The sequence below is a fragment of the Calliphora vicina genome, chromosome 2, assembly GCF_958450345.1.
Source record: "Calliphora vicina chromosome 2, idCalVici1.1, whole genome shotgun sequence".
NCBI lineage: Eukaryota > Metazoa > Arthropoda > Insecta > Diptera > Calliphoridae > Calliphora > Calliphora vicina.
The window spans coordinates 131,838,446-131,980,558 of record NC_088781.1 but is presented as its reverse complement, the minus strand read 5'-3'; the positions used below and the strand labels follow the sequence as shown (position 1 = coordinate 131,980,558).

General features: G+C 30.0%; 18 protein-coding genes across 18 annotated transcripts; 11 read left to right on the top strand and 7 right to left on the bottom strand.

The window, feature by feature from the left end:
* The first annotated feature begins 756 nt into the window (after positions 1-756).
* Positions 757-3,755, top strand: sNPF (short neuropeptide F precursor). Its single transcript, XM_065500785.1, has 3 exons — positions 757-853; positions 2,909-3,621; positions 3,690-3,755. The coding sequence occupies exons 1-3, from the start codon at positions 760-762 to the stop codon at positions 3,753-3,755; spliced, it is 873 nt and encodes a 290-aa protein (XP_065356857.1). The 5' UTR covers positions 757-759.
* A 27,155-nt stretch (positions 3,756-30,910) lies between these two features.
* Positions 30,911-34,004, bottom strand: barr (barren). The gene is made up of 4 exons (XM_065501756.1): positions 33,797-34,004; positions 33,328-33,636; positions 32,374-33,250; positions 30,911-32,279 (listed from the first exon to the last, which is right to left on the bottom strand). Exons 2-4 carry the CDS (start codon positions 33,628-33,630, stop codon positions 31,192-31,194), a joined length of 2,268 nt encoding a protein of 755 aa, XP_065357828.1. The 5' UTR covers positions 33,631-33,636; positions 33,797-34,004; the 3' UTR covers positions 30,911-31,191.
* A 1,677-nt stretch (positions 34,005-35,681) lies between these two features.
* On the top strand, positions 35,682-37,859 carry LOC135951989 (protein disulfide-isomerase A5). The gene is made up of 4 exons (XM_065501755.1): positions 35,682-35,814; positions 35,871-36,519; positions 36,582-37,190; positions 37,257-37,859. Exons 1-4 carry the CDS (start codon positions 35,788-35,790, stop codon positions 37,526-37,528), a joined length of 1,557 nt encoding a protein of 518 aa, XP_065357827.1. The 5' UTR covers positions 35,682-35,787; the 3' UTR covers positions 37,529-37,859.
* A 1,911-nt stretch (positions 37,860-39,770) lies between these two features.
* Positions 39,771-40,787, bottom strand: RpL24 (ribosomal protein L24). The gene is made up of 3 exons (XM_065501754.1): positions 40,704-40,787; positions 40,443-40,518; positions 39,771-40,376 (listed from the first exon to the last, which is right to left on the bottom strand). The coding sequence occupies exons 1-3, from the start codon at positions 40,706-40,708 to the stop codon at positions 39,987-39,989; spliced, it is 471 nt and encodes a 156-aa protein (XP_065357826.1). The 5' UTR covers positions 40,709-40,787; the 3' UTR covers positions 39,771-39,986.
* A 2,488-nt stretch (positions 40,788-43,275) lies between these two features.
* On the bottom strand, positions 43,276-44,221 carry LOC135951685 (uncharacterized). Its single transcript, XM_065501370.1, has 2 exons — positions 44,101-44,221; positions 43,276-44,020 (listed from the first exon to the last, which is right to left on the bottom strand). The coding sequence occupies exons 1-2, from the start codon at positions 44,149-44,151 to the stop codon at positions 43,445-43,447; spliced, it is 627 nt and encodes a 208-aa protein (XP_065357442.1). The 5' UTR covers positions 44,152-44,221; the 3' UTR covers positions 43,276-43,444.
* Positions 44,222-47,002: 2,781 nt separating this feature from the next.
* LOC135951710 (uncharacterized) lies at positions 47,003-48,323 on the top strand. Its single transcript, XM_065501398.1, has 2 exons — positions 47,003-47,137; positions 47,693-48,323. Exons 1-2 carry the CDS (start codon positions 47,087-47,089, stop codon positions 48,269-48,271), a joined length of 630 nt encoding a protein of 209 aa, XP_065357470.1. The 5' UTR covers positions 47,003-47,086; the 3' UTR covers positions 48,272-48,323.
* Positions 48,324-50,968: 2,645 nt separating this feature from the next.
* LOC135951581 (uncharacterized) lies at positions 50,969-51,840 on the top strand. Its single transcript, XM_065501258.1, has 2 exons — positions 50,969-51,098; positions 51,190-51,840. The coding sequence occupies exons 1-2, from the start codon at positions 51,051-51,053 to the stop codon at positions 51,757-51,759; spliced, it is 618 nt and encodes a 205-aa protein (XP_065357330.1). The 5' UTR covers positions 50,969-51,050; the 3' UTR covers positions 51,760-51,840.
* A 353-nt stretch (positions 51,841-52,193) lies between these two features.
* Positions 52,194-53,025, bottom strand: LOC135952127 (uncharacterized). The gene is made up of 2 exons (XM_065501930.1): positions 52,955-53,025; positions 52,194-52,882 (listed from the first exon to the last, which is right to left on the bottom strand). Exons 1-2 carry the CDS (start codon positions 53,000-53,002, stop codon positions 52,313-52,315), a joined length of 618 nt encoding a protein of 205 aa, XP_065358002.1. The 5' UTR covers positions 53,003-53,025; the 3' UTR covers positions 52,194-52,312.
* Positions 53,026-56,444: 3,419 nt separating this feature from the next.
* Positions 56,445-57,354, bottom strand: LOC135952495 (uncharacterized). Its single transcript, XM_065502459.1, has 2 exons — positions 57,239-57,354; positions 56,445-57,049 (listed from the first exon to the last, which is right to left on the bottom strand). The coding sequence occupies exons 1-2, from the start codon at positions 57,284-57,286 to the stop codon at positions 56,480-56,482; spliced, it is 618 nt and encodes a 205-aa protein (XP_065358531.1). The 5' UTR covers positions 57,287-57,354; the 3' UTR covers positions 56,445-56,479.
* Positions 57,355-59,849: 2,495 nt separating this feature from the next.
* On the top strand, positions 59,850-60,617 carry LOC135952335 (uncharacterized). Its single transcript, XM_065502225.1, has 2 exons — positions 59,850-59,948; positions 60,019-60,617. The coding sequence occupies exons 1-2, from the start codon at positions 59,901-59,903 to the stop codon at positions 60,565-60,567; spliced, it is 597 nt and encodes a 198-aa protein (XP_065358297.1). The 5' UTR covers positions 59,850-59,900; the 3' UTR covers positions 60,568-60,617.
* Positions 60,618-81,397: 20,780 nt separating this feature from the next.
* Positions 81,398-82,265, top strand: LOC135951723 (uncharacterized). The gene is made up of 2 exons (XM_065501415.1): positions 81,398-81,481; positions 81,649-82,265. Exons 1-2 carry the CDS (start codon positions 81,434-81,436, stop codon positions 82,237-82,239), a joined length of 639 nt encoding a protein of 212 aa, XP_065357487.1. The 5' UTR covers positions 81,398-81,433; the 3' UTR covers positions 82,240-82,265.
* Positions 82,266-85,219: 2,954 nt separating this feature from the next.
* On the top strand, positions 85,220-86,177 carry LOC135951667 (uncharacterized). Its single transcript, XM_065501350.1, has 2 exons — positions 85,220-85,340; positions 85,562-86,177. The coding sequence occupies exons 1-2, from the start codon at positions 85,290-85,292 to the stop codon at positions 86,126-86,128; spliced, it is 618 nt and encodes a 205-aa protein (XP_065357422.1). The 5' UTR covers positions 85,220-85,289; the 3' UTR covers positions 86,129-86,177.
* A 5,334-nt stretch (positions 86,178-91,511) lies between these two features.
* LOC135951529 (uncharacterized) lies at positions 91,512-92,607 on the top strand. The gene is made up of 2 exons (XM_065501194.1): positions 91,512-91,616; positions 91,903-92,607. Exons 1-2 carry the CDS (start codon positions 91,566-91,568, stop codon positions 92,479-92,481), a joined length of 630 nt encoding a protein of 209 aa, XP_065357266.1. The 5' UTR covers positions 91,512-91,565; the 3' UTR covers positions 92,482-92,607.
* Positions 92,608-96,155: 3,548 nt separating this feature from the next.
* LOC135951711 (uncharacterized) lies at positions 96,156-97,168 on the bottom strand. Its single transcript, XM_065501400.1, has 2 exons — positions 97,088-97,168; positions 96,156-96,804 (listed from the first exon to the last, which is right to left on the bottom strand). The coding sequence occupies exons 1-2, from the start codon at positions 97,136-97,138 to the stop codon at positions 96,238-96,240; spliced, it is 618 nt and encodes a 205-aa protein (XP_065357472.1). The 5' UTR covers positions 97,139-97,168; the 3' UTR covers positions 96,156-96,237.
* A 3,610-nt stretch (positions 97,169-100,778) lies between these two features.
* LOC135952270 (uncharacterized) lies at positions 100,779-101,791 on the top strand. The gene is made up of 2 exons (XM_065502128.1): positions 100,779-100,879; positions 101,190-101,791. Exons 1-2 carry the CDS (start codon positions 100,829-100,831, stop codon positions 101,721-101,723), a joined length of 585 nt encoding a protein of 194 aa, XP_065358200.1. The 5' UTR covers positions 100,779-100,828; the 3' UTR covers positions 101,724-101,791.
* Positions 101,792-108,477: 6,686 nt separating this feature from the next.
* LOC135951628 (uncharacterized) lies at positions 108,478-109,555 on the bottom strand. The gene is made up of 2 exons (XM_065501313.1): positions 109,419-109,555; positions 108,478-109,155 (listed from the first exon to the last, which is right to left on the bottom strand). The coding sequence occupies exons 1-2, from the start codon at positions 109,467-109,469 to the stop codon at positions 108,589-108,591; spliced, it is 618 nt and encodes a 205-aa protein (XP_065357385.1). The 5' UTR covers positions 109,470-109,555; the 3' UTR covers positions 108,478-108,588.
* Positions 109,556-117,609: 8,054 nt separating this feature from the next.
* On the top strand, positions 117,610-118,415 carry LOC135952464 (uncharacterized). The gene is made up of 2 exons (XM_065502415.1): positions 117,610-117,707; positions 117,783-118,415. Exons 1-2 carry the CDS (start codon positions 117,657-117,659, stop codon positions 118,353-118,355), a joined length of 624 nt encoding a protein of 207 aa, XP_065358487.1. The 5' UTR covers positions 117,610-117,656; the 3' UTR covers positions 118,356-118,415.
* Positions 118,416-129,267: 10,852 nt separating this feature from the next.
* On the top strand, positions 129,268-130,408 carry LOC135952435 (uncharacterized). The gene is made up of 5 exons (XM_065502359.1): positions 129,268-129,380; positions 129,454-129,577; positions 129,650-129,948; positions 130,026-130,208; positions 130,279-130,408. The coding sequence occupies exons 1-5, from the start codon at positions 129,339-129,341 to the stop codon at positions 130,342-130,344; spliced, it is 714 nt and encodes a 237-aa protein (XP_065358431.1). The 5' UTR covers positions 129,268-129,338; the 3' UTR covers positions 130,345-130,408.
* Positions 130,409-142,113: the final 11,705 nt, after the last annotated feature.

Genomic DNA, 142,113 nt, shown 5'->3' with positions numbered 1-142,113 from the left:
GAGATCAAAATACTACAAGTCAAGATAAAACATGTTAAAGTTCTTAAGTATAAAGTTTTTGCAACCGGAAGTCATGTTTTCTTGAAAATCTGAATAAATACCAGCAGGAAATTCAGCAACATAAATACAATTTATTTGTTAAAACAAAGAAAAGATCAAAATAAATGTAAGACAAAACTTTATGCTTGAATTTTTGTATGATTAGTTGACATTTAGGAATATTTTTGATTTTCAAAAAGGAAAAGTAAAAGCAAATATTGTTAAAAGTAAAGGTAAATAAATAGCAAACAAACACAGAAAGTTAAAATTAGATCTTTAAATTTAAGAAAAGAAAAATTCCTCAAAAATTATGGGCCAAAAAATTACCAAATACTTAAAATAAAACCCTGACAAGAGGAAAAAATAAGCATTTTATTTGGCAAAAGCTTAAATGCTCTAAAATCCCCTAAAGTTCCCTATAACAAAAGCAAATTGAACTTAAATAGCTCTATGGCGTATGATTAATATTAATTCAATAAATATCTCACTAAAATTGCCAAAACTCGTAACATATTAATGTTATTAAGAAACCAACTAGTGGTTTAGAAAGCCTATATATTAACTGATATTAATTTTCTAAATTCCATTTACAAAACCAATTTTATAAAGTTTTTATTACGATTTAAAAACTTAAACCAATTTACATTTTACTAATTGTTTTAATTTTTTATAGAAAATTGAACTAATTTATAAATTTGTATTTCTTTGCAGATAATAACCATGCATTTCCAGAGTCAATTAATGTATAAACTCACTTTGGGGACATTCCTCATGTTGTGGGCTCACAGTACAGCAGAAATGTTAAGGGATGAAGGTAAGTTCAATAAGAATAAAATGAAGAAAAAGACGATTTGTTATACAAATGATTTTTTGATAACTTCTAGTATTAGCTTTTGTTCATATTCTAGATTAAAATCTAGTTTAGATTCTACTTCAGTTCTAGTTCAGTTCTAGTTCTAGTTCAGTTCTAGTTCAGTTCTAGTTCAGGTTCTAGTTCAGGTTCTAGTTCAGGTTCTAGTTCAGGTTCTAGTTCAGGTTCTAGCTCAGGTTCTAGTTCAGGTTCTAGTTCAGGTTCTAGTTCAGGTTCTAGTTCAGGTTCTAGTTCAGGTTCTAGTTCAGGTTCTAGTTCTAGTTCAGGTTCTAGTTCAGTTCTAGTTCAGTTCTAGTTCAGTTCTAGTTCAGTTCTAGTTCAGTTCTAGTTCAGTTCTAGGTCAGTTCTAGTTCAGTTTTAGTTCAGTTTTAGTTCAGTTTTAGTTCAGTTCTAGTTCAGTTCTAGTTTAGACTCTAGTTTAGACTCTAGTTTAGACTCTAGTTTAGACTCTAGTTTAGACTCTAGTTTAGACTCTAGTTTAGACTCTAGTTTAAACTCTAGTTTAGACTCTAGTTTAGACTCTAGTTTAGACTTTAGTTTAGACTCTAGTTTAGACTCTAGTTTAGACTCTAGTTTAGACTCTAGTTTAGACTCTAGTTTAGACTCTAGTTTAGACTCTAGTTTAGACTCTAGTTTAGACTCTAGTTTAGACTCTAGTTTAGACTCTAGTTTAGACTCTAGTTTAGACTCTAGTTTAGACTCTAGTTTAGACTCTAGTTTAGACTCTAGTTTAGACTCTAGTTTAGACTCTAGTTTAGACTCTAGTTTAGACTCTAGTTTAGACTCTAGTTTAGACTCTAGTTTAGACTCTAGTTTAGACTCTAGTTTAGACTCTAGTTTAGACTCTAGTTTAGACTCTAGTTTAGACTCTAGTTTAGACTCTAGTTTAGACTCTAGTTTAGACTCTAGTTTAGACTCTAGTTTAGACTCTAGTTTAGACTCTAGTTTAGACTCTAGTTTAGACTCTAGTTTAGACTCTAGTTTAGACTCTAGTTTAGACTCTAGTTTAGACTCTAGTTTAGACTCTAGTTTAGACTCTAGTTTAGACTCTAGTTTAGACTCTAGTTTAGACTCTAGTTTAGACTCTAGTTTAGACTCTAGTTTAGACTCTAGTTTAGACTCTAGTTTAGACTCTAGTTTAGACTCTAGTTTAGACTCTAGTTTAGACTCTAGTTTAGACTCTAGTTTAGATTCTAGTTTAGATTCTAGTTTAGACTCTAGTTTAGACTCTACTTTATTCTCTAGTTTAGACTCTAGTTTAGACTCTAGTTTAGACTCTAGTTTAGACTCTAGTTTAGACTCTAGTTTAGACTCTAGTTTAGACTCTAGTTTAGACTCTAGTTTAGACTCTAGTTTAGACTCTAGTTTAGACTCTAGTTTAGACTCTAGTTTAGACTCTAGTTTAGACTCTAGTTTAGACTCTAGTTTAGACTCTAGTTTAGACTCTAGTTTAGACTCTAGTTTAGACTCTAGTTTAGACTCTAGTTTAGACTCTAGTTTAGACTCTAGTTTAGACTCTAGTTTAGACTCTAGTTTAGACTCTAGTTTAGACTCTAGTTTAGACTCTAGTTTAGACTCTAGTTTAGACTCTAGTTTAGACTCTAGTTTAGACTCTAGTTTAGACTCTAGTTTAGACTCTAGTTTAGACTCTAGTTTAGACTCTAGTTTAGACTCTAGTTTAGACTCTAGTTTAGACTCTAGTTTAGACTCTAGTTTAGACTCTAGTTTAGACTCTAGTTTAGACTCTAGTTTAGACTCTAGTTTAGACTCTAGTTTAGACTCTAGTTTAGACTCTAGTTTAGACTCTAGTTTAGACTCTAGTTTAGACTCTAGTTTAGACTCTAGTTTAGACTCTAGTTTAGACTCTAGTTTAGACTCTAGTTTAGACTCTAGTTTAGATTCTAGTTCAGATACCATTTCGGATTCTAGTTTTAGTGTTATTCTAGTTCTTTGACAGTTGTTTTGCAATTCTTAATTGTCTTTCTTATCATATTCTAGCTTCTCTTAACAACCTGTACAACAATCTCCTACAACGTGAATATGCCGGACCCGTAGTTTTCCCCAACCACCAGGTCGAACGTAAAGCCCAAAGATCACCCTCTCTACGGTTACGTTTTGGACGTCGCAGCGATCCTGATCTATTACCTCAAACCCCCGAAAAACGTTGGTTTGGCGAGGTCAATCAAAAGCCCATAAGGTCACCCTCATTGAGATTACGTTTCGGACGCCGCAGTGATCCGTCTATGCCCATGCACAGTGCCTACGATATCCTGATGAATGGCCAGCAGACTCCCGAAAATAATGAAGATTACAATGATGTCTATGATGCTTATTATAATCGTGTTGTAAGGAAGCCACAACGTTTGAGGTTTGGACGCAGTCTACCATTTCAATCACTAAATGCCGCTAATGATAATGATTTATTGGAGTCGGGAGATGAAAATAATGATGTGGCTTTGTCGAATTCCGAAGATGATTTCTATAATAATCTGATGCATTCACAAAAGTTGAGAAATTTATTGATGTCTTTGAATAAGTATGGCGGCAGTCAGGATAATGAGGGTATGGATACAGCGGAAGAGGATATGGATGAGTTTGAGAGGGCCATACGCAAACCAGGACCATTGCGTTTACGTTGGGGTCGCAGCACTGGTGGCAGAAGTTCGGTGTTAGACAAAGAGATTAAGGCCAAAAATGAGGGAGAACAAAAGGTATAAAGTGGTATTAAAAGATAAGTAAATTGAATTTGAATTTTTATGTTTGTTTTTTCTTGTTTTAGAACAAAGTAGCTGAGGTGGTTAATGATGTGGCAGACAAAGCTCTTAACCATCAAAACAAAGACTAAATTCTTATTTGGAATGAAAAGGATTTTGAATTTAAGGCAAAGTAATGACTTCAATTAAGGCAGATATGTAAAAAATTAAGGCGGAAAATAAATTAAACATCTTTTGGAAAAATATTCATCATAACTATTATATAAACATAAAAACAAAAACATATTTAAAGCAAAAACAATTTAAGAAAACCATAAAAGTATTTACAATATAAAATAATAATAATAATATTAAATAAATATAAAGTCCATAAACTTTAACAATATTCATAACAAAATAAAAAACGAATTATTATTTTTGGATTTTATTTAAATTTTGTTAGAAAAATATTTGCATTTTTTTTATAAATTTTATGTTAAATAAAAAAGGAAATTGTATATAACAAACACAACAACTGAAAAAAATAATAATTTAGTATAATTAAAAAAAAGTATAAACTAAATTTGGCCCCTTTTAACAAAAAAATACTAAAATTTTTTAAATTTTTTTAAATTATACCAAACGACCTCTGCTATAAATTTTACTCTCTTGCTATGTTTTTTTTTTTTTTGAAATTAAATAAGTTTTAAAAGCTGCTCATTACTAAACTAAAATAAAATATTTAAAAATATTCTAAAACTCTTTTTGTCTAAGTATTAAATAATCAAAATGTTCTAGTATTGTATTAAATCAAAAACAAAATAAATTTTAATTTAATTTTTTTAATTTACACCATCATTGAAGTAGAAAAAATTAAAACAAAAATTTACATAAATTAAAAAATTAAATGTTCAATTTGTCTGTTAAATATTATATTAACAAAACTTTATGTTAAATTCTCATATATATTAACAACAGAAATAAATATTTAACTATTTTATTTATGGAACAAACTAAATTATATATTTATTATAAATGTAAATAGAAAAAAAACAAGTATATGTATAATTAATTATTATATTATTATTACAAAACCAAAAAATATGGAGAATTTAAAAAATTTAATTTTGAAAAACTCAAATAAAAAAAAACTAACTTAAATAAAAGAAAAACAAAAAAACTACTTAAAATTTCAAAATGTGTTTTTATTTTATTAGAATTTCCCAACTGCTGATTCAATCTGTTCAAATCTTTTAATATAGATAGATTAGGTTTCTAGCTTTCAGAATTTTAGTTTTATATATATATATGTTCCTTTCACTTCTCGAGGGAGCATAGGTCCATAACAAAGTGGTTTCAATAATCTCGATCGTCGGCTCGATGCTCGACATCGTTCTACTTTATGCGCAATCTTGAAAGTTCTGTTGTTAGTTGCCGCTTGCGGGTATGAGCTGGTCTTCCAACTTGTCTGCTTCTCTGCGGGTTCTAGTTTATGCATTTCTTGACAATATCATCGTCTGGTTTTTGGAGGGTATGTCCAACTTAATTTTCGGTTTCTTATTTCTGTTTTGCTGTTGTTGGAGCAGCATAAACAATTTTACAATATTCCATCAGGCGGTTCTGCATGTTGTTCAAGTCCAAGGAATTGTGCTACTTCGACTGGATGAATCCGTAAATCCACAGGACATAGTAGAACAGTTGTATATGTGGAGGGTGTAATGAGGAACTATGCGGAACTAAAAGGCACAGTCTATGCGGAACTAAAAGGCATTAACACTGTTGCTCTATCCTGATCTTAGAGTTGTGCCAGAACGAATCTTGATTTCGCGACAGAATCTTTTCGGCGTCTACCATCGATGGTGGGCGACCTGCAATGGTATTCTGCTATCGCGGAAATCTCTGTGAATCTCATAAAAAGCTGTGATATACGCCAGGCGATCAAATGAATCCTGCTCATATGTACCTCAGCAAAACGCTATCCTAAGCCCAGCTTTTGGAGTTGTCACGGCATTGGAGTTTCAGAGACTGATGGAGGTTAATCTTCACGACTTTTTTTATCAAATTCATCACCTCATCATGAGCCTATTGTGCGAATAGACTTCACATTTGTCGGTGATAGGACGGACACCCCCTTTCCTTTATTAGTCCATCACATTTAGGAGGGAAGTCGAGGCTACGAAATGTATTTTAGGTAAAGTCGCAACGTTTAGTAATGGCTGTTCTCCAGACCACTCGGAGTGTATTTATAAGACCAGCACACAAAAAGCCACTACGAACGCTAGCCTAATCCGATCTTTTAGAGTCTTCACGACATCGGAGTTTCAGAGACTGATGGAGATTACTCTTCACGATTTTTTTCATCAACTCCATCACCGCATCCTGAGCTTATAGAGCGAATCATCATCACATTTTCATTCCTTTGAAGCCTTCTCAAAGGTAGCTGAGCATATTTTGGCAATGACACTTTGTTCCTCAGTACGGATGATAAACCAGCCGTTAGGAATGCAGGCCAATAGATTTAATTTCCTCGTATTTGCGTAGGTCCTATCTGAAGCGCCTCGATGGAGCCTCCTGCTGTATGATGTCGAAGTTTGGATGACTACTCCGCTGACATCCCAGAAGGAACTGTTGCGTCAATATGACATTGTGTTCCTTGACCTGTAGAACCTTAGTTTCCTCATGAAGGTGGTATTCGGAGGTAATTTGAAGGCAGCCAGAGACGGTCCTTAAAGCTTCGTTTTGGCAGCTTTGAATATTTCTCACTTTCCTGTCTGACATACCTAGGGGCAGACTCCTACTGTATGATGTTGAAGTTTGGATGACTACTCCGGTGACATCAAAGAAGGAACTGTTGCTTCAACATGACGTTAGAACCTTAGTTTACTCATGAATGGTGTTCGGAGGTAATTTGAAGGCAGCCTGTGATGTTCCTTAAGTCTTCGTTTTGAATATTTTTCCACTGAGTATCACTCAATTAAGGCGACCACATTGGAGCAACATATTTGACCACTGACCGTCTTGTAGGTAGCCAGCAAGGTTTCTTTGTCCATAGCCCAAGTACTGCCTGCTAGTGCCTTGAGTACCTTGTTCCTATTTCGCAGTTTATGCGTGAAATAGGAACAAGGATGGATTGCGAGCCAAAAGAACTGCTCATTTTTTGAAGCCAAGAACAAATCAAGCCAATATCGGATACTCTGTTCCAAAGTGAAGCATATCCAAGAGAGAGCGTTCTGCATCGATAGAAACAATTAGTAGTTGGCCGAGCCAAGGTGTGGACTAAAAGGCGGGTGAGGTAAAACTTCCCAACCACTTCATTCTAAATAGATTTTAAAAGGTATTACAACATGTGGCCGAGCATTGTCATGATGGAATATTAAGGTTTCATGTCCGGCCGCATATTCTGGGCGTTTTTAGGCAAATGTTCGCTTCAGTTCGGTACAGTTTCCCTGTGATGGTTTGGTCAGATTATAGCAGCTCATAATATATAGGACCCTTTTGGTCCCACCAAATACAGAGCATTACCTTAGCGCCATGGATATTTGGCATTGCCTAATTTAACTGGCAGTCAACACAGTAGAGAGACCCAAGTTAGTACTCCATGGGTCCCGTTGTGACACCAGGTTAAAGAAGAGTTCAGGAAGAGAAATTCCCTTCATTCGACCAATTTCAGTCATTTAATACGAGATTAGGAAGGGGTCCTGCAGAGAAAAGCTATTCCCTTTAGCCAACCAATTTGAGTCATCTGACTTCAGTGTCAGAGAGATCCGTCAGGTTGAGCAACAAGTAGACGGCCAACATTGGCAATCTCTGTACAGCCAGAGGCGGGCAGAGGTAGCGGAGGCGCTTCATGATTTCGTCATCTCCTTTATCATGACAACTCCTTCTGAAATCATTATGGGAGATTCAAAGTAAAACATGCAAAGTGACCGATGATGACTGGTACCAGTAGCCGATCACAGGTGGTATCGAGCAACCAAGATGTCTGTCCACAATCTTAATTAGTTAACATCATTATCCAAAAGCTAGGAACTTTTTGACCAATAAATCCTCAGTATTAATGGGGCACTGGATGCTAGGCAAGCATGCAAATCGCCTGGGACTCCCTTTTAACGATCATTGTCGTAGCTGTAAGCATAGGGAAAAAGAGGAAACGATTTTCCATATTCTCTGCGATTGCCCAGTGTTAAAAGGCATACATTACTGGGCAACTACATATTGACCTACCTTGGAGAGGTAGCCAGATCTAAACTTAATGACTTACTGAGATATCCCACGGCTACAGGTTGGATATAACATACTCGACATTCTGATATATATTACGTAATTGACATTTCATCCGACGTATGGTCTTAACAAAACGGGGTCCCGTCGCCTCTACTTGATTATTCTTACGCAGTGAACTACCACGTAAACCAACCAACCCACCAATCCCCAATACAGATCGAATTCCAGAGATATCCGGAATTCTAAGACCCGGTAAAACATCAGAAAGTTCCCTGTCCTCATTGCATAAATCTCAAGCTGAAGAACACTGCGTGTAACCATTATAAATTTCAAAAGCATCCATTCAAATTTGAAATAGGTTCCCGGATGAGATTGTCAGCACAGTCTTTCCATCCGTGATCGATGCATTTAAACCCTAGTCGAAGAAAGTTCTGCGAGTGTAATAGTCCATGTTGTCCGGCAGCCCAATAAGGTCGCATTGTCGAAGTTCCTCAGGCCATACGCCAGCATGGAACTGGAGGAACTTAGAGAAGCCAATTCAGCGTGACAAAGAAGCCTTAGGTGTGATGTGAAAAGCAGCTGTGTTCATCAGTGCCGAAGTACGTGGAATTATATTAAAGGGTGATTGGATTTGCCAAGAGCCATCCACTAAACAGGAGCATCATAATGTTACGTAATTGTACTTGAATTCAAATATAACGATTTTAACGGCTGATTTAAAAGTAGCCTAATGCTTTCAAATAACAGTGCTGTAATAGCAAACTGTAACATAACTGTGGGCATTATTAAATAAAAGCTTTCAGTTGACCATTGATCGTAAGTTGGCAACGCTGGGACCGTATATTCGAACTCGAATAATCAGTTAAAGAACATTGTAGAAATAGAGCTTTGTAGATGGTTATGCAGTGTTATAAATAGTGGCAGAGGTTGCAGTCGTGAGTGAGTTTATCAGAGACACTTTTCGAATAAACATCAACTGAGAGCCTTAAAGTGTGTTGTGTTTTTCAAGTAAATTCGTGTACATTATAAATTGTGTCTGTATTTCTGAGAATTTATAAACGTGTATAAAAACCATTGAGTGACTATTTAATTCTATTGTTGTACATTTGAATAAATAAAGAGTTGTTACCATTTTCAAACTACTAAACGGCTTTTATTTGCAATCAAAAGTATCCGGTTTATTTAAAGGAAATAAACCAGCGTTTTGAAAAGGTTAAAACGTAATAATACATTAGGTTGGACTTAACCACCATGACGAAATAACTTCGAATCCAAAATAACTCCCATATATTTTACGCTATCGGAAAAAGTTATCCCCAAGCCATAAGACTGGGGAGTAGAATTATTGAGATCTTGCATATCCTCGACAAATAAACACGATTCAGACAGCTTCTCATATTCAAAGCAAAGAGTGTGCGAAGTGCCGAAGCAATATTATGCGAAATGGTGGCCAGATATTTTCCAAACACTGCCACGGAAACATTGAATCGAGTTTAAGGAATATACACTTTATTGCAAGATTCCGCAGCAGGGCTGATAAATTCCAATTTGTGAGTCCCACAATAGTTGCTCTCATAGTAGAGGAATTCGAAGTTTGTCAATGAAGACAATAATGAATCACTTGATTAGTTGATTAGTTGAGCACATCACTAATATAACTTCTCCATTTACAGTAGATAGTAGCAATTGTTCACGAATGACAAGTGAATTGGTTGCTCACATTTAAAAAAAAAAATTCGCCGTTCATTTCTCTTCTGCTAAAACCACTTAACACATTTAGTTCTGCTATTCATCGATGTAAAGACTCTTCTGTATAGCATCACAATAATTTCAACAGTGTCCTTATGTTGCATATTCGTATTCTTTTCTTCTTCCGAAAACCCTTCAATTCTTCTTGTTTCAATTCTACCACTGAGAGCGATCAATCTGACCGCTGGGCATCATAATTCCTATTTAAACATTTAACTCTACTAAAATGATACACATACTTTATTTAACTTCGGGTATCATCCTTCCTTTCCTCCAAACCGCTCTAAATCATTCTGTGGAACGCAGTTTCAATGTAGTTTGTAAGATCTAAAGGTCAAGCGTAATGTCCCCCTCAATATTCTCTCCTATGCGATCTTATATTAGGAGCTCGTGAAGTAACTCCAGGTAACTCGATTTAGATATTTTGAAAGAAAGTCAGAATATCAACAGTTAATTCAAGACTGCTTATTGAATTTAAATAGGATCTTGAATATTTCCTTTTCCATAAAAGGATGTAAATTTTTTGACTTCGGGTGGTTAATTTCGATTTGATATGACGAGTAGTAGGCATATGTTTTGGAGTCTATTTTAGATTCATCAATTTTATGACAGTCCAGGTAAGTGACAATTTCAAACCATTGGGAATTACTTACTTCCATATTTTGCAAGTTAATTTCCAACCTCAAGGCATTAGATAATCTTTTTAGAGCTTTTCGTAAAGCTTTTAAAGGATTTAAGAGTTAGTACATTTTAGCTCTCTGACTCATTACAGTCTTCTGAGAATATTATCTGTATCCATTTTCACTAGAATTGTTGTTCTTTTGATACCTTGTTTACAAATATCAAAGTCTTTATCAAAGCCAATATTTCTTTATTTATGTCTCCAAACCAAAACCCAAATTTTTTTTAAATAAAATATTCACCTGATTTCCAATTGATACAATTTATAACAAATTATGCTAAATATATACAAAGTAATGTGTTTTTCAAAAATATATTTTAAATTCCTTAGCAAAACTTTTCTAAAATACATTATCAAGCATCATTTAATCATGAAAATCAACATACTTAAAACAAAATCCTGCATTCTTTGGCATAAACAATTTTTGACTTTTCTCGATATTCTTATAAAAAGTGCTGCATATTTAAGGGCGTTAAAAAATACTTGAAACTTTTTAACTTGGTAAACACAAATATGCTTATGACGACTTATGATACGTGTAAACGATTATATTTGCTAGGAAGGTCTCTAAAGAAATAAGCTTTAGATGTTGTATGAATTTATATAAAGGAAGATGCATTTAAAAACTTTTGCTAAGAGAATTTGTTTACATTTAAAACAATCCAGGGAAGAAAGAAGAAAGTTTTCGTAACTGAGCTGTTTGTTGGCAGTTTAAGGAAATGCTAATAGAAACAAGTGTTTTAAAAGGTGGTGGTTTTGAATGTTATTTAATTTATTAGCCTTAATTAAATGTATACGAAAGAAAGTTACTTTAACTAGTTTAAATTAAAATAATAAAGTTTTGTTAAGATCAGAAATAATAAATTTCTGTAGGGTTTAAAAGGGAAAGCTCTAAGCTTTATAAATATTGATAAAAATAACTTTGGTTCAGTTTTTTTAAAAATAAAGTTTCGTTAAGTTTTTAAATTTCACAAATATACTAAATTTCTTTAGTATTAGGAAGAATTAACTAATCTTATTTAAACAAAAACTGGAAAAGATAATAAATTTAGTCGTTCGTCAAAAAAATTTTAAATTCTTTCAGTTTTAAAATGAAAATTATATTGTTTAAATAAAACGAAAAATAAAATGAAGTTACTCAGTTCGGTTAAAAAATTAAAGTTTCGTTAAGTTTTTTTAAATTTGGTATAAATAGAAAATTTTCTAGATTTAAATAATTTTACATCAATACCTTATGAATATTCCAAAAACTTTGACTAAAAGCTTTTCGTTCAAAAAATAAAGTTTCGTCAAGTTTTTTAATTTGACAAAAATTCAAAATATCGTTAGAAATAGAAAAAGCATTAACTAATTTTAATAAAATCTAGAAAAAAATTTATTTATTCTTTTCGGTTTAGAAAATAAAGTTTCGTTAAGTTTTTTAAATTGCCAAAATTTTTAAATTTCTTTAGTATTAGAAAGATGATTATCTTGTTTAAATTAAAATTGAAGAAAAAATTATTTCAGTTGGATAGGTATAAAAATAAAGTTTCGTTAAGTTTTTTAAATTCGTCAAAAATATAAAATTTTCTAGATTTAAATAGTTTTGTAACCATGTTTAAAGAATATAGCAAAATCTCAAATTAAATGCTTTTGGTTTCAAAAATAAAGTTTCGTTAAGTTTTTTAGTTTAAAAAAAATTCAAAATTTCTTTAGAAATAGAATAAACATTAATTAATTTAAATAAAATCTAGAAAAAAAAATATTTTTTTCTTTCGGTTTAGAAATTAAAGTTTCGTTAAGTTTTTTAAATTGTTAAAATTTTTAAATATCTTTAGTACTAGAAAGATGAATATCTATTTTAAATAAGACTTAAAGAAGAAAATATTGTGTCGGATGGGAGTAAAAATAAAGTTTTGTTAAGTTTTTTTAATTCTTCAAAAATATAAAATTTTCTACATTTAAATATTTTTGTAAACATGTTAAAAGAATATAGTAAAAATTCTAGTTAAATGCTTTTGCTTTCAAAAATAAAGTTTCGTTAAGTTTTTTAATTTGACAAAAATTCAAAATATCGTCAGAAATAGAAACTCATTAACTAATTTTAATAAAATCTAGAAAAAAAAATAATTTATACCTTTCGGTTTAGAAAATAAAGTTTCGTTAAGTTTTTTAAATTGCCAAAACTTCGAAATTTCTTTAGTATTAGAAAGATGATTATTTAGTTTAAGTAAAAATTTAAGACAAAATTATTTTAGTCGGATGGGAGTAAAAAATAAAGTTTCGTTAAGTTTTTTTAATTCGCCAAAAATATAAAATTTTCTAGATTTAAATAGTTTTGTAACCATGTTTAAAGAATATAGCAAAAACTCGAGTTAGATGCTTTTGGTTTCAAAAATAAAGTTTCGTTAAGTTTTTTAATTTGATAAAAATTAAAAATGTCGTTCGAAATAGAAAAAGCATTAACTAATTTTAATAAAATCTAGAAAAAAAATTAATTTATTTTTTTCAGTTTAGAAAATAAAGTTTCGTTAAGTTTTTTAAATTGCCAAAACTTTGAAATTTCTTTAGTGTTGGAAAGAAGATTAACTTGTTTAAATTAAAATTGAAGAAAAAATTATTTCAGTCTGATAGGTAAAAAATAAAGTTTCGTTAAGTTTTTTAAATACGTCAAAAATATAAAATTTTCTAGATTTAAATAGTTTTGTAACCATGTTTAAAGAATATAGCAAAAACTCGAGTTAGATGCTTTTGGTTTCAAAAATAAAGTTTCGTTAAGTTTTTTAATTTGATAAAAATTAAAAATGTCGTTCGAAATAGAAAAAGCATTAACTAATTTTAATAAAATCTAGAAAAAAAATTAATTTATTCTTTTCAGTTTAGAAAATAAAGTTTCGTTAAGTTTTTTAAATTGCCAAAACTTTGAAATTTCTTTAGTGTTGGAAAGAAGATTAACTTGTTTAAATTAAAATTGAAGAAAAAATTATTTCAGTCTGATAGGTAAAAAATAAAGTTTCGTTAAGTTTTTTAAATACGTCAAAAATATAAAATTTTCTAGATTTAAATAGTTTTGTAACCATGTTTAAAGAATATAACAAAAACTCGAATTAAATGCTTTTGGTTTCAAAAACAAAGTTTCGTTAAGTTTTTTTAATTCCACAAAAATTCAAAATATCATTAGAAATAGAATAAGCATTAAATGATTTAAATAAAATGTAGAAGAAAAAATTAATTTAGTTATTAGATTTACAAAATAAAGTTTCGTTAAGTTTTATAAATTGACAAAATTGAGAAATGTCTTAAGTGTGAGAAATATGATTATCTAGTTTAAAAAAAATTATTCTAATCGGATGGTAGTAAAAAATAAAGTTTCGTTAAGTTTTTTTTAAATTCGTTAAAAATATCAGATTTTCTAAATTTAAATTGTTTTGTAACCATGTTTAAAGAATATAGCAAAAACTCGAGTTAAATGCTTTTGGTTTCAAAAATAAAGTTTCGTTAAGTTTTTTAATTTGATAAAAATTCAAAATATCGTTCGAAATAGAAAATCCAGAAGAAAAAAATTATTAAGTTATTAGAATTAGAAAATAAAGTTTCGTTAAGTTTTATAAATTGACAAAATTGAGAAATTTCTTACGTATTAGAAGTATGATTATCTAGTTTAAAAAACATTAAAGAAAAAGTTATTTCAGTTGGATAGGTATAAAAAATAAAGTTTCGTTAAGTTTTTTAAATACGTCAAAAATATCAAATTTTCTAGATTTAAATAGTTTTGTAACCATGTTTAAAGAATATAGCAAAAACTCGAGTTAAATGCTTTTGGTTTCAAAAATAAAGTTTCGTTAAGTTTTTTAATTTGACAAAAATTCAAAACATCGTTAGAAATAGAAAAAGCATTAACTAATTTAAATAAAATCTCGAAAAAAAAAATTATTTATTCATTTCGGTTTAGAAAATAAAGTTTCGTTAAGTTTTTAAAATTGCCAAAATTTAGAAATTTCTTTAGTATTAGAAAGATGATTATCTAGTTTAAATAAAAATTTATGACAAAATTATTTTAGTCGAATAGGAGTAAAAAATAAAATTTCGTTAAGTTTTTTAAATACGTCAAAAATATAAAATTTTCTAGATTTTAATAGTTTTGTAACCATGTTTAAAGAATATGGAAAAAACTCGAATTAAATGCTTTTGGTTTCAAAAATAAAGTTTCGTTAAGTTTTTTAATTTGACAAAAATTCAAAATATAGTTAGAAATAGAATAAGCATTAACTAGTTTAAATAAAATCTAGAAAAAAAAATATTTATTACTTTCGGTGTAGAAAATAAAGTTTCGTTAAGTTTTTTAATTTATCAAAAATTAAAAATTTCTTTAGAATTGAAATACACATTATCTAATTGGAAGAAAAACTACAAAAATATATAATTTGTCATTTCGGTTAAAAAAATAAAGTTTCGTTAAGTTTTAAAAATCTTCAAAATTCGAAAATTTTTCCAGAATTCAACTATAATTTGTTCAAGCTAATGAAATATATGATTTTAACACTAAAATGTTACTTAATTCTTAAAATAAAGTTTCGTTAAGTTATTCAAATGGCCAAAAATCTAACATTTGTAAATCAATGAAAAGAGTGTTACTTTGTTATCATAATTATGGAAATGAATATATTTTCTATAGTGCGGTTTAAAAATTTGTTTATAGAATTATATGTTTTGAGACTCAGCTTAATATTATGCTAAATTTTTTATTTAAAATGTTTTAAAGTTCACATAAACATAACACCATTTGTGGAAATCCCTTTTCCATTTAAAAACAAGTAAGAGTGCTATATTCGGCTATGCCGAATCTTATATACCCTTCACCTTTGTTGTGGATGCATTCTTATTTTTTATTTTTATAATTAGTATATACATATGTATGTACATTGCCCACTTTCAGCGTACAGCATCCTAAATTTATCAAGAACACAAAAAACAACAACAACGCCAAACGAAACAAAACAAAACACCAAAAGAAAAAACAAAATACGCAAGGCAATGAAACCAACACACATCCAAACATACGTTTAATTGTTAAAAAACAACCACAACGCCAAAAGAAACAAAACACAAAAAAAAAACCAAATACACAAAGCTTGCACATCCATGCATACGTTTTGTTGTTTTTTTGTCAAAGCATGCAATACATTGTGTTTTTTGATGAAATTTTCAGAGGTTGTCTCGGATTTTTGCTCATATCTCCGTTATTTATGGACGGATTTTGCTGATTTTAAATAGTAAAATTCTCGAAAGTATGTCTGACAGAATTGTTGAAGATTTGGATCCCGGAGATATCTGGGGCCTTCAGAAAATTGATTTCAACAGACAGACAGACAGACGGACAGACAGACAGACAGACAGACAGACGGACATGGCTTAATCGACTCCGCTATCTATAAGGATCCAGAATATATATACTTTATAGGGTCGGAAATGAAAAATGTAGAAATTACAAACGGAATGACAAACTTATATATACCCTTCTCACGAAGCTGAAGGGTATAAAAATACATAAATGTTCCCTACTTAAATCTACAGCAGACAAAGTTTTTGTTGTGTTGACAAGCAAATTCCTGTCGAAAGAAAAATATTTCGAAATTCTCAAAAAAAAAGTGTTATAAAACTTGTCAACTTTCTATCTTAGACATACATACAAGAAAAGTTCTTAAATATCAAATTAGTTAATCCAAACACACATAATCTACAGGCATATTCACAGCCTTTAAATAAGCAGACAAATAAACCAGGTAATGAGTTTTAAATAGACTTTATGAAGTAATTAAATGATAAAGTTTAGTTTAAAGTACTTTGAAATTTATACTTCTCAGCAGTACAAATCAAAATAATAAAGTCAACTAAATATACTGGGTAGTTAAGTGTGGCAAAAACTTGTTAAATTTAATTTTTTATGTCTAAAACCATTAAAAACCACAATTATTGCACCAATAAATGCAGCAACACCTGTGTGAGTGTGACCATAATCTCAAAACAAATTATTTTATATAGAATTGTTAACGTGTAAAGTGGAAATAAAAACAAAAAACTATACAACAAACACAGTTGATGCTGTACAGAGCAGCTTTAAAATCCAGCAAAACCTGGTTATTATAAAGAGGGCCTTAAAACAAACTGGTTTTTTAAATAGAAAGTATTTTGTTTGTGTATTGTTGTTAAAAAAGGCGCCAAACTGTACTCTATTTACTTCTCCATTTTGTTTTTTGCTCTCGCAGTAGGTTACACACACACACATCCATACATAAGTAAACGGGGTTTATTTGTAAACAAAGCAACAACTGTGAAAGCATGTGTGCTTGGTGTTTGTTTTGATTTTGTTATTGTTATTTGTACATCTCCCATAAATATTTGTGTTGGTATTATCATGCGTGAGTATGTAACTGTGTTATTATCTAAGCCAGAGATGGGAAATAGAAACCTAAAATTTTACTTAAACTAAATGTAACAAATAAAAAATAATAATGAAAAATTAAACTTAGTAAATAAGCGTTTAAATTAGAAAATAAGCTCGATCTGTGATCACTCACATTTCTAACCACAAATCTATATTTTATATGGAAAACTCCAAATATCTAAAATCGTGTATATCTTCGTAATTAGGCGTTTAAATGAGAAAATAAGCTCGATCTGTGATCACTCATATTTCTCAACAAAAATCGATATTTTATATGGAAAACTCAAAATATCTAAAATCTTCCATATCTTCGTAAATAAGCGTTTAAATGAGAAAATAACCTCGATTTGTGATCACTCGTATTTCTTACCAAAAATCGATATTTTATATGGAAAACTCAAAATATCTAAAATCTGCTATATCTTCGTAAATAAGCGTTTAAATGAGAAAATAAGCTCGATCTGTGATCACTCATATTTCTCAATAAAAATCGATATTTTATATGGAAAACTCAAAATATCTAAAATCTTGTATATCTTCGTAAATAAGCGTTTAAATGAGAAAATAAGCTCGATCAGTGATCACTCATATTTCTCACCAAAAATCTCTATTTTAGATGGAAAATACAAAATATCCAAAATCTTAAATATCTTGGTAAATAAGGGTTTAAATGAGAAAATAAGCTCGATCTGTGATCACTCACATTTCTCACCAAAAATCGCTATTTTATATGGAAAACTCAAAATATCTAAAATCTTGTATATCTTCTTAAATAAGCGTTTAAATGAGAAAATAAGCTCGATCTGTGATCACTCATATTTCCCACCAAAAAACGATAGTTTATATGGAAAACTCCAAATATCTAAAATCTTCCATATCTTCGTAAATAAGCGTTTAAATGAGAAAATAGCTCGATCTGTGATCACTCATATTTCTCACGAAAAATTGATTTTTTCATGGAAAACTAAAATTATCTAAAATCTTCTATATCTTCGTAAATAAGCGTTTTAATGAGAAATATGAGTGATCACTGATCGAGCTCAGTGATCAGTCATATTTCTCAAAAAAAAAAACGATATTTTATATTGAAAAGTCAAAATATCTAAAATTTTGTATATCTTCGTAAATAAGCGTTTAAATGAGAAAATAAGCTCGATCTGTGATCACTCATATTCCTTACCAAAAATCTATAATTTATATGGAAAACTCAAAATATCTAAAATCTTCCATATCTTCGTAAATAAGCGTTTAAATGAGAAAATAAGCTCGATCTGTGATCACTCATATTTCTCAACAAAAATCGATATTTTATATGGAAAACTCAAAATATATAAAATCTTCCATATCTTCGTAAATAAGCGTTTAAATTAAAAAATAAGCTCGAAGGTGATCACTCATATTTTTCACCAAAAATCGATATTTTAGATGGAAAACCCAAAATATCTAAAATCTTCCATATCTTGGTAAATAAGCGTTTAAATGATAAAATAAGCTCGATCTGTGATCACTCATATTCCTTACCAAAAATCTATATTTTATATGGAAAACTCAAAATATCTAAAATCTTCTATATCTTCGTAAATAAGCGTTTAAATGAGAAAATAAGCTCGATCTGTGATCACTCATATTTCTCAACAAAAATCGATATTTTATATGGAAAACTCAAAATATCTAAAATCTTCTATATCTTCGTAAATAAGCGTTTAAATGAGAAAATAAGCTCGATCTGTGATCACTCATATTTCTCAACAAAAATCGATATTTTATATGGAAAACTCAAAATATCTAAAATCTTCCATATCTTCGCAAATAAGCGTTTAAATGAGAAAATAAACTCGATCTGTGATCACTCATATTTCTCACCAAAAATCGATAAACTCAAAATATCAAAAATTTTCCATATCTTTGTAAATAAGCGTTTAAATGAAAATCGATATTTTATATGGAAAACTCAAAATATCTAAAATCTTCTATATCTTCGTAAATAAACGTTTAAATTTGAAAATAAGCTCGATCTGTGATCACTCATATTCCTTAACAAAAATCGATATTTTGTATGGAAAACTCAAAATATCTAAAATCTTCCATATCTTCGTAAATAAGCGTTTAAATGAGAAAATAAGCTCGATCTGTGATCACTCATATTCCTTACCAAAAATCGATATTTTATATGGAAAACTCAAATTATCTAAAATCTTCCATTCTTGGTAAATAAGAGTTTAAATTAGAAAATGAACTCGACATGTGATCACTCATATTTCTCACCAAAAATCAATATTTTCTGTGAAAAGCTCAAAATATCTAAAATCTTCTATATCTTCGTAAATAAGCGTTTAAATGAGAAAATAAGCTCGATCTGTGATCACTCATATTCCTTACCAAAAATCGATATTTTATATGGAAAACTCAAAATATCTAAAATCTTCCATATCTTCTTAAATAAGCGTTTAAATGAGAAAATAAGCTCGATCTGTGTCACTAATATTTCTCAACAAAAATCGATATTTTATATGGAAAACTCAAAATATCTTTCATATCTTCGTAAATAATCGTTTAAATGAGAAAATAAGCTCGATCTGTGATCAATCATATTTCTCAAAAAAAGCGATATTTTGTAATTTCCATCCCTGTTACAAAATAACGCAACCAAGTTTTTGTTGTCACTTATAATTAACTTTATAATGGCCTCGTTAAAATTTACCACATGGACAAATTGTTGTTTTTTTTCTTCTTATTCTGTTTCGTTATTATCCCCTATTCTACCTGTTACGGGGGAGTTTATTACATGTTATTTTATGTGGCCATAATGTGTTTTTTTTTAAATTTTTTTCTGTGTATTAGAGCTACTAGTGCTGGCTGTTGTATGGTTAGACAAATGTAACTGCTTTAATGTAGCATATTTAAACTGAATTGTTGGGTGTTTGTTTATTTTTTTGTCATAAATAGCTTGTTTTTCTTCTACATGTATGTTTGGGTGTATTTATTTTTCAATGTTTTCCCGTGAAATGTGAAATTCCGCTTTTACTTAAATCATCATATGTATGGATGTAAGTACTTAGCTCATGTGTTGTAATGTTTGTTATGCAAATGATATAAAGTTTATTACATGAATTTTCACTCAATAATTTTTAAATGGTTTTTGGTTTTTCGCTCTCTAACTTTGATGGCGTTGAAATGGAGCACAAAAATTAACATAAAAATTTAAGATTTATAAAATGTAAAGCTTTTAAAAGAGTAGTTAAGTATAAGTGGAATTGTTGGGGTTTTAATAAAAACGTGTGGCAGAAACACAATACAAACACAAGTGATAAACGCTTATTTACGAAGATATCGAAGATTTTAGATATTTTGAGTTTTCCATATAAAATATTGATTTTTGTTGAGAAATATGAGTGATCACAGATCGATCTTATTTTCTCATTTAAACGCTTATTTACGAAGATATAGAAGATTTTAGATATTTTGAGTTTTCCATATAAAATATCGATTTTTGGTAAGGAAAATGAGTGATCACAGATCGAGCTTATTTTCTCATTTAAACGCTTATTTACGAAGATATGAAAGATTTTAGATATTTTGAGTTTCCCATGTAAAATATCGATTTTTGGTAAGAAATATGAGTGATCACAGATCGAGCTTATTTTCTCATTTAAACGCTTATTTACGAAGATATACAAGATTTTAGATATTTTGAGTTTTCCATATAAAATATCGATTTTTGGTAAGGAATATGAGTGATCACAGATCGAGCTTATTTTCTCATTTAAACGCTTATTTACGAAGATATGGAAGATTTTAGATATTTTGAGTTTCCCATGTAAAATATCGATTTTTGGTAAGAAATATGAGTGATCACAGATCGAGCTTATTTTCTCATTTAAACGCTTATTTACGAAGATATACAAGATTTTAGATATTTTGAGTTTTCCATACAAAATATCGATTTTTGTTGAGAAATATGAGTGATCACAGATCGAGCTTATTTTCTCATTTAAACGCTTATTTACGAAGATATGGAAGATTTTAGATATTTTGAGTTTTCCATATAAAATATCGATTTTTGGTAAGGAATATCAGTGATCACAGATCGAGCTTATTTTCTCATTTAAACGCTTATTTACGAAGATATGGAAGATTTTAGATATTTTGAGTTTTCCATGTAAAATATCGATTTTTGGTACGGAATATGAGTGATCACAGATCGAGCTTATTTTCTTATTTAAACGCTTATTTACGAAGATATGGAAGATTTTAGATATTTTGAGTTTTCCATATAAAATATCGATTTTTGTTGAGAAATTTGAGTGATCACAGATCGATCTTATTTTCTCATTTAAACGCTTATTTACGAAGATATGGAAGACTTTAGATATTTTGAGTTTCCCATGTAAAATATCGATTTTTGGTGAGAAATATGAGTGATCACAGATCGAGCTTATTTTCTCATTTACGAAGATATGGAAGATTTTAGATATTTTGAGTTTCCCATGTAAAATATCGATTTTTGGTGAGAAATATGAGTGGTCGCATATCGAGCTTATTTTCTCATTTAAACGCTTATTTACGAAGATATGGAAGATTTTAGATATTTTGAGTTTTCCATATAAAATATCAATTTTTGGTAAGGAATATTAGTGATCACAGATCGATCTTATTTTCTCATTTAAACGCTTATTTGCGAAGATATGGAAGATGTTGGATATTTTGAGTTTTCCATATAAAATATCGATTTTTGGTAAGAAATAGAGTGATCACAGATCGAGCTTATTTTCTCATTTAAACGCTTATTTACGAAGATATGGAAGATTTTAGATATTTTGAGTTTTCCATATAAAATATCGATTTTTGGTAAGGAATATTAGTGATCACAGATCGATCTTATTTTCTCATTTAAACGCTTATTTACGAAGATATGGAAGCCTTTAGATATTTTGAGTTTCCCATGTAAAATATCGATTTTTGGTGAGAAATATTAGTGATCACAGATCGATCTTATTTTCTCATTTAAACGCTTATTTACGAAGATATGGAAGATTTTAGATATTTTGAGTTTTCCATATAAAATATCGATTTTTGGTAAGAAATAGAGTGATCACAGATCGATCTTATTTTCTCATTTAAACGCTTATTTGCGAAGATATGGAAGATGTTAGATATTTTGAGTTTTCCATATAAAATATCGATTTTTGGTAAGAAATAGAGTGATCACAGATCGAGCTTATTTTCTCATTTAAACGCTTATTTACGAAAATATGGAAGATTTTAGATATTTTGAGTTTTCCATATAAAATATCGATTTTTATTGAGAAATATGAGTGATCGCATATCGAGCTTATTTTCTCATTTAAACGCTTATTTACGAAGATATGGAAGATTTTAGATATTTTGAGTTTTCCATATAAAATATCGATTTTTGTTAAGGAATATGAGTGATCACAGATCGAACTTATTTTCTCATTTAAACGCTTATTTACGAAGATATGGAAGCCTTTAGATATTTTGAGTTTTGCATATAAAATATTGATTTTTGTTGAGAAATATGAGTGATCACAGATCGAGCTTATTTTCTCATTTAAACGCTTATTTACGAAGATATGGAAGATTTTAGATATTTTGAGTTTTCCATATAAAATATCGATTTTTGGTAAGGAATATGAGTGATCACAGATCGAACTTATTTTCGCATTTAAACGCTTATTTACGAAGATATGGAAGATTTTAGATATTTTGAGTTTCCCACATAAAATATCGATTTTTGGTAAGGAATATGAGTGATCACAGATCGAGCTTATTTTCTCATTTAAACGCTTATTTACGAAGATATGGAAGATTTTAGATATTTTGAGTTTTCCACATAGAATATCGATTTTTGGTAAGGAATATGAGTGATCACAGATCGAGCTTATTTTCTCATTTAAACGCTTATTTACGAAGATATAGAAGATTTTAGATATTTTGAGTTTTCCATACAAAATATCGATTTTTGTTGAGAAATATGAGTGATCACAGATCGAGCTTATTTTCTCATTTAAACGCTTATTTACGAAGATATGGAAGACTTTAGATATTTTGAGTTTTCCATATAAAATATCGATTTTTGTTAAGGAATATGAGTGATCACAGATCGAACTTATTTTCTCATTTAAACGCTTATTTACGAAGATATGGAAGATTTTAGATATTTTGAGTTTCCCATGTAAAATATCAATTTTTGGTAAGGAATATGAGTGATCACAGATCGAGCTTATTTTCTCATTTAAACGCTTATTTACGAAGATATGAAAGATTTTAGATATTTTGAGTTTTCCATATAAAATATCGATTTTTGGTAAGGAATATGAGTGATCACAGATCGAGCTTATTTTCTCATTTAAACGCTTATTTACGAAGATATGGAAGATTTTAGATATTTTGAGTTTTCCATATAGAATATCGATTTTTGTTAAGGAATATGAGTGATCACAGATCGAACTTATTTTCTCATTTAAACGCTTATTTACGAAGATATGGAAGATTTTAGATATTTTGAGTTTTCCATATAAAATATCGATTTTTGGTAAGGAATATGAGTGATCACAGATCGAGTTTATTTTCTCATTTAAACGCTTATTTACAAAGATATGGAAGATTTTAGATATTCTGAGTTTTCCATATAAAATATCGATTTTTGATAAGGAATATGAGTGATCACAGATCGAGCTTATTTTCTCATTTAAACGCTTATTTACGAAGATATGGAAGATTTTAGATATTTTAAGTTTTCCATATAAAATATCAATTTTTGTTAAGGAATATGAGTGATCACAGATCGAACTTATTTTCTCATTTAAACGCTTATTTACGAAGATATGGAAGATTTTAGATATTTTGAGTTTCCCATGTAAAATATCAATTTTTGGTAAGGAATATGAGTGATCACAGATCGAGCTTATTTTCTCATTTAAACGCTTATTTACGAAGATATGAAAGATTTTAAATATTTTGAGTTTTCCATATAAAATATCGATTTTTGGTAAGGAATATGAGTGATCACAGATCGAGCTTATTTTCTCATTTAAACGCTTATTTACGAAGATATGGAAGATTTTAGATATTTTGAGTTTTCCATATAGAATATCGATTTTTGTTAAGGAATATGAGTGATCACAGATCGAACTTATTTTCTCATTTAAACGCTTATTTACGAAGATATGGAAGATTTTAGATATTTTGAGTTTTCCATATAAAATATCGATTTTTGGTAAGGAATATGAGTGATCACAGATCGAGTTTATTTTCTCATTTAAACGCTTATTTACAAAGATATGGAAGATTTTAGATATTCTGAGTTTTCCATATAAAATATCGATTTTTGATAAGGAATATGAGTGATCACAGATCGAGCTTATTTTCTCATTTAAACGCTTATTTACGAAGATATGGAAGATTTTAGATATTTTGAGTTTTCCATATAAAATATCGATTTTTGTTAAGGAATATGAGAGTGATCACAGATCGAGCTTATTTTCTTATTTAAACGCTTATTTACGAAGATATGGAAGATTTTAGATATTTTAAGTTTTCCATATAAAATATCAATTTTTGTTGAGAAATATGAGTGATCACAGATCGAACTTATTTTCTCATTTAAACGCTTATTTACGAAGATATGGAAGATTTTAGATATTTTGAGTTTTCCATATAAAATATCGATTTTTGTTAAGGAATATGAGTGATCACAGATCGAGCTTATTTTCTCATTTAAACGCTTAATTACGAAGATATGGAAGATTTTAGATATTTTGAGTTTTCCATATAAAATATCGATTTTTGTTGAGAAATATGAGTGATCACAGATCGAGCTTATTTTCTCATTTAAACGCTTATTTACGAAGATATGGAAGATTTTAGATATTTTGAGTTTTCCATATAAAATATCGATTTTTGGTAAGGAATATGAGTGATCACAGATCGAGCTTATTTTCTTATTTAAACGCTTATTTACGAAGATATGGAAGATTTTAGATATTTTGAGTTTTCCATATAGAATATCGATTTTTGTTAAGGAATATGAGTGATCACAGATCGAGCTTATTTTCTTATTTAAACGCTTATTTACGAAGATATGGAAGATTTTAGATATTTTAAGTTTTCCATATAAAATATCAATTTTTGTTGAGAAATATGAGTGATCACAGATCGAGCTTATTTTCTCATTTAAACGCTTAATTACGAAGATATGGAAGATTTTAGATATTTTAAGTTTTCCATATAAAATATCGATTTTTGTTGAGAAATATGAGTGATCACAGATCGAGCTTATTTTCTCATTTAAACGCTTATTGACGAAGATATGGAAGATTTTAGATATTTTAAGTTTTCCATATAAAATATCGATTTTTGTTAAGGAATATGAGTGATCACAGATCGAGCTTATTTTCTCATTTAAACGCTTAATTACGAAGATATGGAAGATTTTAGATATTTTGAGTTTTCCATATAAAATATCGATTTTTGGTAAGGAATATGAGTGATCACAGATCGAGCTTATTTTCTCATTTAAACGCTTATTTACGAAGATATGGAAGATTTTAGATATTTTGAGTTTTCCATATAAAATATCGATTTTTGGTAAGGAATATGAGTGATCACAGATCGAGCTTATTTTCTTATTTAAACGCGTATTTACGAAGATATGGAAGATTTTAGATATTTTGAGTTTTCCATACAAAATATCGATTTTTGGTAAGGAATATGAGTGATCACAGATCGAGCTTATTTTCTCATTTAAACTCTTATTTACGAAGATATGGAAGATTTTAGATATTTTGAGTTTTCCATATAAAATATCGATTTTTGGTAAGGAATATGAGTGATCACAGATCGAACTTATTTTCTCATTTAAACGCTTATTTACGAAGATATGGAAGATTTTAGATATTTTGAGTTTTCCATATAAAATATCGATTTTGGTAAGGAATATGAGTGATCACAGATCGAACTTATTTTCTCATTTAAACGCTTATTTACGAAGATATGGAAGATTTTAGATATTTTGAGTTTTCCATATAAAATATCGATTTTTGGTAAGGAATATGAGTGATCACAGATCGAGCTTATTTCCTCATTTAAACGCTTATTTACGAAGATATGGACGAAGATATAGAAGATTTTAGATATTTTGAGTTTTCCATATAAAATATCGATTTTTGGTAAGGAAAATGAGTGATCACAGATCGAGGTTATTTTCTCATTTAAACGCTTATTTACGAAGATATGGAAGATTTTAGATATTTTGAGTTTTCCATACAAAATATCGATTTTTGGTAAGGAATATGAGTGATCACAGATCGAGCTTATTTTCTCATTTAAACGCTTATTTATGAAGATATGGAAGATTTTAGATATTTTGAGTTTTCCATATAAAATATCGATTTTTGTTGAGAAATATGAGTGATCACAGATCGAACTTATTTTCTCATTTAAACGTTTATTTACGAAGATATGGAAGATTTTAGATATTTTGAGTTTTCCATATAAAATATCGATTTTTGGTAAGGAATATGAGTGATCACAGATCGAGCTTATTTTCTCATTTAAACGCTTATTTACAAAGATATGGAAGATTTTAGATAATTTGAGTTTTCCATATAAAATATCGATTTTTGGTAAGGAATATGAGTGATCATAGATCGAGCTTATTTTCTCATTTAAACGCTTATTTACGAAGATATGGAAGATTTTAGATATTTTGAGTTTTCCATATAAAATATCGATTTTTGTTGAGAAATATGAGTGATCACAGATCGAGCTTGTTTTCTCATTTAAACGCTTATTTACGAAGATTTGAAAAATTTTGATATTTTGAGTTTTCCATACAAAATATCGATTTTGATGAGAAATATGAGTGATCACAGATCGAACTTATTTTCTCATTTAAACGCTTATTTCGAAGATATAGAATATTTTCGATATTTTGAGTTTAACATATAAAATATCGATTTTTGTTGAGAAATATGAGTGATCACAGATCGAGCTTATTTTCTCATTTAAACGCTTATTTACGAAGATTTTAGATATTTTGAGTTTTCCATACAAAATATCGATTTTTGTTGAGAAATAGAGTGATCACAGATCGAATTTATTTTCTCATTTAAACGCTTATTTACGAAGATATGGAAGATTTTAGATATTTTGAGATTTCCATATAAAATATCGATTTTTGTTGAGAAATAGAGTGATCACAGATCGAACTTATTTTCTCATTTAAACGCTTATTTACGAAGATATGGAAGATTTTAGATATTTTGAGATTTCCATATAAAATATCGATTTTTGGTAAGGAATATGAGTGATCACAGATCGAGCTTATTTTCTTATTAAACGCTTATTTACGAAGATATGGAAGATTTTAGATATTTTGAGTTTTCCATATAAAATATCGATTTTTGGTAAGGAATATGAGTGATCACAGATCGAGCTTATTTTCTCATTTAAACGCTTATTTACGAAGATATGGAAGATTTTAGATATTTTGAGTTTTCCATACAAAATATCGATTTTTATTGAGAAATATGAGTGATCACAGATCGAACTAATTTTCTCATTTAAACGAAGATATGGAAGATTTTAGATATTTTGAGTTTTCCATATAAAATATCGATTTTTGGTAAGGAATATGAGTGATCACAGATCGAGCTTATTTTCTCATTTAAACGCTTATTTACGAAGATATAACAGGTTTTACTTATTTTGTGTTTTCTATACAAAATATGGATTTATGTTGAGATATATGAGTGATAACAGATCGAGCTTATTTTCATATGTATGTATATCCTACTGTTTTCAATTGAATTTTGTCGATTATCCTAAATATTGTTAAAATTGAATTATTTCGTTTTGTTATGGACCGCTTGAATTTTGTCGATTATCCTAAATATTGTTAAAATTTAATTATTGCGTTTTGTTATGAACCGCTTCGTTTTATAGTAGGAGGCATTTAAATATTAAATCGGTTATAAATAGTTTACTTTAAACTTGATAAACTTACGTTATTTGTGTAATATGTATTTAAATTCCCATCATTCTTAATGCATTTGCTTTTAATCATTTTTTTATCTACAACTTTGGTTTGGTTTTATTCTTATTCACTTCTTATAACTTTTTTGTGGCTTCATTTGAGATGGCATTATTAACTAACTTTACACTTTTAATGTTGTATTCCTTAAATTATTTTTATGTACCATAAAACTATACATACTAATGTATATTATTAAGCACTTTTATGTAAAAATCAACAACTTTTTACTAGATTAATTTAAGAAAAACCACAGCTTTAGAATATCACACCAATTACGTGACAAGCTTTAACGAAACACGGCAACTAAATAAACAAAAATGTAAACAAACACAAGGTTGTATTTTGTAGTACTAAGTACTGTTGTACATTTGTTAATTTGTTTGTGTATTCGATAAGTGGTAAGAATATAAGATAAATAGTAGTGTTGACGTTTAGTGGAGTTTACAAGGGTGATGCCGGATTGTTATTTATTTTAATTACACAAGTAGGTGGTGGTATTTGCTAAACAAAAATAATGGTAGCAAAAACCATTAACCATTATTAATTAGTTGTTTCAACTTGTAAAATTGAGTTAGTTATTGGTTCCCACAAAAGAAAAGGGAAAAACTTATTCCCAGTAGTGATTATTAGGATTGACAAAATAACATGAGTCTAATTCGACATTGAATAAATTGCAAATAAGATTTGATTATTTAAATTGAACCTTTAGTAAAATTGTTGGTTTTTGAAGTTAAATTTCCATATAAAATTTCCTGTATCATAAACTGTGCCGCCAATTTTTGGTATGGTTTCTAACTGCTATAACACATGGGAAATTTTAAATACAAAATGATGTCGACAAATTTTGTATTAGTTGTACAACTGTACTTAATGTGTATTGGTATTAACTGTACTTTTTTAGTTGTGTATTAAAATGAGTCTTTTTAGTGGTATTCATAATAGCTAGGGGTTGTTTTTAAATTTTGTTAGATAGATTTTTTAGTACGATCATTAAATATCAAAGACATGAAAACACATGTGCTATCTCTGAATACATTTCAATAAAAACTTAGCATAAATATCCTTTTTCGTTTTTCATCATAACACTAAGACCGAATTTCTCAATCTCTGTTAATTTTTTATGGGGACGATACGGACAGCGATAACCAGAGATTGAGAAAATACGCGTAATACTGTTTTCTATAATTTTGTGTAGCTTTCAGTTACTGCTGATTTATTAATTGGATATTTATCACAGATAGTTTTTTGCTTCAACCCAGCATTAAAATTATATTTGGTTTTTCAATGTTCGCAAATTTTGAATTTATTGAGAAAAAATTACAAAAAAAAATATCAAAATAAAATAAATATTGAAATAACGATGCTTTTTACATCGTTTTTTTATGTATTCTTTATGTTTTAGTCTTCTTTGTTGGTAGGGTGTTTTAGCAGTAGCAGTAGTTTTCCAATAACGGCAACCAACTTTTAAATAAATTGAAAATGTACCAAGTTATTTTTAACGAAAGTTTCCTTTTATGATATTATATTGTAAAACAAAAAATTGTAACTGAGAATTTGATCTGACCTTCGATCTAGGTCAGATCAAATTCTCAGTTACAGTTAAACAAAAACACAACAATAAAATTTCATGATTTTAGAGCAAAAAAAATCTTAATTAACATTGTGGAAAATTCTAAAAAAATTTATAATTTAAAAATTTATTTTGTGAATGTGGAAAAATATAATTAATCGTAAGTTGTTTATATTTATTTAATTTTTTCTGATTGCTTATGTGTTATTTCAAACATATTTTTCACTTTTTATTTTAATATTAAGCATTTTTCCATAGATAGTTGAAAGTGCTTTATTTTATTCGCTCACTGTTTATAAAAACACTCATATACATATGAATGTATGTGCGTGTTTGTTGTTTTTTTGTTTTGTTTACCTCCCACATTTCTTATTGTTGCTGTGTGCACGGTTGTAAACAAATGAAGTTGCTGTCACTTGAACAAAGATGCCCATAGGAATTTTGCATGAAATTTGTAAATTTCGTTAAAATTTATGGAAATTTGCTTAAATTTAATTAAAATAAATAAGTTTTACCAGCTGTAGTTCAGTATTGTTATATTTCACTAACAACCTTGTTATCTAACTAAATTCAGTAAATTAATGATTAAGTTCAATCAGGTATGTGATGAAAATCGATCGATTTGAAAAGGTGTGATGAATTTCAATAGATTTTTGTGTTTCTACTTACAGAAAACAAAAACACTGTTTAATTTAATTTCTACTTAAGTGAAAAAGAAAACAAACTGCCCTCTCTTCTACAAATTAAGGGATTTCGAAAACGAATAGTCCAACAAATTTACTAAATGGCTACCTCAGAGCGGGATAATTCCGCTATATTGTCGACGACAATTTGTCGTCAGAGATATTTTTTTAGGATTTTTCTGAATTTTTATTTTATTCATTTATTTAACCAGCCAGTATTCATGTATGCACTAAAAAATTGTCTTAAATATTTGTGTTTTCCAATAAAGCCTAAAAATCTAAAAAATAAAATTTAAGATTTGATTTTTAATTTACCAACATCTTTTATTTAAAATAAAACATTTTTTTCTAAACATAAATTACACAAAATATTAGTTATAGTAAATACAGAAATCTGTTTTATAAAGTAACATATTTTAGTTATTTTAAATAGTTAATTTATACAAATTATGAAGAATTTTTTTTTTTAAAAAAATTCCAAATTTTTAAATAACGACAAAACGAAAAAAATTAATATGACAAATATGAAGTAAATTCTGTACAAAAAATGTTAAATGAAAACAATTAAAGAACATAAATTTCAAGAAGTTTTCACACAACACAACCAAGTAAATTGAGTGAATATCTAAAATAGGTATTGAATTTTGTTACAATAACATAATTTTAACTTAATTTACTTGTTTGTGTTCTGGAAATTGCTAGTTTTTTTTATTTTATAAAAAAAAAACTACACAAATGTCTTGATTTCAAAACACCAATTACAAGTTTCTATATCACAAACGAGTACTTTGAGTGAAAATTTAATTTGTAATGTGTTATTGTAAGTTACAATTTATTATATTTATAGAAACGGCTGAGTAAATTTATCAAAAAATTCTATTAAAGTTTTTTAAAAAAACTACAATAAAAAATCATATTTTAAAGTTAAAATTGTGTTTTTTTCTTTTATTTCATTAATTTGGCGTACTTTTGTCAAAATTGTGTCTTAAAATACCTAGTTTTACGTTCGTTTTTAGTTTTTAATCATTATTAACTTAACAAATTTTAAATAACTACTATTAATTTCAAATCTAAGCTTTTATTAAAATATATATTTGCATTTTAAAAATTCAAAACAAATATTATTTAAAAGTTTATTGTAAAAATAAAAAAAAAATATAGAAAAAATATTTAGAATTTAAAATTTAAGAGTCAAAACTATCCCGCCACTTTGCGTATTTTGAAATCTTTCAGATCTTGTTGAGGTATTAAACGCAGATTATGATCATTGGCTAAATGTAATACAGAGTAAAATGCTATGGAGGTGGAGAGGGCAGCGGTCATGTTTTGTGACAGCAATTCGGGCAGATGTTCATAGATTTCATGGAAACTGGCCACACCATCTTGGTAGTCCTCCTGCTTGGGTATAGGATGTTGGGGCAGTTCTTGGTCCACAAACGGTTGTTTAAGCTGTTTGGTGAGCAATACTGTACAACTACGTTTAAGATTTTTCATATCAATGACCTTGGCCCGTTTGGCGAAAGGTACAATAATCTTGGTCACTTGTGTGGGGGCACCCTCATAATCGGTGGCTATCTCCAATATGGTATCATTGCCATTGCCCTCATGTTGGGCAAAGTTATTGGTATTTTCATCGTCCACCTCCATACCCACCACATTGCCTTGATTTTCCTCATTCAGGGGCATATTATCGTGCCTCATGTCGTCGTCATCGTCACCACCAAAATGATGATCATCTGCAGCCATATGATCCATGTTATTTTGCAAAGTGTCCTCCTCGGAACCATCACATATTGTTACGCCCCCATAGTCCATGCCCTTTACATGTACCGGCAGGCCAGGCGCCAGCGAGTAATAGAAAAATCTATCCATATCCAATTGCAAATCTACCGGCAGCTTCAGTTTACGCTGATCCCATTTCTTTTGTATATTCGCCTTGCGACTCTTGAACTTGTCATCGTATTTCAGAAAGAGCTCATCGTGAAATTCACCAAATTTCAATTGTTTCGACTTGTGTTTGTCCAAAGCTTTTTTAGTTCGTTTCCCTCTTTGATTTAGAGCACGACCAGCTGTACCTTCGGTCTGTTGCTGGACGGCCAAGCTGGTGCGTGTAGTGCGAGCACGTTTGAATTTCCAATGCGAGGGACCAGCCCAAAATTGTGAGATTTTGTCGAGAGGTCGATAGGAGTATTCGAGTTTGGACGTTGCATCCACTGGACGCAAGTCGTCGATAAGTATGGGTTTTTTGCGCAGACCACGACAATGATTGATGGCGGTACGTTCCTCTAAAAAAAAAACAAGAAAACAAAATCAGTTTAAAAAATTGTTTTTGAAGAATAAATTAAAAAAAAATATTTATATTTAAAAAAGTTTTATTACCTGTTGTCAAATCATCCAATTCTTCATAATTGATATCCATTATTGGCACTTGTTCACTCAACATGGGCATGGGTTCACATTCGGCATTGATGTCGAAAGCCATGCCCACCTCATTGGCATTGGCAAAGGGCGCCATTTCATATGCATCCCCACCGTTATCACCACCACCACCACCCATCATATCATCACAACCCGGTGGACCATCATCGTCGTCTGATTGTATACTGTTCAGTCTAGAATTTTTGTCCTCGTCCTCATCTTTATCCTCCGGTGTATCGGTTATAACATAACCACCATGTAGCGGACGCAGTTGTATATCCTCGGGTCGCTTCATTTTAAACAAACTATCACATGGTGCCAATTCTGCATCATTATCTGTATGCAAATCCACCTCTTCCGTATAATCACAACTGGGCATTACCTTGTTGTCCCATATAAGAAATGTGGTACGCAAGCGCAATTCTGATTCAGTGGTGAGTAATATATTGTTCATTAATCTGTTGGAGGAGTTAATGGAGCCCACTATAGAATTTAATTTGCCAAAAACAGGATCTTGCAGGGGTACCGTATCCAAACGGGCATTTAAAGTATCCTTGTTTTTGGTTACCGTTGAAACATTTTTTCGCTGCTTTTTGGGCTTAGGTTTTGCCGCCTGTTTTTCAGCTCCCTCCAATCCGGCGGCACTAGCATTTGGATCATTACTGCCATCACCTCCAGTGGCCACTTCATTTTCGACCTCACTATCGTCATCATCTATGGGTTTCTCTTTATACTTTTGTGCATTAAGACCCGCAGACATACGTAAAACATCTGAATGTATAGAATCTACTCTTAAACTATAAACCTTAGAAGAAGCCTCCAAAGAGGAACCAGCCACCTAATTAATACATAAACAAAATAAAGCATTAATACAAACAATTAAATTTTCACCCTATAAGCAAAATTCCCACTCACCTTAAAATTATTTAATGATTTATGATGCCTTTCTAGCAAAGTGGACAATGTGTCTATAAGCGAAAGAGACCAAGCATTTTCCTTGCTCAATTTATTGCCATTATAGATTTCGAGACATTTTTTAAGAGTCTCATTCTCTTCAAATGTTGACGACTCGCCTGTACTGTTTCCTGCCAGCAACGTTCTTCTTCTGGCCTGCCGTCGCTCCTCTTCATCATCGTTTATGGTCACATTCTGTTGGCCATCACGAAATACACCCACCTCGGAACGCCTTAAAGGAGAATCAGTATGCGCTGGTGTCATATTCTCCTAAAAATGCATACAAACAATTCAATTTACAATATATTTATATTTTTTCGTTCACTTCCACTTCACAATATTCATCTTTAAATTTCCCTCTTCTACCCGCGTCATTTTCATTTATATTCACTTATTGCACTATTTTTATTATTTTTTCTTGTTTACTAACCTTTAATTTTGTTATTTGTGCAGTAGCAATTGTAATTTTTTTTATAATTTCTCTGTTAAAATAACTGTTTTTCACTATAATTTTAAGTTTTCTTTGCGTTTTTTCCACAATTATTTATTTAATTTTTGTACCTTTCTCTTATTGCGTTATTTTTTTCTTGCTTTGTTTTAATTTTCTTACAGCAACAAAAAAAATGCGCTTGTAGTTGTGTTGAAATTTCAGTTGTTTTCAAATAGCTAAAAATCAACGCCGTTGCTTGACAGAGTTGTATTTTTAGTAGTATTTTGGTAGAAGCATATAAAATCAGGGTTGCATTCAAGTGCTGCCACTACGTTAAATTTTCAAGATTTGAATTTTATATGTTTGTTATGATTGTTTTATTAATAAATATTTTGTATGTATATAAATAAATTAATGAAATTATTTATGAATGAATGAATTATTTATACTAATAATAAAATATATTCTTATATTCCTCTGTATTTAGAACGTTATGACCAAAGAAGACAAAAAAATGCACAAAACTCAATGATAATAGCAAACAAATATCAGGAAAAAAGGAACAAAATAGCAACAAAAGAGCAAACAAATGTTTTTCATTATATGATGATTACTTTGAATCATAAATGATTACTTTGCAATGATTACTTCAGAACATATTGACAATGTTATGATCATATTGGATTATAATATGATGTTATAACATAGATCACATTATGATTAATAGGGAAATAGTATGATGTAATATTACGTCTACATTTGTATAATATATTTGGACTACATTTAGAAATCTTATTATATGTTGCTCTTAGATTATGTTTACCACAAGCATATATTTCCTCTGCGTGTAGTGAAATAGATTTTGCACTAATACGAAAGTAAAAATTTTTAAATTGGGACTTGGTGGTGATCGAAAACGTAAGGACCACTATGAGGAAAGAATAGTAAATCAATTGCGATATGTTTATTGGCGCTGTACAAAAAGCTTTATGTTGATTTTTACGATGTCGTCTTTTCTCAATTTGCTTTTGAAGTTGCTTCCAAAAGACTTTTGCGTTTATACGATGAATTTTAGTTGCATGTCCTTTTTTGCAGCCAGGGTTGATATTTATTGTTTAATCGGTTGATTTTCTTTATTAAACTTCAAAATAAGAAAAAGAATAAAACGTAACAAAATGAAAATAAATTAGTGTAAAGAGAAATATGAAATAAAACACGAAAAACACAAATTCAGTCTATTTGTTTACCTGTCATGCTTCCCTACACCGTTCGCCAAAAACCGGCACTAACAAGCATACCTAAACAAGAGCGGAATGCGTTTTTTAGTTGTCGAAAATTCTCAGTTTGACCCCTTTTGACCACGACATTACCTCTGGCATCTACAAACACAAGAGACTTGCACAACTAAATTGCCTAGTGTGAAAGGGGTCTTTAGCTGCCCACACACAGTTGATTTGTCCATTTCCATGAAAAAAAAACGTTCTGCTCTTGTTTAGTTAGACCTGTAACAGGCCAACTGTCCTAAAGTATGTTTTAATTATTTTTAATTTATGTGACTTATTATTGTTCATTTATTTCAGTTTTAGTTTCAGCCTATTTTTTCAAACATATTTCTCGATTTAAGCTGCAAATTTTTACATATTTTTTCTGTTTTTAGTGCATAAAAATCTCTACCCTGTCCATAATCATTTTGTATTTTACAAACTTAAAAACGTGGACTTTATGCAATAATATCTATTTCATTCATTAATTTCATTTAATTAAACCAAAAACTTTAAAAATACATTTTTATTGTACCATACTAATAAATAACATCAATCTGGCAACTCCTTAAAAGCACCCACACACATTTGGGGAGACGAAACGTCATTGAAAAAGAGAAAAGCAAGTAACAGTAAATGTATAGGTATTTTCTACTTTTTTATCGCTAAAAATTTGCAATAATTGTTTTAAATTTTTAAAAGAAAAACTAATGGAGATTAAAAAACAAAATGATATTTAAACAAATTGTAATACTAGTAAGTATATATACAAATAATAAACGCACAATAAAATAAAGTGAAATTTCTTTTAGTGTTTGGTTTTTATGGTGGCCGTATTAAAACCGGCTTCCGGCAAAATAAATGGCAAAACAAATGTCATCATCGACGATGTTAGTGAATATAAAGATTTTAAAAAACTGTTGCGCACCAAAACAAATGTATTGGTGCTTTATACCAGCAACACTAAACAGTCCTCAGAACAAATACGTATATTTAAGGAGACCGCTGAGGCTATCAAAGGTAGCGGCACCATGGTGCTAATGGACTGCACACAAACGGATAAAAAGAAGTTGTGCAAAAAGCTAAAAGTTAATCCAAATCCTGTGGTTTTAAAACACTATAAAGATGGCGATTTCCATAAGGACTATGATCGCAAAATGACTGCCTCGTCCATGACTAATTTTATGCGAGATCCGGCTGGAGATTTACCTTGGGAAGAGGATCCGATTGGCAAAGATGTGGTACACTTTACAGATTATGTTAGTTTCACCAAGCATTTGAAAAAAGATCTCAGGCCTATGTTGATTATGTTCTATGTGCCTTGGTGTGGTTTTTGCAAACGTTTGAAGCCAGAATTTTCCAAGGCAGCCTCCGAACTGAAAAGTGATGGCTACATTATGGCTGCCATGGATGTTGAGAGGCATGCTAATGCTTTGGCCAGGAGAACCTACAATATAACTGGTAAGGTTACACAGATTTCATTAATTTACTATTAAATTTGTTAATTTTTTTAATTTCCTAAGGTTTTCCCACCATTATCTACTTTGAAAATGGCAAAATGAAGCAGCTGTATGAAAGTGACAGCAACAAAGATGCCATTATGGCCTTCATGAGAGATCCTTATTCGTTGCCATTGAAAAAACCCAAAGAAACCGATTGGTCTGCCGATACAAATTCCGAAATTGTACATTTGACCAAACAAAATTTCGAACCTGCTTTAAAGGATGAAAAATCGGTATTGGTAATGTTCTATGCCCCCTGGTGTGGTCACTGCAAACGCATGAAACCCGAATATGAGAAAGCTGCTGAGGAAATGAAACAAAATCGGATTTATGGTGTTTTAGCAGCCCTTGATGCCACTAAAGAACCTGGCATAGCGGAAAATTTTAAAGTCAGCGGCTATCCCACCATGAAATATTTTGTTAATGGACAATTTAAATTTGATGTCAATGTTAGGGATGCGGTAAAGATAGTTGAATTTATGAAAGATCCTAAAGAGCCACCACCGCCACCACCACCCGAGAAATCCTGGGAAGAGGAAGAAGATTCAGAGGTTTTGTTTCTAAATGATCAAAATTTTGCCAGCACCTTGAAAAGGAAAAAACATGCTTTAGTGATGTTTTATGCACCATGTAAGTAAAGATTCGAGAATTTTACTAAAATGCATTTTCAAAAACAAATTGTTATATATTTTAAAGGGTGCGGCCATTGTAAAAGTACCAAACCAGAATTTAATGCTGCCGCCAAAGCCTTAAAAGATGATCCACGCATGATTTTGGCAGCTGTAGATTGTACTCGCGATACAAATGTTTGCTCACAACAAGAGATTCGCGGCTATCCCACCATTAAATACTTCTCATACCTCAAAACGAAAGCGGGTTATAATGGTGGACGTAAACGTGAGGATTTCATTGCCTATTTAAATAATGCCAACGAAGTTTCGAAAAATGAACAACGTGAAGAATTGTGATTGTAGCGGAGGTATAAAAAAAACTTTTACAAATTTTCCCTGCTCACCCACCAATTGTAATTTTTTAGTTTGAAACTGTGAATTTCTATTTTTATATACTAATTCCATTAAGACTTTATTAGCTATGTATTTTTGTATCTCTTTTTTTCGAAATATCTTTTTTATATTAATCTTAATTATATTTTGAATGTAATTACAATTAGAATCTCCAACTCAATACCAGAGTCTTCTTATCTAAGTATTGTTAAAGTATTTTTTTCACAAAATGTATTCTGTTTTCAAAACATTCCTATTTTAAAAGAAAAAACAATATACTGTATTAAAAATAAAATTTTATAAAATTATTTTGAAAAAAAAAAAATGTCTAAAAAAAAAATTAAAAAAGTTTTCTTTATTAGAATGAGTAAGTAGAAACATTGATATTAAATTAAGATAAAATTTTAATTTATTTCATTTAAAAAAACATTAAAAAATGCATACTCTTAGGCGGCTTAATTAAATATTACATCCGTTAGCTTTGTGTGTCAAAGAAAATTTAAAGTGGCGCCTTAAGGTATGTGAAGTTTTTGTGGTAGAAAGTTTAATGTTAAAGCCGAAAAAGTAAAACCAAAACATTACGAGTTGGAAAATATGAACATTTTCAATCTCGTACATATTTAAGTTCGTCAATCGAAACATTTTTGAAATACTTTTCTTATTTCAATACGTTTTTCACATTATTGTAAATGTAAATATCCAAAAAATTATGAAAATAATATTGCAAATATCTGTATAATAACTATGTATATAGAAATTAAGATTTCTGCTGTTAGTTTATATTTTTTAAGTTTTGCAATAACATTTTTTGCACAAATATTTCTAAGTTTATTTCCAATATTTTATAAAGCTTTATATTTATTATCTTTCTCCGGATTAAGTAATAATTTTGCCACATACATAACTCTATGAGAGAGTATAAGTTTAACATGATGTTAAAGTTAACAACGATTCGCAATAGTTTAGAAACATTTTCTTTATTTTGAAAATACAGTGAACTTGCGGTAATGTGAACATCCAATATAATGAACTATTCACTAATGTGAACTCTCAGTTTTCTATATGGGTGCACTAAATAGTGAAAGCATTAATTTTGGGAATCCCCGAATTGATGAAATACCATAGTAGGATTTTATTTGAAAGGTATTTAATGCTAGTTAGACTTGTGCATAATAGTTCAATTCAATGACCGTTTTTTAGGCCCTGAAAATCGATTTTCGACCATAATCGTAATCGATTTACCTTTCACTAGTATGGGTATCTCATAGGTATAAAATTTATTTTAAAATGCTATGTAAAATGTCGTATATATTGACCAAATCGGATAAAAAACGACATAAATACCATATATCCAATATTTGAACTTTGGGGGCCGATATATTGGGTATTATATTATTATACGACTCTGGAAAGGGGTGATTTTATAATTTTTTCTCACCATTAATACTGCATCAGATTCTATGACTAATAAGGATAAAAATCTGTGGTACCGCTCATAAGCTTGAGTTTAGCAAAAATGGTGTTTTGTCAAATGAATTCATTGGGGTTAATCCCAAACTCGATTCGGAAGGAAATCCTTTGGAATTACAATGTATTTAGTACACAATTTCGAACATTTCCGTTTTCGGATTGAGTTACGCAGTAACCCCCCAGTATATCAACGTATCCCATAACCTTAAGAGATCGAAGATCGGTACGAATTTAAAGTATATTTAGCAACGATATATCCATAATAATTATAAATAATGTTCAAAATTATATGGCTAATTTATACCGGCAAAATTTTGTTGCAAAAATGTGTACGTTGAATAAAAATTTACAAGAAATACCACTTGAAAAACAATTACACCCCAACCATACGTCCTCAAAATATCTTTAACCCTATATATATTTAGCTATAAGATAATTATACATTTATGGTTTGTATTTATCAATTGTTTTGCAACATAAATTTAGGGATAAATTTAGCAAGATACAATTAATAACAAAAAGTTATTATCAACGAATTAGGGCCCTTATATTTTAATCTAAAACTAGCATTATTTCCACAATAAATTTTGTAATCAGTAACAAATTTTGAATTTTATCTCAGCATTATAACTAAGCTCCAACAATATACTAACATGACCGACCACAAAACTTTATTCCAGTTTGTATAGACTCTTTGCTTCATTCTTAACTTTAAAATACAAAAAAACACTTAAAATTTCTTTTACTCCATACGAATATCACATCCGTAAAGGATTAAATCTTTTTTTGTCATTTTATTTTTTCACTGCACATAAATTTTTTTTCTTGTTTCAGTTTGTTTTTGTTTGAGATGTTAAAAAAAAACACATTTAATTTAAAAACACTTCACTTGCCACCCAATTTGAGGGGCAGGTTAAGAGCCACCTATGACTAACAACTTAAAAACAGCTGTTTACCGCTTTCCTCCTACACGGGGAGCAGCCTTTTGTTGTACCTTGGCGGTTTTTTGCTTGGGGGCGTTCTTAGCTTTAGGGGCGGCGGGCTGAGCAGCCTTCTTGGCAGCCTTGGTGGCACGTTTTTGTTCCTTGGCGGCCTTGATGGCTTGTTCACGTTGGGCACGACGAACCTCGGGTTTCATGTTACGCTTAGCCATGATTTCGGCCAAGGAAGCACCAACAATAGCGCGTTGGAACTTTTGTGTTCTGCGGGAACGTTTCTTGGTGGCTTCTTCCTCGATACCCTTGCGGTGCTTGCGACGGTACAAGACGGTCCAGGTCACCTTACGGGGATTACGCTTCATCAAGTAAGAGCGTTCACATTTCTTGTCCAAGAAAGTGAAGGACTGCAAAAGAAAAACAATTTAATTAGTTTATATTTCAAACTTTTTTATTTGTATTAGAAAACTTACCTTGCCGTCGATTTTGACCAAGGTCTTGCCATGACCGGGGTAAATTTTGTACCCACTGAATGAACACAAACCGATTCTGCAAAGTAATAAAAACAAATTTGTAACGCCATTAATTATGTTATCCACACAGAAATTTTAGTTTTATTATATGATTTTCTTGCTACACATGATTATTTCACTGTTTTTTATTTTAAGCACTTTATGATGTTTTTAATAATTTTTAATTTGTTTTCAGAAATTTCTTTTAAAAAAAATACGTACTTCATCTTGAGTTGTTGTCACTAGAAAGAAACGGAAATGGGCCAAGGAATGACAACTGTCAAAAATGACAACTAAAAAGACACTAATCAATGCAGCGACATCTAGTGACGAGTAGTAATTGAAGGGTTGTATTTTAGTGGGTAAACTGTCATAATACTGTGAGAGTAAAGACAACAAATGTAAGTAATTTAATAAATGTTATTTTTCTTATTAAATAATGAAATAAATAACTAATTTTAGAGAAATATAAATGCTTGTTATTGTAAAACACACCATTAAAATATAGCCATCGTCTCGATGCATAAATTTTATTTCTTAACATAAGAAATAATGTCAAATTAACGGAACTTTATTTCCAATTATGTTCAAGGTTTAGACAACTTGTATTCATTGAAATTGCTTTCGTAATTTCTCATTTGTTTTATTTATTTCTTGCTTTTTCTATAATTTATATTTTTTAACATTATGACTTTTGTTCTGTTTTAGTTTTGCATATTAAAATTATTTATTTTAACAGAAACAAATCTAATTTGTCAGTTTATGTTGAACAATATTTCTTCAAAAAAAGCTTGAACAATTATTTCGAAATAGGTATATGTGCAAATAAAGGTTTCAGACATAGAATAAACACATACACTAGATTTACACCAAGGCGAATTTATACAAGGTGGAGTCAGTCAATCAGCTGATTACTCTTTTTTCGTTTGTTTGGTTCTAACATCTGTCAAAGCTTGTTTTTATACTTCAATATCTATATATTTAAAGCTAATTAACAAAATATCTATATTTTGCATAAAGAAGTAATGCCCTCACTATTCAATTATCTACACTATATTTAGTTTTAATACATATTTGTTTAATTTTTAATTTCTGTTTTTTGACATTTGTTAAGACCATTTGTTGTTTTTGTAGAACTACCACCACCTTGTATAAATTCGCCTTGATTTACACCATGATTTTTGCAACGTTGCTTTTTCGACGTCTCTTTTTGTTTGTTGGCGAGCGGTGTAGAGAAGCTTGGGGGGTAAACAAATAGACTCGATTTGTGTTTTTCGTGTCTTTTTTCAGATTTCTCTTTATACTAATTTGTTTTCTTCTTGTTCCGTTTTATTCTTTTCTTGATTTTGAAGTTTAATAAAGAAGATTAACCGATTAAACAATAGAAATCAACCCTGGCTGCAAAAAAAGACATGCAACAAAAATTCATCGTATAAACGCAAAAGGTTTTTGGAAGCAACTTCAAAAGGGAATTAAGAAAAAACGACGTTGTAAAAATCATGGTGTAAATCCAGTGATAGAACGGAAGGAGAGAGTAATATATATGGAAAAATTACTCTCTTTTCACACATACGGGTGATACAATAACAAAATACATGCAATACATTCACATGAATTAGGTTTTTGACAACAGACTTAGGTTTTTGGTTTTCAGTTACCTATCTAGTTGTTGTCAGAGATCCACACTTGAACATATGGTATTGGCAATAGAATTTGACAGTTAAGTTATAATTATTTCCAAGTTTATTGTGCGTGGAGAGCCCATGTAAGGCCAATTAATCACTATTTTTGCCGTTTGGAACAAAAACTTTAATAATAATAACAGTTTTTGCATTTTAAATAGCACGAAATTTAATTTAAAAGCTGCCAAAACTAAAATTAATAGCATTTTAGTGTTATAGTCTTTTTAAACCTGCACAAAATATTGTTTAAATGTGATTTCAATTACAATCTAGTTTATTTTACTAGATTTTAATAAGATTTCCCTTCTCATATAAAACAAAATATAGTTTGTAAAGAGATTTTATGGGAGATTTTAAATTTTATGGGATAAAATACTATTTATAAGTAAGTGCAAGAAAAAATAAGTTTTTTTAAGTTCTGACAAATATTGATTTCTTATTATAATAAACAAAGACCGTGACTTGAGAGAAAAGAAAAGAAGAAAACCAATATATTAAATCACATAGCATTATTTTTATTAAAAGCTGCAATATTTCTAAGTTTTTAGAAATAAAATATGCACTTTTTGGAACCATTTTCCCAAATCCTCAAATTGAAAGTTTCATAAGTGAGAATTTAAATCGTTATTGAGCAGCTAAAATTTAATAGTTTTCATTCGAAAGTCTCTTTTAATGTAAAACAAAATCCAAATCGGTTATCATATGTTTTAGTAATATTCCAACAAACTTTTGGAATTTCGAGCATGCAATAAAAAAAACTTCAAATTGTTTAAAGTTGAGCTGAATAAACTTGCTCAACAATTTTTTAAAAGAAAGTTGTATTTTTCCTTAATTGTACATCTATAATCTTTTATTTTCATTGAAAACGAAATTGGTATCATTAAAATTGAACTTTTTACAATTTTTTACTTTTTACCTTAACCACCTGTCTATACTTGATATTTGTCATAACATTAATGACGTTTGTTGTCATGACAAAGTTTTCAGAGCAAATGCAGTAACAATTTTGTCACAACGAAGCAATAATATTAATAAATGGGGACTATACCTGATAAAAAATTGACAATCATTTGACGTTTATCATTACAAAAATTTATCACGTATAGACATATGGTAAAAATGTATATTTTAAATGGAATGACAAAATCAATATACCCAACATATTTCGGTGTATAAACATAAATGTTGTATGCCCAAAACAAAAACAATTTTTTTAAAAAATAGAAAAATATTATTGGTCTTTAGTCGATAATAATATTTCTTAGAGTACACAAAATCAAACTACAAATAAAGCATAAAAAATTTATCAAAAGCCACTGTTCTCTCATTCATATCGGTTATTCCCTTGAATTGATCAAACCAATCTAACATTTTCCTTTCCAAATGGATCTGTACTTTCTTAAATTCCTCACCAAAGTCTTTAGCGAATCTGTCATAGCGCTCTTTAAACTCTTTATCCAATTGTTCGGAACCATATTTCCTCAGAATATTCACAATAATTGTTTTGTCTGCAGTCAGTTGTTCTGGCGCCATTTCATAATAATCCGAGGTAGTATTTGAATATTCTTCCACCAGCACGTATAAATCTTCAAATTCTTTATGTGTCTGGTACTTATTTAAAAAATCCGTTAAATTCTTTTTAAATTCCTGTACGGCAACATTATCAGCAGCTGTTGTCGTTAGAGTGGCATCCTTTAATATATATTCACTGATATTGGCAGCTCTGTTGACATAAAAAGCTGTCAAATTACTAAAACCATCGATGGTAAACATAAATAGATGTTCTTTAGGTGTCAGAGGTGGATGTTCTTCATTTGTATGCTGGGAATTATCAGGCCGAGGTATGGCTAAAGTTTTCTATAATATTTTTAAGAAAAAAAATTATTATATTATATTATTTTCAAAATTTATAATACATTTTATAATAGTTTACTCACTGTTAGCGTAAAAAATAGTATGCAACAAAATATTAATTTAGTTGTGGCCATTTTTATTGGTGTTTACTGAATGACTGCCAAATAAGTAATAAAATTTATTATTTATTTAATTTATTGTTTTTCTTATAATTTTCTGTGAATGAATTAGAAGGTTATCAGTGTTATGTATGTATGAATTATTTGTAAATGTTGTTGTTTTTTCTTCAAAGTACGAGGAGATAAGAGATATTTGTATAAAGGAATTTTGTGATTTTCTTTATACAAAAAAAAAATCATAGAAATTATTTAGAATGAACTACAAATTTATTAATTTAACGATTGCTAACAAATACCTTGCCCAGGAAATCAGGACCACATTTCTGTCTTGATTAGATTAAAAGTTCTTTGGCTATCGATTTGCCAAAGAAATTTTAATCTAAACGAGGCAAAAGTGAAATACTGTTATCTTTTCGAGTGAATCCAGATGCAATTTAAAAGGCAGTGATGGGAGAACATTTGAAAAATGACTAGACACCAGGTCCTGTTTTTCACTGCAAGGTATTTGTTAGCAATTCGTTGTTCTATTAATGCATGTGTAGTTCATTCAAAATAATTTCTATGATTTTGTTTGTATAAAAAAATCATAAAATTTCTTTATAAAAAAGAGATCTCGAACTTTGAAGATCAAGGAGTAAACTCTCTGGCTATTAAAGGCTGTTGTACTGGAGTCCTGCATTCTTACCCACAGACAGTTTTTGCTTCAATCCATCACTAAAATTATGTATTAATTTCGATTTTTAATTTTCGGAAATCCTGACTTGAGCCATTTTTAGTTATTACCTGAAAAAAACCTATTTTGTGTGAAAAAAATTAAAAATACAAATTATTGGTACATCAATATATCAACTATAGTCCAACTTAGTTTGCTATTTGAAATGGAGATATTTGTTCCACAAATGGCTGAGATATAAACAAAAAATCGACTACCTCGATTTTTCACCATTTTTTTTAATATATATCTTTTTTCAACAAATTTTTATTTCACAAAAAATATTTTACCAAATTTTGTTTCACCTATAATAGTTTTAATATTTATCTTATAGTATACGTTGGTGAAGGGTATTTAAAATTCGGCACAGCCTAAGAAAGATCATTTAAAGTATTCCATCTGGGTTATGTTTGGGTATTCTTCTTCTACTCTAACTTAATGTTATCAATATTTTTAATTCGAACGGCCCTTCCCCCAGATCAAGACCCCCAATTTGTTTACAGATTTGTTTTTTTAATTATTACATATATAAAAACAAACATTTGTTAGCAATTAATTGTTTAATTAATAAAAATTAGTGGATCATTTTAAATGACTTATGTTTTTCAATTTCAAAAGTTTTGTAAATTTCTTTATAGAAACATCTCTTATCTCGAGATTTGAAGGAACAACAACAATATATATAAATATTTCATATAAACATATATAACATTGATAACCTGCTATTTAATTCACAGAATACTATAAAATAAAAACAATAAATTAAATAAATAACAAATTTTATTACTTATTTGGAAGTAGACACCAATAAAAATTACCACAACTAAATTATTATTTAGTTTAATTATATTTTTTATACTAACAGTGTTTTAACAATTATACAATTGAGGGATTCAAACGGTCTCCTATTAGGTCGTATTGTCATAATGTCCTAAAATATTTTTTTAGTTTAAACAAATTTTTGTTGGGTTTCAAACAAAAAATTTATAAACTAATAAGACTTTTTGAACTATGTTTATTGGTTTGTCATAAAATAAATATTTTTTTGTTTGCAGCACAACAAGAATTTGTTTAAACTAAAAAAATATTTTAAGACATTATGACAATACGACCTAATAAGAGACCGTTTGAATCCCCCAAATTTGTATTATTATTTATGAATATGTATGTATATTTTTTTCTTAAACGTATTGCAATGAATTTTAGCCATACCTTGGCTGAATATTCCCAGCATACAAATCAAGAATCACACTCAAATCAAGAGCATCCTTCTCTGATACCAAAAGAACAGCTGTTGATGTTTACCATCGATGGTTTTAGTCATAGAGAATATACATAGAGCGGAAACTCTGTTGTCAAAGACCTAACTCTGTTGTCAGAAACCTAAGTGGTGAGAATGTATTAGTAGAAAAAACTATGTGAAAACAAAAATAACACTCGTATGTGTGATTATTTTGAGTAATTTTTTTGTTTGGGTTTTTTTCTAGTTTCCGCTCTATGTTTCTCTATGGTTTTAGTAATTTCTTCTTCTTGATGGTTTTAGTAATTTGGCAGCTTTTTATGTCAACAGAGCTGCCAATATCAGTGCACACATACTAAAGGATGCCACTCTAAAGTCAGCAGCTGCTGATAATGTTGCCGTACGCGAATTTAAACAGAATTTAACGGATGTTTTTTAAGTAGATATCAGAACCATAGAGATACGATTTATTACAGCTGATGGAAGTCTATTCGAAAACTACAACGGATGACTATGAAATGACGCCAGAACAACAAACAACAGAAACTATGTACAATGATTGTGAATATTCTGAGGAAATATGTATGGTTTCGAATAATAGGATAAAGAGTTTAAAGAGCGCTATGACAAATTCGTTAAAGACTTTGGTGAGGAATTTAAGAAAGTGCAGATCCATTTGGAAAGGAACATATTAGATTGGTTTAATTAATTCAAAGGAATAACCGATATGACAGTGGCTTTTAATATATTTTTGTTTGTTTTATTTGTACTCTAAATAATTTTATTATCTTCTAAAGATCATAAACATTTTTTTTAAATTTAAATAATTTGTTTTTGTTTTGGGCATACAAAATTTAGTTTGTGATTCTATTTAATGTTGATAACCTTTTAAGATTTCAGAAATTTTTAATTGAAAAAGTAAAAGTATTTGAAATAAAAAGTAGATAATTGTCTTCACAATTCAGTAGTTCTTTAGAAATTAAACAGACAAGTTCGAAATGACAGCCCGTAAAATGTATACCATTTTTATGGTCTTGTTTTTGATACAGGTTAGTAGTGGGTTTTTAAATTTTAATTATCATTTTCTCAATATTAGTTTGTTTGAAAAACACTCAAAATATATTTGAAAACTTAGTGATTTTCATAAATATTGTTAAAATTAATTTGTCGTTCGTGTTTCCGTATCAGGCCTTTAAACGATAAACAGCTATTGAGAAAATGGAAATAAATTGATTTAGGATGTGATTACCAAACACGATCGAAAGACAATTTTAAAATTTTTTTAAGAAAAACTTTAAAAAATTATTTGAAACTTGAGTGATTTTTGAGAGAAATAGACATAGACCGGAAACTAGAAAAAAACTCTAACAAAAAATTTCTCAAAATAATCCCACGTACAAGTGTTGTTTTTGTTTTCACATAGTTTTTTCTACTAATACATTCTCCCCACTTAGATTTTTGACAACTGATTTAGGTCTTTGACTGGAGAGTTTCTGATTTATATGGTCTTTAAAATAAATTTTCAACCCGTAATTCTTAATCCGGCCTTTAATTTAATTTTTAAAATAACTATTAACATACATCTTCTTTTGTTTCCCTGACAGGCTGCTTTTTGCCAACCCTTAGACAATTCAGAAAATACCATTGTTTCTACCGATAAAACTCCTGAAATAGAGCCAAAGCCCTCCCTAAAACTTGTGATCTACCTCGCCGATAACTTAATAAGTTTAGGTCAAAAATATACTGCAAAATCTTATAACGTAAGCCGTCTTCTACTAAATGACGAGACCTTAAATGCCAACACTAAACCAGAAGTTCTAGAGTTTAAAACGAATTTGAAAACGTTTATAGAAAACTATGATGCCAGCAAAGATGTGACACCAAATTGGGATATAATGGAAACTTATGCCAACATAACCGAATACTATTTTGGTCTAACTGATGAAAATACAACACCTGAAGCAACATTTATTGTGGATCTGTTAAATAAATATCATTGCAAAGAACTAGAAATGGAATTTGTCAGTGAGGTTGAGCCATTTGTGAAGAATTTCAAGCAAATGTTTGAAGAGAATAAAGTAAATTTGGATAAGCCCTTGTTGGATTGGTATGAGAATTTTGAAACTATAACAGATTTTCAGGAAAGATTTAATGCCTTTAATACATTTATATTAATGGTTTAAGTAAAGAGAAGCTATGAAATATTAATAAAAAAAAGTAGTGAAATAATTAAAACTTGGAGTTTTTTTTTTATTATGGAGAAGAAAATTTAATTTTTTTTAATGGAAATAACAAAATTTACTATGTATTTTATTTACGTCAGCATCTTACTATATGACTGCAACATTCTTGGGAATATTGACATTTTTGTAGACATTCAGGCGCCACTTCTAAAAATCATTTACTACTAAGTCTCTATTGGTCAGTCAGTGTAATACTCCGTCTTGACAAGACAATTTCTTGTCAGCACATAACTTTGTCTCGTGTGGATAAATCTTATTGATGATAATATTATATTCTTGTTCGAACAATGTTGTCAGAATGTCAAATGTCATTTTCATACAAAAATACCGCCATTTAAAAAAAAAATACAAAGAATAATATGAACACCGACACGTTTTCCCCACACCAAAGAACATGAACAAAACGATGTTTGTCAAGACGTGGGGTAAGGAAGAGCTGTCAAGGCTGGGTTTATCGGAACTGCGCATAGAGACTACTATGGCAATGAACAGGCGGACGTGTTAGCTAGAACGACATCTGCTTTAAATATCTCTATCGCAGTTTTAGTTGTAATTCCGCTGGGGACTATTAAAAGTAGTATCTTCGGACACAGGGCACTGGGAAAATTCCAAATTATAAGTGAATTCTCTTTCAAAATAAGACAATAAAATTAACCAGAAGAGCAAAATCGATTGGAGACTATTCTGGAAGAACCACAATGATAGAGTAGAAAAATTAAATAGAAAGTGCAAATGAAGTCCTAAACATATAACTGGTCCAGAGAGAGAGAGAGGACTCAATGTAATAAGATCGAAATTTGTACATTCACTAGAAAACGAAAAATTACAAATGAAATAGGAATGCTAAGTATGTCTTTCAAAGCAAGACAATAAACATATCAATATGTTTTCTGAAACAGAAAGATATCCTGGTTTAAGTTTGGACAATGAATGAGCAAGAAATATGTTGAAGTCTTAGCTGAAGATTGTTGATTATGGGAGAGTTCAAGGAGAATGGCTTCTACGAACTAAGTCGAAATATAGATAAAAAGTTTCATCTTCCAGATCATAATACTATATTTCTGTATTATTTGATTGAAGAGGATTGAAAACTCCAAGTCATATTTGAAAGATAGTTAAGCAGTTATTAAATCCCTAAAGGTACGATAGTGATACTTATAAAAATCAAATAAACTTTAACTTCAATTGCAAAAATCTGGAGATAATATAGAGAAAGCGGACAAGCCTTACCAAAACCTTACCAAAATGGAAATATGAACTTACGGAATGGGCAAGAAAACTGCTAGAACTCTACAATCGGCAGAATGAAACTAGTTAAATGCAAAAGGCTGGTACATTACCCTGCCAACGACCTACATTTAGTAGAATTAGAGACGAAAACTTTTCTATGAAAACCATGCCTAACTTGGAATATCTTGGAGATTAAAATTGAAAATCGGTAGGAAACTATATTGAGAGAACTAGGTTCTAGAATCTGCCTGTTGTTCCTCGACTGCGGAAGAAAAACAAAGCGAGTGAAAGTAAGTCACTCGAATTCGATTGAAATGGGGTTCCCCTATATCGAAACTGAGATTGTTTTCATTATTTTCGCAGAGTGGAAAATAATGAAAACTAATTTTATACGCTTTTGTTCGACTTGTCAGTGGCATAATTACCGCACACATGATCAAGGAAAATTTATTGCAATTTATGTGTATGTGAGATTATTTTAATCGATATTAGGCAAGAAATGCATTTAGTACATTCTTTACAATTTCGCCATCAATATTGTACCCATAACATTTTTTTCGCTTTAAAATCGAGCAAAACAAAAACCACTAAAATATGGCAACATCCTAACAAATAATTGTTTTTATTTTTTTATTTTCCTTGTTCTCTTCCTCTCTCTCTTCAGTATTTTAATTTCGCCATATTGAAAAAGAGAGAGTAATGCTAACGCAATATACGAAAAGCTAAAACATTTTGCAAAGAAATGTTAAGACAGTTCAAGGAGACTGTCCCGAACTACTGATTTTACCTATCATTTAGGGTAGCTGGTCCAAAGTAGTCAATGCATTAACATAACTAGTTATATGAAGCTGCACGGGTGTTAATTGACCTCAAATAGTCAGTTAAAAAGACAGTCCGATAACAGATTGCATGTAAACAAATTTTCCTGTAGGTTATATAGAGATAATAAAGTGAAAATTAACTTCTCGCTAGGTTACATGGAATATTAGTATACTTAAGCAAAAAGATAATAAACTGTATGAGAATTATATCAACATAATTAGTATAAAACCAAAATAAACGTCTTTAGATTACTTAGAGACACTTAAGTGACAATTGATTCACGCTAGATTACCTGGAATGCATACAGTAACCAATTGACTTCTCTCTATCAATTGGAGTCAGCCAAGTGAATAGACATTAGTGGCTGGCAAACTTTGCATATAAATCCAAGTATTTAACTGCAGCTATCGACTGAGACTTTAATTATTATAAAATTATAATATGTGTTTTCTAAGGTAACAGATATTATTATCTCTTAAATATTAGTCTAATATTTCTCTTTTATTGGCAATTAAGTATAATGTAGAATGTTAGGTTTTTCAAAATTGATAACCTTTTATGAATTACGAAATTTCAATTGAAGAAGCTGTTATTATTTGCATATAAACATGATTAAGTCGGCATTATTCTGTAGTTCTTTAGAAATCGTGAAACAAACAACACAACAATGTCTTATAAAATTTATACCATATTTATGGTCTTGTTTTTAACACAGGTTGGTTGATTTTAAAACAAGTTTAAATAGAAATTTATAAAAAATATATTTAAAAATTATTAAAATATAAAATATTTTGTGTTCTTGAAAGGCCGCTTTAGGTAAATCCATTGACTCATCCAATTCCGTTGACTCTTCCGAGGAAATCAAGGATATAACACCCAAACAGTCACTGTTGATCTATGCCGTTGGTAATTTCTTGAAATTGGGCCAACAGTTTGCCGAAAAGGCTTTCATCATCAGTCGTGATTTACTGAAGGACGAATCCTTAATGGCCAGCGAAAAACCCGAAATTTTGGAGTTCAAAAAGAATATAACCATGTTTGTGGAGAAATATGAGACCAACAAAGAAACAGAACATGTTTGGGATTTATTCGAAATTTATACCAACGCTACCGAACATTATATGGAACTTCCCGAAGAGAAATCTACACCAGAATCTAAATTTATTGTAGAACTTTTAACTAAATACAAGTGCAAAGAATTGGAAACAGAATTTGTGAAAGCCTTTGAAAGTCTGTTGGAAAATTTTATGAAGATGTTTGAAGAGGCTAAATTGGTTATGGAAAAGCCCGTGTTGGATTGGTACAAAAAGTTTGTAACTATAACAGATTTTGAGGAGAAACTAATTGCCTTTGGGGAATTTATAGAATTGGTTTAAGTTTTAAAAATAGAAAAAATATATTAAAAATTAAAAATAAACTAACTGCAATTAAGTAATTGCCACTGATGTAAAGCGAAAGCGGGTGTTTCAGTTTCTTTAATTACTATTTCCGATGATTCATTGGAGCTATTAGAGTCATCTAAGGGTTTGCCATAGCCAACTGAAAAGGAAGTTTTAAAAAGCAAAAGAAAACCTGGAGAGATAAGTAGATAGATACATAGATAGATATAGATAGATAGAGAGCCTCAAAAGTGAGTAAAAGATCTATCAATCGATTACAGTTTAAAAGTTTCGGTTTAATGGAGATTGGGCTGAATAATATATTCGATTCTAAAAAAAAATTAAGTCGGACTATAATGATTTTTATGATCTTAAAAAAATAAAAAAATTCACTGGTGTTTGCTCACTTTTGAGGTTCTCTTTAGATATATTTGAATATACCTTTGTACTTATTCCTAATAACAATCTCACTCACACACTTCATTCCATAAATCATTTTCTTTAATTCTATTTTAATTTATCCACTTATATCTAATTACAATTTACAAACTTAAGGCAATTCTAGAAAATCACCAAAAGCATCAAGTCGTTTCTCAAAATCTGTTAAAGTTTGAAACTTCTCATACCACTGCAACTCGGGCTCTCCCAAATCTGATTTTGACTCCTCAAACATTTGCTTGAAATTCTCCACAAGTTGATCAAATTCTTTAATAAACTCCGTTTCTAGTTCCTTATGCTTATATTTGTTTAATAAATCCAAGATAAATGTTGATTCCGGTGTTAATTCTTCATCGGGAAGTTCTAAATAGTAATCGACCGTGTCGCCATAAATTGTCATTATTTCCCAAACTTGCTCGGTTTCTTTGTTGGTGTCATAGTTTTCCACAAACATGGTTAAATTTTGTTTAAACTCTACAACTTCGGGTTGGTCATTGGCCAGTAAAGAATCGTCTTTTAATAATTGACGGCTGGATTCGACTGCTTTTTCGCCAAACTGTTGGATTAATTGCAGGAAACTGCCAGCGGCAAAGATAAAAAGAAATTGTTTGGGCGTTATATCCTCATTTTCTTCGACAGATTCAATGGATTTCGAAGAGTCTATGGATTTACCGAAAGCGGTCTTTTAATAAAACAAATTAAAGAAAACAATATTTAAATTATGAAAACTATTTTATAAAATTTAAATGCAGACCTGTATTAAAAACAAGACCATAAATATGGTAAAAATTTTAAACGCCATTGATGAGTTGTTTGATTTACGATTTCTAAAGAACTACTGAATAGGCTGGAAGTAATCCCTTCTATTTATATTCAAATTATAGGTGATTTTTCAATTACAATTAGTGATTTATAACATTAATTAAATTTTGCAGTTAAGCCAACAAAAGAGTAAATAATTACATTGATCACGTATGAATAAATAATTTTACTCAATTGTAGGTGATATTAAAACCTTGTATAGAAAGCTTTGATTTTTTTTGTTGTAATTAACTATAATTAAAACAATAATTAATTTGTTTTTGTTTAGGTCTCTGTTATTTCTCTAAACTATTTGAATAAATCTAATATTTACTCTCGTAAATTGCATTATTTTTTTGCTTCAACTGCGAGTGGCAGCTTTAGTTAAACATCTGGATTTATATTGAAAGTTGGTCAATAAGTACAGCAAACTGCCTTGTGAAATTTAAAAAGTTTTCCAATTCTATTGGTCAGCTACACAATTCTGAATTTCAACAAACATTAATCGACTTAAGCGAGCAAAAAACTACTAATTTTTATCATATAGTAGGAGTTTTGTGATCAGAATGTTTAAGCGAAACTATTGGCTAAAGTTGACAGTCGCCAGCGCTCCAATTGTAATTGAGTTGTAATTTTGCTTCAATGAAATGACCAGCTAATTTATGAATTTCTAATTTCTATAATTGTCTCTAAATAATTGAATTAGCTATAGAAAATATTGTAGTAAGTAAACAGTTATACAATTTCTATATCTATATATGTATATAGAAATGAAATCACATGAGAACGGCTGGAGTGATTTGGCTGATTTTTTTTATTCGATTCGAAATTTTCAGGAGAAAAAAATTCAAAAATGTTAGGTTTTTAAAATATATTGCCTCCTTTTGACTTCTCATTTTTCTTAATATTTGGATGAAATCCAAACAACTGGTTACACTGTTAACCATTAAGCTTTACAATGTTTTTTTTGTTTGTTTTTAATTATTAATTGTTGTTGCATATAATAATAACCGAATTTAGAAGTAACTTTTTTAATAGCTACCTAGGTGTACTCGTTAGCCCAGCCAATCATCAGCTGTTTACATCCCAACTGTCAAAATTTGTATTAAATGCAGCTGCATAAAATAGTAAGATGTAGTTTTGAGTCTGCTACTATTGTAAAAGTGTGTGTAGTAATCTAAAGCATGTTGTTGTTGTTGCCAAAAAAAACATGTGCGTAACAAACCATAACAATAAATGTAAACAAAACGTTACAAAAATAAAGGTAACTTTCAGTATTTGCCAATACGACAACTTAGGATGAATTAAATTATTTTAAACGGTTATCAATAGTAAAACACTTGAGGAACCTAATTTTGTATTGGTCACTTAGGATAATTAATTAATTAATAAAATATTGTACAATCAAAAAAGCAAAAATTACACAACATTTTTTATAAAACACAACACCGTTTTTTATATTTTTTTTTTTGCTAAAATTTGCAAATATTGAAATATGTAGGTGTTTTGTTTTATTAAGACTTTAAACAATTTTATTATCTCCTACAGATTTCAAATAATTTTTTATGTTTTGGGCATACAATATTTAGTTGTTCTCTTTAATGTTGATAACCTTTTAAGATAAGAGCCAAGCGCTCACAAAAACTTGTCATCTACCTCGCCGATAACCTAATAAGTTTATGTCAAAAATATACCCCAAAATCTTATAACGTAAGCCGTCTTCTACTAAATGACGAGACCTTAAATGCCAACACTAAACCAGAAGTTCTAGAGTTTAAAACGAATTTGAAAACGTTTATAGAAAACTATGATGCCAGCAAAGATGTGACACCAAATTGGGATATAATGGAAACTTATGCCAACATAACCGAATACTATTTTGCTCTAACTGAGGAAAAAATAACAACCGAATCCACATTTATTGTAGATCTTTTAAAGAAATATCATTGCAAAGAACTAGAAATGGAATTTGTCAGTGAGGTTGAGCCATTTGTGAAGAATTTCAAGCAAATGTTTGAAGAGAATAAAGTAAATTTGGATAAGCCCTTGTTGGATTGTTATGAGAATTTTGAAACTATAACAGATTTTCAGGAAAGATTTAATGCATTTAATACATTTATATTAATGGTTTAAGTAAAGAGTCGATAAGCCATGTCCGTCTGCCGTAGCCCCCAAATAATTTATATACATGATTCACACAACAATATATCCGCTATATACTCTGTTCGGTTGCTATTTGAAATCGAGTAAATCGGCCAACAAATGGCAGAGATATAAGGAAAAAAGCGAGAACTAACACTGCCGCGACTATTATGATCATGTAGTTTATTGATGGCAATAATATTTAGCCTGAAAAACACTACATTCATTCGGAAGACGGTTTGAGATACCAATCCCAAATTCGTCATAGAATACACCAGAACCGTCTGCATATATTCTGCTGTCATATTTGTACACGAGGATACCCATACACCACTCACTCCTGGAGGGAAATAAGACTTTGAACACCATATCATGGGTATATGGAGTAATATAGTCGAAAGGTTGGTTTATGAGGAGGCAGTAAGCCCAGAATCCACTTGTGACCATTTGTTCTCGATCTCCAACATCCAGATGCATTAAGCCTAGCTGCACTGTAGACAGAGGTGGCCCTTATGTGAAGGTTAATTGGAACAAGTGCTTTTGAAGGACTAGTCCTTAGTGCACCGGTTATGTCAATGCTGATCTCTGGACTTTATATAGTTTTCTCAGTTGCAGTCCACCATACAAGAGATCCATATGTATGAATTGGCCGTACTATGATAATTTAGAGTCCAGGAAAATACCTCTGAAAGGGGGATTTCAACGTTTTTCAATCCAATTCTCACTTATTATATCCGGAAACAATCCCGAAAGTAGTATTAATAGGAAGACTCACGAGAGAAGGAAAACTATAAGCAACTGGCAGAGAAGTGGGGACAACACACCAACAGGACGTTAGACATACAGAATGATTCCATCAATTAATAGGTATAGGTATAGGAGATTAACTGCCACCTCATGCAGTTTCTTTCAGGTCATGGGGGATACAGGACTTACCTTTTTAAATACGTAGAACATGTAGTTTTCAACCTGCAGACAGGAGGTGGACGCTGATGTAGGACACACCATTACTTCCGAGAATATAATCGACGTAATGCTATCCTCAGATTGCAATTAGTTTCGGAATTCATAACTATCGTGAACATGGTATTAAGAAAAGAGGAATGAATATCGGAGTGGCTTAGATGCTTAGAATACTTAATGCCAGTTCCGCGGGTATTGCGGTTGACGGTGGGAAGGAGGTTTAGTGAGTAGATGACAAGCTGTTTCTTGTTAAATCTTATTCATTTCATATCTATGAAGATTCTGCCCAATGCTAAATAATAACAACCTCAACCATTTCTTTCCATTAATCATTTTTAATTTATTCACATCTCTCTAATTACAATTTCTCAACTTAAGCCAATGCTATAAAATTACCAAGAGCTTCAATTCGTTTCACAAAATCTGTTAAAGTTTGAAATTTCTCATACCACTCCAACTCCGGCTCTCCCAACTGCGATTTTGACTTTTCAAATATTTGCTTGAATTTTTCCACAAATTCATCAAATTCTTTAATAAATTCCGCTTGTATTTCCTTATGCTTATATTTGTTTAATACATCCAAGATAAATGTTGATTCCGGTGTCAATTCATCATCGTCAAGGTCAAAATAGTGATCGACAGTCTGGCCATATAGTTCCATTATATCAAAAACTTCTTCTGTTTCTTTGTTGGCATCATATTTTTCCACAAACATGGTTAAATTTTGTTTAAACTCTAGAACTTCGGGTTGGTCATTGGCCAGCAAAGAATCGTCTTTTAATAATTGACGGCTTGAATCGGCTGCTTTGTCGCTAAACTGTTGGATTAGTTGTAGGAAACTGCCAGCGGCATAGATGAAAAGTAAATGTTTGGGCTTTATTGACTCCTTTTCTTCGACAGACTCAGCGGATTTGGAAGAGTCTATGGATTTACCAAATGCGGCCTTTTAATAAAATAAAATAAACAGAACAGTGTTTAAAAAATGAAAACTACTAATTCTACTTAAGTAAAAGCTTTGTTCCAGTATTGATTTCAATATATTTGGTGGTTTTTTTGATTAATTGTTGCTATTTTTGTCGAAATCCTGTAAATCTGCTTAGTACTGCAACCAAAAACTTTCAAATCCACTGACCTGTATTAAAAACAAGACCAAAAATATGGTGAACAATTTAAACGCCATTGATGAATTGTTTGATTTACGATTTCTAAAGAGCTACTGAATAAGCTGGAAGTAATCCCTTAAATTTATATTCAAATTATAGGTAATTTTTCAATTAAAATTTAGTGATTTATAATATGAATAAATCATATTTTTAAATCATAGAAAGCTTTGCTTTTTTTTTGTAATTAACAATAATTAAAATATAATTAAACAGCAAATATAAATTTGTTTTTTGTTTAGGTCTCTGTTATTTCTATAAACTATTTGAATAAATCTAACATTTCCTCTTATGAATTGTATTTTTTTAATTCAATACATAAGACTTCAACACAAACACTTCTTTCGCTTCAACTGCAATTGACAGCTGCACACGACAGCTGTCAAATAAAAAATCGGTCGATGAAAGTTTAAAATTGTAAACAAAACTGACAAATTGATGATGAGAATCTTGTTGAAGTTATGAACAATAATTTTGTAAAAAATGGGTCAAAAAATCGTGGTAGTAGAGTTTAAATCGAAGATATTGTTTTGTTTTTACCTATTAAAAACGATGGTTTATCTCCTTTAAATAAACCGGATTCTTTTAACAGCAAATATAAGCGATCGGTAGTTTAATAATTGTAATAACTCTTTATTTAAATAAAACAAATTTTAATTTAATAATTACAATTAAAATATTCGCTCTCTTTTAATAAACACTCTATAATTTAGAAGAATACATTGGTAATACAGTGGTATAGGAAAAAAGGAGGGTAATAAATCTGTAACTTATAAACCTTTAGTCCGATTTAAATGAAATTTGACATGCACAAACAGGAAGTGTTGTCGAGTTTAAATTTGGTATTTTGACAGCATGGGCCCAACAGGGGTGCGGCCAGGGGTCCCCAAAGTAGGTCACCTCGGGTATGTTCAATTTTTAAAACGATCCTATTTCAGTTTTTTGATAACAACAGGTTTTAATATTTCCCGATTTTCTCCATTTTTCTTTTATTGGACTAACAACAAATGAATGTGTCAAACAAAAAAAGAATTGTTTAAAAATCGTGACTGACTCCAAAGTTATATGCATTTGAATTTAAAAATATTAAAAAATTAATTTTTTGGCCAGTTTTTTTTTTGGGAAAAAGTACTATTTTTCTTTTTAAGTTATCTAAAAAAAATTCTAAGAAGGTGGATTAGGAATTTTAAGGTTTTGAAAAGCTAACTTTATATTAAATATTTTAAATGAAAACAAATTTGAAAATTGTTGATTCCAAGGGAACCAGGTCCATCCAAAAAACGTCTATTTTGTATGTAAAATTGAAATTTAGGGCAAAAATGCTCAAATCGCATAGTAGATATCAAAATATAGTAAACCATTTTAGATGGTCAAATATGTTGTAAAGGGTTCGGATAACCCAGCCTCTGGTATGGATATTATAGCTAAAAAAAACTAAAAAATCCCATTTTTGGTATTTTTCCAAAAAATTTTGGGAATTGCGGGATAATTGATAATAAATTTTAAAAATTGTTTTTATTTTTAGATTTTCAAGAAAAAAATCTCTATATAAATTTAAAGTTTCATTAAAAAATGTTCATAAATAAAAATTTAATTTCAATTTTAAAATTTTTTGGGATTTTTCAAAATTTTTTTTTAGAATTCCGGGATTCCTGATTACAAATTTTAAAAATTTATGTTTAGTTTTTCATTTTCAATAGAAAAATCTATATAACTTTAAAATTTCATTAAGAAATATTCATAAATAAAAATTTTATTTCAATTTGAAAAATTTGTTTCTTTGCAAAAACTCAATAAAAAGCATTTTTGTCATATTTTTCCAAAAAAATATTCCATGAATTTTTAAATTGTCAAAATTTATATATATTTTTTAAAAATAGACAAAATCCCCTATCCATTGATATATAACATGTCTACCTTATGTTTTTACTACTTATATCAAGGTAGCATCTTCTAGAAGTCTCCTGAATTATCTAACAGAAAATGTAACTAGAATGTTCTATATCCCTAGCGATCACCTACAGCAAATATTTATACTGTTTTGATCCACAAAAAACTGTAAAATCTAGTTTTGGAAAGTAAATTTTGATAAGGATCTTCTAGCAGCCAACGTTAAATGTCAAAAAAAAATGTCGACAGTCGCCAGCGCTCCAATTGTAATCAAATTGTAATTTTGCATCAATAAAATGACCAGCTAATTTATTAATTTCTAATTTCTATAATTATCTCTAAATAAATAAAAAGTTATACAATTTCTATGATTTTTAATAATAATCAATTCATTAATTATATTCAAGACGCTAGCAGTAAGTAAACAATTGACATTGAAAAAACTGTTTAATAATGACTGGGTCATAGAGTAATATACATAGAGGGGAAACTCTCCAGTCAAAAACCTAACTCAGTTGTCAAAAACCTAAGATGTAAAAATGTATTAGTAAAGAAAACTATAAGAAAACAAAAAACAAAAACATTTTGAGTAATATTTTTGTTAGAGTTTCTTCAAGTTTCGGCTCTATGTACTCGTACATTTCTCTAAATATATATTAGTATGAATAACATACAATTTAATTTCAGAATTAATTCCAATTTATTCAGTAGTACTTTAGACAACGTAAATCAAACAACTCAACAATGTCTAATACAATTTTAACCATATTTATGGTGTTGTTTCTAACACAGGTCAGTTAATTTGAATACTTTTCTATGTCCTTATATAGAAATTTATAAAAAAACATTAATTTCCCTAAAGGCCACTTTTGGTAAACCCATAGACAACACTTCCAAATCCGAAGACTCTGCCGAAGAAATTAACGATTTAACACCCAAACAACAGCTTTTGGTCTACGTCACCGAAAATTTACAACAAGTATATCAACCATTTGTCGAAAATCTTGTTCATATAGGCCATAATTTGCTGCAGAACGATTCCTGGGTGGAAAAAGATAGCCCGAAACATTTAGAGTTGAAAAAAAATTTAACCATGTTTGTGGAAAGATATGGTGCAACCAACAAGGAACCAAAAGAAGAGTCTGCCAATACTACCGAACTTCCTGAGGCAGCTGTAACACCAGCATCAACATTTAACTTGGACCAGCTAATCAAAGATATGAATCAACACCAAATGGAATTTATCAAAGAATTTGATCAATTTGTGGAGAGTTTCAAGGAAAGGTTTGAACAGTCTAAAATGTTATTGGAAAAGCCTCTATTGGACTGGTATGAGAAGTTTATAACTTTAACAGATGTAAGGAAAAAACTTACAGCTTTCAATGAGTTTGTAGATTTGGCTGCAGCATGAAATAGTAATTATTAAAAAGTAATAAAATGAATGATTTATGTGAAAAAGAATTAGAGATTGTTATTGTTAATTAAATTTTAGTGGAATCAAACACATAAGTAAGATTAAATGATTTCTTAGTTTTGTCTTAATCCTAGTTTTAGTTCAGATTCTAATTCAGATTTTAGTTAAGATTCTTCTTCAGATTCCAGTTTAGATTCCAGTTCAGATTCTAGTTTAGATTCTAGATTAGATTCTAGTTCTGATTCTAGTTCAGATTCTAGTCCAGTTCAACTTCAGATTCTAGTTCTGATTCTAGTTCTGATTCTAGTTCAGAATCCAGTTCAGATTCTAGTTTAGATTCTAGTTCAGATTATAGTCCAGTTCTACTTCTAGTTCTGATTCTAGTTCAGAATCCAGTTCTGATTCTAGTTTAGATTTCAGTTCTGATTCTAGTTCAGATTCTTAATCAGATACTAGTTTGATACTAGTTCAGATTCTAGTTCAGATTCATAATCAGATACTAGTTTAGATTCTAGTTCAGATTCTAGTTCAAATTCTAGTTAAGATTCTAGTTCTGATTCTAGTTTAGATTCTAGTTCTGATTCTAGTTCAGAATCCAGTTCAGATTCTAGTTCAGATTCTAGTTTAGATTCTAGTTCAGATTCTTCTTCAGATTCTAGTTTAGATTCTTCTTCAGATTCTAATTCAGATTCTAATACAGATTCCAGTTTAGATTCTAGTTTAGATTTTAGTTTAGATTCCAGTTCAGATTCTAGCTCATATTCTAGCTCAGATTCTAGTTCAGATTCTAGTTTAGATTCTTCTTCAGATTCTAGTTTAGATTCTAGTTCAGATTCTAGTTCAGATTCTAGTTCAGATTCTAGTTCAGATTCTAGTTCAGATTCTAGTTCTGATGCTAGTTCTGATTCTAGTTCAGATTCTAGTTTAGATTCTAGCTCAGATTCTAGTTCAGATTCTAATTCAGATTATAGTTCAGATTATAGTCCAGTTCTACTTCTAGTTCAGTATCCAGTTCAAATTCTAGTTTAGATTCTAGTTCAGATTCTAGTTCAGATTCTAGTTCAAATTCTAGTTTAGATTCTAGTTCTGATTCTAGTTTAGATTCTAGTTTAGATTATAGTTCTGATTCTAGTTCAGAATCCAGTTCAGATTCTAGATTAGATTCTAGTTCAGATTCTTAATCAGATACTAGTTTAGATTCGAGTTTATTTTCTAGTTCAGATTCTAGTTCAAATTCTAGTTCCGATTCATAATCAGATACTAGTTTAGATTCTAGTTTTGATTCTAGTTCAGATTCTAGTTCAGATTCTAGTTCAGATTCATAATCAGATACTAGTTCAGATTCTAGTTCAAATTCTAGTTTAGATTGTTGTTTTGATTCTAGTTCTGATTCTAGTTCACATTCATAATCAGATACTAGTTCAGATTCTAGTTCTCATTCTAGTTTAGATTCTAGTTTAGATTCTAGTTCAGATTCTAGTTCACATTCATAATCAGATACTAGTTCAGATTCTAGTTCAGATTCATAATCAGATACTAGTTCAGATTCTAGTTCTCATTCTAGTTTAGATTCTAGTTTAGATTCTAGTTCTGATTCTAGTTCAGATTGTAGATCTGATTCTAGTTCAGATTCTAGTTCAGATTCATAATCAGATACTAGTTCAGATTCTAGTTCTCATTCTAGTTTAGATTCTAGTTTAGATTCTAGTTCTGATTCTAGTTCAGAGTCATTATCAGATACTAGTTCAGATTCTAGTTCTCATTCTAGTTCAGATTCTAGTTCTGATTCTAGTTCAGTTCTAGTTCAGTTCTAGTTCAGTTCTAGTTCAGTTCTAGTTCAGTTCTAGTTCAGTTCTAGTTCAGTTCTAGTTCAGTTCTAGTTCAGTTCTAGTTCAGTTCTAGTTCAGTTCTAGTTCAGTTCTAGTTCAGTTCTAGTTCAGTTCTAGTTCAGTTCTAGTTCAGTTCTAGTTCAGTTCTAGTTCAGTTCTAGTTCAGTTCTAGTTCAGTTCTAGTTCAGTTCTAGTTCAGTTCTAGTTCAGTTCTAGTTCAGTTCTAGTTCAGTTCTAGTTCAGTTCTAGTTCAGTTCTAGTTCAGTTCTAGTTCAGTTCTAGTTCAGTTCTAGTTCAGTTCTAGTTCAGTTCTAGTTCAGTTCTAGTTCAGTTCTAGTTCAGTTCTAGTTCAGTTCTAGTTCAGTTCTAGTTCAGTTCTAGTTCAGTTCTAGTTCAGTTCTAGTTCAGTTCTAGTTCAGTTCTAGTTCAGTTCTAGTTCAGTTCTAGTTCAGTTCCAGTTCAGTTCTAGTTCAGTTCTAGTTCAGTTCTAGTTCAGTTCTAGTTCAGTTCTAGTTCAGTTCTAGTTCAGTTCTAGTTCAGTTCTAGTTCAGTTCTAGTTCAGTTCTAGTTCAGTTCTAGTTCAGTTCTAGTTCAGTTCTAGTTCAGTTCTAGTTCAGTTCTAGTTCAGTTCTAGTTCAGTTCTAGTTCAGTTCTAGTTCAGTTCTAGTTCAGTTCTAGTTCAGTTCTAGTTCAGTTCTAGTTCAGTTCTAGTTCAGTTCTAGTTCAGTTCTAGTTCAGTTCTAGTTCAGTTCTAGTTCAGTTCTAGTTCAGTTCTAGTTCAGTTCTAGTTCAGTTCTAGTTCAGTTCTAGTTCAGTTCTAGTTCAGTTCTAGTTCAGTTCTAGTTCAGTTCTAGTTCAGTTCTAGTTCAGTTCTAGTTCAGTTCTAGTTCAGTTCTAGTTCAGTTCTAGTTCAGTTCTAGTTCAGTTCTAGTTCAGTTCTAGTTCAGTTCTAGTTCAGTTCTAGTTCAGTTCTAGTTCAGTTCTAGTTCAGTTCTAGTTCAGTTCTAGTTCAGTTCTAGTTCAGTTCTAGTTCAGATTCTAGTTCAGATTCATAATCAGATACTAGTTCAGATTCTAGTTCTCATTCTAGTTTAGATTCTAGTTTAGATTCTAGTTTAGATTCTAGTTCTGATTCTAGTTCAGATTGTAGTTCTGATTCTAGTTCAGATTCTAGTTCAGATTCATAATCAGATACTAGTTCAGATTCTAGTTCTCATTCTAGTTTAGATTCTAGTTTAGATTCTAGTTCTGATTCTAGTTCAGAGTCATTATCAGATACTAGTTCAGATTCTAGTTCTCATTCTAGTTCAGTTCTAGTTCAGTTCTAGTTCAGTTCTAGTTCAGTTCTAGTTCAGTTCTAGTTCAGTTCTAGTTCAGTTCTAGTTCAGTTCTAGTTCAGTTCTAGTTCAGTTCTAGTTCAGTTCTAGTTCAGTTCTAGTTCAGTTCTAGTTCAGTTCTAGTTCAGTTCTAGTTCAGTTCTAGTTCAGTTCTAGTTCAGTTCTAGTTCAGTTCTAGTTCAGTTCTAGTTCAGTTCTAGTTCAGTTCTAGTTCAGTTCTAGTTCAGTTCTAGTTCAGTTCTAGTTCAGTTCTAGTTCAGTTCTAGTTAAGTTCTAGTTCAGTTCTAGTTCAGTTCTAGTTCAGTTCTAGTTCAGTTCTAGTTCAGTTCTAGTTCAGTTCTAGTTCAGTTCTAGTTCAGTTCTAGTTCAGTTCTAGTTCAGTTCTAGTTCAGTTCTAGTTCAGTTCTAGTTCAGTTCTAGTTCAGTTCTAGTTCAGTTCTAGTTCAGTTCTAGTTCAGTTCTAGTTCAGTTCTAGTTCAGTTCTAGTTCAGTTCTAGTTCAGTTCTAGTTCAGTTCTAGTTCAGTTCTAGTTCAGTTCTAGTTCAGTTCTAGTTAAGTTCTAGTTCAGTTCTAGTTCAGTTCTAGTTCAGTTCTAGTTCAGTTCTAGTTCAGTTCTAGTTCAGTTCTAGTTAAGTTCTAGTTCAGTTCTAGTTCAGTTCTAGTTCAGTGCTACTTCAGTTCTAGTTCAGTTCTAGTTCAGTTCTAGTTCAGTTCTAGTTCAGTTCTAGTTCAGTTCTAGTTCAGTTCTAGTTCAGTTCTAGTTCAGTTCTAGTTCAGTTCTAGTTCAGTTCTAGTTCAGTTCTAGTTCAGTTCTAGTTCAGTTCTAGTTCAGTTCTAGTTCAGTTCTAGTTCAGTTCTAGTTCAGTTCTAGTTCAGTTCTAGTTCAGTTCTAGTTCAGTTCTAGTTCAGTTCTAGTTCAGTTCTAGTTCAGTTCTAGTTCAGTTCTAGTTCAGTTCTAGTTCAGTTCTAGTTCAGTTCTAGTTCAGTTCTAGTTCAGTTCTAGTTCAGTTCTAGTTCAGTTCTAGTTCAGTTCTAGTTCAGTTCTAGTTCAGTTCTAGTTCAGTTCTAGTTCAGTTCTAGTTCAGTTCTAGTTCAGTTCTAGTTCAGTTCTAGTTCAGTTCTAGTTCAGTTCTAGTTCAGTTCTAGTTCAGTTCTAGTTCAGTTCTAGTTCAGTTCTAGTTCAGTTCTAGTTCAGTTCTAGTTCAGTTCTAGTTCAGTTCTAGTTCAGTTCTAGTTCAGTTCTAGTTCAGTTCTAGTTCAGTTCTAGTTCAGTTCTAGTTCAGTTCTAGTTCAGTTCTAGTTCAGTTCTAGTTCAGTTCTAGTTCAGTTCTAGTTCAGTTCTAGTTCAGTTCTAGTTCAGTTCTAGTTCAGTTCTAGTTCAGTTCTGTTCTAGTTCAGTTCTAGTTCAGTTCTAGTTCAGTTCTAGTTAAGTTCTAGTTCAGTTCTAGTTCAGTTCTAGTTCAGTTCTAGTTCAGTTCTAGTTCAGTGCTAGTTCAGTTCTAGTTCAGTTCTGTTCTAGTTCAGTTCTAGTTCAGTTCTAGTTCAGTTCTAGTTAAGTTCTAGTTCAGTTCTAGTTCAGTTCTAGTTCAGTTCTAGTTCAGTTCTAGTTCAGTTCTAGTTCAGTTCTAGTTCAGTTCTAGTTCAGTTCTAGTTCAGTTCTAGTTCAGTTCTAGTTCAGTTCTAGTTCAGTTCTAGTTCAGTTCTAGTTAAGTTCTAGTTCAGTTCTAGTTCAGTTCTAGTTCAGTTCTAGTTCAGTTCTAGTTCAGTTCTAGTTCAGTTCTAGTTAAGTTCTAGTTAAGTTCTAGTTCAGTTCTAGTTCAGTTCTAGTTCAGTGCTAGTTCAGTTCTAGTTCAGTTCTAGTTCAGTTCTAGTTCAGTTCTAGTTCAGTTCTAGTTCAGTTCTAGTTCTAGTTCAGTTCTAGTTCAGTTCTAGTTCAGTTCTAGTTCAGTTCTAGTTCAGTTCTAGTTCAGTTCTAGTTCAGTTCTAGTTCAGTTCTAGTTCAGTTCTAGTTCAGTTCTAGTTCAGTTCTAGTTCAGTTCTAGTTCAGTTCTAGTTCAGTTCTAGTTCAGTTCTAGTTCAGTTCTAGTTCAGTTCTAGTTCAGTTCTAGTTCAGTTCTAGTTCAGTTCTAGTTCAGTTCTAGTTCAGTTCTAGTTCAGTTCTAGTTCAGTTCTAGTTCAGTTCTAGTTCAGTTCTAGTTCAGTTCTAGTTCAGTTCTAGTTCAGTTCTAGTTCAGTTCTAGTTCAGTTCTAGTTCAGTTCTAGTTCAGTTCTAGTTAAGTTCTAGTTCAGTTCTAGTTCAGTTCTAGTTCAGTTCTAGTTCAGTTCTAGTTCAGTTCTAGTTCAGTTCTAGTTCAGTTCTGTTCTAGTTCAGTTCTGTTCTAGTTCAGTTCTAGTTCAGTTCTAGTTAAGTTCTAGTTCAGTTCTAGTTCAGTTCTAGTTCAGTTCTAGTTCAGTTCTAGTTCAGTTCTAGTTCAGTTCTAGTTCAGTTCTAGTTTAGTTCTAGTTCAGTTCTAGTTCAGTTCTAGTTCAGTTCTAGTTCAGTTCTAGTTAAGTTCTAGTTCAGTTCTAGTTCAGTTCTAGTTCAGTTCTAGTTCAGTTCTAGTTCAGTTCTAGTTCAGTTCTAGTTAAGTTCTAGTTCAGTTCTAGTTCAGTTCTAGTTCAGTTCTAGTTCAGTTCTAGTTCAGTTCTAGTTCAGTTCTAGTTCAGTTCTAGTTCAGTTCTAGTTCAGTTCTAGTTCAGTTCTAGTTCAGTTCTAGTTCAGTTCTAGTTCAGTTCTAGTTCAGTTCTAGTTCAGTTCTAGTTCAGTTCTAGTTCAGTTCTAGTTCAGTTCTAGTTCAGTTCTAGTTCAGTTCTAGTTCAGTTCTAGTTCAGTTCTAGTTCAGTTCTAGTTCAGTTCTAGTTCAGTTCTAGTTCAGTTCTAGTTCAGTTCTAGTTCAGTTCTAGTTCAGTTCTAGTTCAGTTCTAGTTCAGTTCTAGTTCAGTTCTAGTTCAGTTCTAGTTCAGTTCTAGTTCAGTTCTAGTTCAGTTCTAGTTCAGTTCTAGTTCAGTTCTAGTTCAGTTCTAGTTCAGTTCTAGTTCAGTTCTAGTTCAGTTCTAGTTCAGTTCTAGTTCAGTTCTAGTTCAGTTCTAGTTCAGTTCTAGTTCAGTTCTAGTTCAGTTCTAGTTCAGTTCTAGTTCAGTTCTAGTTCAGTTCTAGTTCAGTTCTAGTTCAGTTCTAGTTCAGTTCTAGTTCAGTTCTAGTTCAGTTCTGTTCTAGTTCAGTTCTAGTTCAGTTCTAGTTCAGTTCTAGTTCAGTTCTAGTTCAGTTCTAGTTCAGTTCTAGTTCAGTTCTAGTTCAGTTCTAGTTCAGTTCTAGTTCAGTTCTAGTTCAGTTCTAGTTCAGTTCTAGTTCAGTTCTAGTTCAGTTCTAGTTCAGTTCTAGTTCAGTTCTAGTTCAGTTCTAGTTCAGTTCTAGTTCAGTTCTAGTTCAGTTCTAGTTCAGTTCTAGTTCAGTTCTAGTTCAGTTCTAGTTCAGTTCTAGTTCAGTTCTAGTTCAGTTCTAGTTCAGTTCTAGTTCAGTTCTAGTTCAGTTCTAGTTCAGTTCTAGTTCAGTTCTAGTTCAGTTCTAGTTCAGTTCTAGTTCAGTTCTAGTTAAGTTCTAGTTAAGTTCTAGTTCAGTTCTAGTTCAGTTCTAGTTCAGTTCTAGTTCAGTTCTAGTTCAGTTCTAGTTCAGTTCTAGTTAAGTTCTAGTTCAGTTCTAGTTCAGTTCTAGTTCAGTTCTAGTTCAGTTCTAGTTCAGTTCTAGTTCAGTTCTAGTTCAGTTCTAGTTCAGTTCTAGTTCAGTTCTAGTTCAGTTCTAGTTCAGTTCTAGTTCAGTTCTAGTTCAGTTCTAGTTCAGTTCTAGTTCAGTTCTAGTTCAGTTCTAGTTCAGTTCTAGTTCAGTTCTAGTTCAGTTCTAGTTCAGTTCTAGTTCAGTTCTAGTTCAGTTCTAGTTCAGTTCTAGTTCAGTTCTAGTTCAGTTCTAGTTCAGTTCTAGTTCAGTTCTAGTTCAGTTCTAGTTCAGTTCTAGTTCAGTTCTAGTTCAGTTCTAGTTCAGTTCTAGTTCAGTTCTAGTTCAGTTCTAGTTCAGTTCTAGTTCAGTTCTAGTTCAGTTCTAGTTCAGTTCTAGTTCAGTTCTAGTTCAGTTCTAGTTCAGTTCTAGTTCAGTTCTAGTTCAGTTCTAGTTCAGTTCTAGTTCAGTTCTAGTTCAGTTCTAGTTCAGTTCTAGTTCAGTTCTGTTCTAGTTCAGTTCTAGTTCAGTTCTAGTTCAGTTCTAGTTCAGTTCTAGTTCAGTTCTAGTTCAGTTCTAGTTCAGTTCTAGTTCAGTTCTAGTTCAGTTCTAGTTCAGTTCTAGTTCAGTTCTAGTTCAGTTCTAGTTCAGTTCTAGTTCAGTTCTAGTTCAGTTCTAGTTCAGTTCTAGTTCAGTTCTAGTTCAGTTCTAGTTCAGTTCTAGTTCAGTTCTAGTTCAGTTCTAGTTCAGTTCTAGTTCAGTTCTAGTTCAGTTCTAGTTCAGTTCTAGTTCAGTTCTAGTTCAGTTCTAGTTCAGTTCTAGTTCAGTTCTAGTTCAGTTCTAGTTCAGTTCTAGTTTAGTTCTAGTTCAGTTCTAGTTCAGTTCTAGTTCAGTTCTAGTTCAGTTCTAGTTCAGTTCTAGTTAAGTTCTAGTTCAGTTCTAGTTCAGTTCTAGTTCAGTTCTAGTTCAGTTCTAGTTCAGTTCTAGTTCAGTTCTAGTTAAGTTCTAGTTCAGTTCTAGTTCAGTTCTAGTTCAGTTCTAGTTCAGTTCTAGTTCAGTTCTAGTTCAGTTCTAGTTCAGTTCTAGTTCAGTTCTAGTTCAGTTCTAGTTCAGTTCTAGTTCAGTTCTAGTTCAGTTCTAGTTCAGTTCTAGTTCAGTTCTAGTTCAGTTCTAGTTCAGTTCTAGTTCAGTTCTAGTTCAGTTCTAGTTCAGTTCTAGTTCAGTTCTAGTTCAGTTCTAGTTCAGTTCTAGTTCAGTTCTAGTTCAGTTCTAGTTCAGTTCTAGTTCAGTTCTAGTTCAGTTCTAGTTCAGTTCTAGTTCAGTTCTAGTTCAGTTCTAGTTCAGTTCTAGTTCAGTTCTAGTTCAGTTCTAGTTCAGTTCTAGTTCAGTTCTAGTTCAGTTCTAGTTCAGTTCTAGTTCAGTTCTAGTTCAGTTCTAGTTCAGTTCTAGTTCAGTTCTAGTTCAGTTCTAGTTCAGTTCTAGTTCAGTTCAGTTCTAGTTCAGTTCTGTTCTAGTTCAGTTCTAGTTCAGTTCTGTTCTAGTTCAGTTCTAGTTCAGTTCTAGTTCAGTTCTAGTTCAGTTCTAGTTCAGTTCTAGTTCAGTTCTAGTTCAGTTCTAGTTCAGTTCTAGTTCAGTTCTAGTTCAGTTCTAGTTCAGTTCTAGTTCAGTTCTAGTTCAGTTCTAGTTCAGTTCTAGTTCAGTTCTAGTTCAGTTCTAGTTCAGTTCTAGTTCAGTTCTAGTTCAGTTCTAGTTCAGTTCTAGTTCAGTTCTAGTTCAGTTCTAGTTCAGTTCTAGTTCAGTTCTAGTTCAGTTCTAGTTCAGTTCTAGTTCAGTTCTAGTTCAGTTCTAGTTCAATTCTAGTTCAGTTCTAGTTCAAAGCTGCATCATTCACAATGAAAGCGGCTTATGTCGAATAATTTTGCAATGTAAGTGTTGATCGTAAGCCATAAATATTGTATTTATTTTATATGTAGCCATAGTAGAGTTGTTTGTTTAATAATTTCTAAAGTGATACCGAGAAATGAGTTGATTATTTTACAACAATTTTCTCCTCATAATTTTTAGAATTAAAAACCTTGTAGTATTTAGCAGGTTATTAATGTTGTAAAGAAAATTAATTGAATTAATGATATTGAATGCAAAAAAACACCTGCAATGATTTTACAGATTTTGGGATTGTTTATCTCAGAACTGTTTTTATTTATAGACGACGATGCTGTTGTATTAATACATTTATTTCATGGTGAGTGTCGAGGGTATGTATAAATGTTTGTAATTTCCTCATTTTTCATTTGCGACCCCATAATATATATATATATATTCTGGAATGTTATAGATAGCGGTGTCGATATAGCCATGTGCGCCTGTCTGTTGATTTTTTTTTTCATTTCCCTTACTATTTAGCCAGACCAAAGTCTTTCTCAAAGAAATATGGACTGATGATGCCGCAAGCCCCAAAATTCACAACAAAAAGTGAGTTTTTTACGGATTCATTGGACGCTCTTGGATGTCATGTGGTTTAGTATCGTCATTTGTTTGTTGACTTGCCCATTCATGCAGAAATTAAAGCTACCGTTAAATGGGCGAAGCGCGTGTAACGTTTCCCAAATCGATAAATGTAGCTTCAACAATATGGCCGTTATCAACTGTCAAAGTTCGGAAGTCCCTACTGGAAGATCCTCTATAATATAGTGGTTTTAATAAATATAAATAAAACACTATTGCTTTTGTAAGTGGCCAGTGACTTACAATGCTGGAGGGAATTTTTAATAACTCGAATATTATCAAACGCATTTGCATATTTCAAAATCTTTTTCTCCATGTAAAACCAATAACAATCTTTTCCATTTCTTTCAATATACCATTTACTTTATTACTATATATTTTAAAGGGTTTTGTTGTAATTACAACTTAAAAATTTAAGCCAATTCTATTAAAAAGCCAAAGGCTTCATGTCGTTTCTTAAAATCTGTTAAAGTTATAAACTTCTTATACCAGTCCAACACGGGCTTTCCCAAAAATGATTTTGTCTTCTCAAACACTTGCTTGAAATTCTCCACAAATTGATCAAATCTTTTGATAAATTCCTCTTTAACTTCCCGATGTTTATATTTGTTTAATAGTTTCAAGATAAATGTTGATGCCGGTGTTAATTTATCCTTGGGAAGTTCCAAATAGTAATCGCTAGCGCTGCCATACATTTCTATGGTATCCAAAACTTGCAGCGATTCTTTGTTGGCATCATATTTTTCCACAAACATGGTTAATTTGTTTTTAAACTCTAGAACTTCGGCTTGTTCATTGGCCAGCAATGAGTTGTCCTGCAGTAGTTGACGGCTGGCTTCGGCTGCATTTTTGGCAAACTGTTGGTTTAATGGAATCAAGTTGGAAACGGTGTAGACAGAAAGTAAGTATTTGGGTATTTGTTGTTCGGCATTTTCTATGACAGACTCAAAGGATTTAGAAGTATCTATGGATTTAGCGAAGGAGGCCTTTAAAACAAAATAAAATAAAGTAAAAGCATTTAGAATTTTACAAATTTTATAAGTAAATTATTTGGAAGTAGACTTTTATAACAAAAACTTTCAAATCCACTGACCTGTATTAATAACAAGACCATAAATATGGTACAAATTATAAATTTCATTGTATAGTTTTTTGATTCACTATTTCTAAAGATCTACTGATTTGGCTAGAAGTAATTCCTCATATTTATATAAAAATTTTAGCTGATTTTTAAACTTAAATTTCGCAATTTATTAAATCATTTTAATAAATCACCAAATACTACTTAAATGTCCATAAAAATGTTAATAACAGTGTTATTGAACAAGTCTTAAAACCAACTTTTATTACTTTTTTAGGGGATATAAAAATCATGTAAAAGAAACTTTGGTTTTTCTGTTAATAAACTATAATTTATAGGCAAACATGTATTACTTTGTTTTAGTTTAAGATTTTGGTTTTTTATTGTTAAACGTGTAAACTATTTCAATAAATCAAATATTTATTTACCCAGAAATGACACTGACACTTGCACCTTTCCCAATAAGCACCAAAGCCCCTTAAATTCAAGCACTTGAACATTTTGTTGGAATTTGACTTCAATGCAAATGGAATTATGTTTTAAACTTGAAAAATTAATTATTTTTCAAACAAAAACATATGGCTGGAATTTATGTTTCCTCTTTACTGATGAACTGTAATTCAATTGCTTGACTGTAATTCAAGGCTTGAATTACACTTGCTTTCAACTTGAATTACAGTAAAAATGTTTATTGGGTTAATTCACAGTGCACAGTGGGACAGAATTAAAATTTTTTGGAAATAACTCCGGCGTAGGCAAGGAGTATTCGAATTTAAGTTATTAAAATAGGCCCTACAGATAAATTCTTTGCGGGTTGTTAAGTTTTTCCTAATTAATTTGCCACGTAAAAAACATAAGGGAGACATATTATATATCAATGGATAGGGGATTTTGTCTATTTTTCAAAAACATATATATAACTTTTGACAATTACAAAATTCATGGAATAGTTTTTTGAAAAATATGACAAAAATTGCTTTTTATTGAGTTTTTCCAAAGATAAAAATTTTTCAATTGAAATTAAATTTTTATTTATGAATAGTTTGTAATAAAATTTCACAGTTACATAGATTTTGCCATTGAAAATAGAAAACTAAAAACAAATTTTGAAATTTGTAATCAGGAATCCCGCAATTCCCAAAAAAGTGTTGAAAAATCACAAAAATTCGCTTTTTTAGTTTTTTGGCTATCATATCCATACAAAGGGCGCGGTTATCGAAAGCCTTTACAAAACAATTAAAAACATATTTGGCCATCTAAACTGGTTTACTACATTTTGATATCGAGTATGCGATTTGAGAATTTTTGCCCTAAATTTGAATTGTAGATAAAAAATAGGCATTTTTTGTATGGACCTGGTCCCCTTGGAATCAACAATTTTTTAATTTATTTTCATTTAAAATATTTAATGTAAAGTTAGCTTTTCAAAAAGTATAAATTCCTAATACATATTTTTGGAACTTTTTTAGATAACTTAAAAAGAAAAAAAGTACTTTTTTTCCCAAAAACTAGCAAAAAATCGTTTTTTTTTTAATTTTTAAATTCAAATGCATATAACTTTTGAGTCAGTCATTATTTTTAAGCAGTTCTTTTTTTGTTTTGACATATACGTTTGTTGTTAGTTTAATAAAGGAAAAATGAAGAAAAACGGGAAATATTTGGACCCGCTGTTATCAAAAGACTGGAGTAGGGTGGGTAAAAATGTTGAAAATTTAATTTTCAAATGCGAATATCTCCTAAGTTATAAGAGATAATTGATAGCTGTTTTCGATTGTTATTTTAAATTTTTTTTTTTTAATTTTAATTTATTTTTTTTTAAATTTTAAAAGTTTTTTTTTGGTTTTTTTAAATTTTTTTTTCGTGAAGAAAAAAATTCGGGTAAAAATTTTTTTTCCGATTTTGACCCATTGTAGGTCCAACTTACTATGGTCTTATATACGTCGTTGCAAAGGGCTTTGAAATATCTATCATTAGATATCCATATTGTCTATATTAATGTCTTAGTAATCCAGATATATGTCAAAAATAGGTAAAAAATCGAGGTTGTCCTGGTTTTTTCCTCATATCTCTGCCATTTGTGGGACGTTTTTGCTGATTTTAAATAGGAAACTTCTCGAAAGTATGTCTGACAGAATTATTGAAGATTTGGATCCCGAAGATATCTGGGGTCTTCAGAAAATTGATTTCAAAAGACGGACATGGCTTAATCGACTCCGCTGTCTATAAGGATCCAGAATATATATACTTTATAGGAAATTTATATTGTGGAAGTTAGAAACGGAATGACAAAACCTTCTCACGAAGGTGAAGGGTACAATAAACTGTATGAGAGTTATATCAACACAATTTGTATGAAACCAGTTTGTACAAATTACTCACAAAATAAACATTTAAAGTGACTACACTCTAGATTACTTAGAGACACTTAAGTGACAATTGTCTTTACGTTAGATTACCTGGGATGTATAAAGTAACCAATTGTCCTCTCTCTGCACTACAAAGAGCACGAACATGTCAAATGATCCAAAATATATAAATAGGAATTAGTCAAGTGATGAAAGTTACTGTCTATAAAGGATATATTGACTACTTGCTTAACTTTATCCAACAATTTTTTGGCATTTCTATCTTGGCAGAGATTATACATATAAAGAACAAATGCTTTTAAAGAAATCTTTAATTTATTTTTAGTTTTTCTTGACTTAATAAAACTACAACATTATATTATGTTTATCTCTAAATTTTCAGCAAGTCATGGCAATTATTTTGTTCTTGAAGCCAATACTAATTGCTAAAGATAACCTTTTAAGAAATTTAAGAATTTATTTAAAAAGCCAAATTATTCAATATTATTCAGTATATGTTTAGAATTCTTTGATCCAACACTTCAACAATGAGAGCATTTAAAATTGCTGGTATTTTGCTGAGTCTTCTTTTAAACCAAGTAAGTTAAAATTTAAAATGCTTTTCTTTATTATTGTTTTTATTTTTGTATTTTTATTTTGTATTAATAGCTGGCCTATGGCAAACCCTTGGATGACACTAACAACTCCAGGGAGATTCAAGAAACCGTAACACCCGAAAAAATGCTTTCGCTCTATGTTGGTGCCAATTACTTGCTGATAGTTCATAAGTATTCCGGAAAATGTGCCAACTACAGCCGTCAATTACTAAAGGACGAATCTCTGCTAGCCAACGATAAACCCGAAGTTTTAGAGTTTAAAGAAAAATTAAGCCAGTTTGTGCAACATTTCGAAACAAACAAAAATCCTCAAAAATATATACAGATATTTGGAATGTTTTCCGATGCTACCGACTATTATTTTGAACTTACTGGAGAAGAAAGAACGGCTGATGTTTTATTTATCTTGGATGTTTTAAACAAATATAAATTCAAAGAACTAGAAGAGCAATTTATTAAGGAATTTGATATGTTTGTGGAGGAATTTAAGCTGGTGTTTGAAGAGTATAAATTGGTGGTGGTAAAGCCCTTGCAGGATTGGTATGAAAAGTTTTTAACTTTAAACGATTTTGATGCAAGATTTGATGCCTTTGGAGAGTTTGCTCAATTACAAATAGTGTGAAAGATTTATAAATTGATTTGCAAAAAAAAAAAAATGGAAATAAAATTGAAAATTTAAAGACATTTTTTTAAATTGTGTTTAGTTACTTTTGAAGAGGAAAATTATTGAACTTTAATGATATTGTTACGAAATTGTACATGAATTCAAATATAACGATTTTAACACGGCTGATTTAAAAGTAGCATAATCCTTTCAAATAGCAGTGCTGTAATAGCAAACTGTAACATATCTGTGGGCATTATTAACATTGAATAAAAGCTTTCAGTTGACCATTGATCGTAAGTTGGCAACGCTGTTTGCTGCGACCGTATATTCGAATTCGAATATTCAGTACACCACAGATGGCGTATGTATTAGAAAGCTCTAGACAGTTAAAGAGAAATCTAGTGTGCTGATGGCAGTGTTATAAATATTCGCTGTGTTTTTCAAGTGAATTCGTGTACATTATAAAGTGTGTCTGTATTTCTGAGAATTTATAAACGTGTAGAAAAAAACATTGAGTGACTATTTAATTCTGTTGTTGTACATTTTTAAATAAATAAAGAGTTGTTACAATTTTCAAACTACTAAACGGTTTTTATTTGCAATCAAAAGTATCCGGTTTATTTAAAGGAAATAAACCAGCGTTTTGAAAAGGTTAAAACGTAACAATATTATTTGGAGGTCCTAGCTAATTGATATCTTATAGACTTTGACTTTCTCTACGATTAAACGACTCTAAGTTAGTTGATGTCAGTAAAAATTATGAAATTTTAACTCACTACACTTCAGATTACCAAGAGACACTAACAGACAATTGACTCTAACATAGACTACTAGAGGAAAATTAAGTAACTACTTTCTAAAGTTTAGTACCAAAAAAAAAAGGATTACACTTTAGATTACTTAGAGTCACTAGAGTGAGAATTTATTCTACCATAGATTATTTCTACAAAGTAAAGTAAAGTAACTAATTTCGAAAGTTTTGTACAAAAATAAGTTTAAAGACGCAATACTCTGGATTACTTAGAAACAATAAACAACAATTGACGTTTCTTTGCATTACACAGAGCATGTATCTGGGCAAATGAAACAACAGTATGTGTATAAATTCTCTAAAATGAATGCCAAAAAACTGTTATTGTTTGTTATTCAAAATTACTAAATTTGAAAAATGTACGTGTGTGTAAAACACTCTCATTTCCAAAATACACAAACAAAACTGGCAAACTTGCAAAAAAAATAATTATTATTAAATTAAGCACTTTGGTATTGAAAATCAGCAAAATCGATATAGTAGAACCAGAGTTATGAAATAAAATGTGGGACAACCAAAAAAATTAAAAAAATTTTAAATTTTCACATATTTTTTGTTATTTGCGTAAATATCATCACAATCAAATATTACACTCGTTATTTTTATGATAAAAGGACAAACTCTATTGAAAATGGTAAGAATCGGTCCATGAATTCTCCGAGTCCTCCCCCCATACATATTTCTTGCCGAAATATGAAGCTATTGTCTATAAATGCCTACAGAATTGCAGTATTCATACAAAATTCAGCAAAAATATGATTCATGGTAAAAGAAATCTCAACGAAAATTTTGTTGTAGATCGGCCCATATTTAACCATAGCTTCCATATGAAGATCACTTCCGAAAATCACTTAAACAAGTTTAAACTCTAGATCCAAAATCCCCATATATACCAAAATCGCTGTACCTAATTCTATGAAAATCGGTTCATAATTTCTTATAGCTCCCATGTAAGCACCACTTCCGAAAAACACATAAATCTGAATAAATATCTAAAAAATAACAATATCGAAACAAAATATTAGACAGTTAAGTAATTTGTATTTAAAAATCATACTACTAGATTTTGAGAACATCGATACGTAACTGGCCACATCTACATTTCCGATAATCACTATAATATACATAAAACTCTTGAAAATAACATTATTAAGATGATATTCAAGCGAAATAGGACTCAAATACATAGGTTAGGCATACAGATAGCCGTCCAAAGACTTTCATCTAGTACAGCTCACCATTGATTGTTCTCTTTTTATTACCCCAAAAAATAGAAGATAAATGAAAAGAAAATAAAAACCAGGACAACCTCGGCTTTTCACCTATTTTTGAACTATATCAGGATTACTAAGTCATTAATATGGACAATATACATAGATATCTAATGATAGGTATTTGCAATGGCGTATATAAGACCAAAGCAAAGTCGGACCAGTAATGAGTCAAAATCGGAAAAAATATGTTTTACTCCGAATTTTTTTTTCACCAAAAAATTTATTTTTAAAAATTAAAAAAAACTGAAAATGAAATTTAAAAAAAAAAAATTGGAAATTTTAACACCAAAGTAAGTCGGACCTTTAATGAGTGAAAAACGGTGAAAAATATGTTTTAACTCATAATTTTTTTTAAATTTTTTCACCAAAAAATTTTTTTTTTTTTTTAAATTAAAAAAAAAAATGATATAGTCGGAAATGTAATGGGTCAAAATCGGTAAAAATATCTTTTACTCTGATTTTTTTTTTCACCAATAAAAAATTTTTATAAAATTTATTTTTAAAATTTAAAAAAAAACTGAAAATGAAATTTAAAAAAAAAATTGAAAATTTTATCACCAAGTCGAACCTGTAATGAGTGAAATTTAATAATTTTTTTAAAATTTTTTCACCAAAAAAAAAAAAATTTTTTAAAATTAAAAAGAAAATTTAAAAAAAATATTATAGTCGGAAATGTAATGGGTCAAAATCGGGAAAACTATGTTTTACTCATTATTTTTTTACAGGTCAACAGCAAAAAAAGGCTTCACTAACCACTATATAGATGTGATGCATCATGGTTACCTAAAAACAAAAATGGTAAAATTTTTTAATTCTATGTATAGATTTTTTTAATTTTTTTTTTTCTAAAATTGAGAATTTTTTTACATGTTTCTCCACATAATTAATGATAACTCAAAAAGGGTTAGTCCGATATTATTGAGGTAAACTTGGAAAAGTTCAAATTTACATAACCTTTAATTCGTTTATATATTGCGTTTCAATCGTGTCAGTAGTTACGGAGTTATAATAAGAAATTGAAGCAAAAAATATATTTTTTACGTGAAAATAGCAATTTTTTGGTTTTTAAAAAATCATGAAAAATCGAAAAGAGCATAAATTGTTCAGATTTATTGCTTTATCGCAAAGCCACATATATTGCAACAAAATTAAATATCGAACATAAAAATCGATGGATTCTTTTCGAATTTATTCACAATTAAGTGAATTCGTTCATTTTCACAAAATTTTATGTGAAATTTACAATTTGAGTGTAAATTTTACAAAAATTTACACATTTTTTATGTGTTCAAATCTATATTTGTTATTTTTTGATAAGTAAAGAATACGATTTAAAATTTGCTTCTATGTTTAATGGTTTAAAAGTACCAAAATACAGTATTTACCCGTTTTCTCGCCTAAAAGGTTTGAATTTCGAAAAAGTACCAAACACCTGTCAGTATGGCAACACTAAATGTTTATGCTGCCAACATTAACATTGAAGCTGCAAAATGCTCTAGAATTTGAATATTCTAGTTTTGTCCGTTCAGATCATTCTAGAAGCTTCACAAAGGAAGATGGCGCTGCGTATAAATAGTGGCTGTGATTGCAGAAGTGAGTCAGTTTTGCATTTTTAAACATTATAAAGTGTGTGTATTTCTTTGAATTATAAAAGTGTATAAAAATACTGAGTGTCTATTTAAACTGTTGTTGTGTTAATTTGAATAAATAAGGAGTTGCTACAATTCTAAACTACTAAACCTGCTTTTATTTGCAATCAAAAGTATCCAATTTATTTAAAGTAAATAAACCACCGTTTTTAAAAGGTAAAAACGTACTAGCTTCATAATCGAATCTAAGTCCCAATAACAAACATAGATTATGGATATTAAAGTGCTTAAACAAGTGCAATTTCTATAATTCTCATCATATTTAGGTGGAGGGTATTTAGTGCTCTAACTTTTTATACCCTTCACCTTCGTGAGAAGGGTATATATAAGTTTGTCATTCCGTTTGTAATTTCTACATTTTTCATTTCCGACCCTATAAAGTATATATATATTCTGGATCCTTATAGATAGCGGAGTCGATTAAGCCATGTCCGTCCATCTGTCTTTCAGTTGAAATCAACTTTCTGAAGACCCCAGATATCTTCGGGATCCAAATCTTCAATAATTCTATCAGGCATGCTCTATAGTTTTATTTGTATAATATCTTTAGTTTTTCTGAAGCCTTTTGGGAAAAGGTTTCCTGATGATCTAGCCTAAGCAACCAGTGAAATGAGCATAGGAACTAGCTTATCCCCCAACAATAAATTTCAGTGAATTTATAAAATTAAAAATTGGGAATTTAGCATAAAACAATTTTACTAAAATGCTTTCGAGAAGTTTGCTATTTAAAATCAGCAAAATCGGCCCATAAATAACGGAGATATGAGCAAAAAACCGGGACAACCTCGATTTTTGACCTATTTTTGATCTATATCTGGATTACTAAGTCATTAATATAGACAATATGGATATCTAATGATTGATATTTCAAAGTCCATTACAACGATGTGGATAAGGCTATAGTAAGTTGGACCTACAATGGGTCAAAATCGGGAAAAATATTTTTTAACCCGAATTTTTTTTTCATCAAAAAATGTTTTTTGTCTACATTCTTTTTCCAAAAAAAAAAATTTAAAAACTATAAAAACAAATTTTAAAAAAAAATTTTTAAAAAATTTGGAAAACTTTTTTTAAAAAAAATTTAAAAAAAAAATTTTGAAATACAATTAAAAAAAAAATTTAATTTTGTTTACCTAAAAATATTTAAAAAAATTTATTTTAAAGTATAATTCGGTGAAGGGTATATAAGATTCGGCACAACCGAATATAGCTCTCTTACTTGTTTTAATTTCTATTGAACATTTCGTTCAGATTCATCATTCAAAATATTTATGTATATTTCATGTGTGACCTATCATAACCTTTCAGCTCTGATAAAGAAACTATGACGTCATTTAGATAGACAAAGCTGTCACTACTATTGTTGAAAACTTGAAATGGTGCCACTCTAAATTCCAACAATACCTATGCAAACGTTGCACAGTGGTATGAGAATAAAAAAAAATAGAAATAAATCTGTAACTTCTAAACCCTTACGCCGATTTCAATGAAATTTCACATGCGCAAAGAGGAAGTGTAGTTGAGTTTGGACCTCATGAGCCCACCAGGAGCGGGACCAGGGGTTCCCAAAGTAGGACACCTCGGGTATGTACAATTTTTAAAATTATCCTATTTCTTCGTTTGTGTTCCGATTTAAAAAAATTACACATATAGAATCTCCTCATCGAGCACTACATAAAACCTCGTCGTAGCTATCAATTATCTCTTATAGCTTAGGAGATATTCGCATTTGAAAATTTAATTTTCAAAATTTTTACCCACCCTACTCCAGTTTTTTGGTGACCGCGGTTCCAAATATTCCCCGATTTTATCCATTTTTCTTTTATATAATTAACAATAGATCTATATATCAAATAAAGATAGAAGTGTTTAAAAATCATGGCTGAGTCCAAAGTTACATGCATTTAAATTTAAAAAAATTAAAAAAGGCGATTTTTCGCAATTTTTTTGGGAAAAAAGTACTTTTATTCTTTTTAAGTTATCTAAAAAATTTCTAAGAGGATGTATAATGCATTTGTACTTTTTGAAAAGCTAACTTTACGCCAAATATTTTAAATGTAAAAAACATTTATAATTTTTGATACCGACGGGATCAGGTCCATTAAAAAAATGCATATTTTTTATGTAAAATTCAATATTAGGGCAAAAATTCTCAAATCGCATACTAGATATCAAAATATAGTAACCTATTTTAGATGGCCCAATAAGTTCTTAATTATTTTGTAAAGGGTTCCGATAACCCCGCCCCTGGTATGGATATTGTAGCCAAAAAACGAAAAAATCCCATTTTTGGGACTTTTCAAGATTTTTTTGGGAATTGCGGGATACTTGATATCAAATTTCAAATTTCAAAATTTGTTTTCGTTTTTGCATTTTAAATAGAAAAATCTACATAATTGTGAAATTTCATTCAAAAATATTCATAAATAAAAATTTTATTTCAATTTGAAAAATTTGTATCTATGCAAAATTCAATAAAAAGCATTTTTTGTCATATTTTTCAAAAAAGTATTTCATGAATTTTTTAATTGTCAAAACGTATATCATTTTTTGAAAAGTAGACAAAATCCGGATATAGCGGATATATTGATGTATGATGGTTTTGTTCTTAATAGAGGTCAGATAAATTGAAAATATTTAAATAAATTGAAATGATTTTAAGCAACAGTAGCTTAGAAAAGACTTTTCTTTCGATCAAACCCAAGTCAAACTTCTGAGACACGATGCGGCACGTTTTAATATTATCTGATTTGAGTGAAATGTTCAAAGTTTGTGTATTTTTTTTTAGCGAATTTAAAGGTTAAAAAGTTAAAATAAATAATGATAACGAATCTTAAGTAAAAATTTGTATTATCTTCTAAAGATCAATAAATTTTTGGCTAAAACTTGTGCAAATTCATTTCTTTTTTATTGTTCGTTTATAGAAATATTGTTCATTATTTTGATAACCTTTTAAAACTGAAAACCAAGTTGAATTAAATATTGTTTCAATATAATCAACATAAAGACCCCTCAATGCCTTAGTTTTTTAGAAATCGTTCAAGAAACAACGCAGCCAAGATGCTATATAGAAAGTTTACAATATTTGTGGTTTTGTCCTTAATACAGGTCAGATAAATTGAAAATATTTTAATAAATTGAAATGATTTTAAGGTATCCAAAAAAAAAAAATTATGTTTTTTTGCGATCAAACAGTTTCGAAATTGAAATAATTCTTAATTTAAAAACAATTAAAAATGTGATATTGTATAACAATTATGTGTTTGGTTTCTCAGGCCACTTATTGTAAACCGGTAGATGATGACACTTACAACAGAATTGTTGGCTTTGCCCCTGAAGATATGTCAAATCTAACACCCATAAAAAAAATTATAGTCTACGTCGCTGTCAATTATCTGCGCCTAGCTCACGAGTATACCATTAAATCCTTTAATGTTAGCCAACGAATATTGATGAACCAGGATTTACTGACCAACCAGACACCACAAGTTCTAGAGTTTAAACACAATTTAACTCGTTTTGTGGAAGATTATGAAAAAACCAAAACCATACCAGAAGTTGTGAAATTAATGAACACTTTTCCCGATACAACCGAACATTATTTTCAACTACCAGAGGAAAAACGAACAGCGGCAGACACCTTTATCTTGGATCTTTTAAAAAAATACAATTGCATGGATGTAGATATGGAATATGCCATCGGATTTAATCCTTTTATTGAGAAGTTTAAGTTGATGTTCGAAGAGAATAAAAAGTATTTTGAAAAACCTGTACTGGATTGGTATGAGAAGTTTTTAGCTATAGACGATTTGGAAGAGAAACTCAAGGCCTTCATGCAAATGATGGAAGAAAACAATAGAATATAAATGGAAAGCAATTATGCCTAAATTAATGTGTTACTGTTTAAAATAAATAAAATAAAATCACACTGTTTATATTTTAATGATTCTAATGGTTTTCCCAATACTTTTCCGAATTTTTAAAGAAATGAACTGAACTAGAATCTAAACTAGAATCAAAACTAAAATCTGAACTAGAATCTGAACTAGAATTTGAATTAGAATCTAAACTAGAATCTAAACTAGAATCTAAACTAGAATCTAAACTAAAATCTAAACTAGAATCTAAACTAGAATCTAAACTAAAATCTAAACTAGAATCTAAACTAGAATCTAAACTAAAATCTAAACTAGAATCTAAACTAGAATCTAAACTAAAATCTAAACTAGAATCTAAACTAGAATCTAAACTAGAATCTAAACTAGAATCTAAACTAGAATCTAAACTAGAATCTAAACTAGAATCTAAACTAGAACTGAACTAGAACTGATCTAGAACTGAACTAGAACTGAACTAGAACTGAACTAGAACTGAACTAGAACTGAACTAGAACTGAACTAGAACTGAACTAGAACTGAACTAGAACTGAACTAGAACTGAACTAGAACTGAACTAGAACTGAACTAGAACTGAACTAGAACTGAACTAGAACTGAACTAGAACTGAACTAGAACTGAACTAGAACTGAACTAGAACTGAACTAGAACTGAACTAGAACTGAACTAGAACTGAACTGAACTAGAACTGAACTAGAACTGAACTAGAACTGAAAATGTTAAAAATATATTGAATAATGTTAGTAATTATAAAAATTATGAAATAAAGATTTAACTGCCGCATTAAAAATTAAGCATGTAATAAAAATGAAAAACCATTTTATGATGTGCAAAATTTAGTTTCATTCTTTTTAAACACAAACAATATAATTATATTGCAAAACATTTAAAAAAATAAGAAAATAATTAATTCATAATTGGAATTTTTTGTCTGACTTTATTTCATTCCGATTAAAAACATGTTCGTTAATACTAGGAAGGCGTATTTGACGAACATTTTTGCTTTGTTTACATAAATTGTATAACAAATTGCTTTATATGTGCATTTCTTAATAATTAAAACTTGTATTTATTCATAAAATTCTAATAATATAATTTGTAACCAGTTTATAAAGTAAACCAATTGTATTATGTCTACGCTAAATGTTGATAATTTAGGGTGGGGGTAAATACACAATTACAATAATATTGACAATGGTTACTACTAAATAAACTAAATATAAAACTAGGGGATTTAGGGATATGAACCGCCCCAACAACTGCTTGCTGGTGGATTAAATGGCTGTTAAATAAAAATTTCCCAATAAAACAGATTATTTGCTCTCTTTGTCGGTTAGATAGATAATTCATGAAACTACTAGAAGATGGCACTGTATTTATAAATAGCAACAGCAGGTTGCAATCTGTAACTTCTAAACCCTAGTAAATTAGTAACTTCTAAAAAACAGTAAATTAGTAATGCAAAATTATCATAAACAAAACATTTATTTGCTTTAAGTTATTTTTAGTTTATTTTGATATTTTAAATTGTTATCACAAAAATATGTTGGCTATTTTTAGTTTTTCTCTATAAAAACAACAACAGTAATGAATTTTTAATGGATATAAAATCAAAAATTTTGAAATTTTATTGGTAATAACCAAAATTCATTTGTATTTTTGGTATTACTGGAAAATAAACATCAATAAACAATTTTAAAAATTTAAAAAAAAAATTTTTTTTCTTTCCTGAAATAAATCCTTAAATTGTTCTACGATTATTGCCTTTATTACTTAAAAGGTATAGAAATAAAATGTTTATTTAGTTTATTTGTCATTTATATAATTTGAAAGATTTCTTTTGAGTATAGCAGAAGTTATAAACGATTTTGTAAAATTTGTCAATAATTAATATTAATCATACGCCACCCCTAGCTAAAATATTAATAATCATATATCTACTAAACTACTGAACCGATTGAAAAATTTTCTATGGGAAAACTATTAAGTAGGGTATAAGCTATTATAAAATTGTAACTACAATCCGTTTATTTTAATACGGCATGAGGTAGAGGCTATGAAATTAAGCCACCTCAAGTGTGAAAATAAGTTAAAAGCCTAAAGTTAAAAAACTAAGCAGAGATTTGAATGAACTGAAGTTATAAAGAAATCAGTGAAATACATAACATAAACTCGACAACACTTCTTCTTTGCTCATGTGAAATTTCATTCAAATCTAACTATGGGTTTAAAAGTTACAGATTTATTTCCCTCTTTTTTTTCCTATACCATTGTGCGCTTGTTTAATATAAGGGCACTGCTACACGTTCAATAAATATTGACCGCGATCCAGTATCGCGATATTTATTGAACGTGTAGCATGCAGTATAACCTAATTCTGCGTGATCCAATAAAATGGATCGCGATCCAAATATCACAATATATATTGAACGTGTAGCAGTGCCCTAAAGTGTGTAATTTAAGTGTGTGTATACTAGGGATGCCAAACGGGACTGGGTTTTAGAAATCCCAGGATTTTAGAAATGTAAATTTGGGATTTTTCGGGATTGAGGACAGCTGCCTAAAATTATCATATAATGGGAAACTAATAACATTTTTTTCCGACCAAAAATTTTTTTTTCATAAAAAAATATTTTCAACCTTTTTCTTAAAACATACTTTGTTGAAGGGTATATAAGATTCGACACGGCCATATATAGCTCTCTTATTTGTTTTGCTATTAATTAATAGATGCCACTAAAGAATGTTTTGAAGTGTCTAAAAAAGGTGGTTAGAAAAGTGACCACTAAACATTAAAGAGTTAATGGATACTTTGTTGAAGGGTATATAAGATTCGGTACAGCCGTATTGGTTTTGCAATTAATTTGTTTTTGATTTCAATACAAAATAAAATAATAATTATTCTTTGCAATATTGATAGCTGTTTTAATTCCTGAAATGAGAAAGTGATAATTATTGTAAAATAAATCAAAGATTATTCAGTAGTTCATTGGAAATCGCTAAACAAACAACTTAACTAAATGGCGGCATATCAAATTTATACAATATTTATGGTGTTATTGTTGATACAGGTTGAAAAATATTGAAAGAAAAAAGCGTAACCACAATATCAATAAACAAGTTTCAGTTTAAAACAGATCACAATATACGATCATTATAATTATCTAATATTAAATAAATATGTGTTGATTGTATTGGTTGCGTTTTTATTTTCTGTTAAATATTAAATCAATTAAATCGATTAAATTCCCAACTAACTAATTATTAAAATATAATGTTCTTTTCTTAACAGTCCACTTTTTGCAAATCCTTAGGCGACACTGCCAACTCAACTGATTCCTCCACCCAAGAAATACAACCCAAACAAGATCTTTTACTCTATACCGCATTGACCTTCCTGTCTATAGGTCAATCATATGCCGATAAAGCAGTCAATGTAAGCCGCCTTCTACTAAAAGATGCAGATTTGCTGGCCAATGATCAAGCAGAAGTCTTGCAGTTTAAATCAAATTTAACCCAATTTGTGGCAAATTATGATGGCAACAAAGAAGCCGAATCAATTTGGGATGTAATGGAAATTTTTGTCAAAATAACCGATTATTATTATGATCTTCCTGAGGCAAAACAAACATCAGAATCCAAATTTATTGTTAACCTTTTAAACAAATACAATTTTAAAGAAGTTGAAGCACACTTGATCAAGGAATTTGAGAATTTTGTGGTGAGTTTCAAGCAGTTATTTGAAGAGACTAAATCATATTTGGAAAAGCCTTTGTTGGATTGGTATGAGAAGTTTATAACTTTAGAAGATACTGAGGAGAAAATTGATGCTGTTGGTGAATTTGTAGAATTGGCCTGAGTGTATAATTTATAAATTTAATAAAGAATTTATTGTAAAACAAAACAAACATTTATTAGTGTTATTTACAAGTCACTTGTTTATGGAAGTTTTCATATTATTTCGCTGAGAGAATGTTCCTTTGTTCTCTCCACATAATTTGTTCTCAAATTTTCATTGTAACCTAAAGTAAAGGGCATTTCATTAAGCGCTTCCTATCTTTAAAATGTTAATGTGTTTGAGATATCATCGATATGTTTTATTGGTTTGAAAAGCCTAATAGACTGTCCTTGCAGAATCAATGGGTTCACTTAAGCCGGTATGGAATTCATCGTACATATCAAGACGTACAAAGCTAAATTTGTTCAACTCAAACGTAAAATCCACACTGCACAGTGGTATGAGAATAAAAAAAGAGGGAAATAAATCTGTAACTTCTAAAACCTTACGCCGATTTGAATGAAATTTCACATGCACAAAGATGAAGTATAGTCGAGTTTAAGTTTTGAATTTGGACCTCATGACCACACCAGGAGCAGGACCAGGGGTTCCCAAAGTAGGACACCTCGGGTATGTTCAATTTTTAGAATTATCCTATTTCTTCGTTTGTGTTCCGATTTAAGAATCTCCTAGTCGAGCACTACATAAAACCTCGTCGGAGCTATCAATTATCTCTTATAGCTTAGGAGATATTCGCATTTGAAAATTTAATTTTCAACATTTTTACCCACCCTACACCAGTTTTTTGGTGACAGCGGTTCCAAATATTCTCCGATTTTATCAATTTTTCTTTTATAGGATTAACAATAGATCTATATATCAAATAAAGAAAGAAGTATTTAAAAATCATGACTGAGTCCAAAGTTACATGCATTTGAATATAAAAAAATTTAAAAAGGCGATTTTTCGCAATTTTTTTGGGAAAAAAGTACTTTTATTCTTTTTAAGTTATCTAAAAATTTTCTAAGAGGATTTATAATGAATTTAGACTTTTTGAAAAGCTAACTTTACGCCAAATATTTTAAATGAAAAAAACATTTATAAGTTTTGATACCGACGGGATCAGGTCCATTAAAAAAATGCCTATTTTTTATGTAAAATTCAAATTTAGGGCAAAAATTCTCAAATCGCATACTCGATATCAAAATATAGTAACCTATTTTAGATGGCCCAATAAGTTCTTAATTATCTTGTAAAGGCTTCCGATAACCCCGCCCCTGTTATGGATATTATAGCCAAAAAACTAAAAAATTCCATTTTTGGGATTTTTCAAGATTTTTTTGGGAATTGTGGGATACTTGATAACAAATTTCAAAATTTATTTTTATTTTAGCATTTTAAATAGAAAAATCTACATAACTGTGAAATTTCATTAAAAAATATTCATAAATAAAAATTTTATTTCAATTTGAAAAATATGTATCTATGCAAAAACTCAATAAAAAGCATTTTTTGTCATATTTTTGAAAAAAGTATTCCATGAATTTTTTATTTGTCAAAAGTTATATACATTTTTGAAAAGTAGACAAAATCCTCTATCCATTGATATATAACATGTCTACCTTATGTGTTTTACGTGTCAAATAAATTAGGGAAAACTTAACAACTCGCTGAGAATTTACCGATTTTGACCAATTGTAGCTGCAAATTGCTATGACGTTCAAAACATCAAAATAAAAATTTTAAATATTTTTAGGTGAACAAAATTTACTTTTTTTTTGCAGTTTTTTCATTTATTTGAAAAAAAATTTTCGAATTGTTTTTTTTAAATTCAAAAATTTTTTTTTTTTAATTTTTTTTAAAAAATTAAAATAAAATTTTTAAAAAAAATTAAATATGAAATTTAAAAGAAAAAGTTGGTTTAAAAATTTGTTTCATTAAAAAATTTTTTTAAAAACCGAAATTTCCAATTTTTGAGGACTTATGCGCATAAATCAGACTGAATGTGACGATGCCATTGATTATGTCGGCTTTGATAGCCGCTGTAGTTTGTGGCTTATGCGAATAGACCTGCGACTTAAGAAAATCCCCACAAGAGAAAGTCTAACGGGTTCAAATCGCACGCTCTCGATGGCCAGTTCATATAACCTCCACGTGAGATGATCATGCCCTCAAATCGCTTGTGCAGAATGTCCAATGTGGAATGAGTTGTGTGGATGTGTTGTAAAAACAAAAGAAATTGACCTATAGCGCTCGCTGTTACCGGTGATGGACTGGCCAAGTTCGTTTTCAAAGAAATATGAACCGATAACGCCGCCAGCCTAAAATCCACACCAAATCAAAGGCGCTGTAACCTGTACTAATATCAAACAAAACGCGCTATTAATTAATTCTCTTTTTATACCCTTCACCTTCGTGAGAAGGGTATATATAAGTTGGTCATTCCGTTTGTAATTTCCACAATATAATTTTGCGACCCTATAAAGTATATATATTCTGGATCCTTATAGACAGCGGAGTCAATTAAGCCATGTCAGTCTGTCTGTCTGTTGAAATCAATTTTCCGAAGCCCCCAAATAACTTACATACACGATTCATACATCAATATCTCCGGAATTCGTCCGGCTCGGTTGCTATTTAAAATCGAGAAAATACCAGGAGAACCTCGATTTTTAACCTATATATGGATTACTAAGTCATTAATATAGATAATATTGTTACGAAATTGTACTTGAATTCAAATATAACGATTTTAACGGCTGATTTAAAAGTAGCATAATACTTTCAAATAGCAGTGCTGTAATAGCAATCTGTAACATATCTGTGGGCATTATTAACATTGAATAAAAGCTTTCAGTTGACCAATGATCGTAAGTATGGCAACGCTGTTTGCTTTTTTGCGTTTGTGCAGATGTTTGTAACTCCCAAAAATATTAGTCTAACACCCACCTTAAAGTATACCGATCGACTTAGAATCACTTTCGGAGTCGATTAAACGATGTCCGTCCGTCTGGCTGGCTGGATGTCTGTCCATGTGCGCAATTTTGAAGATATTTCGATCAAATTTGGTACATATTATTCTTTGAAACTGGCTGAAATCGGTCCATTATTTCACCTAGCCCCCATACAAATGTCCTCTCGAAATTGGACTTTATCGGTCATAAATGTTTAATTTATATATGTATCTCCACAAATTCTGCTCCAAATAAGTTTTATATATACAAAATTCATGTCACCAAATTTTGTTACGATCGGTCCATAATTAGTCATAGCTCCCATATAGACCCGCTTCCGAAAATCACTTTAACGTGCATAAATCGCTTAAAAATGTTGGTAAACACACAAAATTCAACATAGTTAACTTTAATATAGACATAAATCACACGACCTAATTTCATGGTGATCAGTCCATAATTGGTCATAGCTCCCATAGAAGGCCCACTTTTGAAAATCACTCAAAAATATAAATTATTGAAATTTTAAAAGAAAAATGTTTTTGCTCTTTAACTTAGTGTAGGGTATTATATGATCGGGCTTGACCGATCGGGAAAAATATTTTTTAACCCGATTTTTTTTTTAATTGTATAATTAACCCTATTTTTTTCCAAAAATTTTTTTTTTTATAAATTTTGTAAAAAATTTTAAAAAAAAATTTTATTTTTAATTTTTTAAGCCAATTTTTTTTATCAAAAAAAATTTTTGTCATATATTTTTTTAAAAAATTAACTCTCTTACTTGTTAGTATTTTACTACGAAATTAGTAGCGAAATTAGTAGCGTTTGGCTAGTAAATATTAAGATTTTTTTGTAGACAATTTAAATTCATTAATCTTTAAATGTTCTTCTCTTAAAACATTAATAATAATCTTCTAAAAATCAGTGAAATTGTGTCAATGTCAATGTTTATTGTATTTATACCCTACACCGCCATAGTGGGGAGGGTATAATAAGTTTGTGCAGATATTTGTAACGCCCAAAAATATTAATATAACACTCACCTTAAACTATATAGAATCACTTTCTGAGTCGATTAAACGATGTCCGTCCGTTCGTCTGGCTGGCTGGCTTTCCATGTAAACTTTGTTTAAAATGTTGTTATACACATAAAACTCAGCAGAAATAACTTTTATATAGACATAAATCACATCACCTAATTTCAGGGCGATCGGTTCATAAATACACAGTGCAACAAAAAAAAAATAACCATATACGGACACCACTACGTGATAAAAGACCAACAAGAAAACACCCGTGTCTCCCAGTTTTGCCCAAAGTCATGCACCTTTTTTTATGGGCCCCCAAAGATTTTGGGCTTCGGTGTCATTTTTGCAAAAAAGTGATCATTTTCTCTGTAGCCCTTTTCATAAAGAACCACAAGTGATAAAAGACCAACAAAAAATAAGACCCGTGTCTCCCAGTTTTTCCCAGATTTGGGGCCTCGGTGTCATTTTTGCAAAAAAGTGATCATATTCTCAGGCTCATATCTTGCAAACAGTTTGGAATTTTGATTTAATCTCTGAGGCAAAGTTGTAGCCCTTGTCATAAGGAACAAAAGTTGTGAACATATAAATTCAAAAAAACCTTATCTTCAAGATCAAAATCGCAAAAAACTTTAAAAAAGTCGATTTTTTCCCTGTTCAGTCTATAGGTAGCAAACCGTTCAAAATTCAAGCACACAATCAACTACAAAAATGTACCTAAGATCTCAATAAACAACTTTCTAGAACATATGAACTTCTTAGGAATGATTCTTAACACCGTTTAGCTAGAAGTTAGTAAGAAAAAATTAAAGCAATTAAGTGTTTTGGGCCATAACCTATTAAATTAGTATGAACTGAAGCATACTTTTAGGCAGCTTTAAAAATAAATTATTTCTTAATTTATTTAGATTTTTTTTTAAGTTTTTTGCGTTTTTGATGTTGAAGATGAAGTTTTATTGATTTTATATGTTCACAATTTTTGTTCTTTATGACAAGGGCTACAACGTTGCCTCAGAGAGTAAATCAAAATTCCAAAGTGTTTGCAAGATATGAGCCTGAGAAAATGATCCCTTTTGTGCAAAAATGACAACGAGGCCCCAAATCTGGGCAAAACTGGGGGACACGGGGGTCGTTTCTTTTTTGGTCTTTTATCCGTATATGGTTATATTACCATGACTCAAAAAGTTACACACAGAGTTAGTAATAGCTCCCATATAAGGCCATCTTCTGAAAATAAATTATTGAAATTAAAATTAAAAAAAAAAAATTGATTTTTTTTCTTATTTACTTAGTGTAGGGTAAATGAGCAAAATAATTTTTAAGAATAAAAGTATTCTTGTTTTTTTTTTATTTCTTTTTTGGCTATACAAAATATAGAATATTTTGTACTACAGTTTTGTTGAACCTTGATAACCTTGCAAGAAATATGTATGTTTAAACATTTCAAATTAAAGAAATCTAAATTATTTCAAATATAAACACCATTATGTCTACTACAATCAGTACATCTTGAGAAGTGGTTTACTAAACATCACAAAAATGCCAGCATATAAAATTTTTACCATATTTATGGTCTTATTCTTGGCTCAAGTAAGTTGAAATCAAAATATTAAAAAACTCAAATCACATTACTGAAAGTAATCTCTAAAAATTCAAACAAAATAAAAGGCACTGATTCAGAAGCACGGCTGGAAAATAATTAACAAATTTTTGTATGAAAATCACTCAGTTTTGCAATATTTTTTGGGTGTTTTTCATAGAATAATATGAAAATTGTTTTTAGGTCGTGTTTCTGAATCAGGTGCTAAGATTTTTTTAGATTTCGTCTACAAAAATTCATTTATTCATTCAAATATTCTATATCTTACCTTTATAGTCGTCTCTGGCCAAACCCGTAGATGATTTATCCAGTCTCTTTGACTCTTCCGAAGAGGAAATGAGAAAGAATCCAACACCCGCACAAAAATTGCTACTCTTCACACTCGATAATGTCATTTCCTTAGGCAAAAGTTACTCCGCCAATGCCTTCAATGTCAGTCGTAATATACTGAAAGACGAGTCTCTGATGGCCAACGATAAACCCGAAGTCTTAGAATTCAAAAAGAATCTCACCATGTTTGTGGAAAAGTATGAAGCCAACAAAAAACCACTGCTATTATGGGATATTATGGACATATATATAGTCACCATCGACAAATACAGCGATATACCAGAAGAAAAACTTACCACAGAATCAAAATTTATCTCGGAAATCGTAGATAAATATAATAGCGATCTAACAGCCCTAGAATTCGCTATAGATGTTGTATTGTTTATGAGAAATTTTGAGCTGATGTTTGAAGAGCATAAAGCTGATTTGGATAAGCCCATGTTGGATTGGTACGAAAATTACTGCAATTTAGATGATTTTGAGGAAAAAATTGATGCCATTAATGGTTTTATTGCTATGGTTTGAAAATGTATTTAAATATTAGAAAGAAAAATGTACTGTGTAGCTGAACTAAATAAAAAAAACAAGTAAGAAAGTATGGTCGGTCAAGCCCGACCATATAATACCCTACACTAAGTAAAAGAGCAAAAACATTTTTCTGTTAAAATTTCAATAATTTATATTTTGAGTGATTTTCGGAAGTGGGCCTTATATGGGTGCTATGACCAATTATGGACCGATCACCATGAAATTAGGTCGTGTGATTTATGTGTATATTAAAGTTAACTATGTTGAATTTTGTGTGTTTACCAACATTTTTAAGCGATTTATGCACGTTAAAGTGTCTATATGGGAGCTATGACTAATTATTGACCGATCGTAACAAAATTTGGTGACATGAATTTTGTATATATAAAACTTATTTGGAGCGCAATTTGTGGAGATACATTTATAAATTAAACATTTATGGTCGATAAAGTCCAATTTCGAGAGGACATTTGTATGGGGGCTAGGTGAAATAATGGACCGATTTCAGCCAGTTTCAATAGGCTTGGTCCTTGGGCCGAAAAAGTAATATGTACCAAATTTGATTGAAATATCTTCAAAATTGCGACCTGTACTCTGCGCACAAGGTTTACATGGACAGCCAGCCAGCCGACCAGACGGACGGACATCGTTTAATCGACTCAGAAAGTGATTCTAAGTCGATCGGTATAGTTTAAGGTGGGTGTTAGACTAATATTTTTGGGCGTTACAAACATCTGCACAAACGCATAATACCCCCCCCCACTATGGTGGTGTAGGGTATAAAAAGGGTAAAAACGGGTTAATTCGGTAACCTTATATCTTCAAAAGTAATTAATATACAAAAAAACTTAAAATTGCATGTTACTCCATTCAAAAAATAAGCTGACAGGTGTTTCGTACTTTTGCGAAATTCGAAACTTTTAGGGGAGAAAACGGGTAAAAACTGTATTTTGGTACTTTTTGGCACCCTATGATGTATCTTTTAAACCAATAAACATAGAATCAAATTGTAAATCGTATTCTTTACTTATCAAAAAATAAAAAATATAAGTTTGGTACTTTTTGGAAATTCGAACTCTTAAGGTACTTTTTCATAAAATATGTTTTTCTATAATTTGACATAGACATACGAATATTGTATTATGAGCTCCCACCACGTTCCAGAAATTTATTTGAATACAATTGTACCACCTCAATGGGGATAAAAAAGGTACCAAAAAGGGGATAAAATCGGGAAAATACATTTTATTTGAAATTATTAAGCCAATTTTGATAATTTTTTTAACGTTGGTTCCTGGATTCATACAAAAATTAACTAACAGGGTGTTATTTGGAACTCGAGTACCAAGGTGTATATTGGGCCAAATTCGGATAAACAGTTTGGTACTTTTTTAAAACATATTTGTTCTTGGGCACATTAACACAGATTTTAATATTTTGAGACTAATATTTTTAAATTTCAAACTTGAGGGGTGTTCAAGGAAGAAAAGGGAAATTGGTACTTTTCTCCTAATGGTACTTTTTAACATTTTAAATTATTTCAGTTATCGACATTAAAGTTAGCTGATATGTATCTGAGTGAAGTTAGTGTTAGGAATAGGGTATAATATTTGTGTACAAAAATGTGAGAACTGAACTATAGGTACTTTTTTATTCATCTAATGGTACTTTTTCAATTTTATATGACAATGGACTTAGAAACATGAAATTAAGCATATATGGTCCTAAGTGAGTGAGAATTCTAGGGGGAGACTTTTTGGTACTTTTTCTTTATTCGAATGGTACTTTTTGTAATTTCTTCACCAATGAACCTAAAGCCATGAATTTAAGATTATATGGACCCGAGTGAGTGGGAAACCACAAGTGGGGAATTTTTGGTACTTGTTATATATTCTAATGGTACTTTTTTTAATTTTTTGTAATAATGGACATAGAAATATGAAATTAGGCGTATATGGTCCCAAGTGAGTGAAAATTCAAGGGCATACTTCGTGGTACTTTTTCTTTATTCTAATGGTACTTATTAGAATTTCCTATAATAATGGACCTAGAGTTTCCAAAAAATCGAAGAATTTCAAAACCGTGGTTTCGGTTTTGTGATAATTTATTAAATATTATGTATTATAGAAACAAAATTAGTTGATAATATAGGAAATAATATACAAATCTAAAATTCAAACTTGATGGGTTATGGTTTAGTGAATGCGAATTTAAAAGTGATAATCAATGGTATTATTTTCTTATTGCAATGGTACTTTTTGAATATTTTATAATAATAAACCTAAAAATTTAAAATTAGGAACACATTTTGCATTTTCTATAATAATGGACCCAGAAATATGAAATTAGACATTTTCAATTAGATTCACAAAGTGAGACTTGATAGTACAATTTCTTTCTTCTAATTGGGGTGGCGAAGCGCACCGGGTCAACTAGTTGGCTATAAAATTCTAAACAAAATAAAAAAAATTTGCTAAAAGTTATCTCTTCCTTATAAAAAGTTATACGCATCCAAATTTGAACATTAACTATTTAGCTATTTTTTTGAACGTCCATATTGGATTTTTTTAAAAAATTTTAAATATTTTTTCGTGTACGGTGATCATTTTGAACGAAATAACAGTTGATTTAGAAAAGATAATTCTGACATATTTTTAAAAGCTGGATGTGGTTTCAAAAGGCTGGCGCACAGTGGTATAGACAAACAAGTAAGAGAGCTTAATTCGGCTGTGCCGAATCTTATATACCCTTCACCAAATTATATTTTAAAATAAAAATTTTAAATATTTTTAAGTAAACAAAATTTAAATTTTTTTCCAGTTTTTTTTTAAATTTAAAATTTTTTTTTTTAGTTTTTAAATTTTTTTTTTTAATATGAAGAAAAAAAATTCGGGTTAAAAAATATTTTTTCCGATTTTGACCCATTGTAGGTCCAACTTACTATGGTCTTATATACGTCGTTGCACAGGTCTTTGAAATATCTATAATAATGATTTAGTAATCCAGATATGGGTCAAAAATAGGTCAAAAATCGAGGTTGTCCTGGTTTTTTCCTTATATCTCAGCCATTTGTGGACCGATTTTCTCGATTTTAAACAGCAACCGAGCCGGAAGAATTTCGGAGATATTGATGTATCATTCGTGTATGTAAGTTATTTGGAGGCTTCAGAGAGTTGATTTCAACACACAGACGGACGGACAGACGGACATGGCTATATCGACTCCACTATCTATAACGATTCAGAATATATATTCTATTGTATATAGAATCTCCTCGTCGAGCACTATCAATTATCTCTTATAACTTAGGAGATATTCGCATTTAAAAATGAAATTTTCAAAATGTTCAAATTTATTTAGAAAGAAGTGGTTGGTAGGTTTTGCCTCTCCCGCCTTATAGTCCAGACCTTGCTCAGTCCAACTACTATTTTGATCGATGCATAGCACTCTCTCTGGCATACGCTTCACTTTGGAACAGAGTATCCGATATTGGCTTGATTCGTTCTTGGCCTCAAAACAAGAGCAGTTCTTTAGGCTCGGAATCCATAGCTAACAATGATCATTACTTTAAATAAATTTATTTTGTACAAATGTTTCAAATTAAAAGCTAAACATTTGAAAAATTCACGCTTTTTTAAACATTCCTAACAAAGTGGCTTGAAAATAAAGTGTTTTGTTTTAAAATAAATTGTTTTATTTTATTAATTTATCAAAAATTTCATATCTTTTTTTATTAAATTTATAATTTCATATTCAAGCCAATTCTATAAATTCACCAATAGCATCAATTTTCTCCTCAATATCTTTCAAAGTTATAAACTTCTCATACCAATCCAACAAGGGCTTTTCCAAAACTGATTTAGCGTCTTCAAATAACCGCTTGAAATTCTCCACAAAAGGTTCTAAATCCTTGAGCAATTTCGTTTTAACTTTTTTACAATTGTATTTATTTAAGAGGTTTAAAATAAATTTGGATTCCAAAGTTTGTTTTGTCTCCGGTAGATCATAATAATGATCGGTGATGTTGACATAAATATCCATTATATCCCAAAATAATTCGGTATCTGTGTTGGCATCATAATTTGCCACAAACTGGGTTAAATTTGATTTAAACTGCAAGACTTCGGCGTCATTATTGGCCAGCAAATCGGCATCTTTTAGTAAAAGGCGACTTAAGGTGGCAGCTTTATGGGCATATGATTGACCTAATGATAGGAAGGTAAAAGCGGTATAGAGTAAAAGAGCTTGTTTGGGTTCCATTTCATCGGAGGAGGAATCAGTTGAGTTGCCAGTATCGCCTAAGGATTTGCAAAGAGAGGTCTGTTCAAAAAAAAAGCATTATATTTTAATAATTAGTTAGTTAGGAATTTAATTTAATTAATATTTAAAGGTACATTCACATTGATTTAATATTTGACAGAAAAAAAGCAACCTATATATTCAACACATATTTATTTAATATTAGAAGACTTTTTTAAGACAAAATAACTTCAAACAATATAATAATAATGATCGTATATTGTGATCTCGTTTAAACTGAAGCAAAGAGAAATATAGATCTTTTAGTTGTTTAACAATGTGAACGTTCCTTAAGGAATCTAACCTGTATGAACAATAACATCACAAATATTGTATAAATTTGATATGCCGCCATAGTTAAGCTGTTTGTTTAACGATTTCTATTGAACTACTGAATAATGTTTGATTTATTTTACAATAATTTTCACTTTATCATTTTAGGAATTAAAACTTTCTTAATATTTCAAAAGGCTATCAAAAGTGCAATGAATAATTATTATTTTGTTTTGTATTGAAAGCAAAAACAAATTAATTTCAAAATCAATACGGCTGTAGTGAATCTTATATACCTTTCAATAAAGTATCTATTAACTCTTTAAGGTTCAGTGGTCACTTTACTAACCACCTTTTTTAGAGACTTCAAAATAATCTTTAGTGGCATATATTGGTATTTTTCTAAACAATTAAAGTTTTTGAAGTAATCGTTTATGTTTTTATTGCAGAACTTCGCCTCGTTGTCATACATTTGGAGCTGCAGTCAAAATTTAATGCTGATTTTGATTAGGATTATGACATACTTCTAGCAAATTTGGCTAAATTTTATGTTAGTGACTTAACTACCCAAACTGCTGTGGTGCAAACAAAATGGGGATAAAATTTTCGATTGGAAGAGTCAAATGATTTAAAAGAATTGGACAATGTCTTACCTACACATCCATTTTATTGATTTTGGTCAGACAATTTAGTTAAAATGATTAGATTTCATACAAAATTTATACGCTAGGAACATTTTTATCATGGTGATTAATAAACTAACCACCCCTTTCCAAAATAACTTTTGACATTATTTTTTCTTATTTTTCATAATACATCAACCTTAATTAAAGTAAAAATGTCATTGCTTTGATTATAAACTTATACACAGAAAACCGTGACTAAAAGAGTTAAAAGTATTATTCAAATATAACGATTTTAACGGCTGATTTAAAAGTAGCATAATGCTTTCAAATAGCAGTGCTGTAATAGCAAACTGTAACATATCTGTGGGCATTATTAACATTGAATAAAAGCTTTCAGTTGACCATTGATTGTAAGTATGGCAACGCTGTTTGCTGCGACCGTATATTCCAATATTCAATTAAAGAACATTGTAGAAAGTACACTATAGATGGCGTATGTATTAGAAAGCTCTAGACAGTTTAAGAGCAATCTAGAGTGCAGATGGCAGTGTTATAAATAGTGGCAGAGGTTGCAGTCGTTAGTCAGTTTATCAGAGACGCTATTCAAATAAACATTAACTGAGTGACTTAAAGTGTGCTGTATTTTTCAAGTGAATTCGTGTACATTATAAATTGTGTCTGTATTTCTGCGAATTTATAAACGTGTATAAAAAACATTGAGTGACAAAATTTGTGTTGTTGTTGTACAATTTAAATAAATAAAGAGTTGTTACAATTTTTAAACTACTAAACGGCTTTTATTTGCAAACAAAAGTATCCGGTTTATTTAAAGGAAATAAACCAACGTTTTGAAAAGGTTAAAACGTAACAATATTTTTTTATGAAAAAAAAAAAATATTTTGGTGAATTTTTTTTTTTTTATTTTGTCAGAAGTTAAACAGAGTTAAACAGATTCGTAGTATCAATCGAAATTGTTGCCAATCGAATGATTCTAACTTAATGAGCAATTTTTAATGTTGTGGCTACAAAAAAAGTTTGCTTGCTTCAACCCAAATACTTCTCTATCAATTGAATGATGTTGATAGAACCGAAAAATTATGTATGCAACCGAATCATGCGATTGTCAAGAAATTCGGTTGCTACTACGAAGGTAAACAAAATTTAAAAAATTTTTTCAAAATTTTTATTTCAAATTTTTTTTTTAAATTTTTAAAAAAAAAAATTTTAATTTTTTTAGTGAAAAAAAAAATGATGACAAAATTTTTATTTAAAAATTTTTTTTTTAATTTTTTTAGTGAAAAAAAAAAAATTGATGACAATAAAATTTTTTTATTGAAAAAAATCTCGGGTCAAAAAATATTTTTCCCGATTTTGACCCATTGTAGGTCCAACTTATTATAGCCTTATATACATCGTTGCAATGGACTTTAAAATATATATCACTAGATATCCACGTTGTCCATATTAATGACTTAGTAATCCATATATAGGGCAAAAATTTACCCTTCACCAAATTATACTTCAAGATACAAATTTTAAATATTTTTAAGTGAACAAAATGTTTTTTTTTCTTTTTTGGAAAAAAAAAATTTTTGAATTTTTTTTTTTAAATTTTTATTTTATATTTTAAAAATTTTTACTTTAAATTTTAAAAATTTTTATTTTAAATTTATTTTTTTTTGTATTTAAATTTTTTTTCGTTGTGAAAAAAAAATTCGGGTTAAAAAATATTTTTTTCCGCTTTTGACCCATTGAAATATCTATCATAAGATATCCATATTGTCTATAGTAATGACCAGGGAAACCAAAATATGCAAATGCATGTTTTTTCTGGTGAGTCTAATGAGCACATGGATAAGATATTTACACGTTTCAGAACTATTTAAGAATTTTGGCATCGATTTGTTAGTGCATATTTTTGCATATTTTACCCTTAAATACCTATTTTTGCATATATTTGTTTTAAGAGCATATTTATGTCATATTTTGCGTTTTTAGAGCATATTTTACTGTTTAATAGCATATTTTGAGTTTATCAAAAACAAATTTTGTCTTACTTATTTTTCGCTGTTGTGTTACAGGTTTTTACTTCCTTTGTTTAAAATTCAAAATTGAAAAATAGATGGCTTTTCACCAAAAAAAAAAAATTTAAAAAACAGAAATTTTTTTTTTTAAATTTAAAATAACAATTCGAAAAATTTTTTATCCAAAAAATGAAAAAAACTGAAAAAAAAATTTTGTTCACCTAAAAATATTTAAATTTTTTATTTTGAAGTATAATTAGATGAAGGGTATATAAGATTCGGCACAGCCGAATATAGCTCTCTTGTTTTAATATAAAATAAGCACTATTTTAATAATAGCTCCATCTAAATATCAAATTTTAGTTCTAATTCAAACTTAACCGTTCTAAGTGTTAATCAGTTGATGTCGAAAGAATATTTTCTATGTTTAAAAATGTTTTCAGATCCAATAGACAACGATTTTTATTTGAAAATTTAAGTAAATTTTTTTTGGTTAAAAATTATGTAAAAGTTTGTTTTTTTAAGAGCATATTTTTTAAATTTAAGAGCATATTTTAAAGTTTTTACTGCATATTTAAAGCGCCTAAAACGCTTTTTTTAGAGCATATTTCCGGTTTCCCTGGTAATGACTTAGTAATCCAGATATAGGTCAAAAATAGGTCTAAAATCGAGATTGACCTATTTTTTCCTCATATCTCAGCCATTTGTGGACCGATTTTGCTGATTTTAAATAGCAAAATTCTCGAAAGCATGTCTGATAGAATTATTGAAGATTTGGATCCCGAAGATATCTGGGGTCTTCAGAAAATTGATTTCAACAGACAGACAGACGGACATGGCTTAATCGACTCCGCTATCTATAAGGATCCAGAATATATATACTTTATAGGGTCGGAAATGAAAAATGTAAAAATAGCAAACGGAATGACAAACTTATATATACCCTTCTCAAGAAGGTGAAGGGTATAAAAATTTATATGAACCAGGGGCTATATTGATAACCTTTCGAGAAATAAGTAGAAACATTCAAACTAAAGAAATCTGAAATATTTCAAATAGAAATAGCATTATTGCTATTTCAATCAGTAGTTCTGGAGAAGTCGTTTACGAAACATCACAAAAATGGCTGCCTATACAATGTTGACCATATTTATGGTTTTTTTCTTGGTTGAAGTAAGTTGAAATCAAAATATTTAAAAACTATTTAAAAAGCAAAAACTCATCATAGAAATTTTCTTACAAACATTTGTATTTTCTATAAATATTCAAAGAAAATAAAAGACACTGATTCAGAAACACGACTGGAAAATAATTAACAAATTTTTGTATGAAAATCACTTGGTTTTCCATAGAAATTTTTCTGAATTTATAAAGTAAGGTCCTTCAAAAAGGCATACTTAAACTGTATGAACATTTTCTTTACAAAAAATTGAAGTCCTTTTGAAAATCACTAACTTAAATATTGTATATCATACCTTTATAGCTGTCGCTGGCCAAACCCTTAGATGATTCATCCGATCTGAATCTAACACCAGCTCAAAAAATTATATTCAACACACTCCATACTTTCTATTCCTTAGGCGATAATTACTACGCCAATGCCTTCAATGTCAGCCGTAATATACTCAAGGACGAGTCTTTGATGGCCAACGATAAACCCGAAGTTTTAGAGTTTAAAAAGAATCTTACCATGTTTGTGGAAAACTATGACGTCCACAAAGACCGCGAGCAATTGTTGCATAATATTGAAATATATTTAGACACCATCAAAAAATACACCGACATACCTGAAGAAAAACTTAACGCAGAATCAAAATTTATAGCGGAAATTGTAAAAAAATACAATACAACAAAAATGCAAGAAACAATACAATCGTTTATGAAGAATTTCGATAAGCTATTTGAAGAGAATAAAGCTGATTTGGATAAGCCCATGTTGGAGTGGTACGAAAAGTACAGCAGTTTAACTGATTTTAAGCAAAAAATGGTTGCCTTTCATAAATTTTTGAATGTGTAGAGTGTTAAATGTGTTTAAATATAAATGTATAGCTGAAATAAATAAAAAAAACCTATTGAAAAAATTAATTTTCTCATTTTTCAAAAACAAAAATAGTGAAAGTTAGTGAATATAGGCCGAGGCCATGAGCGCAAAAGTGGTGTAACAGCTAAAGTTCCATTTCTTGAGATAATTCGGTCACCAACACTTTAACTCAACACAAACAATATGGATATCTAATGATAGATATTTCAAAGTTCATTGCAATGATGTATATAAGGCTATAGTAAGTTGGACCTATAATAAGTCAAAATCGGGAAATTTTTTAACCCGAATTTTTTTTCACCAAAAATTTTTTTGTCATAAATTTTTTTCACTAATAAATAAAAAAAAAAATATTTAAATTTTGTTTATCTAAAAATAATTGTATTTTAAAGTATAATTTTGTGAAGAGTAATAAACTACGGCACAGCCGAATTAGCAATCTTACTTGTTTTATTTTACTACGATATTAGGAAAAATTTTACCTTTGACCTTCACGATTTAAGATTTAGCGTTTTCCGATTTTAGTAAAACTTTCATACTATATTTAAAATTATCTGGACTATAATATTCTGAATAGGTTTTATTTAAAATTCATAACAGTAAGGAAATAGAGCTCATTCTCCAAAAAATGGCCAAATAATTGGTTTTTCAAAATTTAAATCGCAGGTACGCAAAAACTATAAGAGATATTTTCATAATTTTTTCACGTTTATATTCCTTATTATATTCTCAATAAATCCCAATGAGATGATCAAAAAATTCTGAAATTTGTTTAACAAAATGTTTAAAAATTTGAAAATGGAGTTTTGAAACTGCCATTAAAAAAATTTTATTTTTTTGGTCATACTTGCTAAGAGGTTAACGATATCTTATGAAGACAAAAACTCATATACAAGTAAATATGGATATATTTTAAGTAAAAATTAGCTTTTATTTTAATATTTATCAAAATATGTTCATTTTGTTCCTACATTTCTTGTTGTAATTGCCTGAGACACGTTAATGGCCTGGCGAATTTTTAATAACTTTAACATTTTTTGATCAATTTCTGTTTTTTATGTCTCACTAGATTATAATTTTAAATTGTAATTTTTTAATGGCAAAATTTTTACAAAAACTGAAAAAAATGCATTTTTCCCCCTTGTAAATGCATCTCAAAACTTCAGAGGCTTTGCGGCACGTCTTAACCCCAACCGATTTATCTAAAATTTGTTCAGGATGATTTGTTTTACTAATGTTCGTCAAACTGGGGGGTGAGAATGGCCAAAATCCAACTTTCGTTTATTAAGGGCCACTCTAATACATATATATAAAGTAAATGAAAATAGTAGAAATTACAAACGGAATGACAAAATTATATCAAGCCATCAGTGCAAAAATGGTGTAACCCTCAATTTTTGTTGGTTGTTGTTCTGGTGTTAAATACATTCCTTACATTATCAATTATATCAATATAAAGTGGAGTATTCAAAAGCATATGGATCGTTTTTGCACAAGTAATATAGCAAAAGTGATGTAAGTTTGGGGTTACACCATTTTTGCTTTGAAAACCGGTTTCTAATAAATGTTGAAGAATCGATCACCCTAATAATGGCCCAGAACATATTATATATAAAGTAAATGAAAATTGTAGAAATTACAAGCGGAATAACAAAAGTTATATGTGGCCATCAGTGCAAAAATGGTGTAACCCACAATTATTGTTGGTTGCTGTTCTGGTGTTACATGCATTCCTTATATTATCAACTATATCAATATAAAGTGGAGTATTCAAAAGCAGATGGAGCTGAAAAGAAATAAAACAAATAAAAGAGCAAAAGTGGTGTAAGTTTGAGGTTACACTACTTTTGCGCTGATAGCCTCATAAATACCGTTGCCACTTGTTTTAAGGATATAATTATCTATTTTTAAAACATATACAATTGTTTTCTCTTTATTTTTAAACAAATACAATCTTTAGCATTAGTTCTTTATTCAACGCATGAAAAACATAACAATTATAAAAAGAAATCTATCTCCAAACTCAGTTAAAGTTTTAAATCTCTCATACCACTGCAACATGTTCTTATCGAAATGTTATTTTGTCTCTTCAAATCTCTGCTTAAATTTCTCTATAAACTCATCAAATTGCTTCACATAATTCTCTTTCATATTTTTAATTTCATATTTGTTTAACATATCCAAGATAAAGGTTGATTCTGGTGTTCTGTTATCCTCAGGTAGTTCCAAATAATATGTAATTGTCTTAACAAAATCCTGCATTGGATCTGAATTTGTTTTCAAATCTTTGGGGGATTCATAGTTTTGCACAAACATTGTTAAATTGTTTTTAAACAATTGAACTTCAGGTGTCTCGTTGGCCCTAAAAGACTCATCCTTTAAAATATTGCGGCATACGGCGGTAGCATTGGCGATAAATTGTTGCGATAAGTTAGCGAGATTATCGGAAGTGTAGACCAAAAGTTGTATTTGAGGGGATGTATCATTTCGATGTTTGTCGGCGTCAAAAATAAAGCTGTTTTCTTTTAAGGGTTTTCCATAAGCGAACTATCAAAAGCAGGTGAATTTTTGGAATTAATTATTCAAATTTAAGGTTTGTTTTAAGTTGTGTTTAATTTTCATTTGCACTGACCTGCACTAGCAGTAACATTGCCAAGACTTTGAAAATGTTAAATGAAAACATTGTTGTGTGGCTTATTACGCGTCTTAAAATCAACTGAACCCATAACTGGAAACATTTCTCATTTAAATACCCATTTCTTTAGAAAATTTCTAGCTCGTTTCTAAAAAAAGATTATCAATATTTTATTGATGAATCATTGTAAACATAAATAGTTAATTTTTAAACGAAATAATTTATTATTACAAATCAATTTTAATAATCTTTAACCCTCTAACTTTAAAAAGCTAAAAAAAAGTTGTCGAATAATTTTTTTTACGGTAATTATGACCCAGTAAACTCAGAACAGCCATCAGAAACTAATTTGCAAATTAAGTTTAGCAAGCAGTTGCAAAAAGGTGAAGAGTGCCTCAGGGCATTGTTGCCGGTTTGGGTGTAAAAACTATAATTATGATACGATTTTTATTGAAAAACTAATGAAAAATATTTACTTTTTGAGATAATTGGTGTTTTGTAATGCCTGCCTTGAGGCACACTTGCGTGTTAGAGGGTTAAGGAAAACTTAACAACTCTCACAGTTTTATTCAAATCAGTTTAAGCGTTTAGAAGTTACAGATTTATTTCCCGCTTTTTTTTCTGTACCTCAATGATTTGCATCATCATGGCAATGCTCGGCCACATATTGAAATATCTGTTCAAAACTATATAGAAAGAAGTGGTTGGGAGGTTTTGCCTTACAGTCCAGACCACGGTGGTCAATTCCGGCCAAAAATCCATAACTTCTATATTTCTTCATAAAAATTTTTGAAATTTGGTATTTGTATTAAGAATAACATAACCGATCGATCGATAAATATTTCGATATTCAAATACAGGGTATGGCCAAAAAAGCATGGACGTTCTAAAAGTATCAAAAAAATTGCATGTAAGTGGCTGAAATTTAGTCCAAAAATGAAGAATAACATAAGTGATCGAAAAGAAATTGGTCATTCAAATTTCGGATTACATATACAGGGTTTGGCCAAACAATAATGGACGTTTTAAAAGTATGTATCGAAAAAATTAGGTTATTCATGTAAATGCCTGAAATTTAGTCCAAAAATGATGAATAGCATAAGTGATTGAAAAAAATTGTTGTACAAATTTCGGAATACATATACAGGGTTTGGCCAAACAATCATGGACGTTTTGAAATTATCGAAAAAAATAGGTTATTCATGTAAATGATTGAAATTTTGTGTGAATTTAAGAACAACACACTTGATCCATCGCAAAAAATATTAGAAATTGCATACAGGGGTTGGCAAAATAAACATTGACGCTATAAAAGTATCGAAAAAAGTATGTAATTTATGTAAATGGCTTTAATTAGGTTTATAATTCAAAATTACATAAATGATATATTGAAGAAGTTACATGGTTTGGACAAATAAGCATAGACGTAAATAACTCTCAAACTTACATAATTTTGTAAATTGACCAAAAAAATACACATTTAGTACTTTTTATATATTTATTGCAAATATTATTTTTTATGAAATAAAATTGTTTTAAAACATTTTGACATAAATTAGTTAATAAGTTCTAAGGATTCGATCAGCATATCTATTTCTTTCTTATCACTTTTGATTCTTATTTGACTAATCAATGGATCCGATGATATTAATAGATAATGAATAACGTCTTCATTATTTTGTTTGCGAGAAAATCCTCTGCTGTGGCTCATTCTGGCTGATTTAAAAATTTTGTTGGATGCCTCCTGAGCCTCTTCTGATAAAGTGCCTATTGGAATTCCAACATGTTGAATTATTTCTCCACCATGAACAAGAACTTTATGCACAGTCGGGGGCATATTGTACCACCCATAAAGGCTCACAAATAGTTCAGCTGTTTCGTCGCAAAAGATTTTAAATTCATTTATTTTAATTTCATGCCCTGAAGCTAATACTTGAAGAATAATTGCAAATTTTTTTATTAATCTCGCGTCGATATTCAATATTTCAGCAACTACAATATAATTTTTGAAAAAAGTCCTTGCAACATTACCGTTATTTGAATTAGCAGATTCAGGTCTAACGACATCTACACATATCCCCAGTCTTGCTCTCATTTCGGTTTGGATTTGCTGTTTTCTGTTTTGTTTTTTGGTCTTGTTTTCTTTCGATGCAAACGATTTCTTGAAATCCATGTTATACGCAATATGGAGAAGACATTCCATAAACCTAATCCAGCAATGGAGGGTACTTAAACCGAAATTGTAATTGGTTTCCACTGGTTTTAGTGCTCTAACATATGAAAGTTTATTCATGTTGTTCGGGTTGACATTACATATATTACAAGATCTCGTAGACATCTGCTTTGTAAGAATGTTTACAACTTTGCCATCAACCATCGTACAATGTAGAGTATACTTTATTATAAATTTACGCTTGTCGTGGAATTCAATTTCTGATGGCAATAAATTTTTTATTTGTTCACATACACTTTTGTACTCCTTTTCTACGATGTCTTTATTTTCCTTAACAAACTCAAACTGAATTGGTCTACAGAAACGAACAGATGAAGGTCTTTCGTTTTTCCAAATAATAAGATTTGTATTCGTTGAAACTAATTGAAGAGGAACAAATGTGATCATAAAAATTGCTTTTTCATCTACATTTATTAAATCTTCTTCAGTTTCCCACTTCTGGTTAAAAATTTGTTGCCCTGTTGAGCCATCCATTCCCCACTTTCCAATTAGTTCAAAATTTGTTTCATTGATTTTTGTTAAATCCGTTTCAATGGATAACAATATTCTCCTTGAAGTATGGTTTAATAGCGCCTGCAATTTAATGGAAGCACCCTTTTCGTTTATGGTTATGTCTTCGGGGTAACAATCTTTTTTACGTTCCAATACTTGAGGATATGAAGGATAATATTTTGTTCCTAACAACAACTCATTATACGATCTTAAACTTTCGTATTTTGATTTTGACAGCTGCAAATCCATAAACATTGCTAGGGCGCCATTAAATAATAGATAGTCTTTATCTAACGCACAACATTTTGTTTTACTGAGCTTTTCAGATGCCTTATGCAGTAAAGATGCATCATATGATGTGCAGATTTCTGTAATTTTTCGTCTTTTGCTTCTTTCTGAACATTCTTTAAAAGACATTGCAGGTCTTCCTCTATTTAACTGTTTACTAGTCCCGGTATCCTTTGTTGTAAAAAAAATATTGTTTATTGTTAGTTTTAATCATATACATATTTCTTATAAAACTTACACAGTCTTCGCATTCTAAGTAATTAAAATTTAATTTCAACCATACCGATTCACGGCTTTCAAACGCGTTCCTACATCGTTTGCATGTATTCCATTTCTTTCGGCCGGTGCTTATTAAACCAGCAATTTTTCTTTTTATTTCATCTTCTTTCAATATTTTTTTTGAACGTTCTTCTATATATTTCAAAATTATTATTAATATCTCATCCCAATTTCTATTTTGGTTAAGTTGAAATATTTCAAAAAGTTCGCCATTTGTAAAAGATGAAGGCACTGAAATCGTTCTGGTTAATGGAATGGCAAATAATTGCAGCTGAAATTTATGGTACTTACTTTTGACACTTTACAGTATTAGATGTAATTTACACTTAAGCTCTAATAGCCTCTTTTAATTTTTTATGGCCTTTCAAACTTTTTTTTATTTAGTTTATATAGATTTCAAACCAGTTCCCAATCACTTCACTTTTATAAAAAACCAACACGCAAAAACTCCGTAATAAACACGTGGAATAGTTAACTGCTAACTGTTTTTTAAAAACATGTGCTAATTTGCAAAAAAAAACATAAAGAAAAAAGCACAGCCAACTTCGATTCAAATGTAAAAAAAATCAAAATTTTCATATATTAAAATGACAAGAAAAACCTTTGACTTTACAGCACTATAAATAACCATATAGCTACTTTATAATCAAAATAACAATGATACTGTATATTTTGAAGTGTTAGGATAAATTTACCATCAAAATTTTATAAAAATTAAAAAAAAAAAAAAAAACATTTTTGGCCGGAATTTACCACCGTGTAATGTTTCAATTTAAAAGCTAAACATTTGAAAAACTCACGCATTTTTAAACTTTCCTTGAAAATAAAGTGTTTTATTTTACAATAAATTGTTTTATTTTATTAATTTATCAAAAATTTCATATCTTTTTTTTATTAAATTTATAATTTCATATTCAAGCCAATTCTATAAATTCACCAATAGCATCAATTTTCTCCTCAAAATCTTTCAAAGTTATAAACTTTTCATACCAATCCAACAAGGGCTTTTCCAAAACTGATTTAGCGTCTTCAAATAACCGCTTGAAATTCTCCACAAAAGGTTCAAAATCCTTGAGCAATTGCGTTTCAACTTTTTTACAATTGTATTTATTTAAGAGGTTTAAAATAAATTTGGATTCCAAAGTTTGTTTTGCCTCCGGTAGATCATAATAATGATCGGTGATGTTGACATAAATATCCATTATATCCCAAACTAATTCGGCTTCTTTGTTGGCATCATAATTTGCCACAAACTGGGTTAAATTTGATTTAAACTGCAAGACTTCGGCGTCATTATTGGCCAGCAAATCGGCATCTTTAAGTAAAAGGCGACTTAAGTTGGCTGCTTTATGGGCATATGATTGACCTAATGATATGAAGGTAAAAGCGGTATAGAGCAAAAGAGCTTGTTTGGGTTCCATTTCATCGGTGGAGGTATCAGTTGAGTTGCCAGTATTGCCTAAGGATTTGCAAAAACTGCACTGTTAACAAAAAGAAAACATTATATTTTAATAATTAGTTAGTAAGAAATTTAATTCAATTAATATTTAAAGGTACATTCACATTGATTTAATATTTGATGGAAAAAAACCCAAACAATATATTCAACACATTTTTATTTAATATTATATGACTTTTTTAAGAGAAAATAACTTCAAACAATATAATAATAATGATTGTATAGTGTGATCTCGTTTAAACTGAAGCAAATAGAAATATAGATTTTTTCCTTAAGGAATCTAACCTGTATGAACAATAACACCACAAATATTGTATAAATTTGATATGCCGCCATAGTTAAGCTGTTTGTTTAACGATTTCTAAAGAACTACTGAATAATGTTTGATTTATTTTACAATAATTTTCACTTTATCATTTTAGGAATTCAAACTTTCGTAATATTTCAAAAGGCTATCAATAGTGCAATGAATAATTATTATTTTATTTTGTACTAGCTGACCCGGTGCGCTTCGCCCACCCAATTAGAAGAAATAAATAGTACTATCAAGTCTCACTATGTGAATCTAATTGTAAATGTCTAATTTAATATTTCTGGGTTCATTATTATAGAAAATGCAAAATGTGTTCCTAATTTTAAATTTTTAGGTTTATTATTATAAAATATTCAAAAAGTACCATTCCAATAAGGAAATAGTACCATTGATTATCACTTTTAAATTCGCATTCACTAAACCATAACCCGTCAAGTTTGAATTTTAGATTTGTATATTATTTCCTATATTATCAACTAATTTTGTTTCTATAATACTTAAGATTTAATAAATTATCACAAAACCGAAACCGATCGGTTTTTAATTTTTTAAAAACGAAAACGCGGTTTTGAAATTCTTCGATTTTTTGGAAACTCTAGGTCCATTATTGTAGGAAATTCAAAAAAGTACCATTAGAATATATAAAAAGTACCAAAAATCCCCCACTTGTGGTTTCCCACTCACTCGGGTGGGTTCATTGGTGAAGAAATTACAAAAAGTGTCATTCGAATAATGAAAAAGTACCAAAAAGTCTCCCCTAGAATTCTAACTCACTTAGGACCATATATGTTTAATTTCATGTTTCTAAGTCCATTTTTATAGAAATTTCAAAAAAGTACCATTAGAATAAACAAAAAGTACCATGAGGTATACGCTTGAATTTTCAATCACTTAGGACCATATACGCTTAATTTCATATTTCAAGGTCCATTATATTATAGAAAATTCAAAAAGTACCATTAGAATATAGAAAAAGTACCAAAAAGCAGCCGCTTGTAGTTTCCCACTCACTCGGTTTATATATAAGCTTTATTGCATGTTTCTAGGTTCATTGGTGAAGAAATTACAAAAAGTACCATTCGAATAAAGAAAAAGTACCAAAAAGTCTCCCCCTAGAATTCTCACTCACTTAGGACCATATATGTTTAATTTCATGTTTCCATTGTCCATTGTTGTAGAAATTTCAAAAAAGTACAATTAGAAGAATGAAAAAGTAAATATAGTTCAGTTCTCACATTTTGGTACCTAAATATAATCCCTTATTTCTAACTTTAATGTCGATAAGTGAAATAATTTAAAATATTAAAAAGGTACCATTAGCAGAAAAGTACCAATTTCCCTTTTCTTACTTGAACACCCCTCATGTTTGAAATTTAAAAATATTCCATTTTGCCAAAATTGTTTATGCTACAGGCATGTATCAAAATATTAAAATCTGTGTTAATGTGCCCTAGAATAGATATGTTTTAAAAAAAGTACCAAACTGTTTACCCGGTTTTGGCCTAAAATACACCATGGCACTCGAGTTCCAAATAACAACCTGTTAGTTAATTTTTGTATGAATCCAGGAACCAATGTTAAAAAAATTATCAAAATAGGCTTAATAATTTCAAATATAATGTATTTTCCCGATTTTATCCCCTTTTTGGTACCTTTTTTATACCCATTTCGGTGGTAAAATATTATTAAAATAATTTTCTGTAACGTGGTGGGAGCTCATAATAAAATATTCGTATGTCTATGTCAGATTATAGAAAAACATATTTTATGAAAAATTACCAAAAATAAACACAATATTTATCCCTTAAAGGTTCGAATTTCCAAAAAGTACCAAACTTATATTTGTTATTTTTTGTTAATTAAAGAATACGATTTAAAATTTGTTTCTATGTTTATTGGTTTAAAAGATACATAGGGTGCCAAAAAAGTACCAAAATACAGTTTTTACCCGTTTTCTCCCCGAAAAGGTTCGAATTTCGAAAAAGTACGAAACACCTGTCAGCTTATTTTTTGAAGGGAGTAACATGCAATTTTAAGTTTTTTTGTATCTTTATTAGTTTTTAAGATATAAGGTTACCGAATTTACCCGTTTTTACCCTTTTTTACCCCCTAAACGTTCGAATTTCCAAAAATCCCTTCTTAGTGGATCGTTTTGGGGAGGGAGGAACCCACAGTTAAAATTTCATGATTCTAGCTTCAGTCGTTTGGGCTGTGGGATGATGAATCAGTAAGTCAGTCAGTCTTCAGTCATTCAGTCATTCAGTCATTCAGTCAGTAACGTTACTCTTTTATATATAGATTGAAAGCAAAAACAAATTAATTTCAAAATCAATAGGGCTGTATCGAATCTTATATACCTTTCAATAAAGTATCCATTAACTCTTTAAGGTTTAGTGGTCACTTTTCTAACCACCTTTTTTAGAGACTTCAAAATAATCTTTAGTGTCATCTAAGGGGTATTTTGGGAAATAATTAAATTTTTTGAAGTCATCGTTTATGTTTTTATTGCAGAACTTCGCAGTCAGGTTGCTCTGGTTGGATATTAATTAATTTGAAAATATTGTAAGCCGCAGTTTTTCTAAATTTCAGCTCATTCGGATCATAATTCGATTTTTGGCGATTTTTTTAATCCCCAGGCTAATGGGGGCCATACATTGGCCCCCACAATTTTAAAATATATTTGAACAAGTAGCTGAAATTCATGTTGGATTCCAATTGTTTATTTATTTTTAATACATAGAAAATATAGCAATAAGATAATAATATCTGTTCCAAAAACCAGTCATATATTGCAAATGGTCATACCACAGCAGCATGTACTCATCGTAATCTTCTCTAGACTCTTCAAACTTTTGCATAAATTCCTCTATAAACTCATCAAATTTCTTTATAAATGTCTGCTTTACATTCCAGATTAAGGGTGATATTGTTGGTTTTTTTTCCTCCGGAAGTTCCAAATATAATTGAATTATATCATCAAAATCCTTTACAGGATGCGGCATTTTCAAATCTTTGTTTGACTCATATTTTGTCACATACATTAGTAAATTTGTTTTAAACTTCTGGACTTCAGGTATCGCGCTGGCCATTAAACTCTCATCCTTTAGTATGTTGCGGCAAAAGTTAACAGCATTGGTGACATATTGTTGGATCAAGGCATTTAGATTATCGGCTGTGTAGACCAAAAGCTGTATTTTGGGGGATGTATCATTTCTATGTTCGTCTGGGTTAAATTGTTTGCCATAAACTGCCTGTGAAAAGCTAGTGATTAGATTAAATTTTAAATAAATACTGCGTTCTCATTGTAATTAATAATTTATTTAAATGGTTTGTTTAATTTAAGTTGTCTTATGAATCTTTTGGAAATACAGCCAATTGGCACTGACCTGCACTATGAATAACAATGACAAAATTTTGAAAATTTTATATGAAAACATTGTTGTGTTGCTTTTTATGGGATTTAAAATAAACTACAAACTTAACTAAATAGATTTCTTATTTAAATACCCGTTTAATTAAAAAACAAGTAAGAGAGCTATATTCGGCTGTGCCGAATCTTATATACCCTTCACCAAATTATACTTCAAAATAAAAATTTTAAAAATTTTTAGGTAAAGAAGTTTTTTTTTTTTAATTTTTTGGAAAAAAATTTTTTTCGAATTGTTTTTAAATTTTAAAATCTTTTTTTTTTCAATTTTTTTTTTAATATTTAGCGAAAAAAAAATTTTGTTGAAAAAAAAAATTCGGGTTAAAAAATATTTTTTCCGATTTTGACCCATTGCAGGTCCAACTTAAAGAATTCCGGAGATATTGATGTATGAATCGTGTATGTAAGTTATACAGACAGACGTACATGGCTTAATCGACTCCGCTATCTATAAGGATCCAGAATATATATACTTTATAGAGTCAGAAAATTATATTGTGGAAATTACAAACGGAATGACAAACTTATATATACCCTTCTCACGAAGGTGAAGGTTATACAAATTGTCTCTTTTCTAAGAAAGATTACAAATAGTTTTAGTGTTCAAACGAAATAATTAATTACTTCGTAATAATTTTATTAATCTTTAAGGGCAGGTATTTTTACTTGTAGATCAAATGCCAATTAATAATAATCAGTTTAGTTAATCTAAAAATAAATATAAACAAACTGTAATCCTCTTTAATGATTTAGGTTTCTAGTTTAAACTCAACGTAAGAATATTTCACATTTTCTTATCAAAACAGTGAGTAATTTCTGAATAAGTAATAGAAAAGTGTAGAAACATTTCGAATAATAATTATTTTTAATGTTTTTCTGCATTAATATTTGTTCATCAGCTGTTAGTATTTTTAGATTTTTTGCAAAGATTACAGCCGCCAATATTTTCCGCTTAAACTGGCATTAAAAACTAAATAATCGACTGCACAAAAACAATATTTGTAGATTAAACATAATTTAATCTGAAATCTTCAAGTAAAAAACCCACCTTAAGAAATTATTCACATTATTTTGTTGGTTGTATGACTTAAAAATGTGCGATTTTTATACCCTTCACCAAGGCAAGGGTATTGTCTTCTGTTTGTAATTTCCACATTTTTCATTTGCGACTCCACAAAATATATATATTCTGGATCGTTATAGATAGCAAAGTCGATATAGCCATGTCCATCTGTCCGTCTGTATTTTGAAATCAACTTTCCGTAGGCCCCAAATAACTTAAATACATGATTCATACAGAAATCGAGAATTCTTCCGGCTCGGTTGTTATTTAAAATCGACAAAATCGAACCACAAATAGCTGAGATATAAGGAAAAAACCAGGAGAACCTCGATTTTTGCTCTATTTTCAACCTATATCTGGATTACTAAGTCATTAATATAGACAATATGGATATCTAATGATAAATATTTCAAAGTCCATTGCAATAACTATCATTAGTCTATAGTAAGTTGGACCTACTGAGTCAAAATCGGGAAAATAAATTTTTAACCCGAATTTTAAAAATCAATTTGGAAAAAAAAATTAAAATTTAATTTTGTTTAAATAAAAATAGTAAGTTGAACCTACAATGGGTCAAAATCGGCAAAAAAAATTTTAACATGAATTTTTTTTTCATCAAAAAAATTTGTTTGTCAAAATTCTTTTTACAAAAATTTTTATTTTAAAAAATGAAATTTTGAAAAAAATTAAAAAACACTTTTAAAAAAAAGAAGAAAAATTTAATTTTGTTTAAATAAACATATTTTTAAGTATAATTTGGTGAAGGGTATATAAGATTCGTGAAGGGTATAATATGAGTTAAATGGCTCAAAATCGGGAAAACAAATTTTTAACACGAATTTTTTGTTTCACAAAAAAAAAAAATTTTGTCATAAATTGTAATATTTTTTTTTTTAAAAATTAAAAAAAACTTTTTTGAAAAAAACTAAAAATAAATTTGGAAAAAAAAATTTAATTTTGTTTAAATAAAAATAGTAAGTTGGACTTACAATGTGTCAAAATCGGGAAAACAAATTTTTAATCCGAATTTTTTTTCATCAACAAATTTTGTTGCAAAAATTTTTTTTTTTAAAATTAAAAAAAATTTTTTTTTTTAATTTTAAAACAATTTGAAAAAAAAGAAAAAATTAATTTTTTAAGTATAATTTGGTGAAGGGTATATAAGATTCGGTACAGCTTCGTGTTATCGTAATGCATCCAGTTTTCATCGCCAGTAATGATTCGTTGCAAAAAATATTTTCTTTTATAGCTTTCAAACATCATTTTGGTAAATGTAAAATCGTATTTCAATGTCTCTCGGCTTCAATTCGTATGATACACATTTCTCTGCTTTTGGATGAATCCTGCTGCTCGTAAACGTTTTGAGGAGCTCCCAATGACTTTGCAAGCTCTTGTTGAGTTTTACAGTAATTTTCAAGGAGTAATGCCTCCAATTCAGGATCTTCAAACTGTCTTGCCTGGCCTGTGCGGAGCGATCTTTATCACAATGAAACTGATGTAACATATTCACCATAAGATTTGGTGAGCAATTGGTGTGATTCAGCGGCCCTTTTTTTTTTTTGCAAATTAAAAAAATTCGTTATTTACGAGGCTAAATAAACATTTCCACAATAAAGTTCAATAACTAAGTAAGAATTAATGACAGATATGTAACCTTCAAAATGACAAATGATATAAGTTATTAAAAACAAAAACTGCGTTCAAAAGTTACGCCACACGGTGGCTCATATCTCAATTTCATCCAACTTTTTGTTAACTCCGATTTCAAAAATTTTAATGCAATTCAATAGTAAACACATTGAAACTAAGGTAGCCAAAAAATTAGATAAAAATATTGTCAATTGTGTGCGTGGCATGCTCTTAAAGTCAAATATTTTATGTCATTTTATAAAAATGTGATTTTTGTAAATTTGATCAGAAGTAAATTATCATTACTCGCAAACTATTACAGATAATTGGATGATTTTTCTTTTGTTATGTTGGTAGGATAATAGTCTTTAAGAGCTGATATGATTTGTCATTGTACCGTCATTACCTGATGTGTTATTAATTTTTTTCTCAGGTACTATATTTTAGCCAAATTTGAATTTCAGTGGAGTAAAAGTGCTTAGGGTCAAAAGGGGTTAAACAAATTTTAGAACCAGGAGAAAGTCCAAAGTGTCCTCTTTAAGCCCATATATACTTGTTGACCTCTTTTGACCTGTTTGTTGAACACTTTTTTCATTTGAATGAAATTACTCCCAAATTTTTGTTCTATTTTTATTTTATTTGTTCATATGACTGGCGCAAAGTACAAGTCGCAATTTTGAAGATATTGCGATAAAATTTGGTACATAAATTTTTTTCGGCCCGAGGACGAAGACTATTGAAAATTACTGAAATCGGTCCACTATTTCACCTAGCACCCATACAAATGTTCTCCCGAAGTTATACTTTATCGCTCGTAAATGGTTAATTTATATATGTATCTACACAAATTTTGCTCCAAATAAGTTTTATATAAACTGAATTAATGTCACCTAATTTTATGATGATCGGTCCATTATTAGTCATAGCTCCCATATAACCCCCGCTTCCGAAAATCACTTTAACGAGCATAAATCTCTTAAAAATGTTGGTATAAACATAAAATTCAATAGAAATAACATTCATATAGATGTAAATCACACGACCTAATTTCATGGCGATCGGTCCATTATTAGTTATAGCTCCCATATAGGACCCGCTTCCGAAAATCATTCACGAAAATAAATTATAGTGTAGGGTATTATATAGTCGAGTTTGGCCGTTTTTATCTGCTGATAACTTTTTTAATAAGTATAGCTGATTCAAAAAACAAAAAATTAGCATTTTCATACTAAATGCTATAAAAAATTAAAAGTTTAACTTGCGCAACAACTGCTGAACCGATTTTAATGAAATTAAAACTAGAGAAAAATTCCAGAAGTTATCTGTCCGCCAATCGGTTCAAAAGTTACAGAGTTTTGGCCGATGAAAAACGAAAATGAGCCACTGTGCGCCATCTATCGTAAATCCCGCATTTTATAAAGAAACATTTCAATAGCGCAATAATGAGAATTATCTCTTAACCCTCTAGCGCGCAGGAGTACCTTAAGGCATGCATTACAAAACATCAATAATCTCAAAAAGTAATTATATTTCTTTTTTTTTTAATTTAACTGTGACTTTTGTTACAGATTTGTTAACATGCATTCTGACTTTTAGTTTTTGTTCTGTCAGCTGTAATTTTTTTTTTAAATCAAAGTTTTACTAACTTTTAGTCGCCCAATCAATTCGAAATATTTTTTATTATTTTTTTTTCAATAAAATCGTATCATAATTATAGCTTTTTACACCTAAACCGGCAACAATGCCCTGAGGCACTCTTCACCTTTTTGCAACTGGTTCCTAAACTTAATTTGCAAATTAGTTTCTGATGGCTGTTCTGAGTAATTACCTAAAATAAATTATTCGACAACTTGTTTTAGCTTTTTAAAGTTTGCGGTTAGAGGGTTAAAGATTATTAAAATTGATTTGTAGTAATAAATTATTTCGTTTGAAAAATAAACTATTTATGTTTACAATGATTTATCAATAAAATATTGATAATCTTTTTTTAGAAACGAGCTAGAGATTTTCCAAAGAAATGGGTATTTAAATGAGAAATGTTTCCAGTCATGGGTTCAGTTGATTTTAAGACGCGTAATAAGCCAAACAACAATGTTTTCATTTAACATTTTCAAAGTCTTGGCAATGTTACTGCTAGTGCAGGTTAGTGCAAATGAAAATTAAACACAACTTAAAACAAAACTTAAATATTAATAATAAATTACAAAAATTCGACAGTTGGCTTATGGAAAACCCTTAAAAGAAAACAACTTTATATTTGATGCCGACAAACATCGAAATGATACATCCCCTCAAATACAACTTTTGGTCTACACTTCCGATAATCTCGCTAACTTATCGCAACAATTTATCGCCAATGCTACCGCCGTATGCCGCAATATTTTAAAGGATGAGTCTTTTAGGGCCAACGAGACACCTGAAGTTCAATTGTTTAAAAACAATTTAACAATGTTTGTGCAAAACTATGAATCCCCCAAAGATTTGCAAACAAATTCAGATCCAATGCAGTATTTTGTTAAGACAATTACATATTATTTGGAACTACCTGAGGATAACAGGACACCAGAATCAACCTTTATCTTGGATATGTTAAACAAATATGAAATTAAAAATATGAAAGAGAATTATGTGAAGCAATTTGATGAGTTTATAGAGAAATTTAAACAAAGATTTGAAGAGACAAAAGAACATTTCGATAATAATATGTTGCAGTGGTATGAGAGATTTAAAACTTTAACTGATTTTGGAGATAGATTTCTTTTTATAATTGTTATGTTTTTTATGCGTTGAATAAAGAACTAATGCTAAAGATTGTATTTGTTTAAAAATAAAGAGAAACAAATTTACATATATTTTAAAAATACATAATTATATCCTTCTCCACCGAGTGTCAAGGGTATTTATGAGGCTATCAGCGCAAAAGTAGTGTAACCTCAAACTTACACCACTTTTGCTCTTTTATTTGTTTTTATTTTTTTTCAGCTCCATCTGCTTTTGAATACTCCACTTTATATTGATATAGTTGATAATATAAGGAATGCATGTAACACCAGAACAGCAACCAACAATAATTGTGGGTTACACCATTTTTGCACTGATGGCCACATATAACTTTTGTTATTCCGCTTGTAATTTATACAATTTTCATTTACTTTATATATAATATGTTCTGGGTCATTATTAGGGTGATCGATTCTTCAACATTTATTAGAAACCGGTTTTCAAAGCAAAAATGGTGTAACCCCAAACTTACATCATTTTTGCTCTATTACTTGTGCAAAAATGCTCCATTTGCTTTTGAATACTCCACTTTATATTGATATTGTTGATAATGTAAGGAATGTATTTAACACCAGAACAGCAACCAACAAAAATTGAGGGTTACACCATTTTTGCACTGATGGCTTGATATAATTTTGTCATTCCGTTTGTAATTTATACAATTTTCATTTACTTTATATATGTATATGTATTAGAGTGGCCCTTAATAAACGAAAGTTGGATTTTGGCCATTCTCACCCCCCCAGTTTGACGAACATTAGTAAAAAAATCATCCTGAAAAAATTTTAGGTAAATCGGTTGGGGTTAAGACAAGAGGGAAAATGCATTCTTTTTTCAGTTTTTGTACGTAATTGTAGTTCTAGTGAGACATAAAAAACAGAAATTGATCAAAAAATGTTAAAGTTATTAAAAATTCGCCAGGTCATTAACGTGTCTCATGCAATTACAACAAGAAATGTAGGAACAAAATTAACATATTTTCATAAATATTAAAATAAAAGCTCATTTTTACTTAAAATATATCCATATTTACTTGTATATGAGTTTTTGTCTTCATAGGATATCTATAACCTATTCCCAAGTATGACAAAAAAAATTAAATTTTTTTAACGGCAGTTTCAAAACTCCATTTTTAAATTTTTAAAAATTTTATTAAACAAATTTCAGAATTTTTTTGATCATCTCATTGGGATTTATTGAGAATATAATAGGGAATAAAAATATGAAAAAATTATGAAAATAGCTCTTACAGTTTTTCCGTACCAGCGATTTAAATTTTGAAATTTTCGAGAAAAACCAATTATTTGGCAATTTTTTGGCGAATGAGCTCTATTTCCTTACTGTTATGAATTTTAAGTAAAGCCTATTGAGAATATTATAGTCTGGATTATTCTAAATATACTTTGAAAGTTTTCCTAAAATCGGAAAACGTTAAACCTTAAATCGTGAAGGCCAAATGTCAAATTTTTCAATATTTGGAATTTCTCTTGGAAAGATAGCGAAATGTTGTATATTTTTGGGCCGATTTTGATGAAACTTAACAGAAATATAACACAAAGTCTAGTATTTACAAAAACAGTAGAAACATTAAAATTAACCCTATATAGCACTTGACCCCAAACTTCTAAAACCATAAACAAAAATTATGATTTTAAAAGTTTGGGCTCATTTTAACCCCAAGTGCCATTAAGGGTTAATTTCCATTTTTGTACTGTTATTGTAAATACTAGACTTTATTTTATATTTTTCTTAAGTTTCATCAAAATCGGCCCAAAAATATATAACATTTCGCTATCTTTCCATTAGAAATTCCAAATATTGAAAATTTTGACTTTTGACCTTCACGATTTAAGGGTTAACGTTTTCCGATTTTAGGAAAACTTTCACACTATATTTAAAATTACCTGGACTATAATATTCTGAACAGATTTTATTTAAAATTAATAACAGTAAGGAAATTGGGCATATTCGCCAAAATATGGCCAAAAAATTAGTTTTTCTCGAAAATCGCAAAATTTATATAGAAGGTACGGAAAAACTATAGGAGTTATTGACATAGTTTTTCCACATTTTTATTCCCTATTATGTTGTTAATATATCCTCGTGTGATGATTTAAAAATTCTGAAATTTGTTTAACAAAATGTTTAAAAAAATTTGAAATTGGAGTTTTGAAACTGCCGTTAAAAAAAATATTTTTCTTTGGTTATACCTGCGAATAGGTTAACGATATCCTATGAAGATAAAAACTCATATACAAGTAAATATGGATATATTTTAAGTAAGAATAAACTTTAGTTTTAATATTTCTTAAAATATGTTAATTTAGTTCCTACATTTCTTGTTCTAGTGGCCTGAGGCACGTTAATGGCCTGGCGATTTTTTAATAACTTTAACATTTGTTAACCAATTTTTGTCTTTTATATCTTATTAGAACGACAATTATGTACACATTTCGATTCTTTTATATTAAATTGCAAAAATATTTATTTAATGGCATAAATTTTTAAAAAACTGAAATAATAGCATTTTTTCCCCTTGTAAATGCACCTCAAAACTAAATCGAAAGTCGGCACGGGTTGCCCTTCTTGGAACAAGCAAAACATTTTTTTGGTGGTATTTTAGGTCATTACGAAAGTTTTCAGCGGGTACCGTTTCAACATTTCAAAATATTTAATTCAGGGACACTCTAATGTATACATATATGAGGCCATTAGAGCAAAAGTGGTGTAACCCCAAACTTACACCACTTTTGCTATATTACTTGTGCAAAAGCGCTCCATCTGCTTTTGAATACTCCACTTTATATTGATATTGTTGATAATGTAAGGAAACAGCACTAGAACAGCAACCAACAATAATTGTGGGTTACACCATTTTTGCACTGATGACTTCATATAATTTTGTTATTCCGTTTGTAATTTATACAATTTTCATTTACTTTCTATATCTATTCTGGATCGTTATAGATGGCGTAGTCGATATAACCTTGTCCCTCAGTCCGTCTGTCTGTTGAAATCAACTTTCCGTAGCCGCCAAAGAATATTAATACGAGGATTAGTCAAAAAGTCTATGCCTTTTCTAATGAAAAAATTTATTTTATTTTTCAACATAGTCTTGTTTTTGAGCTCTATGCATTTTGGCTAATATTTCTCCAATTTTTTTATATCTCTTTCAAAAAATAAGATTTACCGAGGTCGTTAAAATAGATATTTTGTGAGATGATTTCATCGTTGCTGACAAATCTCTTATCGCCGAGACATTTCTTCGTGTTTGGAAACAAGAAATAGTCACTAGGGGCTTATCCGGATGAGGGAGTAATTCATAGCCTAATTCATGGATTTTTGCCATGGAAACTACACATGTGTGAACCCTTTTCTTCACCCAATTGTAAGCAAATGCGGCAATCATCTTGAGGAAAGCTTTCTCCTACCCAAGTGATCATTCAAAAGTGAAAATTTGCTGGTACAAAAACAAAAAAATACAGAAAATCACTATTTTACCATTAAAATTTATGGTGCAGAATTCCCATAGTATTTATCAAACTTAGCCTTTATTTGAGTCATGGTTTTTTTTCCCCCCACCAAAAAACAATGTTTAATGACTAGACGAAATTCACTTTTTTACAATTTCTTCTCAAGTCACCAGGTAGTCTGCTATCAATGGCTGTCAAACATAAACGAAATGACATCTGTCAACTGAAATTAAAGTTTTACCTGCGTAAGCGGTTAATAATATATAACATACATATATTTTAAGATCATGGCCTTCATCTATTTAAATGTAATCCTTAAAAATGTCATCCTCAATATCACATTCGACGACCGTTTCAAAATCACATTCTCCATCACATTCAACTCCACTTTAAACTAAGTTAAAATTTTGATTATTAATTGCGATTCTTCTAATATTTCGCCAGCTAAATAACAAATATTTTATTCCGTACCTTTTATTTTCATTGGTTCAAGTCCTAAGTAATATTTTAAGCAATTTAATAAATTTAAATATATGTATATACTTCTACCTCTCCACCCACTTCTTAAAGTCAAATGTCATAAAATAATAAATAAACTGGTACTTCGGAGAAGGGCCATAAAATATTTCCACTTGATGCCAAAAATTTGTTTCTGGGGCACCTGATATTTTAACAATGAAAATCACGTGCGCTGAAAACTACCTCTAGGATTGACTAAAAAAGCCGCAAGATACAAAACTCAGACAAATTTTGGGGGTGGAAAATTAATAGCGGTCGGCCTCATATTGCACCCCTCCAGTGGCTATTATCGGTCAGTTGTTGTGGTTTTTATTTTTAAGGTTTTAGAAACACTTACACACAAATATGAAAAAATCAATTTAAAAACATTTGTCTTGAGTTACAAAACATTTATTTTGATAGATATCCCACTCGCATCCCACTAAGCGACCATAAAGGTTTTAAAGCAAAAGACCTAAGCTTTCTTTTGAGAAAAAAAAATTAATAAAAAAAGAGTCCATTTTGGAAAAAAAAAGTCAAAAAGGTTTTTGATTTTTCAAAAAAAAGTAAAAAATTGTATGTCTTGAGTTACAAAACATTTTTTTTATAGATATCCCACTAGCATCCCACTAAGCGACCAAAAAGGTTTTAAAGGAAAAGACCTAAGCTTTCTTTTGAGAAAAAAAAATTAATAAAAAAAGAGTCCATTTTGGAAAAAAAAAAGTCAAAAAGGTTTTTGATTTTTCAAAAAAAAGTAAAAAATTGTATGTCTTGAGTTACAAAACATTTATTTTGATAGATATCCCACTCGCATCCCACTAAGCGACCATATAGGTCGCTTAGGAAAAGACCTAAGCTTTCTTAAAAAAAATAAAAAAAACATAAAAAGGGCCATTTTGAAAAAAAAAGTCAAAAATATTTTATTAAATTTTTTTAATTTTTTTTTTCGAAAGATTGCATAAATAGCTATCTAAACTATTTGGGACACATTTTGCTAAGAACAATAGGTAATAAGTTATATGGATAAAAAAAACACCTGTTTGGCCAAAATGTCAAATTTTGACCTCCTATAACTCAGAGAGTTCTTGACCGATCTTGTTGAAAAATGGGGTCCGAATTACTATCCAATAGAACTAACATTGGTGCAAATTTCATCGCGATCGGAAGACATCGATTTCAAAAGTTGGTTCACTTGTCGTGAAATGCCCCATATATATAAAAGAGTAACGTTACTGACTGACTGATTGACTGATTCATCATCGCACAGCCCAAACGGCTGAAGCTAGAATCACGAAATTTTATCTGTGGGTTCCTCCCTCCCCAAAACGATCCGATAAGAAGGGATTTTTGGAAATTCGAACGTTTAGGGGGTAAAAAAGGGTAAAAACGGGTAAATTCGGTAACCTTATATCTTCAAAACTAATAAAGATACAAAAAAAACTTAAAATATCATGTTACTCCATTTAAAAAATAAGCTGACAGGTGTTTCGTACTTTTTGGAAATTCGAAACTTTTAGGGGAGAAAACGGGTAAAAAATGTATTTTGGTACTTTTTTAGCACCCTATGTATCTTTTAAACCAATAAACATAGAATCAAATTGTAAATCGTATTCTTTACTTATCAAAAAATAAAAAATATAAGTTTGGTACTTTTTGGAAATTCGAACCTTTAAGGGATAAAAATTGTGTTAATTTTTGGTACTTTTTCATAAAATATGTTTTTCTATAATTTGACATAGACATACGAATATTTTATTATGAGCTCCCACCACGTTACAGAAAATTTATTTGAATGAAATTGTACCACCTCAATGGGGATAAAAAAGGTACCAAAAAGGGGATAAAATCGGGAAAATACATTATATTTGAAATTATTAAGCCAATTTTGATAATTTTTGTAACATTGGTTCCTGGATTCATACAAAAATTAACTAACAGGGTGTTATTTGGAACTCGAGTACCAAGATGTATATTGGGCCAAATCCGGGTAAACAGTTTGGTACTTTTTTTAAAACATATTTATTCTTGGGCACATTAACACAGATTTTAATATTTTGATACATGCCTGTAGCATAAACAATTTTGGCAAAATGGAATATTTTTAAATTTCAAACTTGAGGGGTGTTCAAGTAAGAAAAGGGAAATGGGTACTTTTCACCTAATGGTACTTTTTTACCATTTTAAAATATTTCAGTTTTTGACATTAAAGTTAGCTGATATGTATCTGAGTGAAGTTAGTGTTAGGAATAGGGGATAATATTTAGGTACCAAAATGTGTGAACTGAACTATAGGTACTTTTTTGTTCTTCTAATGGTACTTTTTTGAAATTTGTCTAACAATGGACTTAGAAACATAAAACTAAACATATATGGTCCTAAGTGAGTGAGAAGTCTAGGGGGAGACTTTTTGGTACTTTTTCTTTATTCAAATGGTACTTTTTGCAATTTCTTCACCAATGAACCTAGAAACATTAAATAAAGGTTATACGGACCCGAGTGGGTGGGCAACTACAAGTGGGTGCTTTTTGGTACTTTTTCTATATTCTAATGGTACTTTTTGAATTTTCTATAATATAATGGACCTAGAAATATGAAATTAAGCGTATATGGTCCTAAGTGATTGAAAATTCAAGCGGATACCTCATGGTACCTTTTGTTTATTCTAATGGTACTTTTTTTTAATTTTCTATAATAATGGACTTAAAAACATGAAATTAAGCATACATGGTCCTAAGTGAGTTAGAATTCTAGGGGGCGACTTTTTGGTACTTTTTCTTTATTCGAATGGTACTTTTTGTAATTTCTTCACCAATGAACCTAAAGCCATGAAATTAAGCTTATATGGACCCGAGTGAATAGGAAACCACAAGTGGGGGATTTTTGGTACTTTTTATATATTCTAATGGTACTTTTATTGAATTCCCTATAATAATGGACCTAGACTTTCCAAAAAATCGAAGAATTTCAAAACCGCGGTTTCGGTTTTAAAAAATTAAAAACCGATCGGTTTCGGTTTTGTGATAATTTATTAAATCTTAAGTATTATAGAAACAAAATTAGTTGATAATATAGGAAATGATATACAAATCTAAAATTAAAATTTGACGGGTTATGGTTTAGTGAATGCGAATTTAAAAGTGATAATCAATGGTACTATTTCCTTATTGCAATGGTACTTTTTGAATATTTTATAATAATAAACATAAAAATTTAAAATTAGGAACACATTTTGCATTTTCTATAATAATGGACCCAGAAATATGAAATTAGACATTTACAATTAGATTCACAAAGTGAGACTTGATAGTACTATTTCTTTCTTCTAATTGGGGTGGCGAAGCGCACCGGGTCAGTTAGTAGATTATAAGCATATATTTTCAATTACTTTTTTCAATCATGAAGGACATTCATTTACATTCATTCATTCATTTATAGATATATAAGTTTTTGACTGCAAGTATTTTTACAGAGACTTCTTGTCGCAACATCTCATAGAAGATGGTGATGAAAAAGAGCTTATGGAATAAACATTAAATGAAAATGATAAAGCGATAAGCAATCAGACAGATAATCGTACAGAAAAATCCCATCGTCATCTTTATCATCATCCTCTGTATGACAGCAGAATTCGATTAACATTAAATGAATGTAAGAAGCGCATGAAAAAGGAACAAGTTGCAAATATTTACTAAGAAAAAAATACAGTTACTCAAACACACACAAATGCATAATACAGTCGAAGTAAATAGCGATATTGGTGTCACAAGTAATGATATCTTCGACATGTAGGTATTTAAATTATTTTTTTTTTTTTAATAAAATAGGCCGGATTTGTTCATAGAGGCAATACAATCAATCACTTCTGAAGTATTAAAATATGTATGATAGAATTCAATCCTGTAACAGTTTAAAATTTCAAAAGATAAACAGTTTTGAGAAAATTATATCAAATAAATATATTTGATCTCAACAATGCTAAACACTCTAGCATTCTAATAAAGTTTCTTTTCCACCTGAATCACAAATACGAACGAATAATTTTTTTTTTCTTTTTTGAAAAACACTCAACCAATTTTCAGCAATTGCTATTTTTTAATTTGTAAATAGTTGTTAACTAGCTGACCCGGTGCGCTTCGCCACCCCAATTAGAAGAAAGAAATAGTACTATCAAGTCTCACTTTGTGAATCTAATTGTAAATGTCTAATTTTATATTTCTGGGTCCATTATTATAGAAAATGCAAAATGTGTTCCTAATTTTAAATTTTTAGGTTCATTATTATAAAATATTCAAAAAGTACCATTGCAATAAGGAAATAGTACCATTGATTATCACTTTTAAATTCGGATTCACTAAACCATAACCCGCCAAGTTTGAATTTTAGATTTGTATATCATATCCTATATTATCAACTAATTTTGTTTCTATAATACTTAAGATTTAATAAATTATCACAAAACCGAAACCGATCGGTTTTTAATTTTTTAAAACCGAAACCGCAGTTTTGAAATTCTTCGATTTTTTGGAAACTCTAGGTCCATTATTATAGGAAATTCAAAAAAGTACCATTAGAATATATAAAAATTACCAAAAATCCCCCACTTGTGGTTTCCCACTCACTCGGGTCCATATAAGCTTAATTTCATGGCTTTGGGTTCATTGGTGAAGAAATTACAAAAAGTACCATTCGAATAAAGAAAAAGTACCAAAAAGTCTTCCCCTAGAATTCTAACTCACTTAGGACCATATATGTTTAATTTCGTGTTTCTAAGTCCATTGTTATAGAAAATTCAAAAAAGTACCATTATAATATAGAAAAAGTACTAAAAAGTATACACTTGTGGTTTTCCAGTCACTGGGGTTCATATAAGCTTTATTTCATGATTCTAGGTTCATTGGTGAAGAAATTACAAAAAGTACCATTCGAATAAAGAAAAAGTACCAAAAAGCAGCCAATTGCGGATTCCCACTCACTCTGGTCCATATAACCTTTATTTCATGTTTCAAGGTTCATTGGTGAAGAAATTACAAAAAGTACCATTCGAATAAAGAAAAAGTACCAAAAAGTCTCCCCTAGAATTCTAACTCACTTAGGACCATGTATGCTTAATTTCATGTTTTTAAGTCCATTGCTATAGAAAATTAAAAAAGTACCATTAGAATAAAGAAAAAGTACCAAAAAGTCTCCCCCTAGAATTCTCACTCACTTATGACCATATATGCTTAATTTCATGTTTCTAAGTCCATAGTTATAGAAAATTCAAAAAAGTACCATTAGAATATAGAAAAAGTACCACAAAACCCACACTTGTGGTTTCCCACTCACTCGGTTTATATATAAGCTTTATTACATGTTTCTAGGTTCATTGGTGAAGAAATTACAAAAAGTACCAATCGAATAAAGAAAAAGTACCAAAAAGTCTCCCCCTAGAATTATCACTTACTTATGACCATATATGCTTAATTTCATGTTTCTAAGTCCATTATTATAGAAATTTCAAAAAAGTACCATTAGATGAACAAAAAAGTACCTATAGTACAGTTCACACATTTTGGTACCTAAATATTATCCCCTATTCCTAACACTAACTTCACTCAAATACATATCAGCTAACTTTAATGTCGATAACTGAAATAATTTAAAATTTTAAAAAAGTACCATTAAGTGAAAAGTACCAATTTCCCTTTTCTTACTTGAACACCCTCAAGTTTGAAATTTAAAAATATTCCATTTTGCCAAAATTGTTTATGCTACAGGCATGTATCAAAATATTAAAATCTGTGTTAATGTGCCCAAGAACAAATATGTTTTAAAAAAAGTACCAAACTGTTTACCCGGATTTGGCCCAATATACACCTTGGTACTCGAGTTCCAAATAATACCCTGTTAGTTAATTTTTGTATGAGTCCAAGAACCAACGTTAAAAAATTATCAAAATTGGCTTAATAATTTTCCCGATTTTATCCCCTTTTTGGTACCTTTTTTATCCCCATTGAGGTGGTACAATTTCATTAAAATAAATTTCTGTAACGTGGTGGGAGCTCATAATAAAATATTCGTATGTCTATGGTAAATTATAGAAAAACATATTTTATGAAAAAGTACCAAAAATTAACACAATTTTTATCCCTTAAAGGTTCGAATTTCCAAAAAGTACCAAACTTATATTTTTTATTTTTTGTTAATTAAAGAATACGATTTAAAATTTGTTTCTATGTTTATTGGTTTAAAAGATACATAGGGTGCAAAAAGTACCAAAATACAGTTTTTACCCGTTTTCTCCCCTAAAAGTTTCGAATTTCCAAAAAGTACGAAACACCTGTCAGCTAATTTTTTAAATGGAGTAACATGCTATTTTAAGTTTTTTTGTATCTTTATTAGTTTTGAAGATATAAGGTTACCGAATTTACCCGTTTTTACCCTTTTTTACCCCCTAAACGTTCGAATTTCCAAAAATCCCTTCTTATCGGATCGTTTTGGGGAGGGAGGAACCCACAGTTAAAATATCGTGATTCTAGCTTCAGCCGTTTGGGCTGTGCGATGATGAATCAGTCAGTCAGTCAGTCAGTCAGTAACGTTACTCTTTTATATATATAGATTGAAATTTTAAAAGAAAAATTTGTTTTGCTCTTTTACTTAGTGTAGGGTATTATATGGTCGGGCTTGACCGACCATACTTTCTTACTTGTTTTTAATTTGTAAATAGTTGTTAATGATTGATGTGAAATAAAATTGATAATATTTAAGGGCTCAAATAATATATTAGAAAATTACATTTTTTTTTTATCGACAATGTAGAAGACCGAGCAGACTATTATGTATTATCTTATCGCTAATTAGGTATTGGACAAACACACAAAATATTTATTAATATATCCAATGTTAAGTAATTAAAGAAAAAAGAAAACAAAACAAAATCAAGAAAACATTATTCATCGAAATACATAGTTATTGAATAAAATTGGACAGTAGCACTTTATAATTAGAGCCATATAAATATTTTGAAATTAAATTTAGCATAATGTCAAAAAGTTGTATGTTTTTTATGCCCATTTTAATACTAGTAAGACACTTTTACTTAATACCTGTTGTTTTTTTTTTTTTAATATTAAGAAACAATATGTTTAATCTTAAAGCTCCAAGGTGCTGTCTATTTGTGGCTCTCTATCTGGGGTTTAGCCTTACGAGAATGCAATCAACAAATAACCGATATAGCAAAGCAACCATTTCAATATGTTATGGATTTAGTATATTTTTATGGTAAGTTTTGATAATTAATTGCAAGCTCTCAAAGTTAATTTATACATATTTCCGTTTATACCTTATTTTAAGATGATGCCTGTGGTCAACCGGCAGTTTTGATACCCGGCAATACTGCTGCCATTTCTATGAACCTGACCGACACTGCTGAACCCACCGAAAGTCGTACTTTTATATTTTTAATTTGTTACGTGATCATTAGTACTCTATGGATTTTAACTTCTTTGTGGTGCATTTTAACCGCTCTGTGTTCGGCTCACAGAAATTTAAAACTTTTAAGTTTTGGTTCTTGGTTTACGGTCGTGCTAGCGGGAAGTGTTTTGGATGCTGTAGCTACGGGTTATCACATACACAATTTAGTTCACACTACGGTGCGGGGCGATTGGAAAATATTTTTTCTTAAATACTTATAATTGTACTTTTTTTTATTATTTTGCATTTACTTTAGTCGGCCAGTAAGACATTCGAATATCTGGGGATTACTACTACCACCACAGTTATGGAGTACATCCGCAGTTTCGATGAATATTTTGTGGCTCCATCAATTGTCATGACTTGCGTTAGTTCCAGGATTGTTTTGATATGGCTTCTTAACTTATCGGGATCGAGTAGCTGTTTGTCAACTGTGCTGGTAAATACAGCACAATTACAATAAACTTATGTATATTTAATTAAATTCTAATGTTTCTTATTTATTTTAGAATTCTCCAAAAGAACCCATAGTGGCCACTTCGGAAAATGGAGCAACAACTGCAAGTCAAAGTTAATCATCGAATCCAATAGCTACTTCTACGTGAAACACACAACTAAGTAAATAATTACTTGCACTAGTATATATTTTAACTAGATTATAACTGAATTTTTAATTATTTCAACAAACTACTAATTTAAATTAATCTAAAATTGTTATAGTGTTTTTAATGTTTTGAATTTCGAGGACTACTTAGTGTAACATTACTGGAGTCGCAATTGAATGTATTGCACGTATGTATGAATATAGTTTTTAATTATATCTCCCGTATGTGCAAATACAAATTTTGTATTTGGAAAAAAGATGGATATTTTAAGATCTTTTATATTGCTCGGGAGAACGGGAAAATAAATTTTATTAAAAACAAGTAAGAAAGTATGGTCGGTCAAGCCCGACCATATAATACCCTACACTAAGTAAAAGAGCAAAAAAATGTTTCTTTTAAAATTTCAATAATTTGTATTTTTGAGTGATTTTCGGAAGTGGGGTTATATGGGGGCTATGACCAATTATGGACCGATCACCATGAAATTAGGTCATGTGATTTATGTCTATATTAAAGTTAACTATGTTGAATTTTGCGTGTTTACCAACATTTTTAAGCGATTTATGCACGTTAAAGTGATTTTCGGAAGCGGGTCTATATGGGAGCTATGACTAATTATGGACCGATCGTAACAAAATTTGGTGACATGAATTTTGTGTATATAAAACTTATTTGGAGCGGAATTTGCGGAGATACATATATAAATTAAACATTTATGACCGATAAAGTCCAATTTCGGGAGGACATTCGTATGGGGGCTAGGTGAAATAGTGTACCGATTTCAGCCAGTTTCAATAGGCTTAGTCCTTGAGCCGAAAAAATAATATGTACCAAATTTGATCGAGATATCTTCAAAATTGCGACCTGTACTCTGCGCACAAGGTTTACATGGACAGCCAGCCAGCCAACCAGACGGACGGATGGACGGACGGACGGACATCGCTTAATCGACTCAGAAAATGATTCTAAGTCGATCGGTATACTTTAAGGTGGGTGTTAGACTAATATTTTTGGGCGTTACAAACATCTGCACAAACGCATAATACCCTCCCCACTATGGTGGTGTAGGGTATAAATATTAAGCCAATTTTGACAAAATTATAAAGATTTGTTCCAATTGCCATTCAAAGATTAACTAACATGGTTTTATTTGGAATTCGAGTGCGAACTTTTTTATTATATTAAGCATCTGAGTAAATAAAGAATCAAGGGAGAAATAATGGTACTTTTTCGATCTTCAAGTGGTACATTATATAATTTTGTTTCGAATCAGTTAGAATCCTCATTACAATGAACCAATAAATACGAAACTATAGACATGATATTCTGATTAAGTGTGAATTCACATAGGAAGAAACAATAATTTTTCTTTCTTATAATGGTACTACCAAGTTATGAGTGAATAAGCGCAAATCATCTGAGAGTATTATTGTAACAAACGGTGACTTAATAGCATACAGAATAGTATTATTTTAGGACATTTTTAGTTTGAAAGGAATTTCAAAGAATTGTGAAATGTTAGGACATTATGACAATATGACATAATAGGAGACCTTGTGAATAGACCAATTATGTTTACATTATTCTAAAGGTATTTTTTTAATGCATATATTCAATAACCTAGACATGTGTGAAAACATACCGAACAGTAGTATACAATTACAATATCGATTTCAAAAGTATATAATGCTATATCCTACACAAAATTTCGTTTATTAAACAATTTTTTATTAGGATTGGATTGGACGTAACGAACCGGTTCAGCTAGTTATCTATAAAACATTAAACTCTTCGTTCAATGACTAACTTTAAATAGATAACTTATGCTACTATTTCGCTTTCAATAAAAAAATACTTAGCTATTTATAAAAGCTTTCTGAATCATTCAACAAAATTATAATTTCATTATCTTATCGAAAAATATACATATTTACTTACAACTAACTACATATCGATGGCTTAATATAAATAATATAAAAAAGGCGTAACTCGATTTTTTGTTACTTTACAGGAGAAGGAAAAAACTTCATACAAACAAAATCCATACAATTTTAGATACAAAACAAGTAAGAAAGTATGGTCGGTCAAGCCCGACCATATAATACCCTACACTAAGTAAAAGAGCAAAAAAATTTTTCTTTTAAAATTTCAATAATTTATATTTTTGAGTGATTTTCGGAAGTGGGGTTATATGGGGGCTATGACCAATTATGGACCGATCACCATGAAATTAGATCATGTGATTTATGTCTATATTAAAGTTAACTATGTTGAATTTTGTGTGTTTACCAACATTTTTAAGCGATTTATGCACGTTAAAGTGATTTTCGGAAGCGGGTCTATATGGGAGCTATGACTAATTATGGACCGATCGTAACAAAATTTGGTGACATGAATTTTGTGTATATAAAACTTATTTGGAGCGGAAGTTGTGGATATACATATATAAATTAAACATTTATGACCGATAAATTTCGGGAGGACATTCGTATGGGGGCTAGGTGAAATAGTGGACTGATTTCAGCCAGTTTCAATAGGCTTGGTCCTTGAGCCGAAAAAATAATATGTACCAAATTTGATCGAAATATCTTCAAAATTGCGACCTGTACTCTGCGCACAAGGTTTACATGGACAGCCAGCCAGCCAGCCAACCAGACGGACGGACGGACGGACATCGCTTAATCGACTCAGAAAGTGATTCTAAGTCGATCGGTATACTTTAAGGTGGATGTTAGACTAATATTTTTGGGCGTTACTAACATCTGCACAAACGCATAATACCCTCCTCACTATGGTGGTGTAGGGTATAATAAGAAGAAACATCACATTTTATTTCTCATTTAAAATAAGTTTTTTTATACCCTACACCACCGTAGTGGGGAGGGTATTATGCGTTTGTGCAGATGTTTGTAACGCCCAAAAATATTAGTCTAACATCCACCTTAAAGTATACCGATCGACTTAGAATCACTTTCTGAGTCCATTAAACGATGTCCGTCCGTCCGTCCGTCCGTCTGGTTGGCTGGCTGGCTGTCCATGTAAACCTTGTGCGCAGAGTACAGGTCGCAATTTTGATGATATTTCGATCAAATTTGGTAAATATTACTTTTTCGGCCCAAGGACCAAGCCTATTGAAACTGGCTGAAATAGGTCCATTATTTCACCTAGCCCCCATACAAATGTCCCCTCGAAATTGGACTTTATCTGTCATAAATGTTTAATTTATGAATGTATCTACACAAATTCCGCTCCAAATAAGTTTTATATATACAAAATTCATGTCACCAAATTTTGTTACGATCGGTCCATAATTAGTCATAGCTCCCATATAGACCCGCTTCCGAAAATCAGTTTAACGTGCATAAATCGCTTAAAAATGTTGGTATACACACACAATTCAACATAGTTAACTTTAATATAGACATAAATCACACGACCTAATTTCATGGTGATCGGTCCATAATTGGTCATAGCCCCCATATAAGGCCCACTTCCGAAAATCACTCAAAAATATAAATTATTGAAATTTTAAAAGAAAATTTTTTTTTGCTCTTTTATTTAGTGTAGGGTATTATATGGTCGGGCTTGACCGACCATACTTTCTTACTTGTTTTTTTTTTGTCCATTGACCAACTCATTCTTTTTCGGCCATACGCCCTCCAACAATTTCTATGACGCTTATTGGTGGCTGGTCATGTTTGATATAATAGAACAATCAATTTCGGGTGCGGGAGTGTATGTGTGTGTATGTTCTGTAGATATGTGTGATCCGAGTATTTGTGGATGTGTTTGTGTTTGTGTTCGTTGCGTGTAAGTGTTGGTTAATGAGAGAGCCATTTTAAATAGTTTACCACTACAATTTAAACACTTTGTTTCCGTTTTTATTATTTGTAGTAACTGCCAAATGACGTTGACAAATTTTAAATTGATTAGTAAAATGCTGCAGTAAATGCTATGAGCCTGGTAGGAAATTCTTTTAAAACGTAATATTGTATCGCTTTTAGATCAGTGATGTTCACGCCATACAACAATTGTTCAAAAAATTTACACACATTTGTTACGCTCTTTTAAAAATTTGCTGAACACATTTTATACCTAAAATTGCCGATTAACAATTAGAATGTACCAGAGTTGGGAAACTTTAACCCCCATCAAATGAAATTCAGATGTAAACTTTCAAAACGCCGATACACGTGTCTTTTTTTTTTGTTTCCTCTATCAAAATTTATTGGTCGGACCTTGTAATTTTTTTTTGTGTTGTACAGTGTTATTAGACATTTTCTGGTTTTAAATACATATAGTTATATACCAAAGTCTACGGATAAATCCTGCAAAATCTCTAAATATACATAATGTCAAAACTGGAGCATTATCTTGGACCAAATGAATCTGTCCTTGTTTGTTGATGATATATGTATCTCCACAATAAAATTTAAAAAAAAATGTGTTTCTCCTGTCAAAATTTTGTAAATTAGGTTTGGAGGATTTTGCAGGAGGCAATTTGTCAGCGGTTATCTGATCTACATATTGTCGATTTACAGTGATTATTTCCAAATTCCAATTGGGTCCTTTATCCATAAGAATAAATATTACACAACTGATATGGTTGGATTCCAAGCAGTTTCAAATTTATTGTTTTGCATGTCTAAAATTCACAACAATCTCTATATATAATAAGTAAGAGAGCTATAATCGGCTGTGCCGAATCTTATATACCCTTCACCAAATTATACTTCAAAATAAAAAATTTAAATATTTTTAGTCAAACAAAATTATTTTTTTTTTCGAAGTCGTTTTTTTAATTTTTTGGAAAAAAAATTTTCGAATTGTTTTTTTTAAATTATTTTTTTGTTTTTTCATTTTTTTTTTAATATTTAGCGAATTTGACCCATTGTAGGTCCAACTTACTATGATCTTATATATATAGATGATTTGAAATATCTATCATTAAATATCCATATTGTCTATATTAATGACTTAGTAATCCAGATATAGGTCAAAAATAGCTCAAAAATCGATGTTGTCCTGGTTTTTTCCGTATATCTCAGCCATTTGTGGACCGATTTTCTCGATTTTAAATAGCACCGAACCTGAAGAATTCCGGAGATATAATTTATGTGGGGCTTCGGAAAGTTGATTTCAACAGACAGACGGACAGACAGACAAAAATTAACCAGCAGGGCGCTATTTATAACTCGAGTGTGAAGATTTTTCTGGATTTTAAAAGGAAGTTGGTACTTTTTCAGTTAGTGGTTATTTTTAAATATTATAAATTGAACTAATCGACATAAAAACAAGTAAGAAAGTATGGTCGGTCAAGCCCGACCATATAATACCCTACACCAAGTAAATGAGTAAAAATATTTTTCTTTTAAAATATCAATAATTTATATTCATGAGTGATTTTCGGAAGTGGGCCTTTTATGGGAGCTATGACCAATTATGGACCGATCACCTTGAAATTAGGTCATGTGATTTATGTCTATATTAAAGTTAACTATGTTGAATTTTGTGTGTATACCAAAATTTTTAAGCGATTTATGCACGTTAAAGTGATTTTCGGAAGCGGGTCTATATGGGAGCTATGACTAATTATGGACCGATCGTAACAAAATTTGGTGACATGAATTTTGTATATATAAAGCTTATTTGGAGCGAAATTTGTGTAGATACATAGATAAATTAAACATTTATGACCGATAAAGTCCAATTTCGGGAGGACATTCGTATGGGGGCTAGGTGAAATAGTGGACCGATTTCAGCCAGTTTCAATAGGCTTGCTCCTTGAGCCGAAAAAATAATATGTACCAAATTTGATCGAAATATCTTCAAAATTGCGACCTGTACTCTGCGCACAAAGTTTACATGGACAGCCAGCCAGCCAGCCAGCCAACAATGCATTGTAGGTCCAACTTACTATGGCCTTATATACGTTGAAAATGTCTTTGAAATATCTATCATTAGATATCCATATTGTCTATATTAATGACTTAGTAATCCAGATATAGGTCAAAAATCGAGGTTGTCTTGGTTTTTTCCTCATATCTCAGCCATTTGTGGACCGATTTTGCTGATTTTAAATAGCAAAATTCTCGAAAGCATGTCTGACAGAATTATTGAAGATTTGGATCCCTAAGATATCTGGGGTCTTCAGAAAATTGATTTCAACAGACATACATACAGGAAATTATAAACGGAATGACAAACTTATATATAAACTTCTCAAGAAAGTGAAGGGTATAAAAACGTTGGTGTTCGTCACCGTCTCGTTTCTGAATTGTTTTCGTTTCAGTTGGGTGCGTTGAGGCATAAAACAGAAACGAAATTATTTTTGAATTTTGGATGTCGCACATTAAATAGAATTCCATCATTTTTGACAAAATATATTATTTTTTCCACTTCCAATAAAGAAAATTTGAAATAAAAAAATAATTAAAATTATTTCGTTCCTACAGCACCGAAAATAACCTACTTGAAGTTGTTTTCGTTCCGGCCCCAAATGACAGGTTTTTCGTTACTGATAGGTGCCGTTTCGTTCAAAATTTTCGTTGCCGATTTCTGAAACGAACTTTTTTTTGGTGCCGATTACGGTGTATGCGGAAACGTAGCTTTGTTCGATTCATTATCAGAGTAACGTGTTACTTTCGTACCTACCAATCCGCCGATCGCCACAACAACCATCGATTTAATGAAATAAAAATTTGACGATAAATTGATTTCGAGAAAAGCAACTGTCATTTGGCCTACAAGGTCATCCGATTTGATACCTCTCCATTATTTCCTGTGGGGCCACATGAAGTCATTGGTTTATGCTGATAAACCAGCAACAATTGACACCTTGGAGGCCAACATTGTACGTATTATTCGTGACATAAGGCCAGGACGTCTTTAGTATAGATAGTCTGATTCCTCATAAGATTCAAAGGCGCTGTAGCTATGTCCGTCTGTTGAAATCAGGATAGGGCACAAACGAAAGCTGAAATCTTCCACAAATACTCTCTGTTGATAAGATTCGTTTGGTATTGAAAATTGCCAATATCTGTCCATGATTCAATCTAGCAACCATACAAATGTCCCCCCGGAATACAGTTTGATCAAACATAAATATGTTGATTTTGCTTCAATCCTGATAAAATTTTGCACGAATTAAGTCTAAGTTTTATGAAATTATAATGCAAAGTAGGGCAAAAATCAGGCAACGTTTTTTTTATTCAATTTTATTATTTGCTTGAAAATTTTAAAATATATTCGAACATTTTATAACATTAAAAGAAAACTTGAAAAAGGGGCTGAAATTGTTTACTTTTAATACATGTAAAATATAGCAATTAGATAAACATATCTGTTCCAAAAATCAGTTATACTTTTCAAATGATTATACCACAGCAACATGGCCTCATCGTAATGTTCTCTGGACTCTTCAAACTTTTGCATAAATTTCTCCATAAAATTATTAAATTGCTTTTTAAATGTCTCCTTTACATTTTCAACTTGGTATTTGTTTAATATATTCAAAATAAAGGTTGTTTCTGCAGTTTTATTTTCCTCCGGAAGTTCCAAATCCCGGATTTTTTTTCATATCTTCGATTGACTTGTATTTTTCAACAAACATTGCTAAATTTGTCTTAAACTTCTGGACTTCAGGTGTCTGGTTGGCCATAAAACTCTCATCCTTTAGTACGTTGCGGCAAAAGGCAACGGCATTGATGACATATTGTTGGTACAAGACATTTAGATTATCGGCCGTGTAGACCAAAAGCTGTATTTTGGGGGATGCATCATTTCTATGTTCGTCTGGATCAAATTGTTTACCATAAACTGCCTGTGAAGAGTTAATAATTCATAATTTATATAAAAGGTTTGTTTAATTTAAGTTGTCTTATGTAGTGCACTGACCTGCATTACGAGTAACAATGCGAAAATTTTGAAAATTTTATATGAAAACATTATTATGTTGCTTTTTACGCAATTTAAAATAAACTGCAAACATAACTAGTTACATTTCACATTTAAATACCCGTTTCTTTAAAACAAAATTTCCTCATTTCTAAGAAATAATAACGAAATATTAATTAGAACTCAACAATTTTATTAATCTTTAAGGGCGGGTTTTTTGAAGATCAAATGTCAATTAATAATCAGATTATTTAATCTAAAAATAAATATAAACTAACCTAAACTTTGTAATATTGCCATACACAACATAAGAAAATGTATTTTAGGGTTTTTACTTGAAGATCAAATGTCAATTAATAATAATCAGATTAGTTAATCTAAAAATAAATTTAAACTAACTGTAATCCTCTTTAATGATTTTGGGTTTTAGTTTAAACTTTGTAGTATTGCCATACACAATGTAAGAAAATCTTACATTTGGTTATGAAAACAGTGAGTAATTTCTGAATAAGTAGTAGAAAAGTGTAGCTGGCTGCGTGTGTTGAGTAAATTAATTGGACAAATTCCGAATAATCTTTATACTAAAGACAGTGTCTTTATACTAAAAGACAGTGTCTTTATACTAAAAGACAGTGTCTTTATACTAAAAGACAGTGTCTTTATACTAAAAGACAGTGTCTTTATACTAAAAGACAGTGTCTTTATACTAAAAGACAGTGTCTTTATACTAAAAGACAGTGTCTTTATACTAAAAGACAGTGTCTTTATACTAAAAGACAGTGTCTTTATACTAAAAGACAGTGTCTTTATACTAAAAGACAGTGTCTTTATACTAAAAGACAGTGTCTTTATACTAAAAGACAGTGTCTTTATACTAAAAGACAGTGTCTTTATACTAAAAGACAGTGTCTTTATACTAAAAGACAGTGTCTTTATACTAAAAGACAGTGTCTTTATACTAAAAGACAGTGTCTTTATACTAAAAGACAGTGTCTTTATACTAAAAGACAGTGTCTTTATACTAAAAGACAGTGTCTTTATACTAAAAGACAGTGTCTTTATACTAAAAGACAGTGTCTTTATACTAAAAGACAGTGTCTTTATACTAAAGACATTGTCTTTATACTAAAGACATTGTCTTTATACTAAAGACATTGTCTTTATACTAAAGACATTGTCTTTATACTAAAGACAGTGTCTTTTTACTAAAGACAGTGTCTTTTTACTAAAGACAGTGTCTTTTTACTAAAGACAGTGTCTTTTTACTAAAGACAGTGTCTTTTTACTAAAGACAGTGTCTTTTTACTAAAGACAGTGTCTTTTTACTAAAGACAGTGTCTTTTTACTAAAGACAGTGTCTTTTTACTAAAGACAGTGTCTTTTTACTAAAGACAGTGTCTTTTTACTAAAGACAGTGTCTTTTTACTAAAGACAGTGTCTTTTTACTAAAGACAGTGTCTTTTTACTAAAGACAGTGTCTTTTTACTAAAGACAGTGTCTTTTTACTAAAGACAGTGTCTTTTTACTAAAGACAGTGTCTTTTTACTAAAGACAGTGTCTTTTTACTAAAGACAGTGTCTTTTTACTAAAGACAGTGTCTTTTTACTAAAGACAGTGTCTTTTTACTAAAGACACTGTCTTTAGACTGTGTCTTTTTACTAAAGACAGTGTCTTTAGTATAAAGACAGTGTCTTTAGTATAAAGACAGTGTCTTTAGTATAAAGACAGTGTCTTTAGTATAAAGACAGTGTCTTTAGTATAAAGACAGTGTCTTTAGTATAAAGACAGTGTCTTTAGTATAAAGACAGTGTCTTTAGTATAAAGACAGTGTCTTTAGTATAAAGACAGTGTCTTTAGTATAAAGACAGTGTCTTTAGTATAAAGACAGTGTCTTTAGTATAAAGACAGTGTCTTTAGTATAAAGACACTGTCTTTAGTATAAAGACAGTGTCTTTAGTATAAAGACAGTGTCTTTAGTATAAAGACACTGTCTTTAGTATAAAGACAGTGTCTTTAGTATAAAGACACTGTCTTTAGTATAAAGACAGTGTCTTTAGTATAAAGACACTGTCTTTAGTATAAAGACAGTGTCTTTAGTATAAAGACACTGTCTTTAGTATAAAGACACTGTCTTTAGTATAAAGACACTGTCTTTAGTATAAAGACACTGTCTTTAGTATAAAGACACTGTCTTTAGTATAAAGACACTGTCTTTAGTATAAAGACACTGTCTTTAGTATAAAGACACTGTCTTTAGTATAAAGACACTGTCTTTAGTATAAAGACACTGTCTTTAGTATAAAGACACTGTCTTTAGTATAAAGACACTGTCTTTAGTATAAAGACACTGTCTTTAGTATAAAGACACTGTCTTTAGTATAAAGACACTGTCTTTAGTATAAAGACACTGTCTTTAGTATAAAGACACTGTCTTTAGTATAAAGACACTGTCTTTAGTATAAAGACACTGTCTTTAGTATAAAGACACTGTCTTTAGTATAAAGACACTGTCTTTAGTATAAAGACACTGTCTTTAGTATAAAGACACTGTCTTTAGTATAAAGACACTGTCTTTAGTATAAAGACACTGTCTTTAGTATAAAGACACTGTCTTTAGTACAAAAATCTATTATCAACCTTTTAATCACTTTCCTGTTGAAAACCTAAGAATGACTCATCGATTAATATATTAGACAGAATATGGAGGGCTTCTCATGACTCTCAAATTGCTAACATTCCTATTTTAGAGATCGTTTGGAGACACCTCTGTATGAGATCATTGAGAGATCTCTTGAATTCAGCATTTTGAATTGGTTAATAATGGAAGGAAAACTGTTGTTTAAGCGGGCGATGTGTTATTGTTGGTTGCAGATAAGTGGGCTGAGAGTAAACGAGATAAAATATATCCAGAACGATATTGAATGATATGATATACAATTTATTTATTTCACACTAATAAAAAAAAAAACAAATTAAAAAATTAAAAAATTTATGCAATATCTTCCTCTATTTTTGAAAAACTATATAAACATTAGTTTGTTTATTTTTAATACATATAAAATATAGCAATTAGGTAGAAATATCTGTTCCAAAAATCAGTTACATCTTTCAAATGATCATACCACAGCAACAAGTCCTCATCGTAATGTTCTCTGGACTCTTCAAATTTTTGCATAAATTTCTCCATAAAATTATTAAATTGCTTTTTAAATGTCTCCTTAACGCTTGCAACTTGGTATTTGTTTAATATGTTCAAGATAAAGCTTGATTCTGGAGTTCTGTTTTCCTCCGGAACATCCAAATATACTTCAATTATATCATCAAAATCCCTCATGGGACCCGGCTTTTTTATCAAATCTTTGTTTGACTCATATTTTGCCACATACATTGTTAAATTTCTCTTAAACTTCTGGACTTCAGGTGTCTGGTTGGCCATAAAACTCTCATCCTTTAGTACGTCGCGGCAAAAGTTAACAGCATTGTTGACATATTGTTGGATCAAGGCATCTAGATTATCGGCCGTGTAGACCAAAAGCTGTATTTTGGGGGATGTATCATTTCTATGTTCTTCTGGATTAAATTGTTTACCATAAACTGCCTGTGAAAAGCTTGTGATTAGATTCAATTTTAAATAAATAATATGTTCTCATTATAATTAATAATTTATCTAAAAGGTTTGTTTAATTTAAGTTGTCTTATGAATCTTTTGGAAATACAGTTAATTGGCACTGACCTGCACTACGAGTAACAATGACAAAATTTTGAAAATTTTATATGAAAACATTGTTGTGTTGCTTTTTAAGCGATTTAAAATAAACTGCAAACTTAACTAGATAGATTTCT

Coding starts and splice junctions, on each gene's coding strand:
- LOC135952270 (XM_065502128.1), top strand. CDS start 100,829: ATGGCTGCCTATACAATGTTGACCATATTTATGGTTTTTTTCTTGGTT. Junction 100,880..101,189: donor TGGTTTTTTTCTTGGTTGAA/GTAAGTTGAAAT, acceptor ATACCTTTATAG/CTGTCGCTGGCCAAACCCTT.
- LOC135952335 (XM_065502225.1), top strand. CDS start 59,901: ATGTCTAATACAATTTTAACCATATTTATGGTGTTGTTTCTAACACAG. Junction 59,949..60,018: donor TGGTGTTGTTTCTAACACAG/GTCAGTTAATTT, acceptor ATTTCCCTAAAG/GCCACTTTTGGTAAACCCAT.
- LOC135951710 (XM_065501398.1), top strand. CDS start 47,087: ATGACAGCCCGTAAAATGTATACCATTTTTATGGTCTTGTTTTTGATA. Junction 47,138..47,692: donor TGGTCTTGTTTTTGATACAG/GTTAGTAGTGGG, acceptor TTTCCCTGACAG/GCTGCTTTTTGCCAACCCTT.
- LOC135951529 (XM_065501194.1), top strand. CDS start 91,566: ATGCCAGCATATAAAATTTTTACCATATTTATGGTCTTATTCTTGGCT. Junction 91,617..91,902: donor TGGTCTTATTCTTGGCTCAA/GTAAGTTGAAAT, acceptor TTACCTTTATAG/TCGTCTCTGGCCAAACCCGT.
- LOC135952127 (XM_065501930.1), bottom strand. CDS start 53,002: ATGGCGTTTAAAATTTTTACCATATTTATGGTCTTGTTTTTAATACAG. Junction 52,883..52,954: donor TGGTCTTGTTTTTAATACAG/GTCTGCATTTAA, acceptor TTTTATTAAAAG/ACCGCTTTCGGTAAATCCAT.
- LOC135951628 (XM_065501313.1), bottom strand. CDS start 109,469: ATGGCGGCATATCAAATTTATACAATATTTGTGGTGTTATTGTTCATA. Junction 109,156..109,418: donor TGGTGTTATTGTTCATACAG/GTTAGATTCCTT, acceptor TTTTGTTAACAG/TGCAGTTTTTGCAAATCCTT.
- LOC135951711 (XM_065501400.1), bottom strand. CDS start 97,138: ATGGCGGCATATCAAATTTATACAATATTTGTGATGTTATTGTTCATA. Junction 96,805..97,087: donor TGATGTTATTGTTCATACAG/GTTAGATTCCTT, acceptor TTTTTTGAACAG/ACCTCTCTTTGCAAATCCTT.
- LOC135952495 (XM_065502459.1), bottom strand. CDS start 57,286: ATGGCGTTTAAATTGTTCACCATATTTTTGGTCTTGTTTTTAATACAG. Junction 57,050..57,238: donor TGGTCTTGTTTTTAATACAG/GTCAGTGGATTT, acceptor TTTTATTAAAAG/GCCGCATTTGGTAAATCCAT.
- LOC135951989 (XM_065501755.1), top strand. CDS start 35,788: ATGATATTTAAACAAATTGTAATACTA. Junction 35,815..35,870: donor TTAAACAAATTGTAATACTA/GTAAGTATATAT, acceptor AATTTCTTTTAG/TGTTTGGTTTTTATGGTGGC. Junction 36,520..36,581: donor GAGAACCTACAATATAACTG/GTAAGGTTACAC, acceptor TAATTTCCTAAG/GTTTTCCCACCATTATCTAC.
- LOC135951723 (XM_065501415.1), top strand. CDS start 81,434: ATGCTATATAGAAAGTTTACAATATTTGTGGTTTTGTCCTTAATACAG. Junction 81,482..81,648: donor TGGTTTTGTCCTTAATACAG/GTCAGATAAATT, acceptor TTGGTTTCTCAG/GCCACTTATTGTAAACCGGT.
- RpL24 (XM_065501754.1), bottom strand. Junction 40,377..40,442: donor TGGTCAAAATCGACGGCAAG/GTAAGTTTTCTA, acceptor TTTCTTTTGCAG/TCCTTCACTTTCTTGGACAA.
- LOC135951667 (XM_065501350.1), top strand. CDS start 85,290: ATGGCGGCATATCAAATTTATACAATATTTATGGTGTTATTGTTGATA. Junction 85,341..85,561: donor TGGTGTTATTGTTGATACAG/GTTGAAAAATAT, acceptor TTTTCTTAACAG/TCCACTTTTTGCAAATCCTT.
- LOC135951581 (XM_065501258.1), top strand. CDS start 51,051: ATGTCTTATAAAATTTATACCATATTTATGGTCTTGTTTTTAACACAG. Junction 51,099..51,189: donor TGGTCTTGTTTTTAACACAG/GTTGGTTGATTT, acceptor TGTTCTTGAAAG/GCCGCTTTAGGTAAATCCAT.
- LOC135952464 (XM_065502415.1), top strand. CDS start 117,657: ATGTTTTCATTTAACATTTTCAAAGTCTTGGCAATGTTACTGCTAGTG. Junction 117,708..117,782: donor CAATGTTACTGCTAGTGCAG/GTTAGTGCAAAT, acceptor AAAATTCGACAG/TTGGCTTATGGAAAACCCTT.
- barr (XM_065501756.1), bottom strand. CDS start 33,630: ATGACACCAGCGCATACTGATTCTCCTTTAAGGCGTTCCGAGGTGGGT. Junction 33,251..33,327: donor AATCATTAAATAATTTTAAG/GTGAGTGGGAAT, acceptor TGTATTAATTAG/GTGGCTGGTTCCTCTTTGGA. Junction 32,280..32,373: donor ATTGGATGATTTGACAACAG/GTAATAAAACTT, acceptor TTTTTTTTTTAG/AGGAACGTACCGCCATCAAT.
- LOC135951685 (XM_065501370.1), bottom strand. CDS start 44,151: ATGGCCACAACTAAATTAATATTTTGTTGCATACTATTTTTTACGCTA. Junction 44,021..44,100: donor TACTATTTTTTACGCTAACA/GTGAGTAAACTA, acceptor AAAATATTATAG/AAAACTTTAGCCATACCTCG.
- LOC135952435 (XM_065502359.1), top strand. CDS start 129,339: ATGTCAAAAAGTTGTATGTTTTTTATGCCCATTTTAATACTA. Junction 129,381..129,453: donor TTATGCCCATTTTAATACTA/GTAAGACACTTT, acceptor TTAATCTTAAAG/CTCCAAGGTGCTGTCTATTT. Junction 129,949..130,025: donor ACAATTTAGTTCACACTACG/GTGCGGGGCGAT, acceptor CATTTACTTTAG/TCGGCCAGTAAGACATTCGA.
- sNPF (XM_065500785.1), top strand. CDS start 760: ATGCATTTCCAGAGTCAATTAATGTATAAACTCACTTTGGGGACATTC. Junction 854..2,908: donor AGAAATGTTAAGGGATGAAG/GTAAGTTCAATA, acceptor ATCATATTCTAG/CTTCTCTTAACAACCTGTAC. Junction 3,622..3,689: donor AAAATGAGGGAGAACAAAAG/GTATAAAGTGGT, acceptor TTCTTGTTTTAG/AACAAAGTAGCTGAGGTGGT.